At 56.8% G+C, this 144,179-nt stretch overlaps 1 protein-coding gene across 2 annotated transcripts; it reads right to left on the bottom strand.

Moving 5' to 3' along the window:
- Positions 1-38,716: 38,716 nt before the first annotated feature.
- Positions 38,717-138,267, bottom strand: GRINA (glutamate ionotropic receptor NMDA type subunit associated protein 1). 2 transcript variants are annotated; one of them, XR_013217118.1, is made up of 8 exons: positions 138,140-138,267; positions 126,509-126,850; positions 48,406-48,530; positions 41,807-42,007; positions 41,602-41,730; positions 41,382-41,525; positions 39,383-40,879; positions 38,717-39,188 (listed from the first exon to the last, which is right to left on the bottom strand). XR_013217118.1 is itself a non-coding variant. In XM_077271605.1 (7 exons), the coding sequence occupies exons 2-7, from the start codon at positions 126,840-126,842 to the stop codon at positions 40,730-40,732; spliced, it is 1,083 nt and encodes a 360-aa protein (XP_077127720.1). In that variant the 5' UTR covers positions 126,843-126,850; positions 138,140-138,267; the 3' UTR covers positions 38,717-40,729. The 2 variants fall into 2 exon arrangements, 1 of the variants encoding a protein (XP_077127720.1); XM_077271605.1 differs by having other exon boundaries at positions 38,717-40,879.
- Between the last annotated feature and the right edge of the window lie 5,912 nt (positions 138,268-144,179).

The raw sequence follows: 144,179 nt of genomic DNA, 5'->3' as shown, positions 1-144,179 counted from the left end.
CGTCACTCTTCTCTTCTGGGGATGTGGTCGCCGCCCCCTGCGCGCTGTTTCTTCTTAAATCCGGCGCCTGCGCTGTGCGTGCCTGCCTGGGGCAGGCGCAGTCTTCATTGTCCGTCATAGGTCAGATGCAGGGTGCCTGTCTGCGCAGGTGCGGGCAGTGTGGCCACCCTGTTGCTGAATCCCCGCCCCGCACTGTGTTATTCATTATGCACAGTGCGGGGCTGGGGTTCCTGGGCATGCGCACTGCGCTGTTCAGACGCTCCCCCAGCTCAGACGCTCCCCCAGCTCCCCCACATTCCAGCGTTGTTATTTGCGGCTTCTTCATTCCAAACGCTGGCAAGGAAACCTGTATATTACGGCAACGCTGGAAGGCGGGGGACCAGGGGAGCGTCTGAACAGTGCAGTGCGCATGCCCAGGAACCCCAGCCCCGCACTGTGCATAATGAATAACACAGTGCGGGGCGGGGATTCAGCAACAGGGTGGCCACACTGCCCGCACAGGCGCAGTCAGGCACCCTGCATCTGACCTATGACGGACAATGAAGACTGCGCCTGTCACAGGCAGGCACGCACAGCGCAGGCGCCGGATTTAAGAAGAAACAGCGCTCAGGGGGCGGCGACCACATCCCCAGAAGAGAAGAGTGACGGCCGTTGGGAGATTCACCGAGGAAGCTTCGGACCGCCTCCAGGTCTAAGGACAGGTTATTTTGTACAAATTTTAAAACGCTTTATTGAGGGAATAACTGAATCAAAAACTAAAAGAGCCACCTTGTTAGACTGCAGCACTACTGCTGCACAAGGTGGCTCTTTTAGTTTATAACGGCTGGAGGGGGGTGACAGTGGCCCTTTAACAGGATCCATTTCTATAGACGAGGGAGAAAAAATAAAACCCAAAAAAGAGACCTTCTGAACTCCAAATAGGCACTTAGACCCCTTCACAAATAAAGCATTATCACGAAGGATCTGGAATACCATCCTGACCTGCTTCACATGAGACTCCCAATCATCGGAAAAAATCAAAATATCATCCAAATACACAATCATGAACTTATCAAGATAATTCCGGAAAATATCATGCATGAAGGACTGAAATACAGAAGGAGCATTAGAAAGCCCGAAAGGCATCACAAGGTATTCAAAATGGCCTTCGGGCGTATTAAATGCAGTTTTCCATTTGTCACCCTGTTTAATGCGAACAAGATTATATGCCCCTCGAAGGTCAATCTTAGTAAACCAACTAGCCCCCTTAATCCTAGCAAACAAATCAGAAAGCAAAGGTAAAGGGTATTGGAATTTGACCGTGATCTTATTAAGAAGGAGATAATCAATGCAGGGTCTCAAGGAGCCATCCTTCTTGGCAACAAAAAAGAATCCCACTCCCAATGGTGACGAAGACGGCCGAATATGCCCCTTCTCCAAAGACTCCTTAACATAACTCTGTATGGCGGCATGCTCTGGCACAGACAGATTGAAAAGTCGGCCCTTAGGGAACTTACAGCCAGGAATCAAGTTAATAGCACAATCACAGTCCCTATGTGGAGGAAGGGAACTGGACTTGGGCTCATCAAATACATCCTGGAAATCCGACAAAAACTCAGGGACTTCAGAAGAGGGGGAAGAGGAAATTGACATCAAAGGAACGTCAAAATGTACCCCTTGACAACCCCAACTAGTCACAGACATAGATTTCCAATCCAGCACCGGATTATGTTCCTGTAACCATGGAAAACCCAGTACTACAACATCATGCAAGTTATGCAACACCAGAAAACGGCAATCTTCCTGATGTGATGGAGCCATGCACATGGTCAGCTGAGTCCAATACTGAGGTTTATTCTTGGCCAACGGTGTAGCATCAATGCCCCTCAAAGGAATAGGGCTCTGCAAAGGCTGCAAGGAAAAACCACAGCGCCTGGCGAATTCCAAGTCCATTAAGTTCAGGGCAGCGCCTGAATCCACAAATGCCATGACAGAAAAGGACGATAATGAGCAAATCAGGGTCACAGATAAGAGAAATTTAGGCTGTACAGTACTGATGGTAACAGACCTAGCGACCCTCTTAGTACGCTTAGGGCAATCAGAAATAACATGAGCAGAATCACCACAGTAAAAACACAGCCTATTCTGACATCTGAATCCCTGCCGTTCTGCTCTAGTCAAAATCTTATCACATTGCATAGGCTCAGGACTCTGCTCAGAGGACACTGCCATATGGTGCACAACCTTGCGCTCGCGCAGGCGCCGCTCAATCTGAATGGCTAGAGACATAGATTCGCTCAAACCAGCAGGCGTGGGGAACCCCACCATAACATCTTTAAGGGCTTCAGATAGACCCTTTCTGAAAATTGCTGCCAGAGCATCCTCATTCCATTTAGTGAGCACAGACCATTTTCTAAATTTCTGGCAGTATAATTCTGCCGCTTCCTGACCCTGACATAGGGCCAACAAGGTTTTTTCTGCATGATCCACAGAATTAGGTTCGTCATACAATAATCCGAGCGCTTGAAAAAATGCGTCTAAATTAAGCAATGCCGCATCCTGTTATGATCCTAGTGGCAAGGATCGCAGGTCGGACTAGCTAAGTAACTGAACAGACTACTAGCTCTGGGGAAGTGGTAACTAGATTGACCGCAACCTGATCCTATCCGCACACAACTATAGGCAGCCGTGGAACGTTACCTAAAAATCCTAGACGTCTCTTCACGGCCTGAGAAACTGACTATTCCTGGAGGGAAAGAAAGTCCTCTCTTGCCTCAGTGGAATGACCCCAAAGATATAGAATAGCCCCCCACAAATATTAACGGTGAGTTAAGGGGAAAGCACAAACGCAGAGATGAAATCAGATTTAGCAAATGAGGCCCGCTAATACTAGATAGCAGAAAATAGGAAGGGAACTGTGCGGTCAATAAAAAACCCTATTCAAAATATCCACGCAGAGATTGCTCGAGCCCCCGCACCAACTAACGGTGCGGGGGAAGCAACTCCGTACCCCAGAGCTTACCAGCAAAAAGAAATCACATATTAGCAAGCTGGACTAGACTCATCATACACAGAAATCATATTGCAGGCAGATGAGCAAAAAATATTCAAACACAACTTAGCTTATCTCCTGAAGAGGCAGAAAACGAGATAATCAGGAGTAATCAGAATAGCACTGAATACATTGACAGCCGGCAACAAGTGGAAGTGAAGCAGAGCTAAATAGGAGCCTCCCTGGTGAATAACGAGGCAGCTGATCCAGCCAGACCCGCAGGATAATAAACCAAACCACCAGGGGGAGCCAAAAAACCAAAGTCACACAATACCATCTGTGACCACAAGAGGGAGCCTGAAAACGGAGTTCACAACAGTACCCCCCCCCCCCTTGAGGAGGGGTCATCGAACCCTCATCAAAACCCCCAGGGCGATCAGGGTGAGCCACATGGAAGGCACGAACCAAATCGGCCGCATGAACATCAGAGGCGACAACCCAGGAATTATCCTCCTGACCATAGCCTTTCCACTTAACCAAATACTGAAGCCTCCGTCTAGAAATACGAGAATCCAAGATCTTCTCCACCACGTATTCCAATTCTCCCTCAACCAGCACAGGGGCAGGAGGCTCAACCGAAGGAACCACAGGCACCACATACCTCCGCAACAACGACCGATGGAACACATTATGAATAGCAAACGATGCCGGGAGGTCCAAACGAAATGACACAGGGTTAAGGACTTCCAAAATCTTATAAGGACCGATAAACTGAGGCTTAAACTTAGGAGAGGAGACCTTCATAGGAATAAAGCGAGAAGACAACCATACCAAATCCCCAACGCGAAGTCGGGGACCCACACAGCGACGGCGGTTGGCAAAGCGCTGAGCCTTCTCTTGTGACAGCTTCAAATTGTCCACCACATGATTCCAAATCTGATGCAACCTATCCACCACAACATCCACTCCAGGACAGTCAGAAGGCTCCACCTGACCCGAGGAAAAACGAGGATGAAACCCTGAATTACAAAAAAAAGGCGAAACCAAAGTAGCAGAACTAGCCCGATTATTAAGGGCAAACTCGGCCAATGGCAAAAAAGTCACCCAGTCGTCCTGATCAGCAGAAACAAAACATCTCAAATAGGTTTCCAAAGTCTGATTAGTGCGCTCGGTTTGGCCATTCGTCTGAGGATGGAAGGCCGACGAAAAAGACAAATTAATGCCCATCTTAGCACAAAAGGTCCGCCAAAATCTAGACACAAACTGGGATCCTCTGTCGGAAACAATATTTTCAGGGATCCCGTGCAAACGAACCACATTTTGAAAAAACAGAGGAACCAACTCGGAGGAGGAAGGCAACTTAGGCAAGGGCACCAAATGGACCATCTTAGAAAAACGATCACACACCACCCAAATGACCGACATTCTCTGAGAGACAGGGAGATCTGAAATAAAATCCATGGAAATGTGCGTCCAAGGCCTCTTCGGGACAGGCAAAGGTAACAACAAGCCACTGGCATGAGAACAGCAAGGCTTAGCCCGAGCACAAATTCCACAAGACTGCACAAAGGAACGCACATCCCGCGACAAGGAAGGCCACCAGAAGGACCTAGCCACCAAATCCCTGGTACCAAAAATCCCAGGATGGCCTGCCAACACAGAAGAATGAACCTCGGAAATAACTCTGCTGGTCCATCTATCCGGGACAAACAGTCTCTCCGGTGGACAATGGTCAGGTCTATCCGCCTGAAACTCCTGCAGCACTCGTCGCAAATCTGGGGAGATGGCAGACAAAATCACCCCCTCTCCGAGGATACCAGCTGTGTTGTGAAATTGGATTTTGGGCTCCCCCGGTGGCCACTGGTGGAATTGAACTGGTGTGCATCATCCCCTCTGTTCACCTGTTTCCATCAGGATGTGGGAGTCGCTATTTAACCTTGCTCCTCTGTCACTTCCATGCCGGTCAACATTGTAATCAGAAGCCTTTCTGTGCATGTTCCTGCTGCTAGACAACTCCCAGCTAAGTTGGACTTTAGTCCTCGTTTGTTTTTGCATTTTGTTCCAGTTCACTGCTGTAGTTTCGTTTCTGTGTCTGGAAAGCTCTTGTGATCTGAAATTGCCACTCTGATGTTATGAGTTAATACTAGAGTCTTAAAGTAATTTCAGGATGGTATTTTGATAGGGTTTTCAGCTGACCATGAAAGTGCCCTTTCTGTCTTCCTGCTATCTAGTAAGCGGACCTCAATTTTGCTAAACCTATTTTCATACTACGTTTGTCATTTCATCTAAAATCACCGCCAATATATGTGGGGGCCTCTGTCTGCCTATCGGGAAAACTTCTCTAGAGGTGAGCCAGGACTATATTTTCCTCTGCCAGGATTAGTTAGTCCTCCGGCCGGCGCTGGGCGACTAGGGATAAAAAACGTAGGCAACGCTACCCGGCTACTGTTAGTTGTGCGGCAGGTTTAGATCATGGTCAGTTTAGTTTCCATCCTTCCAAGAGCTAGTACTTATGTTTGCTGGGCTATGTTCTCTTGCCATTGAGAACCATAACAGTTTGACCGGCCCAAAAAAGGGTTAAATTAATTGACAGAGAAAGGAGAGAAAAGAGTAGTCTGCTGAAGATTTTTTTTTTTTTTTTTCCCCTTCCCTTCAGTTCTGAGTGTGCTTGTAATTGAATCTCTTGCAAGTCTGCCTATATTGCAGCCTTTCTCTCTCTCTCTCTCTCTCCTTCTAATCCTGGAATGGCTCTGTGTTCACCTGTTTAAAATGGATATTCAGAGTTTAGCTGCAGGTTTGAATAATCTCACCACGAAAGTTCAAAATTTACAAGATTTTGTTGTTCATGTTCCTATATCTGAACCTAGAATTCCTTTGCCTGAATTTTTCTCGGGGAATAGATCTTGCTTTCAAAATTTCAAAAATAATTGCAAGTTGTTTTTGTCCCTGAAATCTCGCTCTGCTGGAGATCCTGCTCAGCAGGTCAGGATTGTGATTTCCTTGCTCCGGGGCGACCCTCAGGATTGGGCTTTTGCATTGGCTCCAGGGGATCCTGCGTTGCTCAATGTGGATGCGTTTTTTCTGGCCTTGGGGTTGCTTTATGAGGAACCTCAGTTAGAGCTTCAGGCGGAAAAGGCCTTGATGTCCCTATCTCAGGGGCAATACGAAGCTGAAATATACTGCCAGAAATTCCGTAAATGGGCTGTGCTTACTCAGTGGAATGAGTGCGCCCTGGCGGCGAATTTCAGAGAGGGTCTCTCTGATGCCATTAAGGATGTTATGGTGGGGTTCCCTGTGCCTGCGGGTCTGAATGAGTCCATGACAATGGCTATCCAGATCGATAGGCGTCTGCGGGAGCGCAAACCTGTGCACCATTTGGCGGTGTCTACTGAGAAGACGCCAGAGAATATGCAATGTGATAGAATTCTGTCCAGAAGTGAACGGCAGAATTTAAGACGAAAAAATGGGTTGTGCTTTTATTGCGGTGATTCAACTCATGTTATATCAGCATGCTCTAAGCGTACTAAGAAGCTTGATAAGTCTGTTTCAATTGGCACTTTACAGTCTAAGTTTATTCTATCTGTGACCCTGATTTGTTCTTTATCATCTATTACCGCGGATGCCTATGTCGACTCTGGCGCCGCTTTGAGTCTTATGGATCGGTCCTTTGCCAAACGCTGTGGGTATGATTTGGAGCCTCTTGAAACTCCTATACCCCTGAAGGGGATTGACTCCACCCCATTGGCTAGCAATAAACCACAATACTGGACACAAGTAACTATGCGGATTAATCCGGATCATCAGGAGATTATTCGCTTTCTTGTGCTGTATAACCTACATGATGTGTTGGTGCTTGGATTGCCATGGCTGCAATCTCATAACCCAGTCCTTGACTGGAAAGCTATGTCTGTGTTAAGCTGGGGATGTAAGGGGACGCATGGGGACGTACCTGTGGTTTCCATTTCATCATCTATTCCCTCTGAGATTCCTGAATTCTTGACTGAATATCGTGACATTTTTGAAGAACCTAGGCTTGGTTCATTACCTCCGCACCGGGAGTGCGATTGTGCCATAGATTTGATTCCGGGTAGTAAATACCCTAAGGGTCGTTTATTTAATCTGTCTGTGCCTGAACATGCTGCTATGCGAGAATATATAAAGGAGTCCTTGGAAAAGGGACATATTCGTCCTTCGTCATCTCCCTTAGGAGCCGGTTTTTTCTTTGTGGCTAAGAAAGATGGCTCTTTGAGACCGTGTATTGATTATCGGCTTTTGAATAAAATCACGGTTAAATATCAATATCCGTTGCCACTGCTGACTGATTTGTTTGCTCGCATAAAGGGGGCCAAGTGGTTCTCTAAGATAGATCTCCGTGGGGCGTATAATTTGGTGCGAATTAAGCAGGGGGATGAGTGGAAGACCGCATTTAATACGCCCGAGGGCCACTTTGAGTATTTGGTGATGCCTTTTGGTCTTTCAAATGCCCCTTCAGTCTTTCAGTCCTTTATGCATGACATTTTCCGTGATTATTTGGATAAATTTATGATTGTGTATCTGGATGATATTTTGATTTTTTCGGATGACTGGGACTCTCATGTCCAGCAGGTCAGGAGGGTTTTTCAGGTTTTGCGGTCTAATTCCTTGTGTGTGAAGGGTTCTAAGTGCGTTTTTGGGGTTCAAAAGATTTCCTTTTTGGGATATATTTTTTCCCCCTCTTCCATCGAGATGGATCCTGTCAAGGTTCAGGCTATTTGTGATTGGACGCAACCCTCTTCTCTTAAGAGTCTTCAGAAATTTTTGGGCTTTGCTAACTTTTATCGTCGATTTATTGCTGGTTTTTCTGATGTTGTTAAACCATTGACTGATTTGACTAAGAAGGGTGCTGATGTTGCTGATTGGTCCCCTGCTGCTGTGGAGGCCTTTCGGGAGCTTAAGCGCCGCTTTTCTTCCGCCCCTGTGTTGCGTCAGCCTGATGTTGCTCTTCCTTTTCAGGTTGAGGTCGACGCTTCTGAAATCGGAGCTGGGGCAGTTTTGTCGCAGAGAAGTTCCGATTGTTCCGTGATGAGACCTTGTGCCTTTTTCTCGCGTAAATTTTCGCCCGCCGAGCGGAATTATGATGTTGGGAATCGGGAGCTTTTGGCCATGAAGTGGGCTTTTGAGGAGTGGCGTCATTGGCTTGAGGGGGCTAGACATCAGGTGGTGGTATTGACTGACCACAAAAATCTAATTTATCTTGAGTCCGCCAGACGCCTGAATCCTAGACAGGCGCGCTGGTCGTTGTTTTTCTCTCGGTTTAATTTTGTGGTGTCCTACCTGCCGGGTTCTAAGAATGTTAAGGCGGATGCCCTTTCTAGGAGTTTTGAGCCTGACTCCCCTGGTAACTCTGAACCTACAGGTATCCTTAAGGATGGAGTGATATTGTCTGCCGTTTCTCCAGACCTGCGGCGGGCCTTGCAGGAGTTTCAGGCGGATAGACCTGATCGTTGCCCACCTGGTAGACTGTTTGTTCCTGATGATTGGACCAGTAAAGTCATTTCTGAGGTTCATTCTTCTGCGTTGACAGGTCATCCTGGAATCTTTGGTACCAGGGATTTGGTGGCAAGGTCCTTCTGGTGGCCTTCCCTGTCTCGAGATGTGCGAGGCTTTGTGCAGTCTTGTGACGTTTGTGCTCGGGCCAAGCCTTGTTGTTCTCGGGCTAGTGGATTGTTGTTGCCCTTGCCTATCCCGAAGAGGCCCTGGACGCACATCTCGATGGATTTTATTTCGGATCTTCCTGTTTCTCAGAAGATGTCTGTCATCTGGGTGGTGTGTGACCGTTTCTCTAAGATGGTCCATTTGGTTCCCCTGCCTAAGTTGCCTTCTTCTTCCGAGTTGGTTCCTCTGTTTTTTCAAAATGTGGTCCGTTTGCATGGTATTCCGGAGAATATCGTTTCTGACAGAGGAACCCAATTCGTGTCTAGATTTTGGCGAGCATTCTGTGCTAGGATGGGCATAGATTTGTCTTTCTCGTCTGCTTTCCATCCTCAGACTAATGGCCAGACCGAGCGGACGAATCAGACCTTGGAGACATATTTGAGGTGTTTTGTGTCTGCAGATCAGGATGATTGGGTTGCTTTTTTGCCTTTAGCGGAGTTTGCCCTCAATAATCGGGCCAGCTCTGCCACCTTGGTGTCTCCTTTTTTCTGTAATTCGGGGTTTCATCCTCGATTTTCTTCTGGTCAGGTGGAATCTTCGGATTGTCCTGGAGTGGATGCTGTGGTGGAGAGGTTGCATCAGATTTGGGGGCAGGTAGTGGACAATTTGAAGTTGTCCCAGGAGAAGACTCAGCTTTTTGCCAACCGCCGGCGTCGGGTTGGTCCTCGGCTTTGTGTTGGGGACTTGGTGTGGTTGTCTTCTCGTTTTGTCCCTATGAGGGTTTCTTCTCCTAAGTTTAAGCCTCGGTTCATCGGCCCGTACAAGATATTGGAGATTCTTAACCCTGTGTCCTTCCGTTTGGACCTCCCTGCATCTTTTTCTATTCATAATGTTTTTCATCGGTCATTGTTGCGCAGGTATGAGGTACCGGTTGTGCCTTCCGTTGAGCCTCCTGCTCCGGTGTTGGTTGAGGGCGAGTTGGAGTACGTTGTGGAAAAAATCTTGGACTCCCGTGTTTCCAGACGGAAACTCCAGTATCTGGTCAAATGGAAGGGATACGGTCAGGAGGATAATTCTTGGGTGACTGCCTCTGATGTTCATGCCTCCGATCTGGTCCGTGCCTTTCATAGGGCTCATCCTGATCGCCCTGGTGGTTCTGGTGAGGGTTCGGTGCCCCCTCCTTGAGGGGGGGGTACTGTTGTGAAATTGGATTTTGGGCTCCCCCGGTGGCCACTGGTGGAATTGAACTGGTGTGCATCATCCCCTCTGTTCACCTGTTTCCATCAGGATGTGGGAGTCGCTATTTAACCTTGCTCCTCTGTCACTTCCATGCCGGTCAACATTGTAATCAGAAGCCTTTCTGTGCATGTTCCTGCTGCTAGACAACTCCCAGCTAAGTTGGACTTTAGTCCTCGTTTGTTTTTGCATTTTGTTCCAGTTCACTGCTGTAGTTTCGTTTCTGTGTCTGGAAAGCTCTTGTGATCTGAAATTGCCACTCTGATGTTATGAGTTAATACTAGAGTCTTAAAGTAATTTCAGGATGGTATTTTGATAGGGTTTTCAGCTGACCATGAAAGTGCCCTTTCTGTCTTCCTGCTATCTAGTAAGCGGACCTCAATTTTGCTAAACCTATTTTCATACTACGTTTGTCATTTCATCTAAAATCACCGCCAATATATGTGGGGGCCTCTGTCTGCCTATCGGGGAAACTTCTCTAGAGGTGAGCCAGGACTATATTTTCCTCTGCCAGGATTAGTTAGTCCTCCGGCCGGCGCTGGGCGTCTAGGGATAAAAAACGTAGGCAACGCTACCCGGCTACTGTTAGTTGTGCGGCAGGTTTAGTTCATGGTCAGTTTAGTTTCCATCCTTCCAAGAGCTAGTACTTATGTTTGCTGGGCTATGTTCTCTTGCCATTGAGAACCATAACACAGCTGGCTCTGAATCACCAGGAGAGTCAGGCACAAAACTCCTAGAAAGAGCATCAGCCTTCACATTCTTCGAACCAGGCAGGTATGAGACCACGAAATCAAAACGAGAGAAAAACAACGACCAACGAGCCTGTCTAGGATTCAGCCGCTTGGCCGACTCGAGATAAATCAAATTCTTGTGATCAGTCAAGACCACCACACGATGCTTAGCTCCCTCGAGCCAATGTCGCCACTCCTCAAATGCCCACTTCATAGCCAACAACTCCCGATTACCAACATCATAATTCCGCTCGGCAGGCGAAAACTTTCTTGAAAAGAAAGCACATGGCTTCATCACAGAGCATAGTAACATAGTAACATAGTAACATAGTTAGTAAGGCCGAAAAAAGACATTTGTCCATCCAGTTCAGCCTATATTCCTATATTCCATCATAATAAATCCCCAGATCTATATCCTTCTACAGAACCTAATAATTGTATGATACAATATTGTTCTGCTCCAGGAAGACATCCAGGCCTCTCTTGAACCCCTCGACTGAGTTCGCCATCACCACCTCCTCAGGCAAGCAATTCCAGATTCTCACTGCCCTAACAGTAAAGAATCCTCTTCTATGTTGGTGGAAAAACCTTCTCTCCTCCAGACGCAAAGAATGCCCCCTTGTGCCCGTCACCTTCCTTGGTATAAACAGATCCTCAGCGAGATATTTGTATTGTCCCCTTATATACTTATACATGGTTATTAGATCGCCCCTCAGTCGTCTTTTTTCTAGACTAAATAATCCTAATTTCGCTAATCTATCTGGGTATTGTAGTTCTCCCATCCCCTTTATTAACTTTGTTGCCCTCCTTTGTACTCTCTCTAGTTCCATTATATCCTTCCTGAGCACCGGTGCCCAAAACTGGACACAGTACTCCATGTGCGGTCTAACTAGGGATTTGTACAGAGGCAGTATAATGCTCTCATCATGTGTATCCAGACCTCTTTTAATGCACCCCATGATCCTGTTTGCCTTGGCAGCTGCTGCCTGGCACTGGCTGCTCCAGGTAAGTTTATCATTAACTAGGATCCCCAAGTCCTTCTCCCTGTCAGATTTACCCAGTGGTTTCCCGTTCAGTGTGTAATGGTGATATTGATTCCTTCTTCCCATGTGTATAACCTTACATTTATTATTGTTAAACCTCATCTGCCACCTTTCAGCCCAAGTTTCCAACTTATCCAGATCCATCTGTAGCAGAATACTATCTTCTCTTGTATTAACTGCTTTACATAGTTTTGTATCATCTGCAAATATCAATATTTTACTGTGTAAACCTTCTACCAGATCATTAATGAATATGTTGAAGAGAACAGGTCCCAATACCGACCCCTGCGGTACCCCACTGGTCACAGTGACCCAGTTAGAGACTATACCATTTATAACCACCCTCTGCTTTCTATCACTAAGCCAGTTACTAACTAACCCATTTACACACATTTTCCCCCAGACCAAGCATTCTCATTTTGTGTACCAACCTCTTGTGCGGCACGGTATCAAACGCTTTGGAAAAATCGAGATATACCACGTCCAATGACTCACCGTGGTCTAGCCTATAGCTTACCTCTTCATAAAAACTGATTAGATTGGTTTGACATGAGCGATTTCTCATAAACCCATGCTGATATGGAGTTAAACAGTTATTCTCATTGAGATAATCCAGAATAACATCCTTCAGAAACCCTTCAAATATTTTACCAACAGTAGAGGTTAGACTTACTGGCCTATAATTTCCAGGTTCACTTTTAGAGCCCTTTTTGAATATTGGCACCACATTTGCTATGCGCCAGTCCTGCGGAACAGAGCCATCAGAGCTTCTCTGCGACAAAACAGCCCCTGCTCCAATCTCAGAAGCATCAACCTCGACCTGGAAAGGAAGGGAGACGTCTGGCTGACATAAGACCGGAGCCGAAGAAAACCGGCGCTTCAGCTCCCGAAAGGCCTCCACAGCCGCAGGAGACCAATTAGTAACATCAGAACCCTTCTTGGTCAAATCCGTCAATGGCTTAACAACACCAGAAAAATTAGCGATGAAGCGACGGTAAAAATTAGCAAAACCCAAGAACTTCTGAAGACTCTTAACAGATGTAGGCTGAGTCCAGTCATGAATAGCCTGAACCTTGACTGGGTCCATCTCAATAGCAGAAGGAGAAAAAATGAAACCCAAAAAAGAGACCTTCTGGACTCCAAAAAGACATTTTGAGCCCTTCACAAATAAAGCATTGGCACGCAGGACCTGAAACACCATCCTGACCTGCTTAACATGGGACTCCCAATCATCCGAAAAAAAACAGAATATCATCCAGATACACAATCATAAATTTATCCAGATATTCGCGGAAGATGTCGTGCATAAAGGACTGAAAGACAGAAGGAGTGTTAGAAAGTCCAAAAGGCATCACCAAGTACTCAAAATGGCCTTCGGGCGTATTAAATGCAGTTTTCCATTCATCACCCTGCTTAATACGCACAAGGTTATACGCACCACGAAGATCTATCTTGGTGAACCAACTAGACCCCCTAATGCGAGCAAACAGATCAGATAACAATGGCAAAGGATACTGAAATTTGACCGTGATTTTGTTTAGAAGGCGATAATCAATACAAGGTCTCAAGGAACCATCCTTCTTAGCCACAAAAAAGAACCCCGCACCAAGAGGGGAGGAGGAGGGGCGAATAAGTCCTTTCTCCAAAGACTCCTTTATATAACTCCGCATAGCAGCATGCTCCGGCACTGACATTTTGAAAAGTCGTCCCTTAGGAAACTTACTACCAGGAATCAAATTTATAGCACAATCACAATCCCTATGAGGAGGTAGAGAACTGAGTTTGGGCTCATCAAATACATCCTGGTAATCTGACAAAAACGCAGGGACCTCAGAAGGAGTGGATGAAGCAATTGACACCACAGGAGTGCCACCATGAATTCCCTGACAACCCCAACTTGACACAGACATTGCTTTCCAATCCAGGACTGGATTATGAGTCTGCAACCATGGCAGGCCCAACACGACAACATCATGCAAATTATGCAATACAAGAAAGCGAATCACCTCCTGATGAACAGGAGTCATGCACATGGTCACTTGTGTCCAGTACTGAGGTTTATTCGTAGCCAATGGTGTAGCATCAATTCCCCTTAGTGGAATAGGGAATTTTAAAGGCTCCAAAACAAAACCACAGCGCCTGGCAAATGACAAATCCATCAGACTCAGGGCAGCACCTGAATCCACAAAAGCCATAACCGGGTAAGATGACAGGGAACAAATCAGGGTAACAGACAAAATAAACTTAGGCTGTAAAGTACCGATGGTGACAGATTTATCAATCTTTTTTGTGCGCTTAGAGCATGCTGAGATAACATGAGCTGAGTCACCACAGTAAAAGCACAACCCATTTTGCCGTCTATAATTTTGCCGTTCATTTCTGCTCAGAATTCTATCACATTGCATAGACTCAGGTGTCTGTTTAGAAGACACCGCCAAATGGTGCACAGGTTTGCGCTCCCGCAAACGCCGATCAATCTGAATGGCCAGAGTCATTGACTCATTCAGACCTGCAGGCGTAGGGAACCCCACCATGACATTCTTAATGGCTTCAGAAAGACCTTTTCTGAAATTTGCAGCCAGGGCACACTCATTCCATTGAGTAAGCACCGACCATTTCCGAAATTTCTGGCAGTACACCTCTGCGTCATCTTGCCCCTGAGAGAGGGCCAACAGCGTTTTTTCAGCCTGGTTCTCAAGATTAGGTTCTTCATAGAGCAATCCAAGGGCCAGAAAAAACGCATCCACACTGAGCAATGCAGGATCCCCTGGAGCCAATGCGAAAGCCCAATCTTGAGGATCGCCACGCAAGAAAGAAATAATAATCTTAACTTGCTGAACAGAATCCCCAGAGGAACAAGGTTTCAAAGAAAGAAACAACTTGCAATTGTTCTTAAAATTCAGGAACCTAGATCTATCTCCAGAAAACAACTCCGGAATAGGTATTCTAGGCTCTGACATAGGACTGTGCACAACAAAATCCTGAATACTTTGTACCCTTGCAGCAAGATGATCTACACTGGAGGCTAAACTCTGGATATCATATCCGCAGCTGAACTCAGAGCCACACCAAGATTAAGAGGAGGAGAGAAGCCAGACACACAGCAGCTAGACACACGGCAGCAAAAAAAAAAAAAAAAAATATCTCCAAGCTTCTTTTCTCCTGCTTCTGCCATGCAATTAACACTTTACCGGCCGGCTGTACTGTTATGATCCTAGTGGCAAGGATCGCAGGTCGGACTAGCTAAGTAACTGAACAGACTACTAGCTCTGGGGAAGTGGTAACTAGATTGACCGCAACCTGATCCTATCCGCACACAACTATAGGCAGCCGTGGAACGTTACCTAAAAATCCTAGACGTCTCTTCACGGCCTGAGAAACTGACTATTCCTGGAGGGAAAGAAAGTCCTCTCTTGCCTCAGTGGAATGACCCCAAAGATATAGAATAGCCCCCCACAAATATTAACGGTGAGTTAAGGGGAAAGCACAAACGCAGAGATGAAATCAGATTTAGCAAATGAGGCCCGCTAATACTAGATAGCAGAAAATAGGAAGGGAACTGTGCGGTCAATAAAAAACCCTATTCAAAATATCCACGCAGAGATTGCTCGAGCCCCCGCACCAACTAACGGTGCGGGGGAAGCAACTCCGTACCCCAGAGCTTACCAGCAAAAAGAAATCACATATTAGCAAGCTGGACTAGACTCATCATACACAGAAATAATATTGCAGGCAGATGAGCAAAAAATATTCAAACAGAACTTAGCTTATCCTGAAGAGGCAGAAAACGAGATAATCAGGAGTAATCAGAATAGCACTGAATACATTGACAGCCGGCAACAAGTGGAAGTGAAGCAGAGCTAAATAGGAGCCTCCCTGGTGAATAACGAGGCAGCTGATCCAGCAGACCCGCAGGATAATAAACCAAACCACCAGGGGGAGCCAAAAAACCAAAGTCACACAATACCATCTGTAACCACAAGAGGGAGCCTGAAAACGGAGTTCACAACAGGATCCCCTGATTCAAGGGAGAATGCCCAGTCCTGAGGGTCACCACGCAGCAGAGAAATGACAATCTTAACCTGCTGAATGGGATCACCAGAGGAACGGGGTTTCAAAGCAAAAAACAATTTGCAGTTATTTTTGAAGTTCAAAAACTTGGATCTGTCCCCAAAAAGCAAATCAGGAGTAGGAATTTTAGGCTCTAAAGACGGAGTCTGGACAACATAATCTTGGATACTCTGTACTCTTGCAGCTAGTTGATCCACACCAGAAAACAAACCCTGAACATCCATGCCAGCGCCAAAATCCTGAACCACCCAGAGATTAAGAGGAAAAAAAAGACAAAACAGACTGCAGAAAAAAAAATGTCTCAGAACTTTTTTTTCCTTCTTTTGAGATGCATTTAATTCATTTTTGGCCAGTTGTACTGTTATGAACTGGTGGTTTAGGAGCAACATGGGACGTGCTCTGGAGAAGGTGGTACCTGTACTGACCGCAGTTCCTGAGCTTAACACAACACTAGAAGTAGCCGTGGGATGTTCCTGTCACTCCCTAGACACCTTGTCACAGCCGGAGGACTAACTACCCCTAAAGATAGAAACAGGAAAGCTATCTTGCCTTAGAGAAAATTCCCAAAGGACAGACAGCCCCCCACAAATATTGACTGTGAGTGGAGAGGGAAATGACATACACAGAATGAAACCAGGATGTAGCAAAGGAGGCCAATCTAGCTCGATAGATAGGACAGGACAGAATACTGTGCGGTCAGTATTAAAAACTAGAAAAATCCACCACAGAGTTTACAAAAGTCTCCACACCTGACTAAAGGTGCGGAGGGTAAATCTGCTTTCCAGAGCTTCCAGCTTAACTGAATAAAACATACTGACAAGCTGGACAAGAAAAAACATAGAATGTGCTGAACGATTAAGTCCACAACAAGTGAACTGCAAAAGAACAAAGCAAGGACTTATCTTTGCTGAACTGGACAGAATATCAGGGAAATCCAAGAGAGATGTAAATCCAACCAGGAACCATTGACAACTGGCACAGGCTGAAGGACAGAGCCAGGATAAATAGCCGAGCCAGAATACACGATCAGTGGAAGCAGCTGCTGACTGCTAAATCCAAGAAGCAGCAGTTCCACTTAAATCTACCGGAGGGAGCCCAAGAGCAGAACTCACAAAAGTGCCACTTACAACCACCGGAGGGAGCCAAAGAACGGAATTCACAACATGTGGGGTAGCTTCTACCTGGTGAGGTCCGTCAAGGGTTTTGCCAGTCTCCTTTAGTTCTGTACGAAGTGCCTATAGTACCCTACAGTGCCGAGGAAGTACATCACCTGTTTCTTGGTCCTGGGGGTGGGCCAGGACACGATCGCGTCCACTTTCCCAGGTTCTGGCTTTATGGACTTCCCACCTACCCGATGCCCCAGGTAGTGGACCTCTCGTGCCCATCTGGCACTTTTCCGGCTTGATGGTCAGACCGGCTTGATGAATTCGCCTGAGCACCTCTTCGAGATGCTGCAGGTGTTCATCCCAGGAGGAACTGAAGATGGCAATGTCATCCAGGTACGCCACCGCGTACTTCTCCAGTCCCTGAAGCAGATAGTTGACCATCCGCAGGAAAGTGGCAGGGGCATTCTTCATGCCGAAGGGCATGACCGTGGACTCGTACAGTCCGAAGGTTGTGATAAAGGCGGACTTCTGCACCTCGGGTCTTATGTGAATCTGCTAGTATCCTTGACTCAGATCCATTATGGTCAGATATTTTGCGCCAGCTAACCGCTCAAGCAGCTCCTCGATGCGCGGCATTGGGTGCATGTCAGAGGCTGTAATGGCGTTGAGCCCACTGTAGTACACGCAGAACCGGATGATACGATCCACGAGCGCATGACATACTCCACTATGGATACTTCAGAAGGATTCGGCTCCTCTTCCCAGGATCCCCTTATCAACCCAAGGGGTCCCCGGACTCGCCTGCCGTACAGGAGCTCGAAGGGGCAGAACCCCGTCAAGGCTTGCGGAACCTCTCAGTAAGCGAATAAAGGTGTGGGAGGTACCGCTCCCAGTCACATTCTTGGGTCTCAATCGGGAGTAGCATTTGTTTGAGGGTACCATTGAAGCGCTCACACAAGCCATTGGTCTGTGGTTGATACGCACTCGATACCAGACGCTTCACCTGCATTCTCTTACAGAGAGCCTCCATTAGGCGAGACTTGAATTGGGTCCCTTGATCGATAAGCATCTCCCTGGGAAATCCTACATGTGAAAAGATGGCCAACAGTGCATCCGCCACCTTATCTGCCCTAGTTGAGGACAGAGCCACTGCCTCTGGGTACCGGGTAGCGTAGTCTATCACAGTGAGGATGTATTGCTTTCCAGAGCGGGCCTACAATGTCCACCGCGATCCTCTGGAAAGGCTCCTCTATCACTGGCAAAGGGATTAGGGGAGCCTTAATAGCAGGCCCCCACCTTCCCCACTCTTTGGCAGGTGATACATGAGCAGCAGTAGTTTGTCACATCTGTCCCCATCTTGGGCCAATAGAAGTGTTGAGACAGCTGGGCCTTAGTTTTGCTGATCCCCAAGTGTCCAGCAAGCGGGATCTCATGGGCAATCCACAACGACTCACCTTTGAATTGGTAAAGGACGACCAGCTGTTTTTCCCTCAACCACTCCTTTTGGGATTTTCTGGGTATTGTCTCCCGGTACAACCTCCCTTGTTCCCAGAACACCCTCTCCTTATCACTCACAGAGGTGGGCGTCTCGGCAAGGTGTCTCAAATTCTCCAGGCTCGCATCTGAGTGCAGAGCGGCCTGGAACTTCTGGCTAGGGGCAGCCAGAAGTGACGTCAGGGTCCCTTCCCCACGGGAACCCTCTGGGACCTGCTCTGGTTCCATCTCTGGTTCAGTCACGCCTGTGACTGAGAAGGGTCCAGAAGGCAGAAAGTTATCGATATCATCCTTAGGACCCAAACGGTTAGCAGGTAACATATGCACATTTTCATCATTAGCATTATCAGTATTACCCTCGGCATTTTCAGAAAAATGATTATCAGGTACATCATTAACCGGTAAAGCATTGTCAGGTAACACATGCAATTTCCCATCGCTATCATCAGGGGAGGGGAGTCAGGGACATAATATGCAACCATCCTCCCCAAATCAGTCCCCAATAAAACATCAGTGGGCAAGTTATCGGACCACCCCACTTCCTTCACCCTGCTCCCGACACCCCAATCTACATACACCTGGGCCTTTGCAAGGGACAGCGGATGCCCCCAATCCTGGTGACAGTCAGTGTTTTCCCCAGAATAATCTCTTCAGGGGCCGCCAGTTCAGGTTGGATGAGGGTTATCAGGGCCTGCTTGATGGCCTCATAGTCACCATCTTGATCTTGAGGGAGAGCAGCAAACGCCTCCAGAGCTTTGTCTCTTAGCCCTGGGGTCAGGTATCAGGCCCATTAGTCCCCAGGCAGCCGATACTGTCTGCTGGCTTTCTCAAATGCCCGCAGAAATTTGTTGGCTCCGGCACCTGGAGTCGGGCTAACTGCAGCTGATACTCCCGCAATGCTTGCCGCTTGGCTCTCTCCTGGTATTGCTGGATCAGCTGCAGATGTCCATCACGGTCGTCGGCGGGGAGTTGTTCCAAGGTCGCCAGCAGGTTGGGGTCCAATCCGCCCTGGTTGCAAGTAGGGCCAGCATTCAGTGGTTGGACCTCTGCTGCAGCCCAATTTTCGCTTGTGCTGGCTTCTGCAGCCCCTGGGCTCTGAGACCGGGCTTGGTCTGCTTCAAATTGCACCAGTTCCATGACCATTTGAGCCTTGATTTTGCCATGGGGGTCCAGGCCATGGTACATGCATACCCCAACAAGAGTGTCCCTCTTCTGCTGGGTCTACCAGGCTTCTCCCTTTGCAGCCATCATTGCCAAATAAAAGATGGGATAGAACAACGAAGAGAATGGGAGGAGGTAATCACAAATACACACAATTGTCTCAGGACTAATAAACACTGAGCTTGTTCTCCAAACCTTTTTGCGCCAAGTCCTCGCAAGAACTGTGCAAGTTTTTAGTGAGGGGAATGATTGCTCAAACCCGATCACTAATGCTAAATGATCCCACCGCTCTGCCACCAATATGTCAGGATTCACACTGTGCTGCCACCAATATGTCACGGATCCCACCGGCTATGTCAGGGATGCCACCAATCTTTCACGGGGAAGATACCTTTTATCATCCCCACCACTCACACCAATTTGTCACGAGCCCGAGGTTGTTTGGTTACCCCTGGTTCCTTCTGAAGGGGATTTATCTATATCCCACTTCCCAGTTCTGGTTTGGAACTTGCAGCTCTCTGACGCCCCCCTTACCCTCAGGTCAGACTAGGTACAGCACCTAGTGTAATTAGTTGCCAGAAAGGCTGCCTGCTATGTACTGGCTATGCGCACGCTGCAGCGAGGGCGATACAACTACTTCCACACAGGCGGGAACAATAATTATCAATGCCACCGTCGCTACAAAGCCTCCCAAACGCACAAAGTATGCTGCCACCAGCTCCAATTAACGGGTCTGGAGCCAACCCAAATCAGTAGCGTAATTCACTTCAGAGGACGCACAGTTTGTTATAAAGCAGGGAGAGACAAGCTAGTAATTTTATATTTTATATTTTTATATTTTACTCCAAAAAAGGTAGGCAGTGTTTACAAAGTATAAAAAGATACTATAAAGAAGACAAAATCAGGTGTACATTACAATTACAAATAAAAGAAGGATTAAAATTGAAAAAACACATAGCGTTCAGATCATTTCATATCATCATGGCTGGCCTGTGGGCTTTGTAGGATGCACACATCTAGATGCATGTCATATCCATATAGCAGCAGCACCCCGGACACAAAGACACTGAAGCCTCCTGCTTCACACAGATATTCCTAGCCTAAAAACCAGGCACTCCCCCTGTGGTGACATCACCTAGAGGCTGGATACTCCCGTCTTAGCAGTAAGAAAAATCATAATCTCACATATCTCGGGGTCGGAACCTCATAGAAAGACAACACCTGTGTCGTTATGCTCAGTGTGCCATAGGGATTCGTTTAAGTATAGACATGGGGTGGTTGGGTGACTCAGTTCCGTAGTAATCCGTTTCTCAACTGTGCTGGTTCTGGAACCTAGAAAACTCACTGGCTGATAGTTCTACCAAAGCCCATGTCAAAAATGTATTTGTCCCACTTCTATCATAAATCGGTGCTATGATATTTACATTAGCAAAGACAAAGAAACTTGTTCTTCCCCCATGTGCTTCTACTTGTACTTTCACTTTGAAGCCATAAAAATTCTTCAGGGAGGGGGAAATGAGTGGCTTCAATTTCACTAGGCTGCAGCAGAGGAAAGAAGGGGGGGGGGGTTGAATCTGCACCGTGTGTCTGTGCCATGGTACCTTCTAGAACTAAACTCACAATATGGCATTTTCACATTATCGTGACAGCCCCAGTCTTAGCTTCATATCACAGAAAACATATAATAAAGGTGGCAGAAAAATTCAAAGATTCACAGCAAAAAGAACACCATATAAGAATAGAATAATAATAATATACTCAATAAAACTTAACATTTAATAATCCTCTTATTATAAAAACATACACCACATACAACCTTAGACTGGTGCCAGTTGTTTGACAAACAATAAGACAAAGATACAGGGTGCACTCGATCCCTAGGTTTCCGACTATCTGTCCCCTACCTTGCTGCGGAGGTTGGCACCCTATATATCCTGCGCAATGGCGCCCCCGCTCAGCATAGGCTACCCCTAAATTGCCCTAATGGGCCCTAACGTGCAAGAAATTCAAACTACTTATTGCACATGCCCCAATATACTAGTGCGTAGGTGCATACGCACTAGTATACTGGGGCATGTGCAATAAGTAGTTTGAATTTCTTGCACGTTAGGGCCCATTAGGGCAATTTAGGGGTAGCCTACGTTGGGCGGGGGTGCCATTGCGCAGGATATATAGGGTGCCAACCTCCGCAGCAAGGTAGGGGACAGATAGTCGGAATCCTAGGGATAGAGTGCACCCTGTATCTTTGTCTTATTGTTTGTCAAACAACTGGCACCAGTCTAAGGTTGTATGTGGTGTATGTTTTTATAATAAGAGGATTATTAAATGTTAAGTTTTATTGAGTATATTATTATTATTCTATTCTTATATGGTGTTCTTTTTGCTGTGAATCCCAGTCTTAGCTTCACAATAACATGGGATGACCACCAAGTGATTTTCTTTGATACACTGGTACTCAAAGACGCACAGGGAGTGCTGACAAAGGACCTATACATGAACCCCACTGACTGCAACAGTATACGACATCAAAGTGTATGTCCGACACCTATGAAACGTTTCATCCCCAAATCTCAGTTCCAGAGAGTGCAAAGAATTATGTCGGACAAAACACTCTGCAAAGGATGAATGACATGAGCACGAAATTCCAGGATAGGGGCTAGTCAGCTACACCCCAGAGCCATCAATCTCACCCGTTCGTACATACCTACCATACCTTTGCATATACAAAACTGTCAGAAGACACTGGAACATATTACAATCAGCCCATCTGGATATCCAAGCGTTCCAACAATCTTTTTTACCTTGCTCCAAACGAGCACCCAATCTTAGAGACTCCCTGGTCGGGGCAGACATTGGCTCAGCACGCCATTCAAATAAACATTTCCTTCAGACCCCCAAAACGGGTACTTTAGAGACATGGAAGTGTCACCATTGTAACAACGTCCTTGAAGGCATTGTAATCCGTCATCCCCTCTCAGGCAAGAAATATTCCATTAAATGATAAATGATGGGTCACAAGTGAAAAAATCTTTATCTTATTAAATGCCCCTGTGGTCTCCTGTACATTGGAGAAACTGTTCAATAAAAGACAGGATCTCAAAACATAAATCAGCCATTAGATGCAAAAATCTCCTGCTACCTTTACCCCAACACTTCATCTCCGCAGGCCATGACGCAACAACTAAAATTCCAAGGGATTGAACATTGGACATGTCCCCCCTCCGAGATGAGGTGGCCATCGCATCCGCACCTTAAACAGTAGTGAGGCCTATTGGAGACATAAGCTACAGACACTGCCCCCTAAAGGCCTCAGCAGGGAGTACGACTTATAACTGCTACAGAAAAGATAGTTTCTAAAGGACACCATGATCTCCAGTATTATCGAATATCCCCACTATCGGGGCCATCATTACAAGGAACATATTCTCCTACTGGGTTTATCTTATAGGATGACTATTAAACCAATTGTGTTTCTCTGATATTACAATATGGACTAATTGTAAGGATACACACATTTACATTAAGTTCAGCTACAACTTCCCCACTCCACGACCTCCTCCCTCCCTATTCCCTGCTCGACTGCCAGACGCATTTCTCCATCAATTCAGATTCTATTGTTATACGGTTGGAACGCACAAGAAAGCCCATGAAACACAATTCTCCACTAATACACTCGCTCTTCCTGCCCATGAAACACAATTCTCCACTAATACACTCGCTCTTCCTGCCTGTGAAACACAACTCTCCACTAATACACTCGCTCTTTCTGCCTAAAAAACGCAATTCTCCACTAATACACTCGCTCTTCCTGCCCATGAAACACAATTCTCCACTAATACACTCACTCTTCCTGCCCATGAAACACAACTCTCCACTAATACGCTCACTCTTCCTGCCCATGAAACACAATTCTCCACTAATACACTCGCTCTTCCTGCCCGTGAAACACAATTCTCCACTAATACGCTCACTCTTCCTGCCCATGAAACACAATTCTCCACTAATACACTCACTCTTCCTGCCCGTGAAACACAATTCTCCACTAATACACTCGCTCTTCCTGCCTGTGAAACACAATTCTCCACTAATACACTCGCTCTTCCTGCCCGTGAAACACAATTCTCCACTAATACACTCACTCTTCCTGCCCATGAAACACAATTCTCCACTAATACACTCGCTCTTCCTGCCCATGAAACACAATTCTCCACTAATACACTCGCTCTTCCTGCCTGTGAAACACAACTCTCCACTAATACACTCGCTCTTTCTGCCTAAAAAACGCAATTCTCCACTAATACACTCGCTCTTCCTGCCCATGAAACACAATTCTCCACTAATACACTCGCTCTTCCTGCCCATGAAACACAACTCTCCACTAATACGCTCACTCTTCCTGCCCATGAAACACAATTCTCCACTAATACACTCGCTCTTCCTGCCCGTGAAACACAATTCTCCACTAATACGCTCACTCTTCCTGCCCATGAAACACAATTCTCCACTAATACACTCACTCTTCCTGCCCGTGAAACACAATTCTCCACTAATACACTCGCTCTTCCTGCCCGTGAAACACAATTCTCCACTAATACACCCGCTCTTCCTGCCCATGAAACACAATTCTCCACTAATACACTCACTCTTCCTGCCCGTGAAACGCAATTCTCCACTAATACACTCGCTCTTCCTGCCCATGAAACACAATTCTCCACTAATACACCCGCTCTTCCTGCCCGTGAAACGCAATTCTCCACTAATACACTCGCTCTTCCTGCCCGTGAAACGCAATTCTCCACTAATACACTCACTCTTCCTGCCCGTGAAACTCAATTCTCCACTAATACACTCGCTCTTCCTGCCCGTGAAACGCAATTCTCCACTAATACACTCGCTCTTCCTGCCCACGAAACGCAATTCTCCACTAATACACTTGCTCTTCCTGCCCGCGAAACGCAATTCTCCACTAATACACTCGCTCTTCCTGCCCGTGAAACGCAATTCTCCACTAATACACTCACTCTTCCTGCCCGTGAAACACAATTCTCCACTAATACACTCGCTCTTCCTGCCCGTGAAACGCAATTCTCCACTAATACACTCGCTCTTCCTGCCCATGAAACACAATTCTCCACTAATACACTCGATCTTCCTGCCTGTGAAACGCAATTCTTCACTAATATACTCGATCTTCCTGCCCGTGAAACACAATTCTCCACTAATACACTCGATCTTCCTGCCCACGAAACGCAATTCTCCTCTAATACACTCGCTCTTCCTGCCCGTGAAACGCAATTCTCCACTAATACACTCGATCTTCCTGCCCACGAAACGCAATTCTCCTCTAATACACTCGCTCTTCCTGCCCGTGAAACGCAATTCTCCACTAATACACTCACTCTTCCTGCCCAAGAAACGCAATTCTCAACTAATACACTCGCCCTTCCTGCCTGTGAAACGCAATTCTCAACTAATACACTCGCCCTTCCTGCCTGTGAAACACAATTCTCAACTAATACACTCGCTCTTCCTGCCCGTGAAACGCAATTCTCCACTAATACACTCACTCTTCCTGCCCAAGAAACGCAATTCTCAACTAATACACTCGCCCTTCCTGCCTGTGAAACGCAATTCTCAACTAATACACTCACTCTTCCTGCCCATGAAACACAATTCTCCACTAATACACTCGCTCTTCCTGCCCATGAAACACAATTCTCCACTAATACACTCGCTCTTCCTGCCCATGAAACACAATTCTCCACTAATACACTCGTTCTTCCTGCCCATGAAACACAATTCTCCACTAATACACTCGCTCTTCCCGTGAAATGCAATCCTCCGCTAATACACTCGCTCTTCCTGCCCGTGAAACACAATTCTCCACTAATACTTGCTCTTCCTGCCCGTGAAATGCAATTCTCCACTAATACACTCGCTCTTCCTTCCCGTGAAACACAATTCTCCTGTAATATATTCGGTCTTCCTTCACGTGAAATGCAATTCTCCACTAATGCACTCGCTCTTCCTGCCCTTGAAATGCAATTCTCACCTAATACACTCACTCTTCCTGCCCTTGAAACACAATTCTCCACTAATACACTCACTCTTCCTGCCCTTGAAACGCAATTCTCCACTATGTAGTGCAGCGTTATCCACACAGTGCAGTGATAACGCAGTGACCCAGCAAATTTCAAAGCAAAATGTGTTTTAATGTCCAACTCACAGCAATACATAGCACACAATTTTATCTGGATCGCAGCTGGGAACGCTATCCTCTGGGTCGCAGCCGGTAAACACACCAGTCCACCTCCGAGATAAGTTGCTGTGGGCGACTGCACCGCCGTGTACGCTGTGGGTGCCAGGCCTTCCAGCTCTGCTTGCCTGTGTTGCCTCACACAGGTGGAGCTCTGCAGAGCCTTCCGTTCTGCACACTTGCAAAACCAAACTGACACTGACACACCCAACCCTCTGCTTCAGGGTTTTATTCTTACAAGGAACCTGTGGCCTTAGGCCACATGGAAAGCCCGGCCAGGAAGGAAACGGACTGCCCCACTACCATCCTGTAGTCCGTTTAAAAAATAAAAGACCAGAACAGGTTGTCTTAAATCTGCCTTGGACAAATAGCTTGCCCAAGACTAACACTTACTTTTATTTTGCATTGCAATCACAGCTACGCCTGTGACTGCAATGCACTACCATGGCCTCAATACGCCTTTGTGCGCATCCTGGGGGTTAACACACAGCGACCCTCACATGTAACACCAGTCGCTGCCTCACATACCCCCTGCCTCTGTTCAAACCTGTGGGGTTGAACACTTGTCACCCCACATGACAGGGCATCCACATGACCCTGCGACACCTGCACCCTGCCTCACAACTAATACACTTGCTCTTCCTGCCCATCAAACGCAATTCTCCACTAATACACTCGCTCTTCCTGCCCATGAAATACAATTCTACGCTAATACTCACTCTTTCTGCCCGCAAAACGCAATTCTACACTAATACACTCGCTCTTTCTGCACAAGAAAGCCTGTCCAATACTACCCACGCAGCAGAGCGCCAATTGCAGCGCCCCAGAGTCCTGGTCATTGCAGTAATGTCGTTCTTCTACCAGGGGGAATGATATTACTTCTGGAGGCAATAAAGGAGATCTTCTTTCCAGGTATCACATACCACTAGTGTTGAGCGATACCTTCCGATATTCAAAAGTATCGGTATCGGAATGGATCGGCCGATATCCAAAAAATATCGGATATCGCCGATACCGATACCCGATACCAATGCAAGTCAATGGGACACAAATATCGGAATGTAAATAAGCTCTTTCTGTCCTTCTATATGCTGTTCCGGAGGGGGGAAGAGTGTGGGCGGTGTGTGGGCGGACACTGAGTGTCTGTGTGTGTGGGCAGGGTCTGTGCGGGCCTGCCAGGGATCTAATTCTAGCCATTTTGATCCCCGAAGCCAGTGTCAACCTGTAAAAAATATGAAAAAAAACAAACAACCAATATACTCCCTGTCCGCAGAAATCCACGAGTGTCCCACGACGATCTTCCGTGGAGAACGGCAGCAACAGCTGTTGTAACCGCTCTCCAGCGGCTCCAGGAACACAATGACGGGAGGAAGGTATCCTTCCGCATTGTATTCCTCCGCCGCTGTAAAAAAATAGTCCCTAGTCTCACTTATGGCATTGCTGTATGAGACATTTTCCCAGGCAGCAATTGCCATAAAGTGAGACTTTGTCCTAAGGTAACCTCAGTGATGCACTGCAGGAGCCATTGTCTCCTGTCAGTGTGTCACTGAGGGTCCTATAGAGCAGTGACATCACCCGATGTCACTGATCTATAGGGGAGATCGTCGTGGGACACTCGTTATTAATTGGACTACGGCGGACAGGTAGTATGCGGTTTATTATTTTACGTTTTTTGCAGGCGCTGAAGTATGGTAAGTATGGTGAAATGAAGAATATTAAAATACTTTTTTCCTAATGTGTGTGTTTTATTAACCCTTTACTAGTATTGGATTAATAATGGATAGGCGTCTTATCGACGCCTCTCCGTTATTAACCCGGCTTAATGTCACATTACAATAGCAAGGTGACATTAACCCCTTATTACCCCATATCCCACCGCTACATGGGATTGGGAAGAGAGGGGCTAAGTGCCGGAATTGGCGCATCTTACAGATGCGCCATTTCCGGGGCGGCTGCGGACTGGTATTTGTAGCTGGGGGGGGGGGCCAATATCCATGGCCCCTCTCTAGGCTATGAATATCAGCCCGCAGCTGTCTGCGTAGCCTTTCCAGCTATAAAATATAGGGGGACCCCACGTCATTTTTTGGGTGGTCCCCTTATTTTAATAGCCAGTAAAGGCTACGCAGACAGCTGTGGGCTGATATTCATAGCAGGCTACAAATATTGGCCCCCGGCCGCCGGCTTTCCCCCTCTGGCGCAGAAAATTGCGCGGGAGCCCACGCCGTTTTTTTTTAATTCAACGCTCATAAAGGCCTGTTTCACACTTGCGTCGGTAGGGGTCCATCGCTATGCGTCGGTCCGACGACCCGACGCACGTTGTGAAATTTGTGCACGACATGGGCAGCGGATGCAGTTTTTCAACGCATCCGCTGCCCATTCTAAAGTGCGGGGAGGAGGGGGCAGAGTTTCTGCCGCGCATGCGCAGTAGAAAATGGCGGATGCGATGGACAAAAAAATGTTCACTTGAACGTTTTTTCGTGCCGACGGTCCACCAAAACACAATGGATCCGTTGCACGACGGACGCGACGTGTGGCCATCCGTCGCGATCCGTCGCTAGTACAAGTCTATGGGGAAAAAAACGCATCCTGGGAGCATATTTGCAGGATCCTTTTTTTTCCCGCCAGATCCGTTTTTTTTTTCACCAGATCCGTTTTTTTCCGCCGGATCCTTTTTTTTTATGCCAGATCCGGTTTTTCTCATAGAGTTGTATTAGCGCCGGATTGCGCCTGATGGCCACACGTTTCATCAGTTTTTTGCAGGATCCGTCAAAAAAGCTGTTTAAGCCGGACGGAAAACGCATACAGAGGAACGTTTTTTCTGTCCGGCAAAAAAACGCACAGCGACGGATCCAGCAAAAAACGGATGAAACAGATGTGAAATGATGAATACGGTCTCCCAATCAGTTTTTTCATGCATGTTTCCATTCAAATCATGAACATTTTCCATTTATTTATTTCCAAAAACTGCATCAAAACCGGTCAAAAAACGGAACGAACAGTGCATCAAAAACAGCATCTAAAACCGCATCAAAAACTGCACCAAAAACCAGCATCAAAACCTGCATCAAGTGAATGTTTTTTTGTCCGTCCCATCCGCCATTTTCTACCGCGCATGCGCGGCAGAAACTCCGCCCCGTCCTCCCCGGACTTCAGAATGGGCAGCGGATGCGTTGAAAAACTGCATCCGCTGCCCACGTCATGCACAAATTTCACAACGTGCGTCGGTACGTCGGCCCGACGCATAGCGACGGACCCCTACCGACGCAAGTGTGAAAGAGGCCTTTATGAGCGTTGAATTTAAAATAAAAAACAAAAAAAAGGAAAAAAACGGCGTGGGCTCCCTCGCAATTTTCTGCACCAGAGGGGGAAAGCCAACGGCCGGGGGCCAATATTTGTAGCCTGCTATGAATATCAGCCCGCAGCTGTCTGAATAGCCTTTACTGGCTATTAAAATAGGGGGACCCCCCAAAAAAATGACGTGGGGTCCCCCTATATTTTATAGCCAGAAAGGCTACGCAGACAGCTGCGGGCTGACATTCATAGCCTAGAGAGGGGCCATGGATATTGGCCTCCCCCCGGCTACAAATACCAGTCCGCAGCCGCTCCAGAAATGGCGCATCTGTATGTAGTATGTATACATGTAGCATGTATGTATGTAGTATGTAGCATGTATGTATGTAGCATATATGTAGCATGTATGTAGCATGTAGCATGTATGTAGCATGTATGTATGTAGTATGTATGTATGTAGCATGTATGTAGCATGTAATTGTGATTCATTACTTGCATTTAAGAGGGGACTGGATACCTTTCTGGAAAAGTATAATGTTACAGGGTATATACACTAGATTCCTTGATAGGGCGTTGATCCAGGGAACTAATCTGACTGCCGTATGTGGAGTCGGGAAGGAATTTTTATCCCCAATGTGGATTTTACTATTTGCGACATGGTTTTTTTTTGCCTTCCTCTGGATCAACATGTTAGGGCATGTTAGGTTAGGCTATGGGTTGAACTAGATGGACTTAAAGTCTTCCTTCAACCTTAATAACTATGAATACTATGTATGTATGTAGCATGTATGTAGCATGTATGTATGTAGTATGTTTGTAGTATGTATGTAGCATGTATGTAGCATGTAGCATGAATGTAGCATGTATGTATGTAGTATGTAGCATGTATGTATGTAGCATGTATGTATGTAGCATGAATGTAGCATGTATGTAGTATGTATGGAGTATTTTTTTTTTTACATTCAACACATTAGCCGGATGATGGGACTACTACTGTCCCATCATTGGCTAATGTGTCAATCACTGTCATTGTAGCAGGCATAGCCCGATGGGACTTGTAGTCCCATCGGACAATGCCTGCACAGACACAAAGACCCCCGGCAGTCCGCGCAGACCCCGGAGAGGCCATACAGACCTCCCGGCAGGCCGTACAGACCCCCCGGCAAGCCGCACAGACCCCGGAGAGGCCGTACAGACCCCCCGGCAGGCCGTACAGACCCCCCAGCAGGCACGCACAGACCACCCACGGTCCCGCAGACCCCACCCGCACAGAGACACGCAGTCTCTGCCCACACACCGCCCACACTCAATTATACTGCATTTTTGCACTGTGGGAACTTCCGATTCCGATTTCGCAGAAATATCGGAACTCGGTATCGGAATTCTGATACAGCGAATATCGGCCGATACCCGATATTTGCAGTATCGGAAAGCTCAACACTACATACCACACAATACACTTCACACTCCAGTCCACCAGCGGGAGCCTTGCTCCTATCCACTAGCGCACTCCTCACATATAGGTAAAACTGGTGGGTTGGACAGGAAGTTAGGCAGAAGTGAGCTGGGCTTCACCCAGTGAGCTGCTATCTGAGCTCCTCTCAGGTAGTGGGTCCCTGACAGGGGTGGGATCCTGTCAGAGGCTTAGACAGAAGGCCACGGAGCTGCGCCTGCCCCAAGTGCGGCAGTATGCAGAGAAAAAGACATCAGAAGGGAATTGTCTTGTAGTGAGTGAGAAACGAAGTCAAGGAATCCAGAAGGAGTTCTGCCCTGCAAAAGGCTGCCTCCTTCTGAGGCGCAGAATGGTAGCCAGAACACCGAGGGAGTAAGGATCTCTACGCTTTACTTCAGAGACTGGCAGGACAGCTAATTCCATGTTAGCTGCCCGACCTTATACCCAGGAGGCACGGTGGCAACTTGTGGGAGCTGGGGCGTGCTAGAGTCCCTGTAAAAAGCCTCAGGCCATCAGTCATACGGGTTTTGTCCTATCCTATCCATCAGGGGGACAGAGAGAAAGACATAACATCTTTAGCAGTTGTGAGGACCTTACCGAGACGCACAGCAAGGAGGTACTACAACACCCAGGCGCTAGAGGAAGGCTACTGATTTCCACCTGGATAAGAGGACTCTGGATTTGCCTTCAGACCGGCTGGACTCTGCCTACCCTGTGGTGTGTACCCTGGACTGTGGATGCTGAAGCATTCAGTAAAGGTAAAGAGACTGCAACCTTGTGTCCTCGATATTTACTGCGCCTTACATCATCCACCATCACCATCTACACCTCTGGGAAGCCCTGGGGACACACTTCACCTGTGGGAAGGTATACCATCTGGCTGCTATAACATCATCCCAGCGGACCCCTAAGCGTTGGTCACCCTGACCAAATACCACAGGTGGCATCACGAACATTATCCCTTTAAAGACCTTTCCCCCATTTATAACGGACGTTCCCCTAGGGCCACGGACCGGGTCAGCCACCGTGACATCCCCACTGATAACCGAAGGACCCGGGTCCGAGTACCCCATAGCCCTACGGGGGTGCTCCACCAATTCCAACTGTTAACCTATTAGATGCCAGTGTTCATCTGATAGAGGTATTCTCACTGTGCCGTCATGGGCGCGCATCATTCTGTGACGAGATTGCAGGGTGCTGGTAATTTCTGTTGATGCTGCTCTGTGCCATCGCAGAGACCCATTGTGCCAGTCGTAGAGCCGCGGTACTGCAGTGTAAAGCGCCAGTCATCAGACGAGCACTGCTGCCTGTCCATGTGGAGGCGACAAATGCAGCATAAAGTAGGTGTTTGTTTTCATATTTTTTAACTGAAAACTTGGATCGCTCCTTTTCCCACCTCCAAAAAAATTAATTTTAAAACCAAAACAAATGCACAGGAGTCGTCCCGGCGCCCGCATAGTCCACACCGTCCAGGAGAAACGGCATGAAAAATACAAAACGATAAAATTGTAGGTTTTTTGGTCGCAAAAAAAGTGCAGTAAGAAGCGATGAATACATCAGATGTTCCCCAAACTGCAGCAATAAAATGTCCAGCGCCCCGGAGGAGAGAGGACTGAGTGCACCAGCATCGGAAACAGGCACACAACCCTGGAGCAGCCACAGTCATGTCACCAGGTCACGTCACCAAAAGCCCTAAGCCACGTCACCACACGCCCTACGTCTCGTCACCACACGCCTTAAGCCAAGTCACACACCCTACGCCACGTCATCACGCCCTGCGCCACAATTCCCAAAAAACAACAGTAGAATTGCATTTTTTTTTTACAATTTCACCACTCTGAACTTTCCCTGGAAGTGACTGGAATCACTCGAAAGGACAGGTTGTCCTGCAGAAAGAACATCACACGTCCATGTGCACAGGAAAAAAAAGGAAGTTGGCTACGTCACAAATGGGTTAACTAGGGGGACGGGAGGCAGCGGTGCGCTAGGAGCACCCGCCCATTGTGCAGGAAATTTACCAGTTATAAGCAATACATCGCGTCCTGTTTTTGGGTCACAGTAGAGAAAAGGGTACCCTCACCCTCCGATGCAGCCCTCGCCCTACGACAGAGCCCTGGTCCCAAGACAGAGCTCCTGCCCCACGACCGAGTCCTGGTCGCAAGACGGAGCCCCTGCCCCACGACGGAGACCTAGCCTCATGATGGAGCCCCCGCCCTACGACAACGTTGCCACAAGTTTTTTTTTCTCAGACAAGGAATCTTATATGTGCCATTAACCCTTTAAGATATTCCCCTGGCAGAGCTGCAGGAAGATGCCCAGAGCAACGGCATCACCTCGTACAATTGGGTTTCTACATGGGGACATTAGATCATATCAAGTAGGCACCGTGCAGCCAACATAGAAACGCTGGTGCTCTCATGGGTGTGCCATGCCACTCGCAATTAAGTGCTTATTATCCTGAATCCAAGCCCACGGACAAAGTCACAGATGGTCGCACAGTTTCTACGCAAGATCATATGTAGGCCGGGGCCATGCGGTACATTATTATAGCTCCATTTATTCCATGGCGCTTTACATGTGAAGAGGGGTGTACATAATAAAAACAAGTACAATAATCTTAAACAATACAAGTCACAACTGGAACAGGAGGAGAGAGGACCCTGCCCGCGAAGGCTCACAATCTACAAGGGATGGGTGAGGATACAGTAGGTGAGGGTAGAGCTGGTCGTGCAGCGGTATGGTCGATCGGTGGTTACTGCAGGTTGTAGGCTTGTCGGAAGAGGTGGGTCTTCAGATTCTTTTTGAAGGTTTCGATGGTGGGCGAGAGTCTGATGTGTTGTGGTAGAGGGTTCCAGAGTAGGGGTGATACGCGAGAGAAATCTTGTATACGATTGTGGGAAGAGGAGATAAGAGGGGAGTAGAGAAGGAGATCTTGTGAGGATCGGAGGTTGCGTGCAGGAAAGTACCGGGAGACGAGGTCACAGATGTATGGAAGAGACAGGTTGTGGATGGCTTTGTACGTCATGGTTAGGGTTTTGTACTGGAATCTCTGGGCAGGGCCGGCGTTAGGGGCAGGCAGGCCTGGTCTCCCCGCTCCCCCAGCTAGCGGCAAGTCACGCAGCCGCTATGGGGCCCTCGTGAGGCAGGGGGCCCGCCTGCCGCCAGCGCCGACTCCCCCGCAGCATTGAACTATACCGGCGTCTGCCGGTACAGTTCAAAGCAATGATGGAGGAGACAGCATCACCTGACGCTCCCTCTCCCATCATTCCCCGCTCTGCCTCTGACACAGCGGGTGCGCATCATCGCGCACTCACTGTGTGCCAGGCAGTGCGGCGGCAACCGCCGACACAGGAGCAGGGAGCAGCTCGGGGAGAGGTAAGGAGCTTGTGTTTTTTTTTACTGGACTGTGCAGCCTTTCTCGGGAGGAGAGAGGTGGGGAGGGAAGGGGGGATGTGAGCTGTGCTGTATACTGCTGTGTGCTCTGCTGTGTGCTCTGCTGTATACTACTGTGGGCTCTGCTGTATACTACTGTGGGCAGTGCTGTATACTACTGTGGGCTCTGCTGTATACTACTGTGGGCAGTGCTGTATACTACTGTGGGCAGTGCTGTATACTACTGTGGGCAGTGCTGTATACTACTGTGGGCTCTGCTGTATACTACTGTGGGCAGTGCTGTATACTACTGTGGGCAGTGCTGTATACTACTGTGTGGGCTGTGCTGTATAGTACTGTGTGGGCTGTGCTGTATAGTACTGTGTGGGCTGTGCTATATACTATGGGGGTATATTATATTCTATGGGGAAGGCTGTGTTATATACTATGTGGCTGTGTTATATATTTGGGGGTTACATTATATTCTATGGAGGGGGCTGCATTATATTCTGTGTGGGGCTTTATTAGATTTTATGAGGGATGATTGCATCATACCCTTTGATGGGGCTACATCATATTCTATGGGGGGGGCTGTATTATATTTATATTCTATGAGGGGTGATTGCATCATACTCTATGAGGGGGCTACATTATATTCTATGGGGAGGTTACATTATACTCTGTGGGGGGGTTACATTATACTCTGGGGTGGCTGCATTATACTATACGTGGGCTGAATTATATTGTATTGAGGACTATGGGGAATACATTATACTATATGAAGAACTATGGGGTGCATTATACTATGGGAAGTGAATTGTACTACATGGATGACTATGGCGGTGCATTATACTATATGGAGCACTGTGAGGAGTGTATTATGCTATATGGAGGACTGAAGAGTATATTTTAATATATGGAAGACTATGAGGAGTGTATTATACTATATGGAGGACTATGGGAAGTGTATAATACTATATGGAGGACTATGAGGAGTGTATTATACTATATGGAGGACTATGGGGCACATTATATTATATGGAGGACTATGGGGTGTATTATACTAAACAAGCAAAATGCTGCATATTCATTGGGTGATTGGATTGTTTATGCCGGAATAAAAATCCTTGTTCTCAGCAGCACATCGCCGGTATAAACTGTAGATGTGCTGTTGATAACATGATACTGTATGGTGATCTATTAGGCCGGTTTCACACGTCAGTGGCTCCGGTACGTGAGGTGACCGTTTCCTCACGTACCGGAGACACTGACACACGTAGACCCATAAAAATCAATGCATCTGTTCAGATGTCATTGATTTTTTGCGGACCGTGTCTCCGTGTGCCAAACACGGAGACATGTCAGTGTTCGTGGGAGCGCACGGATTACACGGACCCAATAGAGTCAATGGGTCCGTGTAAAACACGGACCTCACACGGACGTTCTCCATCTGGGGTCCGTGTGCGTGCAGGAGACAGCGCTACAGTAAGCGCTGTCCCCCCCCACTGGTGCTGAAGCCGCGATTCATATGTTCCCTGTAGCAGCGTTTGCTGCAGAGAAAATATGAATAATAGTGTTTAAAATAAAGATCTATGTGTCCGCCGCCCCCCCACCCCGTGCGCCCCCCCGCTGTTCTGAAAATACTCACCCGCTCCCACGTTGGCTGTCACTCCTTCCTCTCTGCCCCGCGGCTTCCACTGTATGCGGTCACGTGGGGCCGATCATTTACAATCATGAATAGTCGGCTCCGCCCCTATGGGAGGTGGAGCCACATATTCATGACTGTAAATGATCGGCCCCACGTGACCGCATACACTAGAAGCCGCGGCCAGACCAGGAAGCAGCGAGGGAGGCGGGTAAGTATTTTCTGAACAGCGGGGGGGCGCACAGGGGGTGGGGGGGCGGCGGACACATAGATCTTTATTTTAAACACTATTCTTCATATTTTCTCTGCAGCAAACGCTGCTGAAGGGAACATATGAATCCGCGATGCAGGGTACCACACGCGTGGGTACCACACGCTCCGTGTGGTACCCACTCGCCATACGGGCGGCACATGTGTGCCGCTCGTATGGCCTACGTGAGTTCCCAGGCACACGGATAACTCCGGTACCGATTTATTCCGGTACCGGAATTATCTGGACGTGTGGGACAGCCCTTAGTGATAGTTCTGTCCCCTTCATTCTTTCTCAGATGGTGGAAAGAGGCCGGGAAACAAGCGTCCAACGACTTCAGTATTGTCGATCTCACTCGTTTAGCGGCCTGAGATCAGCGCATGTAAATACAGCAGAAATGCTTCTGTATGATGTGCAATATGTTAGCATTTGGGCCCCATTTTAAACTTTGCTTAGGGCCCCACTTTGCCTAAAACCGGCCCTGTCTCTGGGTAATGGTTAGCAGGGATTGACAGATGGGAGAGGCCGGGGAATAGTGGGGGGACAGATGGATTAGTCGGGCAGCTGAGTTTAGAATAGATTGGAGGGGTGCGAGAGTGTTAGAGGGGAGGCCACAGAGCAGGAGGTTGCAGTAGTCAAGGCGAGAGATGATGAGGGCATGGACTAGGGTTTTTGCACTCTTAGTTTAGGAATGTACGGATCTGTGAAATATGTTTGAGTTGAAGGCGGCAGGAAGTGGAGAGGGCTTGGATATGTGGTTTGAAGGAGAGATCAGCGTCAAGGATAACCCCGAGGCAGCGAGCTTGTGGGACTGGGGAGAGTGGGCATCCATTTACTGTAATGGATAGGTTCGTTGGGGGGTTGCGTGAGATGGGGGAAAGATGATGAATTCTGTTTTGTCCATGTTAAGTTTCAGAAATCTAGCGGAGAAGAAGGATGAAATAGCGGATAGACATTGAGGGATTCTGGTTAGTAGGGAGGTGATATCTGGTCCAGAGATGTAGAGCTGTGTGTCGTCGGCATAGAGATGATACTGAAAACCGTGAGATTCTATGAGCTGTCCCAGGCCCAAGGTGTAAATGGAGAAGAGCAGGGGCCCTAGGACTGAACCTTGCGGGACTCCAACAGATAGGGGGCGAGGTGAGGAGGTGGTGTGTGAGTGGGAGACACTGAATGTCCGGTCTGTTAGGTATGACGAGATCCAGGATAGGGCCAAGTCTGTGATGCCAAGGGATGAGAGGGTCTGTAGTAATAGGGAATGGTCCACTGTGTCAAAGGACAGGTCCAGGAGGAGGAGGACAGAGTAGTGTCGCTTGCTCTTGGCGGTTAATAGGTCATTGGTGACCTTAGTTAGGGCAGTTTCAGTGGAGTGGTGTGACCGGAAGCCTTATTGTAAGCGGTCGAAGAGGGAGCAGGAAGAGAGATGGGAGGACAGTTCAAGATGGACGTGTTGTTCCAGTAGTTTTGAGGCATAGGGGAGAAGTGATATAGGGAGATAGATAGATACAGAGGATGGGTCAAGAGAGGGCTTTTTGAGGATAGGTGTGATTGAGGCATGTTTAAAGCTTGAGGGGAAAACACCAGTTGTTAGTGATAGGTTGAAGAGACGGGTTAGGGTTGGTATGAAGACTGTGGTGAGGTTTGGGATGAAATGGGATGGGATCGGGTCAAGTGCACAGGTGGTGAGATGCGATCTTGAGAGTAGAGTGGAGAGTCGAACTTTTGTAATGGTGGAGAAGTTGGTTTTGGAGGAGGAGGGATGGGCAGTTGGGAGCAAGGGCTCTGGGGGTTGTCAACCAAAACGGTCTCCCATGTTATCAATCTTCTGCTTGAAAAATGAGGCAAAGTCTTCAGCTGAGATGAGTGGGGAAGGAGGTGGTGCTGGGGGACGGAGGAGAGAATTGAAGGTGTTGAATAACTGTTTAGGGTTGTGAGACAGGGAGGATATGAGAGATGAGAAGTAGGTTTGTTTAGCTGTGGCGAGTGTGACCATGAGGGTATGTGCACACGTTCAGGTTTTTTCACGATAAAAACGCTATAAAAACTCATTAAAAATGCATACATTATGCATCCTATAATTTAGAATGTATTCTGCATGTTTTGCGCACATGGTGGGTTTTTTTTCCGCGAAAAAAACGCATCGCGGTAAAAAAAGCAGCATGTTCATTAATTTTGCGGATTTTCCGCGTTTTTCCCGCCGTTTTATGCATTGGGAAAAAACGCAAAAAAAGCGTCAAAAAACGCATGCGGATTTCTGGCAGAAATGTCCGGTTTTTGTCACGAAAATTTCTGCAAGAAATCCTGACGTGTGCACATAGCCTGAAAGTAGTGAGGGACTGTTTGAATGCGATAAAGTGCTTGTTGGAGTGGGATCTTTTCCATCTCCGCTCTGCAGCCCTGGAAGCTCGCCTCAGTTCTTTGGTCAGGCTGGTGTGCCAGGGTTGTCTGTTGATTTTGCGAGCTTTGGTATGTGTGAGAGGGGCAAGAGATTCCAAAGCTGCAGCTATTGTGGTGTTATATAGAGCGGCAGCATCATCCGCACTGTGTAGCGAACTTATGTCCGCCCTCCAGGACTTCACTAGCAGCCCATTGTCTGTGTGAAATGTACCCTGGCCTCCAGAAGTGCAGGCGCCATTACTGTGACGACATCCTGCCCTGCCTACAGCCCTCTCTTCAGGGCAGGCCGGGCACCGATATCGCCATGGAGGCTGTGTGACCATGTGCCATCTGAGAGTCCACGTATCCCCCCCCCCACGGACATGTCATGCCCGAACCATGCACAGATGTCCGGACAAAGACCCTCACACGTCAACATTAGTACAGCGGCTACGGCCACCAGCGCTCTGTGATCTTCCCACCGCCGACCTTCATCAAAGTACTCGGCCTGAACCAATTATTCCACATAAGATGGAAACAGTCAGCGCTGATGAGGAAAGGCCGGGAGGTCACTAATGGGCCATGTCCTGCAGGGTAAAAGACATTCACCAGAAGACACGGAAAACTTAAATAGGAAAGGATTTTATTGAATTTACATGTCTGTAGTCATCACGCAGTGAGCAGTGAAACCACTGGGGGGGGGGGGGCAGCAGCCAGCCACCGGACCCAGCATCACCAGACACCACTAGCCATGGCCACTGCATCCTATGTGTGGACACCATGGAGGAACGCCATGGAATCACCAGAGACCACCAGCCATGGCCAGTGCACCCTATTGTGTGGACACCATGGGGAAAATCCCTGGAATCACCAGAGACCACCGGTCATGGCCAGTGCACCCTATGTGTGGACACCATGGAGGAACGCCATGGAATTACCAGAGACCACCAGCCATGGCCAGTGCACCCTATTGTGTGGACACCATGGGAAAATCCCTGGAATCACCAGAGACCACCAGTCATGGCCAGTGCACCCTATGTGTGGACATCACGGAGGAAAGCCCTGGAATCAGAGACCACTGGCCATGGCCAGTGCACCCTATGTGTGGACACCATGGAGGAAAGCCATGGAATCAAAGACCATCGGCCATGGCCAGTGCACCCTATGTGTGGACATCACGGAGGAAAGCCCTGGAATCAGAGACCACCGGCCATGGCCAGTGCACCCTATGTGTGGACACCATGGAGGAAAGCCATGGAATCACTAGAGACCACCAGCCGTGGCCAGTGCACCCTATGTGTGGACACCACGGAGGAAAGCCATGGAATCACCAGAGACCACCAGCCATGGCCAGTGCACCCTATGTGTGGACACCATGGAGGAAAGCCATGGAATCACTAGAGACCACCAGCCATGGCCAGTGCACCCTATGTGTGGACACCATGGAGGAAAGCCATGGAATCACTAGAGACCACCAGCCGTGGCCAGTGCACCCTATGTGTGGACATCACAGAGGAAAGCCCTGGAATCAGAGACCACCGGCCATGGCCAGTGCACCCTATGTGTGGACACCATGGAGGAAAGCCATGGAATCACCAGAGACCACCAGCCATGGCCAGTGCACCCTATGTGTGGACACCATGGAGGAAAGCCATGGAATCACTAGAGACCACCAGCCGTGGCCAGTGCACCCTATGTGTGGACATCACAGAGGAAAGCCCTGGAATCAGAGACCACCGGCCATGGCCAGTGCACCCTATGTGTGGACACCACGGAGGAAAGCCATGGAATCACCAGAGACCACCAGCCATGGCCAGTGCACCCTATGTGTGGACACCATGGAGGAAAGCCATGGAATCACTAGAGACCACCAGCCATGGCCAGTGCACCCTATGTGTGGACACCATGGAGGAAAGCCATGGAATCACTAGAGACCACCAGCCATGGCCAGTGCACCCTATGTGTGGACACCATGGAGGAACGCCATGGAATCACCAGAGACCACCGGCCATGGCCAGTGCACCCTATGTGTGGACACCATGGAGGAAAGCACTGAAATCACCAACCATGGCCAGTCTGCCTCATGTCTGGACACTGTGGAGGAAAGGCCTGGCAGGGGACAGTATACCTAGGGCCGCTGTCTGATGACTGGTCCTGGCCCCAGTATGTTTGTGGAAATGACCCATCCGTGGATCAGACTGTGGAATGGTGAAATCAGGGAGGATTGTGGGAGACATAACACCGAGTGCTATACACAGGTACAGGTTAATACTGCATGGTCCGGTCCCCAGGACGTGGTCCCGTGTCTCCTGATCCATGCAGGGGAGACACAAGGAAAGTCTGGGAGTATATACAGTGACACCAAAGGCCGGTGGTGCCCACTCCTCAAGGGGCCTGGCGCCATTCACATTGAGGGCAAGCAAATGTCTCAGTATTACAGCCACCGACCAAATCCACAACGGGAACATGCGCAGCATCTACACCAGCGGGAGCAGAGGGAGCGTGGAGGCCGCTGCGCTGCAGGAGGCTCAGGTTCAGGGGCATAAAGTGCAGCTAGTGACGGGAGCTGGGACATTCACATACATTCACAGGGGAGCACAGGGGGGAAGCGAGGAGGGTCCTGGCTCCGGGGCCACACATCACTCCTTGGCCTTTCCGATTATAGCCAGGATGTACAGGAAGATGTTAATAATGTCCGTGTACAGGTTCAGGGCAGCAAACACATATTCTTCAGGGCTGAGTGACAGCTGCTTGTTCCCAAGGATCATCTGAGTGTCCACTGCCAGGAACTAGGGGAGACACAAGGAGGAAACTGTCAGCAATGTTGGGGAACAGAACTAACGTAATGGAGGAACCCATCAGGAGAACTGCAGGAGGAAGGCGCACGACCACATGACACGACCTCAGAGACCCTGAGCGGGGGTCCTCTTATATGGGGGCACTGTGATATCTTCGCCGGAGGTGGATGACAGGACCCAGCGGGGAACACATTTCCCAGGAGACTGTGCAGTGGAGGGTCGCCGTCACCCTTCTTAGATAAGACCAGGCCCTCACTGCAGCCCCCATCACTCTGATCCGACCCTCCGCTCCAGCAGGTGGAGGAGCAGAACCAGAGAAAGCCACAGCTCAGCCTACCGGGACGTCAGCAGTGACATCTCTACTCCACCCCAAGTGATAGATCATGGGATGTGACAACCTATACCCACAAAGAGGTGTGGAGTCAGCTGAGCCCACACCAGATAAGAGTAAAGATCGGCGACAACAGGGAGAGGGGCGGGTGTCAGGACTCACGCAGGTGAACAGCAGTGCCCCCAGCGAGGCGTAGACGATCTGCAGGATCTTGTTGCGGATGAAGATGCAGAGGATCGAAAAGATGATGAGCACCACCAGGCTGACCATCAGGACCCCCATGCAGGAAGTGAAGTCGTATTTAGTCTGTGAAGACATGGAGGGTAAGAGAAAAAGCCTTCCTCGGAGGATGGGGGTGGTAGTTACTGTGGGGCACACTCACCTGCAGGGAGAACAGGACCACGGTGAAGCAGACGGCGGCGGTGATGCCCAGCGCCATTATCACGGCGTCCGTCTCGTAGAAGCTGGCAATCATTCCCACCATGTAGGAGAGGCTGAGGGTCAGGATGGACTGTGGGAAACAGATTGTGAGACTCGCCCTCCACATCCGTCCTCCCACTATATGGGCCCCTGATCACTGCACTTACCAGGGCCACCAGGTTCCAAGGGTGACGGCGACGAAAATCTCCACAGCAGCTGAGAGTAATGAGGGAGACAAAGAAGATGGCGTAGGAGAGGTAATACGTCCATGCGTTCCTCCTCACGTAGAGCTGGACCTCCTTCACAAAGGTGAACACAGCAACAAACGCGAAGGTGACGAGGAGCTGAGCCGTGAGGACGAGGAAGACCTGAGGAGAGGTTAGAGCATTACCTCAAGGACAAGCAGGCAGAGGCTCCAGACACCGCCAACAGAGCAGGCAGAGGCTCCAGACACCGCCAACAGAGCAGGCAGAGGCTCCAGGCATCGCCAACAGAGCAGACAGAGGCTCCAGGCATCGCCAACAGAGCAGACAGAGGCTCCAGGCATCGCCAACAGAGCAGGGAGAGGCTCCAGGCATCGCCAACAGATCAGAGAGAGGCTCCAGGCATCGCCAACAGAGATAGCAGAGGCTCCAGACACCGCCAACAGAGCAGGCAGAGGCTCCAGACACCGCCAACAGAGCAGGCAGAGGCTCCAGACACCGCCAACAGAGCAGGCAGAGGCTCCAGACACCGCCAACAGAGCAGGCAGAGGCTCCAGACACCGCCAACAGAGCAGGCAGCGGCTCCAGACACCGCCAACAGAGCAGGCAGCGGCTCCAGACATCTCCGACAGAGGCTCCAGACACCGCCGACAGAGCAGACAGAGGCTCCAGGCATCGCCAACAGAGGAGGCAGCGGCTCCAGGCATCGCCAACAGAGCAGACAGAGGCTCCAGGCATCGCCAACAGAGCAGAGAGAGGCTCCAGGAATCGCCAACAGAGCAGAGAGAGGCTCCAGGCATCGCCAACAGAGCAGACAGAGGCTCCAGGCATCGCCAACAGAGCAGGCAGAGGCTCCAGACACCGCCAACAGAGCAGGCAGAGGCTCCAGACACCGCCAACAGAGCAGGCAGAGGCTCCAGACACCGCCAACAGAGCAGGCAGAGGCTCCAGACACCGCCAACAGAGCAGGCAGAGGCTCCAGACACCGCCAACAGAGCAGGCAGCGGCTCCAGACACCGCCAACAGAGCAGGCAGCGGCTCCAGGCATCGCCAACAGAGCAGACAGAGGCTCCAGACACCGCCAACAGAGCAGGCAGCGGCTCCAGGCATCGCCAACAGAGCAGACAGAGGCTCCAGACACCGCCAACAGAGCAGGCAGAGGCTCCAGGCATCGCCAACAGAGCAGACAGAGGCTCCAGGCACCGCCAACAGAGCAGACAGAGGCTCCAGACACCGCCAACAGAGCAGACAGAGGCTCCAGGCATCGCCAACAGAGCAGGCAGCGGCTCCAGGCATCGCCAACAGAGCAGAGAGAGGCTCCAGGCATCGCCAACAGAGCAGAGAGAGGCTCCAGGCATCGCCAACAGAGCAGAGAGAGGCTCCAGGCATCGCCAACAGAGCAGGCAGAGGCTCCAGGCATCGCCAACAGAGCAGGCAGAGGCTCCAGACAGCGCCAACAGAGCAGACAGAGGCTCCAGGCATCGCCAACAGAGCAGAGAGAGGCTCCAGACACCGCCAACAGAGATAGCAGAGGCTCCAGACACCGCCAACAGAGATAGCAGAGGCTCCAGACACCGCCAACAGAGCAGACAGAGGCTCCAGGCATCGCCAACAGAGCAGGCAGAGGCTCCAGGCATCGCCAACAGAGCAGGCAGAGGCTCCAGACAGCGCCAACAGAGCAGGCAGAGGCTCCAGGCATCGCCAACAGAGCAGAGAGAGGCTCCAGACACCGCCAACAGAGATAGCAGAGGCTCCAGACACCGCCAACAGAGATAGCAGAGGCTCCAGACACCGCCAACAGAGCAGACAGAGGCTCCAGACACCGCCAACAGAGCAGGCAGAGGTTCCAGACACCGCCAACAGAGCAGACAGAGGCTCCAGACACCGCCAACAGAGCAGAAGCTCCAGGCATCGCCAACAGAGCAGACAGAGGCTCCAGGCATCGCCAACAGAGATAGCAGAGGCTCCAGACACCGCCAACAGAGCAGACAGAGGCTCCAGGCATCGCCAACAGAGCAGAGAGAGGCTCCAGGCATCGCCGACAGAGCAGAGAGAGGCTCCAGGCATCGCCGACAGAGCAGACAGAGGCTCCAGACACCGCCAACAGAGCAGGCAGAGGCTCCAGACACCGCCAACAGAGCAGACAGAGGCTCCAGACACCGCCAACAGAGCAGAAGCTCCAGGCATCGCCAACAGAGATAGCAGAGGCTCCAGGCATCGCCAACAGAGCAGAGAGAGGCTCCAGGCATCGCCAACAGAGCAGAGAGAGGCTCCAGGCATCGCCAACAGAGCAGAGAGAGGCTCCAGGCATCGCCAACAAAGCAGAGAGAGGCTCCAGGCATCGCCAACAGAGCAGAGAGAGGCTCCAGGCATCGCCAACAGAGCAGAGAGAGGCTCCAGGCATCGCCAACAGAGCAGACAGAGGCTCCAGGCATCGCCAACAGAGCAGACAGAGGCTCCAGGCATCGCCAACAGAGCAGAGAGAGGCTCCAGGCATCGCCAACAGAGCAGGCAGCGGCTCCAGGCATCGCCAACAGAGCAGGCAGCGGCTCCAGGCATCGCCAACAGAGCAGACAGAGGCTCCAGGCATCGCCAACAGAGCAGGCAGAGGCTCCAGGCATCGCCAACAGAGCAGACAGAGGCTCCAGACACCGCCGACAGAGCAGGCAGAGGCTCCAGACATCGCCAACAGAGCAGAGAGAGGCTCCAGGCATCGCCGACAGAGCAGAGAGAGGCTCCAGGCATCGCCGACAGAGCAGACAGAGGCTCCAGACACCGCCAACAGAGCAGGCAGAGGCTCCAGACACCGCCAACAGAGCAGACAGAGGCTCCAGACACCGCCAACAGAGCAGAAGCTCCAGGCATCGCCAACAGAGCAGACAGAGGCTCCAGGCATCGCCAACAGAGATAGCAGAGGCTCCAGGCATCGCCAACAGAGCAGAGAGAGGCTCCAGGCATCGCCAACAGAGCAGAGAGAGGCTCCAGGCATCGCCAACAGAGCAGAGAGAGGCTCCAGGCATCGCCAACAGAGCAGAGAGAGGCTCCAGGCATCGCCAACAGAGCAGACAGAGGCTCCAGGCATCGCCAACAGAGCAGACAGAGGCTCCAGGCATCGCCAACAGAGCAGAGAGAGGCTCCAGGCATCGCCAACAGAGCAGGCAGCGGCTCCAGGCATCGCCAACAGAGCAGGCAGCGGCTCCAGGCATCGCCAACAGAGCAGACAGAGGCTCCAGGCATCGCCAACAGAGCAGGCAGAGGCTCCAGGCATCGCCAACAGAGCAGACAGAGGCTCCAGACACCGCCAACAGAGCAGACAGAGGCTCCAGGCATCGCCAACAGAGATAGCAGAGGCTCCAGACACCGCCAACAGAGCAGGCAGAGGCTCCAGACATCGCCAACAGAGCAGAGGCTCCAGACACCGCCAACAGAGCAGAGGCTCCAGACACCGCCAACAGAGCAGGCAGAGGCTCCAGACACCGCCAACAGAGCAGGCAGAGGCTCCAGACACCGCCAACAGAGCAGAGGCTCCAGACACCGCCAACAGAGCAGAGGCTCCAGACACCGCCAACAGAGCAGAGGCTCCAGACACCGCCAACAGAGCAGAGGCTCCAGACACCGCCAACAGAGCAGACAGAGGCTCCAGGCATCGCCAACAGAGCAGACAGAGGCTCAAGGCATCGCCAACAGAGATAGCAGAGGCTCCAGACATCGCCAACAGAGCAGACAGAGGCTCCAGACATCGCCAACAGAGCAGACAGAGGCTCCAGACACCGCCAACAGAGCAGACAGAGGCTCAAGGCATCGCCAACAGAGATAGCAGAGGCTCCAGACACCGCCAACAGAGCAGGCAGAGGCTCCAGACACCGCCAACAGAGCAGGCAGAGGCTCCAGACACCGCCAACAGAGCAGAGGCTCCAGACACCGCCAACAGAGCAGAGGCTCCAGACACCGCCAACAGAGCAGAGGCTCCAGACACCGCCAACAGATCAGACAGAGGCTCAAGGCATCGCCAACAGAGATAGCAGAGGCTCCAGACATCGCCAACAGAGCAGACAGAGGCTCCAGACACCGCCAACAGAGCAGACAGAGGCTCCAGACACCGCCAACAGAGCAGACAGAGGCTCCAGACACCGCCAACAGATCAGACAGAGGCTCAAGGCATCGCCAACAGAGATAGCAGAGGCTCCAGACACCGCCAACAGAGCAGGCAGAGGCTCCAGACATCGCCAACAGAGCAGGCAGCGGCTCCAGACATCGCCAACAGAGCAGGCAGCGGCTCCAGACACCGCCAACAGAGCAGGCAGCGGCTCCAGACACCGCCAACAGAGCAGGCAGAGGCTCCAGACACCGCCAACAGAGCAGGCAGAGGCTCCAGACACCGCCAACAGAGCAGGCAGAGGCTCCAGACACCGCCAACAGAGCAGGCAGAGGCTCCAGACACCGCCAACAGAGCAGGCAGAGGCTCCAGACACCGCCAACAGAGCAGGCAGAGGCTCCAGACACCGCCAACAGAGCAGGCAGAGGCTCCAGACACCGCCAACAGAGCAGGCAGAGGCTCCAGACACCGCCAACAGAGCAGGCAGAGGCTCCAGACACCGCCAACAGAGTAGGCAGAGGCTCCAGACACCGCCAACAGAGCAGGCAGCGGCTCCAGGCATCGCCAACAGAGCAGGCAGCGGCTCCAGGCATCGCCAACAGAGCAGGCAGCGGCTCCAGGCATCGCCAACAGAGCAGACAGAGGCTCCAGGCATCGCCAACAGAGCAGGCAGAGGCTCCAGGCATCGCCAACAGAGCAGACAGAGGCTCCAGACACCGCCAACAGAGCAGGCAGAGGCTCCAGACACCGCCAACAGAGCAGGCAGAGGCTCCAGACACCGCCAACAGAGCAGACAGAGGCTCCAGGCATCGCCAACAGAGCAGACAGAGGCTCAAGGCATCGCCAACAGAGATAGCAGAGGCTCCAGACATCGCCAACAGAGCAGACAGAGGCTCCAGACATCGCCAACAGAGCAGACAGAGGCTCCAGACACCGCCAACAGAGCAGACAGAGGCTCGAGGCATCGCCAACAGAGATAGCAGAGGCTCCAGACACCGCCAACAGAGCAGGCAGAGGCTCCAGACACCGCCAACAGAGCAGGCAGAGGCTCCAGACACCGCCAACAGAGCAGGCAGAGGCTCCAGACACCGCCAACAGAGCAGGCAGAGGCTCCAGACACCGCCAACAGAGCAGGCAGAGGCTCCAGACAGCGCCAACAGAGCAGGCAGAGGCTCCAGACAGCGCCAACAGAGCAGGCAGAGGCTCCAGACAGCGCCAACAGAGCAGGCAGAGGCTCCAGACAGCGCCAACAGAGCAGGCAGAGGCTCCAGACAGCGCCAACAGAGCAGGCAGAGGCTCCAGACAGCGCCAACAGAGCAGGCAGAGGCTCCAGACAGCGCCAACAGAGCAGGCAGAGGCTCCAGACAGCGCCAACAGAGCAGGCAGAGGCTCCAGACAGCGCCAACAGAGCAGGCAGAGGCTCCAGACAGCGCCAACAGAGCAGGCAGAGGCTCCAGACAGCACCAACAGAGCAGGCAGAGGCTCCAGACAGCGCCAACAGAGCAGGCAGAGGCTCCAGACAGCGCCAACAGAGCAGGCAGAGGCTCCAGACAGCGCCAACAGAGCAGGCAGAGGCTCCAGACAGCGCCAACAGAGCAGGCAGAGGCTCCAGACAGCGCCAACAGAGCAGGCAGAGGCTCCAGACACCGCCAACAGAGCAGGCAGAGGCTCCAGACAGCGCCAACAGAGCAGAAGCTCCAGACATCGCCAACAGAGCAGGCAGAGGCTCCAGACACCGCCAACAGAGCAGAGGCTCCAGACACCGCCAACAGAGCAGAAGCTCCAGACACCGCCAACAGAGCAGGCAGAGGCTCCAGACAGCGCCAACAGAGCAGGCAGAGGCTCCAGACACCGCCAACAGAGCAGGCAGAGGCTCCAGACAGCGCCAACAGAGCAGAAGCTCCAGACATCGCCAACAGAGCAGGCAGAGGCTCCAGACACCGCCAACAGAGCAGAGGCTCCAGACATCGCCAACAGAGCAGAAGCTCCAGACACCGCCAACAGAGCAGACAGAGGCTCCAGGCATCGCCAACAGAGCAGACAGAGGCTCCAGACAGCGCCAACAGAGCAGAAGCTCCAGACAGCGCCAACAGAGCAGAAGCTCCAGACACCGCCAACAGAGCAGGCAGAGGCTCCAGACACCGCCAACAGAGCAGACAGAGGCTCCAGACACCGCCAACAGAGCAGACAGAGGCTCCAGACACCGCCAACAGAGCAGACAGAGGCTCCAGACACCGCCAACAGAGCAGACAGAGGCTCCAGACACCGCCAACAGAGCAGGCAGAAGCTCCAGACATCGCCAACAGAGCACCAATGATGATAGTTCACATCCCTCTTCAGCCTGGTCCTGTGGTGCAGACTTGTCAGCAGATCCCGAGTAGCACTCAGACCGTCACTTATCACTCAGGTGTTCGCCACAAACCCAGGAGTAGCGGTCACCCTGTCGATGTCATCCATCCACACTGACCTTACGAATGAATGCTCGCCGGATGTTCTTATCATCCCAATGGCTGATGGGAAAGTCCTGGTTATCACAATATGAGGGGGGTCCTTCCTCATGATAGGTGGTGCTATGTATGGGAGACCCGAAATCTGAGGAAAAAAAGAAAAGGAGGGATGCAAGAAGTCAATGTCAGGCTTGGTCAGTAGACAGCTCCTAAACAAGTGGAGTTAACAACAGGAGTTGTAGCTGCTGAGTGTGAGCCTGCCGGGATAGGACTGGTGGAGCAGTCTGCCTTGTATGCTCTGCTGTTACTACTGACAATTTACCCCTTCCCCCAGCTACCCCTGGGCCCAATTACGAGGGGGAGGAGGTAGTTAGTTCAGTGTTGGCCCTGCCAATGTCAGGCTTCAACAATCAGTGGTCAGTAAGTGCCACATTCTCCCCACCGCTTCTCATCCCTGTCTGTGTATGGACACTTGTACAACAGATCAGGAGGAGGGAGGCCGGGGAGCAGAGCACCCACGCGGGAGGGAGGCCGGGGAGCAGGGCACCCACCCGGGAGGGAGGCCGGGGAGCAGGGCACCCACCCGGGAGGGAGGCCGGGGAGCAGGGCACCCACCCGGGAGGGAGGCCGGGGAGCAGAGCACCCACCCGGGAGGGAGGCCGGGGAGCAGGGCACCCACCCGGGAGGGAGGCCGGGGAGCAGAGCACCCGCCCGGGAGGGAGGCTGGGGAGCAGAGCACCCGCCCGGGAGGGAGGCCGGGGAGCAGAGCACCCACCCGGGAGGGAGGCCGGGGAGCAGAGCACCCACGCGGGAGGGAGGCCGGGGAGCAGGGCACCCACCCGGGAGGGAGGCCGGGGAGCAGGGCACCCACCCGGGAGGGAGGCCGGGGAGCAGAGCATGACTACAGAGAGGAGCTGAGGATATATAGTATATACAGAGCGTGTGACTACAGAGGAGCTGTGGATATATAGTATATACAGACAATGTGACTACAGAGACAGGGGAGCTGTGGATATATAATATATACAGAGCGTGTGACTACAGAGAGGAGCTCTGGATATATAGTATATACAGAGTGTGACTACAGAGAGGAGCTGTGGAAATATAGTATATACAGAGCGTGTGACTACAGAGAGGAGCTGTGGATATATAGTATATACAGAGTGTGACTACAGAGACAGAGGGGAGCTGTGGATATATAATATATACAGAGCGTGTGACTACAGAGAGGAGCTGTGGATATATAGTATATACAGAGTGTGTGACTACAGACAGGAGCTGTGGATATATAGCATATACAGAGCGTGTGACTACAGAGAAGAGCTGTGGATATATAGTATATACAGAACATGTGACTACAGAGGAGCTGTGGATATATAGTATATACAGAGTGTGACTACAGAGACAGGGGAGCTGTGGATATATAATATATACAGAGCGTGTGACTACAGAGAGGAGCTGTGGATATATAATATATACAGAGCGTGTGACTACAGAGAGGAGCTGTGGATATATAGTATATACAGAGTGTGACTACAGAGAGGAGCTGTGGAAATATAGTATATACAGAGCGTGTGACTACAGAGAGGAGCTCTGGATATATAGTATATACAGAGTGTGACTACAGAGACAGGGGAGCTGTGGATATATAATATATACAGAGCGTGTGACTACAGAGAGGAGCTGTGGATATATAGTATATACAGAGTGTGACTACAGAGAGGAGCTCTGGATATATAGTATATACAGAGTGTGACTACAGAGAGGAGCTGTGGATATATAGTATATACAGAGTGTGACTACAGAGAGGAGCTGTGGATATATTGTATATACAGAGCGTGACTACAGAGAGGAGCTGAGGATATATAGTATATACAGAGCGTGTGACTACAGAGAGGAGCTGTGGATATATAGTATATACAGAGCGTGTGACTACAGAGGGGAGCTGTGGATATATAGTATATACAGAGCGTGTGACTACAGAGGAGCTGTGGATATATAGTATATACAGAGTGTGACTACAGAGAGGAGCTGTGGATATATTGTATATACAGAGCGTGACTACAGAGAGGAGCTGAGGATATATAGTATATACAGAGCGTGTGACTACAGAGAGGAGCTGTGGATATATAGTATATACAGACAATGTGACTACAGAGAGGAGCTGTGGATATATAGTATATACAGAGTGTGACTACAGAGAGGAGCTCTGGATATATAGTATATACAGAGTGTGACTACAGAGAGGAGCTGTGGAAATATAGTATATACAGAGCGTGACTACAGAGAGGAGCTGTGGAAATATAGTATATACAGAGCGTGTGACTACAGAGAGGAGCTGTGGATATATAGTATATACAGAGTGTGACTACAGAGACAGGGGAGCTGTGGATATATAATATATACAGAGCGTGTGACTACAGAGAGGAGCTGTGGATATATAGTATATACAGAGCGTGTGACTACAGAGAGGAGCTCTGGATATATAGTATATACAGAGTGTGACTACAGAGACAGAGGGGAGCTGTGGATATATAATATATACAGAGCGTGTGACTACAGAGAGGAGCTGTGGATATATAGTATATACAGAGTGTGACTACAGAGAGGAGCTGTGGAAATATAGTATATACAGAGCGTGTGACTACAGAGAGGAGCTCTGGATATATAGTATATACAGAGTGTGACTACAGAGACAGGGGAGCTGTGGATATATAGTATATACAGAGCGTGTGACTACAGAGAGGAGCTGTGGATATATAGTATATACAGAGTGTGACTACAGAGAGGAGCTCTGGATATATAGTATATACAGAGTGTGACTACAGAGAGGAGCTGTGGAAATATAGTATATACAGAGCGTGTGACTACAGAGAGGAGCTGTGGATATATAGTATATACAGAGCGTGTGACTATAGAGAGGAGCTGTGGATATATAGTATATACAGAGCGTGTGACTACAGAGAGGAGCTGTGGATATATAGTATATACAGAGTGTGACTACAGAGAGGAGCTGTGGATATATAGTATATACAGAGTGTGACTACAGAGAGGAGCTGTGGATATATAGTATATACAGAGCGTGTGACTACAGAGAGGAGCTGTGGATATATAGTATATACAGAGCGTGTGACTACAGAGAGGAGCTGTGGATATATAGTATATACAGAGCATGTAACTACAGAGAGGAGCTGTGAATATATAGTATATACAGAGCGTGTGACTACAGAGGAGCTGAGGATATATAGTATATACAGACAATGTGACTACAGAGAGGAGCTGTGGATATATAGTATATACAGAGCGTGTGACTACAGAGAGGAGCTGTGGATATATAGTATATACAGAGTGTGTGACTACAGAGAGGAGCTGTGGATATATAGTATAAACAGAGCGTGTGACTACAGAGAGGAGCTGTGGATATATAGTATATACAGAGCGTGTGACTACAGAGAGGAGCTGTGGATATATAGTATATACAGAGCATGTAACTACAGAGAGGAGCTGTGAATATATAGTATATACAGAGCGTGTGACTACAGAGGAGCTGAGGATATATAGTATATAGAGAGCATGTGACTACAGAGGGGAGCTGTGGATATATAGTATATACTGACAATGTGAATACAGAGGGGAGCTCTGGATATATAGAGGTCATGTCAACTCTCAATGATCCCCAGTAATAAGTGGGGACCGTGAGGTTCAGAGCTGCTGCCGCCATTTCCATTAACGCTTTGATACTGTGCTGTTCTGCTCCTCTTCACAGGGCAGTAACCACGCAGAGACTGCAGAACAGAGACGTCACCACGCAGAAAGACCGATGCCATCTCCAGAGGATACAAGGGGGCTCTCCCTCCACCTGGAGAAAGACAGGGGCCATCTCCAGAGGATACAAGGGGGCGCTCCCTCCACCTGGAGAAAGACAGGGGCCATCTCCAGAGGATACAAGGGGGCGCTCCCTCCACCTGGAGAAAGTCAGGGGCCATCTCCAGAGGATACAAGGGTGCGCTCCCTCCACCTGGAGAAAGTCAGGGGCCATCTCCAGAGGATACAAGGGGGCGCTCCCTCCACCTGGAGAAAGACAAGGGCCATCTCCAGAGGATACAAGGGGGCGCTCCCTCCACCTGGAGAAAGACAGGGGCCATCTCCAGAGGATACAAGGGGGCGCTCCCTCCACCTGGAGAAAGACAGGGGCCATCTCCAGAGGATACAAGGGGGCGATCCCTCCACTTGGAGAAAGACAAGGGCCATCTCCAGAGGATACAAGGGTGCGATCCCTCCACCTGGAGAAAGACAGGTGCCATCTCCAGAGGATACAAGGGGGCGCTCCCTCCACCTGGAGAAAGACAGGTGCCATCTCCAGAGGATACAAGGGGGCGCTCCCTCCACCTGGAGAAAGTCAGGGGCCATCTCCAGAGGATACAAGGGTGCGATCCCTCCACCTGGAGAAAGTCAGGGGCCATCTCCAGAGGATACAAGGGTGCGCTCCCTCCACCTGGAGAAAGACAGGTGCCATCTCCAGAGGATACAAGGGTGCGCTCCCTCCACCTGGAGAAAGACAGGTGCCATCTCCAGAGGATACAAGGGGGCGCTCCCTCCACCTGGAGAAAGACAGGTGCCATCTCCAGAGGATACAAGAGGGCGCTCCCTCCACCTGGAGAAAGACAGGTGCCATCTCCAGAGGATACAAGGGGGCGCTCCCTCCACCTGGAGAAAGACAGGTGCCATCTCCAGAGGATACAAGGGGGCGCTCCCTCCACCTGGAGAAAGACAGGTGCCATCTCCAGAGGATACAAGGGGGCACTCCCTCCACCTGGAGAAAGACAGGGGCCATCTCCAGAGGATACAAGGGGGCGATCCCTCCACCTGGAGAAAGACAGGGGCCATCTCCAGAGGATACAAGAGGGCGCTCCCTCCACCTGGAGAAAGACAGGTGCCATCTCCAGAGGATACAAGGGGGCGATCCCTCCACCTGGAGAAAGACAAGGGCCATCTCCAGAGGATACAAGGGGGCGCTCCCTCCACCTGGAGAAAGACAGGTGCCATCTCCAGAGGATACAAGGGGGCGCTCCCTCCACCTGGAGAAAGTCAGGGGCCATCTCCAGAGGATACAAGGGTGCGATCCCTCCACCTGGAGAAAGTCAGGGGCCATCTCCAGAGGATACAAGGGTGCGCTCCCTCCACCTGGAGAAAGACAGGTGCCATCTCCAGAGGATACAAGGGGGCGCTCCCTCCACCTGGAGAAAGACAGGTGCCATCTCCAGAGGATACAAGGGGGCGCTCCCTCCACCTGGAGAAAGACAGGTGCCATCTCCAGAGGATACAAGGGGGCGCTCCCTCCACCTGGAGAAAGACAGGGGCCATCTCCAGAGGATACAAGGGTGCGCTCCCTCCACCTGGAGAAAGACAAGGGCCATCTCCAGAGGATACAAGGGGGCGCTCCCTCCACCTGGAGAAAGACAGGTGCCATCTCCAGAGGATACAAGGGGGCGCTCCCTCCACCTGGAGAAAGACAGGTGCCATCTCCAGAGGATACAAGGGGGCGCTCCCTCCACCTGGAGAAAGACAGGTGCCATCTCCAGAGGATACAAGGGGGCGCTCCCTCCACCTGGAGAAAGACAGGTGCCATCTCCAGAGGATACAAGGGGGCGCTCCCTCCACCTGGAGAAAGACAGGTGCCATCTCCAGAGGATACAAGGGGGCGCTCCCTCCACCTGGAGAAAGACAGGTGCCATCTCCAGAGGATACAAGGGGGGGATCCCTCCACCTGGAGAAAGACAGGTGCCATCTCCAGAGGATACAAGGGGGCGCTCCCTCCACCTGGAGAAAGACAGGTGCCATCTCCAGAAGATACAAGGGTGCGCTCCCTCCACCTGGAGAAAGACAGGGGCCATCTCCAGAGGATACAAGGGGGCGATCCCTCCACCTGGAGAAAGACAGGTGCCATCTCCAGAGGATACAAGGGGGCGCTCCCTCCACCTGGAGAAAGTCAGGGGCCATCTCCAGAGGATACAAGGGGGCCCTCCCTCCACCTGGAGAAAGTCAGGGGCCATCTCCAGAGGATACAAGGGGGCGCTCCCTCCACCTGGAGAAAGACAGGGGCCATCTCCAGAGGATACAAGGGTGCGCTCCCTCCACCTGGAGAAAGACAGGGGCCATCTCCAGAGGATACAAGGGGGGATCCCTCCACCTGGAGAAAGACAGGGGCCATCTCCAGAGGATACAAGGGGGCGCTCCCTCCACCTGGAGAAAGACAGGGGCCATCTCCAGAGGATACAAGGGGGCGCTCCCTCCACCTGGAGAAAGACAGGGGCCATCTCCAGAGGATACAAGGGGGCGCTCCCTCCACCTGGAAAAAGTCAGGGGCCATCTCCAGAGGATACAAGGGGGCGCTCCCTCCACCTGGAGAAAGACAAGGGCCATCTCCAGAGGATACAAGGGGGGATCCCTCCACCTGGAGAAAGACAGGGGCCATCTCCAGAGGATACAAGGGTGCGCTCCCTCCACCTGGAGAAAGACAGGGGCCATCTCCAGAGGATACAAGGGGGCGCTCCCTCCACCTGGAGAAAGACAGGGGCCATCTCCAGAGGATACAAGGGGGCGCTCCCTCCACCTGGAGAAAGACAGGGGCCATCTCCAGAGGTTACAAGGGGGCGCTCCCTCCACCTGGAGAAAGTCAGGGGCCATCTCCAGAGGATACAAGGGTGCGATCCCTCCACCTGGAGAAAGACAGGTGCCATCTCCAGAGGATACAAGGGTGCGCTCCCTCCACCTGGAGAAAGACAGGGGCCATCTCCAGAGGATACAAGGGTGCGCTCCCTCCACCTGGAGAAAGACAGGGGCCATCTCCAGAGGATACAAGGGGGCGCTCCCTCCACCTGGAGAAAGACAGGGGCCATCTCCAGAGGATACAAGGGGGGATCCCTCCACCTGGAGAAAGACAGGTGCCATCTCCAGAGGATACAAGGGGGCGCTCCCTCCACCTGGAGAAAGACAGGGGCCATCTCCAGAGGATACAAGGGGGGATCCCTCCACCTGGAGAAAGACAGGGGCCATCTCCAGAGGATACAAGGGTGCGCTCCCTCCACCTGGAGAAAGTCAGGGGCCATCTCCAGAGGATACAAGGGGGCCCTCCCTCCACCTGGAGAAAGACAGGGGCCATCTCCAGAGGATACAAGGGGGCGATCCCTCCACCTGGAGAAAGACCGGTGCCATCTCCTGAGGATACAAGGGGGCGCTCCCTCCACCTGGAGAAAGACAGGGGCCATCTCCAGAGGATACAAGGGGGCGATCCCTCCACCTGGAGAAAGACAGGGGCAATCTCCAGAGGATACAAGGGGGGATCCCTCCACCTGGAGAAAGACAGGGGCCATCTCCAGAGGATACAAGGGGGCGCTCCCTCCACCTGGAGAAAGACAGGGGCCATCTCCAGAGGATACAAGGGGGCGCTCCCTCCACCTGGAGAAAGACAGGGGCCATCTCCAGAGGATACAAGGGGGCGCTCCCTCCACCTGGAGAAAGACAGGGGCAATCTTCAGAGGTTACAAGGGGGCGCTCCCTCCACCTGGAGAAAGACAGGGGCCATCTCCAGAGGATACAAGGGGGCGCTCCCTCCACCTGGAAAAAGTCAGGGGCCATCTCCAGAGGATACAAGGGGGCGCTCCCTCCACCTGGAGAAAGACAGGGGCCATCTCCAGAGGATACAAGGGGGCGCTCCCTCCACCTGGAGAAAGACAGGTGCCATCTCCAGAGGATACAAGGGGGCGCTCCCTCCACCTGGAGAAAGACAGGGGCCATCTCCAGAGGATACAAGGGGGCGATCCCTACACCTGGAGAAAGACAGGGGCCATCTCCAGAGGATACAAGGGGGCGCTCCCTCCACCTGGAGAAAGTCAGGGGCCATCTCCAGAGGATACAAGGGGGCGCTCCCTCCACCTGGAGAAAGACAGGGGCCATCTCCAGAGGATACAAGGGGGCGCTCCCTCCACCTGGAGAAAGACAGGGGCCATCTCCAGAGGATACAAGGGGGCGCTCCCTCCACCTGGAGAAAGACAGGGGCCATCTCCAGAGGATACAAGGGGGCGATCCCTCCACCTGGAGAAAGACAGGTGCCATCTCCAGAGGATACAAGGGGGCGCTCCCTCCACCTGGAGAAAGTCAGGGGCCATCTCCAGAGGATACAAGGGGGCGCTCCCTCCACCTGGAGAAAGACAGGGGCCATCTCCAGAGGATACAAGGGGGCGCTCCCTCCACCTGGAGAAAGACAGGGGCCATCTCCAGAGGATACAAGGGGGTGCTCCCTCCACCTGGAGAAAGACAGGGGCCATCTCCAGAGGATACAAGGGGGCGCTCCCTCCACCTGGAGAAAGACAGGGGCCATCTCCAGAGGATACAAGGGGGCGATCCCTCCACCTGGAGAAAGACAGGGGCCATCTCCAGAGGATACAAGGGTGCGCTCCCTCCACCTGGAGAAAGTCAGGGGCCATCTCCAGAGGATACAAGGGGGCGCTCCCTCCACCTGGAGAAAGACAGGTGCCATCTCCAGAGGATACAAGGGGGCGCTCCCTCCACCTGGAGAAAGACCGGTGCCATCTCCTGAGGATACAAGGGTGCGCTCCCTCCACCTGGAGAAAGACAGGGGCCATCTCCAGAGGATACAAGGGGGCGATCCCTCCACCTGGAGAAAGACAGGTGCCATCTCCAGAGGATACAAGGGGGCGCTCCCTCCACCTGGAGAAAGACAGGGGCCATCTCCAGAGGATACAAGGGGGGATCCCTCCACCTGGAGAAAGACAGGGGCCATCTCCAGAGGATACAAGGGGGCGCTCCCTCCACCTGGAGAAAGACAGGGGCCATCTCCAGAGGATACAAGGGTGCGCTCCCTCCACCTGGAGAAAGACAGGTGCCATCTCCAGAGGATACAAGGGGGCGCTCCCTCCACCTGGAGAAAGACCGGTGCCATCTCCTGAGGATACAAGGGTGCGCTCCCTCCACCTGGAGAAAGACAGGGGCCATCTCCAGAGGATACAAGGGGGCGATCCCTCCACCTGGAGAAAGACAGGTGCCATCTCCAGAGGATACAAGGGGGCGCTCCCTCCACCTGGAGAAAGTCAGGGGCCATCTCCAGAGGATACAAGGAGGCGCTCCCTCCACCTGGAGAAAGTCAGGGGCCATCTCCAGAGGATACAAGGGGGGATCCCTCCACCTGGAGAAAGACAGGGGCCATCTCCAGAGGATACAAGGGGGCGCTCCCTCCACCTGGAGAAAGACAGGGGCCATCTCCAGAGGATACAAGGGGGCGATCCCTCCACCTGGAGAAAGACAGGTGCCATCTCCTGAGGATACAAGGGTGCGCTCCCTCCACCTGGAGAAAGACAGGGGCCATCTCCAGAGGATACAAGGAGGCGCTCCCTCCACCTGGAGAAAGTCAGGGGCCATCTCCAGAGGATACAAGGGGGGATCCCTCCACCTGGAGAAAGACAGGGGCCATCTCCAGAGGATACAAGGGGGCGCTCCCTCCACCTGGAGAAAGACAGGGGCCATCTCCAGAGGATACAAGGAGGCGCTCCCTCCACCTGGAGAAAGTCAGGGGCCATCTCCAGAGGATACAAGGGGGCACTCCCTCCACCTGGAGAAAGACAGGGGCCATCTCCAGAGGATACAAGGGGGCGCTCCCTCCACCTGGAGAAAGACAGGTGCCATCTCCAGAGGATACAAGGGGGGATCCCTCCACCTGGAGAAAGACAGGTGCCATCTCCAGAGGATACAAGGGTGCGCTCCCTCCACCTGGAGAAAGACAAGGGCCATCTCCAGAGGATACAAGGGGGCGCTCCCTCCACCTGGAGAAAGACAGGTGCCATCTCCAGAGGATACAAGGGGGCGCTCCCTCCACCTGGAGAAAGACAGGGGCCATCTCCAGAGGATACAAGGGGGGATCCCTCCACCTGGAGAAAGACAGGGGCCATCTCCAGAGGATACAAGGGTGCGCTCCCTCCACCTGGAGAAAGTCAGGGGCCATCTCCAGAGGATACAAGGGGGCCCTCCCTCCACCTGGAGAAAGACAGGGGCCATCTCCAGAGGATACAAGGGGGCGATCCCTCCACCTGGAGAAAGACCGGTGCCATCTCCTGAGGATACAAGGGGGCGCTCCCTCCACCTGGAGAAAGACAGGGGCCATCTCCAGAGGATACAAGGGGGCGATCCCTCCACCTGGAGAAAGACAGGGGCAATCTCCAGAGGATACAAGGGGGGATCCCTCCACCTGGAGAAAGACAGGGGCCATCTCCAGAGGATACAAGGGGGCGCTCCCTCCACCTGGAGAAAGACAGGGGCAATCTTCAGAGGTTACAAGGGGGCGCTCCCTCCACCTGGAGAAAGACAGGGGCCATCTCCAGAGGATACAAGGGGGCGCTCCCTCCACCTGGAAAAAGTCAGGGGCCATCTCCAGAGGATACAAGGGGGCGCTCCCTCCACCTGGAGAAAGACAGGGGCCATCTCCAGAGGATACAAGGGGGCGCTCCCTCCACCTGGAGAAAGACAGGTGCCATCTCCAGAGGATACAAGGGGGCGCTCCCTCCACCTGGAGAAAGACAGGGGCCATCTCCAGAGGATACAAGGGGGCGATCCCTACACCTGGAGAAAGACAGGGGCCATCTCCAGAGGATACAAGGGGGCGCTCCCTCCACCTGGAGAAAGTCAGGGGCCATCTCCAGAGGATACAAGGGGGCGCTCCCTCCACCTGGAGAAAGACAGGGGCCATCTCCAGAGGATACAAGGGGGCGCTCCCTCCACCTGGAGAAAGACAGGGGCCATCTCCAGAGGATACAAGGGGGCGATCCCTCCACCTGGAGAAAGACAGGTGCCATCTCCAGAGGATACAAGGGGGCGCTCCCTCCACCTGGAGAAAGACAGGGGCCATCTCCAGAGGATACAAGGGGGCGCTCCCTCCACCTGGAGAAAGACAGGGGCCATCTCCAGAGGATACAAGGGGGCGCTCCCTCCACCTGGAGAAAGACAGGTGCCATCTCCAGAGGATACAAGGGGGCGCTCCCTCCACCTGGAGAAAGACAGGGGCCATCTCCAGAGGATACAAGGGGGCGCTCCCTCCACCTGGAGAAAGACAGGGGCCATCTCCAGAGGATACAAGGGGGTGCTCCCTCCACCTGGAGAAAGACAGGGGCCATCTCCAGAGGATACAAGGGGGCGCTCCCTCCACCTGGAGAAAGACAGGGGCCATCTCCAGAGGATACAAGGGGGCGATCCCTCCACCTGGAGAAAGACAGGGGCCATCTCCAGAGGATACAAGGGTGCGCTCCCTCCACCTGGAGAAAGTCAGGGGCCATCTCCAGAGGATACAAGGGGGCGCTCCCTCCACCTGGAGAAAGACAGGTGCCATCTCCAGAGGATACAAGGGGGCGCTCCCTCCACCTGGAGAAAGACCGGTGCCATCTCCTGAGGATACAAGGGTGCGCTCCCTCCACCTGGAGAAAGACAGGGGCCATCTCCAGAGGATACAAGGGGGCGATCCCTCCACCTGGAGAAAGACAGGGGCCATCTCCAGAGGATACAAGGGGGCGCTCCCTCCACCTGGAGAAAGACAGGTGCCATCTCCAGAGGATACAAGGGGGCGCTCCCTCCACCTGGAGAAAGACAGGGGCCATCTCCAGAGGATACAAGGGGGGATCCCTCCACCTGGAGAAAGACAGGGGCCATCTCCAGAGGATACAAGGGGGCGCTCCCTCCACCTGGAGAAAGACAGGGGCCATCTCCAGAGGATACAAGGGTGCGCTCCCTCCACCTGGAGAAAGACAGGTGCCATCTCCAGAGGATACAAGGGGGCGCTCCCTCCACCTGGAGAAAGACAGGTGCCATCTCCAGAGGATACAAGGGGGCGCTCCCTCCACCTGGAGAAAGACAGGTGCCATCTCCAGAGGATACAAGGGGGCGATCCCTCCACCTGGAGAAAGACCGGTGCCATCTCCTGAGGATACAAGGGTGCGCTCCCTCCACCTGGAGAAAGACAGGGGCCATCTCCAGAGGATACAAGGGGGCGATCCCTCCACCTGGAGAAAGACAGGTGCCATCTCCAGAGGATACAAGGGGGCGCTCCCTCCACCTGGAGAAAGTCAGGGGCCATCTCCAGAGGATACAAGGAGGCGCTCCCTCCACCTGGAGAAAGTCAGGGGCCATCTCCAGAGGATACAAGGGGGGATCCCTCCACCTGGAGAAAGACAGGGGCCATCTCCAGAGGATACAAGGGGGCGCTCCCTCCACCTGGAGAAAGACAGGGGCCATCTCCAGAGGATACAAGGGGGCGATCCCTCCACCTGGAGAAAGACAGGTGCCATCTCCTGAGGATACAAGGGTGCGCTCCCTCCACCTGGAGAAAGACAGGGGCCATCTCCAGAGGATACAAGGAGGCGCTCCCTCCACCTGGAGAAAGTCAGGGGCCATCTCCAGAGGATACAAGGGGGGATCCCTCCACCTGGAGAAAGACAGGGGCCATCTCCAGAGGATACAAGGGGGCGCTCCCTCCACCTGGAGAAAGACAGGGGCCATCTCCAGAGGATACAAGGAGGCGCTCCCTCCACCTGGAGAAAGTCAGGGGCCATCTCCAGAGGATACAAGGGGGCACTCCCTCCACCTGGAGAAAGACAGGGGCCATCTCCAGAGGATACAAGGGGGCGCTCCCTCCACCTGGAGAAAGACAGGTGCCATCTCCAGAGGATACAAGGGGGGATCCCTCCACCTGGAGAAAGACAGGTGCCATCTCCAGAGGATACAAGGGTGCGCTCCCTCCACCTGGAGAAAGACAAGGGCCATCTCCAGAGGATACAAGGGGGCGCTCCCTCCACCTGGAGAAAGACAGGGGCCATCTCCAGAGGATACAAGGGGGCGCTCCCTCCACCTGGAGAAAGACAGGGGCCATCTCCAGAGGATACAAGGGGGCGCTCCCTCCACCTGGAGAAAGTCAGGGGCCATCTCCAGAGGATACAAGGGGGCGCTCCCTCCACCTGGAGAAAGACAGGTGCCATCTCCAGAGGATACAAGGGGGCGCTCCCTCCACCTGGAGAAAGACAGGGGCCATCTCCAGAGGATACAAGGGGGCGCTCCCTCCACCTGGAGAAAGACAGGGGCCATCTCCAGAGGATACAAGGGGGCGCTCCCTCCACCTGGAGAAAGTCAGGGGCCATCTCCAGAGGATACAAGGGGGCGCTCCCTCCACCTGGAGAAAGACAGGTGCCATCTCCAGAGGATACAAGGGGGCGCTCCCTCCACCTGGAGAAAGACCGGTGCCATCTCCTGAGGATACAAGGGTGCGCTCCCTCCACCTGGAGAAAGACAGGGGCCATCTCCAGAGGATACAAGGGGGCGATCCCTCCACCTGGAGAAAGACAGGTGCCATCTCCAGAGGATACAAGGGGGCGCTCCCTCCACCTGGAGAAAGTCAGGGGCCATCTCCAGAGGATACAAGGGGGCACTCCCTCCACCTGGAGAAAGACAGGGGCCATCTCCAGAGGATACAAGGGGGCGATCCCTCCACCTGGAGAAAGACAGGGGCCATCTCCAGAGGATACAAGGGGGGATCCCTCCACCTGGAGAAAGACAGGGGCCATCTCCAGAGGATACAAGGGTGCGCTCCCTCCACCTGGAGAAAGTCAGGGGCCATCTCCAGAGGATACAAGGGGGGATCCCTCCACCTGGAGAAAGACAGGGGCCATCTCCAGAGGATACAAGGGGGCGCTCCCTCCACCTGGAGAAAGACAGGGGCCATCTCCAGAGGATACAAGGGGGCGATCCCTCCACCTGGAGAAAGACAGGGGCCATCTCCAGAGGATACAAGGGTGCGCTCCCTCCACCTGGAGAAAGTCAGGGGCCATCTCCAGAGGATACAAGGGGGGATCCCTCCACCTGGAGAAAGACAGGGGCCATCTCCAGAGGATACAAGGGTGCGCTCCCTCCACCTGGAGAAAGTCAGGGGCCATCTCCAGAGGATACAAGGGTGCGCTCCCTCCACCTGGAGAAAGACAGGGGCCATCTCCAGAGGATACAAGGGGGCGCTCCCTCCACCTGGAGAAAGACCGGTGCCATCTCCTGAGGATACAAGGGTGCGCTCCCTCCACCTGGAGAAAGACAGGGGCCATCTCCAGAGGATACAAGGGGGCGATCCCTCCACCTGGAGAAAGACAGGGGCCATCTCCAGAGGATACAAGGGGGGGATCCCTCCACCTGGAGAAAGACAGGGGCCATCTCCAGAGGATACAAGGGGGCGCTCCCTCCACCTGGAGAAAGACAGGGGCCATCTCCAGAGGATACAAGGGGGGATCCCTCCACCTGGAGAAAGACAGGGGCCATCTCCAGAGGATACAAGGGGGCTCTCCCTCCACCTGGAGAAAGACAGGGGCCATCTCCAGAGGATACAAGGGGGCGCTCCCTCCACCTGGAGAAAGACAGGTGCCATCTCCAGAGGATACAAGGGGGCGCTCCCTCCACCTGGAGAAAGACCGGTGCCATCTCCAGAGGATACAAGGGGGCGCTCCCTCCACCTGGAGAAAGACAGGGGCCATCTCCAGAGGATACAAGGGGGCTCTCCCTCCACCTGGAGAAAGACAGGGGCCATCTCCAGAGGATACAAGGGGGCGCTCCCTCCACCTGGAGAAAGTCAGGGGCCATCTCCAGAGGATACAAGGGTGCGCTCCCTCCACCTGGAGAAAGACAGGGGCCATCTCCAGAGGATACAAGGGGGGATCCCTCCACCTGGAGAAAGACAGGGGCCATCTCCAGAGGATACAAGGGGGCTCTCCCTCCACCTGGAGAAAGACAGGGGCCATCTCCAGAGGATACAAGGGGGCGCTCCCTCCACCTGGAGAAAGACAGGGGCCATCTCCAGAGGATACAAGGGGGCTCTCCCTCCACCTGGAGAAAGACAGGGGCCATCTCCAGAGGATACAAGGGGGCGCTCCCTCCACCTGGAGAAAGACAGGTGCCATCTCCAGAGGATACAAGGGGGCGCTCCCTCCACCTGGAGAAAGACAGGTGCCATCTCCAGAGGATACAAGGGTGCGCTCCCTCCACCTGGAGAAAGACAGGGGCCATCTCCAGAGGATACAAGGAGGCGCTCCCTCCACCTGGAGAAAGACAGGGGCCATCTCCAGAGGATACAAGGGGGCGCTCCCTCCACCTGGAGAAAGACAGGTGCCATCTCCAGAGGATACAAGGGGGCGCTCCCTCCACCTGGAGAAAGACAGGGGCCATCTCCAGAGGATACAAGGGTGCGCTCCCTCCACCTGGAGAAAGACAGGTGCCATCTCCAGAGGATACAAGGGGGCGCTCCCTCCACCTGGAGAAAGACCGGTGCCATCTCCTGAGGATACAAGGGTGCGCTCCCTCCACCTGGAGAAAGACAGGGGCCATCTCCAGAGGATACAAGGGGGCGCTCCCTCCACCTGGAGAAAGACAGGGGCCATCTCCAGAGGATACAAGGAGGCGCTCCCTCCACCTGGAGAAAGTCAGGGGCCATCTCCAGAGGATACAAGGGGGCACTCCCTCCACCTGGAGAAAGACAGGGGCCATCTCCAGAGGATACAAGGGGGCGATCCCTCCACCTGGAGAAAGACAGGGGCCATCTCCAGAGGATACAAGGGGGGATCCCTCCACCTGGAGAAAGACAGGGGCCATCTCCAGAGGATACAAGGGTGCGCTCCCTCCACCTGGAGAAAGACAGGGGCCATCTCCAGAGGATACAAGGGGGCGCTCCCTCCACCTGGAGAAAGACAGGGGCCATCTCCAGAGGATACAAGGGGGCGCTCCCTCCACCTGGAGAAAGACAGGGGCCATCTCCAGAGGATACAAGGGGGCGCTCCCTCCACCTGGAGAAAGACAGGGGCCATCTCCAGAGGATACAAGGGGGCGCTCCCTCCACCTGGAGAAAGACAGGGGCCATCTCCAGAGGATACAAGGGGGCGCTCCCTCCACCTGGAGAAAGACAGGGGCCATCTCCAGAGGATACAAGGGGGGGATCCCTCCACCTGGAGAAAGACAGGGGCCATCTCCAGAGGATACAAGGGGGGATCCCTCCACCTGGAGAAAGACAGGTGCCATCTCCAGAGGATACAAGGGTGCGCTCCCTCCACCTGGAGAAAGACAGGTGCCATCTCCAGAGGATACAAGGGGGCGCTCCCTCCACCTGGAGAAAGACAGGTGCCATCTCCAGAGGATACAAGGGTGCGCTCCCTCCACCTGGAGAAAGACCGGTGCCATCTCCAGAGGATACAAGGAGGCGCTCCCTCCACCTGGAGAAAGTCAGGGGCCATCTCCAGAGGATACAAGGGTGCGCTCCCTCCACCTGGAGAAAGACAGGGGCCATCTCCAGAGGATACAAGGGGGCACTCCCTCCACCTGGAGAAAGACAGGTGCCATCTCCAGAGGATACAAGGGTGCGCTCCCTCCACCTGGAGAAAGACAGGTGCCATCTCCAGAGGATACAAGGGGGCGCTCCCTCCACCTGGAGAAAGACAGGTGCCATCTCCAGAGGATACAAGAGGGCGCTCCCTCCACCTGGAGAAAGACAGGTGCCATCTCCAGAGGATACAAGGGGGCGCTCCCTCCACCTGGAGAAAGACAGGTGCCATCTCCAGAGGATACAAGGGGGCGCTCCCTCCACCTGGAGAAAGACAGGTGCCATCTCCAGAGGATACAAGGGGGCGATCCCTCCACCTGGAGAAAGACAGGGGCCATCTCCAGAGGATACAAGGGGGCGCTCCCTCCACCTGGAGAAAGACAGGTGCCATCTCCAGAGGTTACAAGGGGGCGCTCCCTCCACCTGGAGAAAGACAGGGGCCATCTCCAGAGGATACAAGGGGGCGCTCCCTCCACCTGGAGAAAGACAGGGGCCATCTCCAGAGGATACAAGGGGGCGATCCCTCCACCTGGAGAAAGACAGGGGCCATCTCCAGAGGATACAAGAGGGCGCTCCCTCCACCTGGAGAAAGACAGGTGCCATCTCCAGAGGATACAAGGGGGCGATCCCTCCACCTGGAGAAAGACAAGGGCCATCTCCAGAGGATACAAGGGGGCGCTCCCTCCACCTGGAGAAAGACAGGTGCCATCTCCAGAGGATACAAGGGGGCGCTCCCTCCACCTGGAGAAAGTCAGGGGCCATCTCCAGAGGATACAAGGGTGCGATCCCTCCACCTGGAGAAAGTCAGGGGCCATCTCCAGAGGATACAAGGGTGCGCTCCCTCCACCTGGAGAAACACAGGGGCCATCTCCAGAGGATACAAGGGGGCGCTCCCTCCACCTGGAGAAAGACAGGGGCAATCTCCAGAGGTTACAAGGGGGCGCTCCCTCCACCTGGAGAAAGACAGGTGCCATCTCCAGAGGATACAAGGGGGCGCTCCCTCCACCTGGAGATAGACAGGTGCCATCTCCAGAGGATACAAGGGTGCGATCCCTCCACCTGGAGAAAGTCAGGGGCCATCTCCAGAGGATACAAGGGTGCGCTCCCTCCACCTGGAGAAAGACAGGTGCCATCTCCAGAGGATACAAGGGGGCGCTCCCTCCACCTGGAGAAAGACAGGTGCCATCTCCAGAGGATACAAGGGGGCGCTCCCTCCACCTGGAGAAAGACAGGTGCCATCTCCAGAGGATACAAGGGGGCGCTCCCTCCACCTGGAGAAAGACAGGGGCCATCTCCAGAGGATACAAGGGTGCGCTCCCTCCACCTGGAGAAAGACAGGGGCCATCTCCAGAGGATACAAGGGGGCGCTCCCTCCACCTGGAGAAAGACAAGGGCCATCTCCAGAGGATACAAGGGGGCGCTCCCTCCACCTGGAGAAAGACAGGTGCCATCTCCAGAGGATACAAGGGGGCGCTCCCTCCACCTGGAGAAAGACAGGTGCCATCTCCAGAGGATACAAGGGGGCGCTCCCTCCACCTGGAGAAAGACAGGTGCCATCTCCAGAGGATACAAGGGGGCGCTCCCTCCACCTGGAGAAAGACAGGTGCCATCTCCAGAGGATACAAGGGGGGGATCCCTCCACCTGGAGAAAGACAGGTGCCATCTCCAGAGGATACAAGGGGGCGCTCCCTCCACCTGGAGAAAGACAGGTGCCATCTCCAGAGGATACAAGGGGGCGCTCCCTCCACCTGGAGAAAGACAGGTGCCATCTCCAGAGGATACAAGGGTGCGCTCCCTCCACCTGGAGAAAGACAGGGGCCATCTCCAGAGGATACAAGGGTGCGCTCCCTCCACCTGGAGAAAGACAGGGGCCATCTCCAGAGGATACAAGGGTGCGCTCCCTCCACCTGGAGAAAGACAGGGGCCATCTCCAGAGGATACAAGGGGGCGATCCCTCCACCTGGAGAAAGACAGGTGCCATCTCCAGAGGATACAAGGGGGCGATCCCTCCACCTGGAGAAAGACAGGTGCCATCTCCAGAGGATACAAGGGGGCGCTCCCTCCACCTGGAGAAAGTCAGGGGCCATCTCCAGAGGATACAAGGGGGCGCTCCCTCCACCTGGAGAAAGACAGGTGCCATCCCCAGAGGATACAAGGGTGCGCTCCCTCCACCTGGAGAAAGACAGGTGCCATCTCCAGAGGATACAAGGGGGCGCTCCCTCCACCTGGAGAAAGTCAGGGGCCATCTCCAGAGGATACAAGGGGGGATCCCTCCACCTGGAGAAAGACAGGTGCCATCTCCAGAGGTTACAAGGGGGCGCTCCCTCCACCTGGAGAAAGACAGGTGCCATCTCCAGAGGATACAAGGGGGCCCTCCCTCCACCTGGAGAAAGACAGGGGCCATCTCCAGAGGATACAAGGGGGCGCTCCCTCCACCTGGAGAAAGACAGGGGCCATCTCCAGAGGATACAAGGGTGCGCTCCCTCCACCTGGAGAAAGACAGGGGACATCTCCAGAGGATACAAGGGGGGATCCCTCCACCTGGAGAAAGACAGGGGCCATCTCCAGAGGATACAAGGGGGCGCTCCCTCCACCTGGAGAAAGACAGGGGCCATCTCCAGAGGATACAAGGGGGCGCTCCCTCCACCTGGAGAAAGACAGGGGCCATCTCCAGAGGATACAAGGGGGCGCTCCCTCCACCTGGAAAAAGTCAGGGGCCATCTCCAGAGGATACAAGGGGGCGCTCCCTCCACCTGGAGAAAGACAAGGGCCATCTCCAGAGGATACAAGGGGGGATCCCTCCACCTGGAGAAAGACAGGGGCCATCTCCAGAGGATACAAGGGTGCGCTCCCTCCACCTGGAGAAAGACAGGGGCCATCTCCAGAGGATACAAGGGGGCGCTCCCTCCACCTGGAGAAAGACAGGGGCCATCTCCAGAGGATACAAGGGGGCGCTCCCTCCACCTGGAGAAAGACAGGGGCCATCTCCAGAGGTTACAAGGGGGCGCTCCCTCCACCTGGAGAAAGTCAGGGGCCATCTCCAGAGGATACAAGGGTGCGATCCCTCCACCTGGAGAAAGACAGGTGCCATCTCCAGAGGATACAAGGGTGCGCTCCCTCCACCTGGAGAAAGACAGGGGCCATCTCCAGAGGATACAAGGGTGCGCTCCCTCCACCTGGAGAAAGACAGGGGCCATCTCCAGAGGATACAAGGGGGCGCTCCCTCCACCTGGAGAAAGACAGGGGCCATCTCCAGAGGATACAAGGGGGCGATCCCTCCACCTGGAGAAAGACAGGGGCAATCTCCAGAGGATACAAGGGGGCGCTCCCTCCACCTGGAGAAAGTCAGGGGCCATCTCCAGAGGATACAAGGGGGCGATCCCTCCACCTGGAGAAAGACAGGGGCAATCTCCAGAGGATACAAGGGGGGATCCCTCCACCTGGAGAAAGACAGGGGCCATCTCCAGAGGATACAAGGGGGCGCTCCCTCCACCTGGAGAAAGACAGGGGCAATCTTCAGAGGTTACAAGGGGGCGCTCCCTCCACCTGGAGAAAGACAGGGGCCATCTCCAGAGGATACAAGGGGGCGCTCCCTCCACCTGGAAAAAGTCAGGGGCCATCTCCAGAGGATACAAGGGTGCGCTCCCTCCACCTGGAGAAAGACAGGTGCCATCTCCAGAGGATACAAGGGGGCGCTCCCTCCACCTGGAGAAAGACAGGGGCCATCTCCAGAGGATACAAGGGGGCGCTCCCTCCACCTGGAGAAAGACAGGGGCCATCTCCAGAGGATACAAGGGGGGGATCCCTCCACCTGGAGAAAGACAGGTGCCATCTCCAGAGGATACAAGGGGGCGCTCCCTCCACCTGGAGAAAGACAGGTGCCATCTCCAGAGGATACAAGGGGGCGCTCCCTCCACCTGGAGAAAGACAGGGGCCATCTCCAGAGGATACAAGGAGGCCCTCCCTCCACCTGGAGAAAGACAGGGGCCATCTCCAGAGGATACAAGGGGGCGCTCCCTCCACCTGGAGAAAGACAGGTGCCATCTCCAGAGGATACAAGGGGGCGCTCCCTCCACCTGGAGAAAGACAGGGGCCATCTCCAGAGGATAAAAGGGGGTGCTCCCTCCACCTGGAGAAAGACAGGGGCCATCTCCAGAGGATACAAGGGGGCGCTCCCTCCACCTGGAGAAAGACAGGGGCCATCTCCAGAGGATACAAGGGGGCGCTCCCTCCACCTGGAGAAAGACAGGGGCCATCTCCAGAGGATAAAAGGGGGTGCTCCCTCCACCTGGAGAAAGACAGGGGCCATCTCCAGAGGATACAAGGGGGCGCTCCCTCCACCTGGAGAAAGACAGGGGCCATCTCCAGAGGATACAAGGGGGCGCTCCCTCCACCTGGAGAAAGACAGGGGCCATCTCCAGAGGATACAAGGGTGCGCTCCCTCCACCTGGAGAAAGTCAGGGGCCATCTCCAGAGGATACAAGGGGGCGCTCCCTCCACCTGGAGAAAGACAGGTGCCATCTCCAGAGGATACAAGGGGGCGCTCCCTCCACCTGGAGAAAGACAGGGGCCATCTCCAGAGGATACAAGGGGGCGATCCCTCCACCTGGAGAAAGACAGGGGCCATCTCCAGAGGATACAAGGGGGCGCTCCCTCCACCTGGAGAAAGACAGGTGCCATCTCCAGAGGATACAAGGGGGCGCTCCCTCCACCTGGAGAAAGACAGGGGCCATCTCCAGAGGATACAAGGAGGCGCTCCCTCCACCTGGAGAAAGACAAGGGCCATCTCCAGAGGATACAAGGGGGCGCTCCCTCCACCTGGAGAAAGACAGGTGCCATCTCCAGAGGATACAAGGGGGCGCTCCCTCCACCTGGAGAAAGACAGGTGCCATCTCCAGAGGATACAAGGGGGCGCTCCCTCCACCTGGAGAAAGACAGGTGCCATCTCCAGAGGATACAAGGGGGCGCTCCCTCCACCTGGAGAAAGACAGGGGCCATCTCCAGAGGATACAAGGAGGCGCTCCCTCCACCTGGAGAAAGACAGGGGCCATCTCCAGAGGATACAAGGGGGCGCTCCCTCCACCTGGAGAAAGACAGGGGCCATCTCCAGAGGATACAAGGGGGCGCTCCCTCCACCTGGAGAAAGACAGGTGCCATCTCCAGAGGATACAAGGGGGCGATCCCTCCACCTGAAGAAAGACAGGGGCCATCTCCAGAGGATACAAGGGGGCGCTCCCTCCACCTGGAGAAAGTCAGGGGCCATCTCCAGAGGATACAAGGGTGCGCTCCCTCCACCTGGAGAAAGACAGGTGCCATCTCCAGAGGATACAAGGGGGCGCTCCCTCCACCTGGAGAAAGACAGGGGCCATCTCCAGAGGATACAAGGGGGCGCTCCCTCCACCTGGAGAAAGACAGGTGCCATCTCCAGAGGATACAAGGGGGCGCTCCCTCCACCTGGAGAAAGACAGGGGCCATCTCCAGAGGATACAAGGGGGCACTCCCTCCACCTGGAGAAAGACAGGGGCCATCTCCAGAGGATACAAGGGGGCACTCCCTCCACCTGGAGAAAGACAGGGGCCATCTCCAGAGGATACAAGGGGGCACTCCCTCCACCTGGAGAAAGACAGGGGCCATCTCCAGAGGATACAAGGGGGCACTCCCTCCACCTGGAGAAAGACAGGTGCCATCTCCAGAGGATACAAGGGGGGGATCCCTCCACCTGGAGAAAGTCAGGGGCCATCTCCAGAGGATACAAGGGTGCGCTCCCTCCACCTGGAGAAAGACAGGGGCCATCTCCAGAGGATACAAGGGGGCGCTCCCTCCACCTGGAGAAAGACAGGGGCCATCTCCAGAGGATACAAGGGGGCGCTCCCTCCACCTGGAGAAAGACAGGGGCCATCTCCAGAGGATACAAGGGGGCGCTCCCTCCACCTGGAGAAAGACAGGGGCCATCTCCAGAGGATACAAGGGGGCACTCCCTCCACCTGGAGAAAGACAGGTGCCATCTCCAGAGGATACAAGGGGGGGATCCCTCCACCTGGAGAAAGACAGGGGCCATCTCTACAGGATACAAGGGGGCGATCCCTCCACCTGGAGAAAGACAAGGGCCATCTCCAGAGGATACAAGGGGGCGCTCCCTCCACCTGGAGAAAGACCGGTGCCATCTCCAGAGGATACAAGGAGGCGCTCCCTCCACCTGGAGAAAGTCAGGGGCCATCTCCAGAGGATACAAGGGGGCGCTCCCTCCACCTGGAGAAAGACAGGGGCAATCTCCAGAGGTTACAAGGGGGCGCTCCCTCCACCTGGAGAAAGACAGGGGCAATCTCCAGAGGATACAAGGGTGCGATCCCTCCACCTGGAGAAAGACAGGGGCCATCTCCAGAGGATACAAAGGGGGGGCTCCCTCCACCTGGAGAAAGACAGGTGCCATCTCCAGAGGTTACAAGGGTGCGATCCCTCCACCTGGAGAAAGACAGGGGCCATCTCCAGAGGTTACAAGGGGGCGCTCCCTCCACCTGGAGAAAGACAGGTGCCATCTCCAGAGGATACAAGGGGGCGCTCCCTCCACCTGGAGAAAGACAGGGGCCATCTCCAGATGATACAAGGGGGCGCTCCCTCCACCTGGAGAAAGACAGGGGCAATCTCCAGAGGTTACAAGGGGGCGCTCCCTCCACCTGGAGAAAGACAGGGGCAATCTCCAGAGGATACAAGGGGGCGCTCCCTCCACCTGGAGAAAGACAGGTGCCATCTCCAGAGGATACAAGGGGGCGCTCCCTCCACCTGGAGAAAGACAAGGGCCATCTCCAGAGGATACAAGGGGGCGCTCCCTCCACCTGGAGAAAGACAGGGGCCATCTCCAGAGGATACAAGGGGGCGCTCCCTCCACCTGGAGAAAGACAGGGGCCATCTCCAGAGGATACAAGGGGGCGCTCCCTCCACCTGGAGAAAGACAGGTGCCATCTCCAGAGGATACAAGGGGGCGCTCCCTCCACCTGGAGAAAGTCAGGGGCCATCTCCAGAGGATACAAGGGGCGCTCCCTCCACCTGGAGAAAGACAGGGGCCATCTCCAGAGGATACAAGGGTGCGCTCCCTCCACCTGGAGAAAGACAGGGGCCATCTCCAGAGGATACAAGGGGGCGCTCCCTCCACCTGGAGAAAGACAGGTGCCATCTCCAGAGGATACAAGGGTGCGCTCCCTCCACCTGGAGAAAGACAGGGGCCATCTCCAGAGGATACAAGGGGGAATCCCTCCACCTGGAGAAAGACAGGTGCCATCTCCAGAGGATACAAGGGGGCGCTCCCTCCACCAGGAGAAAGTCAGGGGCCATCTCCAGAGGATACAAGGGTGCGCTCCCTCCACCTGGAGAAAGACAGGTGCCATCTCCAGAGGATACAAGGGGGCGCTCCCTCCACCTGGAGAAAGACAGGGGCCATCTCCAGAGGATACAAGGGGGCGCTCCCTCCACCTGGAGAAAGACAGGGGCCATCTCCAGAGGATACAAGGAGGCCCTCCCTCCACCTGGAGAAAGTCAGGGGCCATCTCCAGAGGATACAAGGGGGCGATCCCTCCACCTGGAGAAAGACAGGGGCCATCTCCAGAGGATACAAGGGGGCGCTCCCTCCACCTGGAGAAAGACCGGTGCCATCTCCAGAGGATACAAGGGGGCGCTCCCTCCACCTGGAGAAAGACAGGGGCCATCTCCAGAGGATACAAGGGGGCGCTCCCTCCACCTGGAGATAGACAGGTGCCATCTCCAGAGGATACAAGGGGGGATCCCTCCACCTGGAGAAAGACAGGGGCCATCTCCAGAGGATACAAGGGGCGCTCCCTCCACCTGGAGAAAGACAGGGGCCATCTCCAGAGGATACAAGGGTGCGCTCCCTCCACCTGGAGAAAGACAGGTGCCATCTCCAGAGGATACAAGGGGGCGCTCCCTCCACCTGGAGAAAGACAGGTGCCATCTCCAGAGGATACAAGGGGGCGCTCCCTCCACCTGGAGAAAGACAGGGGCCATCTCCAGAGGATACAAGGAGGCGATCCCTCCACCTGGAGAAAGACAGGAGCCATCTCCAGAGGATACAAGGGGGCGCTCCCTCCACCTGGAGAAAGACAGGTGCCATCTCCAGAGGATACAAGGGGGGATCCCTACCACCTGGAGAAAGTCAGGGGCCATCTCCAGAGGATACAAGGGGGCACTCCCTCCACCTGGAGAAAGACAGGGGCCATCTCCAGAGGATACAAGGGGGCGATCCCTCCACCTGGAGAAAGACAGGGGCCATCTCCAGAGGATACAAGGGGGCGCTCCCTCCACCTGGAGAAAGTCAGGGGCCATCTCCAGAGGATACAAGGGGGCGATCCCTCCACCTGGAGAAAGTCAGGGGCCATCTCCAGAGGATACAAGGGGGCGCTCCCTCCACCTGGAGAAAGACAGGGGCCATCTCCAGAGGATACAAGGGGGCTCTCCCTCCACCTGGAGAAAGACAGGTGCCATCTCCAGAGGATACAAGGGGGCGCTCCCTCCACCTGGAGAAAGACAGGTGCCATCTCCAGAGGATACAAGGGGGGATCCCTACCACCTGGAGAAAGTCAGGGGCCATCTCCAGAGGATACAAGGGGGCACTCCCTCCACCTGGAGAAAGACAGGGGCCATCTCCAGAGGATACAAGGGGGCGATCCCTCCACCTGGAGAAAGACAGGGGCCATCTCCAGAGGATACAAGGGGGCGCTCCCTCCACCTGGAGAAAGTCAGGGGCCATCTCCAGAGGATACAAGGGGGCGATCCCTCCACCTGGAGAAAGTCAGGGGCCATCTCCAGAGGATACAAGGGGGCGCTCCCTCCACCTGGAGAAAGACAGGGGCCATCTCCAGAGGATACAAGGGGGCGATTCCTCCACCTGGAGAAAGACAAGGGCCATCTCCAGAGGATACAAGGGGGCGCTCCCTCCACCTGGAGAAAGTCAGGGGCCATCTCCAGAGGATACAAGGGGGCGATCCCTCCACCTGGAGAAAGACAGGGGCCATCTCCAGAGGATACAAGGGGGCGATTCCTCCACCTGGAGAAAGACAGGGGCCATCTCCAGAGGATACAAGGGGGCGCTCCCTCCACCTGGAGAAAGTCAGGGGCCATCTCCAGAGGATACAAGGGGGCGATCCCTCCACCTGGAGAAAGACAGGGGCCATCTCCAGAGGATACAAGGGGGCGCTCCCTCCACCTGGAGAAAGACAGGGGCCATCTCCAGAGGATACAAGGGGGGATCCCTCCACCTGGAGAAAGACAGGGGCCATCTCCAGAGGATACAAGGGGGCGCTCCCTCCACCTGGAGAAAGACAGGGGCCATCTCCAGAGGATACAAGGGGGGATCCCTCCACCTGGAGAAAGACAGGTGCCATCTCCAGAGGATACAAGGGGGCGCTCCCTCCACCTGGAGAAAGACAGGGGCCATCTCCAGAGGTTACAAGGGGGCGCTCCCTCCACCTGGAGATAGACAGGTGCCATCTCCAGAGGATACAAGGGGGGATCCCTCCACCTGGAGAAAGACAGGGGCCATCTCCAGAGGATACAAGGGTGCGCTCCCTCCACCTGGAGAAAGACAGGTGCCATCTCCAGAGGATACAAGGGGGCGCTCCCTCCACCTGGAGAAAGACAGGGGCCATCTCCAGAGGATACAAGGGGGCGCTCCCTCCACCTGGAGAAAGACAGGGGCCATCTCCAGAGGATACAAGGGGGCGCTCCCTCCACCTGGAGAAAGACAGGGGCCATCTCCAGAGGATACAAGGGGGCGCTCCCTCCACCTGGAGAAAGACAGGGGCCATCTCCAGAGGATACAAGGGGGCGCTCCCTCCACCTGGAGAAAGACAGGGGCCATCTCCAGAGGATACAAGGGGGCGCTCCCTCCACCTGGAGAAAGACAAGGGCCATCTCCAGAGGATACAAGGGGGCGCTCCCTCCACCTGGAGAAAGACAGGGGCCATCTCCAGAGGATACAAGGGTGCGATCCCTCCACCTGGAGAAAGACAGGGGCAATCTCCAGAGGATACAAGGGGGCGCTCCCTCCACCTGGAGAAAGACAGGGGCCATCTCCAGAGGATACAAGGGGGCGCTCCCTCCACCTGGAGAAAGACAGGGGCCATCTCCAGAGGATACAAGGGTGCGCTCCCTCCACCTGGAGAAAGACAAGGGCCATCTCCAGAGGATACAAGGGGGCGCTCCCTCCACCTGGAGAAAGACAGGGGCCATCTCCAGAGGATACAAGGGTGCGATCCCTCCACCTGGAGAAAGACAGGGGCAATCTCCAGAGGTTACAAGGGGGCGCTCCCTCCACCTGGAGAAAGACAGGGGCCATCTCCAGAGGATACAAGGGGGCGCTCCCTCCACCTGGAAAAAGTCAGGGGCCATCTCCAGAGGATACAAGGGTGCGCTCCCTCCACCTGGAGAAAGACAGGGGCCATCTCCAGAGGATACAAGGGGGCGCTCCCTCCACCTGGAGAAAGACAGGGGCCATCTCCAGAGGATACAAGGGGGCGCTCCCTCCACCTGGAGAAAGTCAGGGGCCATCTCCAGAGGATACAAGGGTGCGCTCCCTCCACCTGGAGAAAGTCAGGGGCCATCTCCAGAGGATACAAGGGGGCGCTCCCTCCACCTGGAGAAAGTCAGGGGCCATCTCCAGAGGATACAAGGGGGCGCTCCCTCCACCTGGAGAAAGTCAGGGGCCATCTCCAGAGGATACAAGGGGGCGCTCCCTCCACCTGGAGAAAGACAGGGGCCATCTCCAGAGGATACAAGGGGGCGATCCCTCCACTTGGAGAAAGACAAGGGCCATCTCCAGAGGATACAAGGGTGCGATCCCTCCACCTGGAGAAAGACAGGTGCCATCTCCAGAGGATACAAGGGGGCGCTCCCTCCACCTGGAGAAAGACAGGTGCCATCTCCAGAGGATACAAGGGGGCGCTCCCTCCACCTGGAGAAAGACAGGTGCCATCTCCAGAGGATACAAGGGGGCGCTCCCTCCACCTGGAGAAAGACAGGTGCCATCTCCAGAGGATACAAGGGGGCGCTCCCTCCACCTGGATAAAGTCAGGGGCCATCTCCAGAGGATACAAGGAGGCGCTCCCTCCACCTGGAGAAAGACAGGGGCCATCTCCAGAGGATACAAGGGTGCGCTCCCTCCATCTGGAGAAAGTCAGGGGCCATCTCCAGAGGATACAAGGAGGCGCTCCCTCCACCTGGAGAAAGACAGGTGCCATCTCCAGAGGATACAAGAGGGCGATCCCTCCACCTGGAGAAAGACAGGGGCCATCTCCAGAGGATACAAGGGGGGATCCCTCCACCTGGAGAAAGACCGATGCCATCTCCAGAGGATACAAGGGGGCGATCCCTCCACCTGGAGAAAGACAGGGGCAATCTCCAGAGGATACAAGGGGGGATCCCTCCACCTGGAGAAAGACCGATGCCATCTCCAGAGGATACAAGGGGGCGATCCCTCCACCTGGAGAAAGACAGGGGCCATCTCCAGAGGATACAAGGGGGGATCCCTCCACCTGGAGAAAGACCGATGCCATCTCCAGAGGATACAAGGGTGCGATCCCTCCACCTGGAGAAAGTCAGGGGCCATCTCCAGAGGATACAAGGGTGCGCTCCCTCCACCTGGAGAAAGACAGGTGCCATCTCCAGAGGATACAAGGGGGCGCTCCCTCCACCTGGAGAAAGACAGGTGCCATCTCCAGAGGATACAAGGGGGCGCTCCCTCCACCTGGAGAAAGACAGGTGCCATCTCCAGAGGATACAAGGGGGCGCTCCCTCCACCTGGAGAAAGACCGATGCCATCTCCAGAGGATACAAGGGGGCGCTCCCTCCACCTGGAGAAAGACAGGGGCCATCTCCAGAGGATACAAGGGGGCGCTCCCTCCACCTGGAGAAAGACAGGGGCCATCTCCAGAGGATACAAGGGGGCGCTCCCTCCACCTGGAGAAAGACAGGTGCCATCTCCAGAGGATACAAGGGGGCGCTCCCTCCACCTGGAGAAAGACAGGGGCCATCTCCAGAGGATACAAGGGGGCGCTCCCTCCACCTGGAGAAAGACAGGGGCCATCTCCAGAGGATACAAGGGGGCGCTCCCTCCACCTGGAGAAAGACAGGTGCCATCTCCAGAGGATACAAGGGGGCGCTCCCTCCACCTGGAGAAAGACAGGGGCCATCTCCAGAGGATACAAGGGGCGCTCCCTCCACCTGGAGAAAGACAGGTGCCATCTCCAGAGGATACAAGGGGGCGCTCCCTCCACCTGGAGAAAGACAAGGGCCATCTCCAGAGGATACAAGGGGGCGCTCCCTCCACCTGGAGAAAGACAGGGGCCATCTCCAGAGGATACAAGGGGGCGATCCCTCCACTTGGAGAAAGACAAGGGCCATCTCCAGAGGATACAAGGGGGCGCTCCCTCCACCTGGAGAAAGACAGGTGCCATCTCCAGAGGATACAAGGGTGCGATCCCTCCACCTGGAGAAAGTCAGGGGCAATCTCCAGAGGATACAAGGGTGCGCTCCCTCCACCTGGAGAAAGACAGGGGCCATCTCCAGAGGATACAAGGGGGGGATCCCTCCACCTGGAGAAAGACAGGTGCCATCTCCAGAGGATACAAGGGGGCGCTCCCTCCACCTGGAGAAAGACAGGTGCCATCTCCAGAGGATACAAGGGGGCGCTCCCTCCACCTGGAGAAAGACAGGTGCCATCTCCAGAGGATACAAGGGTGCGCTCCCTCCACCTGGAGAAAGACAGGGGCCATCTCCAGAGGATACAAGGGTGCGCTCCCTCCACCTGGAGAAAGACAGGGGCCATCTCCAGAGGTTACAAGGGGGCGCTCCCTCCACCTGGAGAAAGACAGGGGCCATCTCCAGAGGTTACAAGGGGGCGCTCCCTCCACCTGGAGAAAGACAAGGGCCATCTCCAGAGGATACAAGGGGGCGATCCCTCCACCTGGAGAAAGACAGGTGCCATCTCCAGAGGATACAAGGGGGCGATCCCTCCACCTGGAGAAAGACAGGTGCCATCTCCAGAGGATACAAGGGGGCGCTCCCTCCACCTGGAGAAAGACAGGGGCTATCTCCAGAGGATACAAGGGGGCGCTCCCTCCACCTGGAGAAAGACAGGTGCCATCTCCAGAGGATACAAGGGGGCGCTCCCTCCACCTGGAGAAAGACAGGTGCCATCTCCAGAGGATACAAGGGGGCGCTCCCTCCACCTGGAGAAAGACAGGGGCAATCTCCAGAGGTTACAAGGGGGCGCTCCCTCCACCTGGAGAAAGTCAGGGGCCATCTCCAGAGGATACAAGGGGGCCCTCCCTCCACCTGGAGAAAGACAGGGGCCATCTCCAGAGGATACAAGGGGGCGCTCCCTCCACCTGGAGAAAGACAGGGGCCATCTCCAGAGGATACAAGGGTGCGCTCCCTCCACCTGGAGAAAGACAGGGGCCATCTCTAGAGGATACAAGGGGGGATCCCTCCACCTGGAGAAAGACAGGGGCCATCTCCAGAGGATACAAGGGGGCGCTCCCTCCACCTGGAGAAAGACAGGGGCCATCTCCAGAGGATACAAGGGGGCGCTCCCTCCACCTGGAGAAAGACAGGGGCCATCTCCAGAGGATACAAGGGGGCGCTCCCTCCACCTGGAGAAAGACAGGTGCCATCTCCAGAGGATACAAGGGGGCGATCCCTCCACCTGGAGAAAGACAGGTGCCATCTCCTGAGGATACAAGGGTGCGCTCCCTCCACCTGGAGAAAGACAGGGGCCATCTCCAGAGGATACAAGGGGGCGCTCCCTCCACCTGGAGAAAGACAGGGGCCATCTCCAGAGGATACAAGGGGGCGCTCCCTCCACCTGGAGAAAGACAGGGGCCATCTCCAGAGGATACAAGGGGGCGCTCCCTCCACCTGGAGAAAGTCAGGGGCCATCTCCAGAGGATACAAGGGGCGCTCCCTCCACCTGGAGAAAGACAGGGGCCATCTCCAGAGGATACAAGGGGGCGCTCCCTCCACCTGGAGAAAGTCAGGGGCCATCTCCAGAGGATACAAGGGGGCGATCCCTCCACCTGGAAAAAGTCAGGGGCCATCTCCAGAGGATACAAGGGGGCGCTCCCTCCACCTGGAGAAAGACAAGGGCCATCTCCAGAGGATACAAGGGGGGATCCCTCCACCTGGAGAAAGACAGGGGCCATCTCCAGAGGATACAAGGGTGCGCTCCCTCCACCTGGAGAAAGACAGGGGCCATCTCCAGAGGATACAAGGGGGCGCTCCCTCCACCTGGAGAAAGACAGGGGCCATCTCCAGAGGATACAAGGGGGCGCTCCCTCCACCTGGAGAAAGACAGGGGCCATCTCCAGAGGTTACAAGGGGGCGCTCCCTCCACCTGGAGAAAGTCAGGGGCCATCTCCAGAGGATACAAGGGTGCGATCCCTCCACCTGGAGAAAGACAGGTGCCATCTCCAGAGGATACAAGGGTGCGCTCCCTCCACCTGGAGAAAGACAGGGGCCATCTCCAGAGGATACAAGGGTGCGCTCCCTCCACCTGGAGAAAGACAGGGGCCATCTCCAGAGGATACAAGGGGGCGCTCCCTCCACCTGGAGAAAGACAGGGGCCATCTCCAGAGGATACAAGGGGGCGATCCCTCCACCTGGAGAAAGACAGGGGCAATCTCCAGAGGATACAAGGGGGGATCCCTCCACCTGGAGAAAGACAGGTGCCATCTCCAGAGGATACAAGGGGGCGCTCCCTCCACCTGGAGAAAGACAGGGGCCATATCCAGAGGATACAAGGGGGCGCTCCCTCCACCTGGAGAAAGTCAGGGGCCATCTCCAGAGGATACAAGGGGCGCTCCCTCCACCTGGAGAAAGACAGGGGCCATCTCCAGAGGATACAAGGGGGCGCTCCCTCCACCTGGAGAAAGTCAGGGGCCATCTCCAGAGGATACAAGGGGGCGATCCCTCCACCTGGAAAAAGTCAGGGGCCATCTCCAGAGGATACAAGGGGGCGCTCCCTCCACCTGGAGAAAGACAAGGGCCATCTCCAGAGGATACAAGGGGGGATCCCTCCACCTGGAGAAAGACAGGGGCCATCTCCAGAGGATACAAGGGTGCGCTCCCTCCACCTGGAGAAAGACAGGGGCCATCTCCAGAGGATACAAGGGGGCGCTCCCTCCACCTGGAGAAAGACAGGGGCCATCTCCAGAGGATACAAGGGGGCGCTCCCTCCACCTGGAGAAAGACAGGGGCCATCTCCAGAGGTTACAAGGGGGCGCTCCCTCCACCTGGAGAAAGTCAGGGGCCATCTCCAGAGGATACAAGGGTGCGATCCCTCCACCTGGAGAAAGACAGGTGCCATCTCCAGAGGATACAAGGGTGCGCTCCCTCCACCTGGAGAAAGACAGGGGCCATCTCCAGAGGATACAAGGGTGCGCTCCCTCCACCTGGAGAAAGACAGGGGCCATCTCCAGAGGATACAAGGGGGCGCTCCCTCCACCTGGAGAAAGACAGGGGCCATCTCCAGAGGATACAAGGGGGCGATCCCTCCACCTGGAGAAAGACAGGGGCAATCTCCAGAGGATACAAGGGGGGATCCCTCCACCTGGAGAAAGACAGGTGCCATCTCCAGAGGTTACAAGGGGGCGCTCCCTCCACCTGGAGAAAGACAGGGGCCATATCCAGAGGATACAAGGGGGCGCTCCCTCCACCTGGAGAAAGACAGGTGCCATCTCCAGAGGATACAAGGGGGCGCTCCCTCCACCTGGAGAAAGACAAGGGCCATCTCCAGAGGATACAAGGAGGCGCTCCCTCCACCTGGAGAAAGACAGGTGCCATCTCCAGAGGATACAAGGGGGCGCTCCCTCCACCTGGAGAAAGACAGGGGCCATCTCCAGAGGATACAAGGGGGCGCTCCCTCCACCTGGAAAAAGTCAGGGGCCATCTCCAGAGGATACAAGGGGGCGCTCCCTCCACCTGGAGAAAGACAGGGGCCATCTCCAGAGGATACAAGGGTGCGCTCCCTCCACCTGGAGAAAGACAGGGGCCATCTCCAGAGGATACAAGGGGGCGATCCCTCCACCTAGAGAAAGACAGGGGCCATCTCCAGAGGATACAAGGGGGCGCTCCCTCCACCTGGAGAAAGTCAGGGGCCATCTCCAGAGGATACAAGGGGGCGCTACCTCCACCTGGAGAAAGACAGGTGCCATCTCCAGAGGATACAAGGGGGCGCTCCCTCCACCTGGAGAAAGACCGGTGCCATCTCCAGAGGATACAAGGGGGCGCTCCCTCCACCTGGAGAAAGACAGGGGCCATCTCCAGAGGATACAAGGGGGCGCTCCCTCCACCTGGAGAAAGACAGGGGCCATCTCCAGAGGATACAAGGGGGCGCTCCCTCCACCTGGAGAAAGACAGGGGCCATCTCCAGAGGATACAAGGGGGCGCTCCCTCCACCTGGAGAAAGACAGGGGCCATCTCCAGAGGATACAAGGGGGCGATCCCTCCACCTGGAGAAAGACAGGGGCCATCTCCAGAGGATACAAGGGTGCGCTCCCTCCACCTGGAGAAAGTCAGGGGCCATCTCCAGAGGATACAAGGGGGCGCTCCCTCCACCTGGAGAAAGACAGGTGCCATCTCCAGAGGATACAAGGGGGCGCTCCCTCCACCTGGAGAAAGACCGGTGCCATCTCCTGAGGATACAAGGGTGCGCTCCCTCCACCTGGAGAAAGACAGGGGCCATCTCCAGAGGATACAAGGGGGCGCTCCCTCCACCTGGAGAAAGACCGGTGCCATCTCCAGAGGATACAAGGGGGCGATCCCTCCACCTGGAGAAAGACAGGTGCCATCTCCAGAGGATACAAGGGGGCGCTCCCTCCACCTGGAGAAAGACAGGGGCCATCTCCAGAGGATACAAGGGGGCGCTCCCTCCACCTGGAGAAAGACAGGTGCCATCTCCAGAGGATACAAGGGGGCGATCCCTCCACCTGGAGAAAGACAGGTGCCATCTCCAGAGGATACAAGGGGGCGCTCCCTCCACCTGGAGAAAGACAGGGGCCATCTCCAGAGGATACAAGGGGGCACTCCCTCCACCTGGAGATAGACAGGTGCCATCTCCAGAGGATACAAGGGGGCGATCCCTCCACCTGGAGAAAGACAGGGGCCATCTCCAGAGGATACAAGGGGGGATCCCTCCACCTGGAGAAAGACAGGTGCCATCTCCAGAGGATACAAGGGGGCGCTCCCTCCACCTGGAGAAAGACAGGGGCCATCTCCAGAGGATACAAGGGTGCGCTCCCTCCACCTGGAGAAAGACAGGTGCCATCTCCAGAGGATACAAGGGGGCGCTCCCTCCACCTGGAGAAAGACCGGTGCCATCTCCTGAGGATACAAGGGTGCGCTCCCTCCACCTGGAGAAAGACAGGGGCCATCTCCAGAGGATACAAGGGGGCGCTCCCTCCACCTGGAGAAAGACAGGGGCCATCTCCAGAGGATACAAGGGGGCGCTCCCTCCACCTGGAGAAAGACAGGGGCCATCTCCAGAGGATACAAGGAGGCGCTCCCTCCACCTGGAGAAAGTCAGGGGCCATCTCCAGAGGATACAAGGGGGCACTCCCTCCACCTGGAGAAAGACAGGGGCCATCTCCAGAGGATACAAGGGGGCGCTCCCTCCACCTGGAGAAAGACAGGGGCCATCTCCAGAGGATACAAGGGGGCGCTCCCTCCACCTGGAGAAAGACAGGGGCCATCTCCAGAGGATACAAGGGGGCGCTCCCTCCACCTGGAGAAAGACAGGGGCCATCTCCAGAGGATACAAGGGTGCGCTCCCTCCACCTGGAGAAAGACAAGGGCCATCTCCAGAGGATACAAGGGGGCGCTCCCTCCACCTGGAGAAAGACAGAGGCCATCTCCAGAGGATACAAGGGGGCGCTCCCTCCACCTGGAGAAAGACAGGTGCCATCTCCAGAGGATACAAGGGGGCGCTCCCTCCACCTGGAGAAAGACAAGGGCCATCTCCAGAGGATACAAGGGGGCGCTCCCTCCACCTGGAGAAAGACAGGGGCCATCTCCAGAGGATACAAGGGGGCGCTCCCTCCACCTGGAGAAAGACAGGGGCAATCTCCAGAGGTTACAAGGGGGCGCTCCCTCCACCTGGAGAAAGTCAGGGGCCATCTCCAGAGGATACAAGGGGGCCCTCCCTCCACCTGGAGAAAGACAGGGGCCATCTCCAGAGGATACAAGGGGGCGCTCCCTCCACCTGGAGAAAGACAGGGGCCATCTCCAGAGGATACAAGGGGGGATCCCTCCACCTGGAGAAAGACAACGGCCATCTCCAGAGGATACAAGGGGGCGCTCCCTCCACCTGGAGAAAGACAGGGGCCATCTCCAGAGGATACAAGGGGGCGCTCCCTCCACCTGGAGAAAGACAAGGGCCATCTCCAGAGGATACAAGGGTGCGATCCCTCCACCTGGAGAAAGACAGGTGCCATCTCCAGAGGATACAAGGGGGCGCTCCCTCCACCTGGAGAAAGACAGGGGCCATCTCCAGAGGATACAAGGGGGCGCTCCCTCCACCTGGAGAAAGACAGGGGCCATCTCCAGAGGATACAAGGGGGCGCTCCCTCCACCTGGAGAAAGACAGGGGCCATCTCCAGAGGACACAAGGGTGCGCTCCCTCCACCTGGAAAAAGTCAGGGGCCATCTCCAGAGGATACAAGGGGGCGCTCCCTCCACCTGGAGAAAGACAAGGGCCATCTCCAGAGGATACAAGGGGGGATCCCTCCACCTGGAGAAAGACAGGGGCCATCTCCAGAGGATACAAGGGTGCGCTCCCTCCACCTGGAGAAAGACAGGGGCCATCTCCAGAGGATACAAGGGGGGATCCCTCCACCTGGAGAAAGACAGGGGCCATCTCCAGAGGATACAAGGGGGGATCCCTCCACCTGGAGAAAGTCAGGGGCCATCTCCAGAGGATACAAGGGGGCGCTCCCTCCACCTGGAGAAAGACAGGGGCCATCTCCAGAGGATACAAGGGGGCGCTCCCTCCACCTGGAGAAAGACAGGGGCAATCTCCAGAGGATACAAGGGGGGATCCCTCCACCTGGAGAAAGACAGGGGCCATCTCCAGAGGATACAAGGGGGCGCTCCCTCCACCTGGAGAAAGTCAGGGGCCATCTCCAGAGGATACAAGGGTGCGATCCCTCCACCTGGAGAAAGTCAGGGGCCATCTCCAGAGGATACAAGGGTGCGCTCCCTCCACCTGGAGAAAGACAGGTGCCATCTCCAGAGGATACAAGGGGGCGCTCCCTCCACCTGGAGAAAGTCAGGGGCCATCTCCAGAGGATACAAGGGTGCGATCCCTCCACCTGGAGAAAGACAGGTGCCATCTCCAGAGGATACAAGGGTGCGCTCCCTCCACCTGGAGAAAGACAGGGGCCATCTCCAGAGGATACAAGGGGGCGCTCCCTCCACCTGGAGAAAGTCAGGGGCCATCTCCAGAGGATACAAGGGGGCGCTCCCTCCACCTGGAGAAAGACAGGGGCCATCTCCAGAGGATACAAGGGGGCGCTCCCTCCACCTGGAGAAAGACAGGGGCCATCTCCAGAGGATACAAGGGTGCGCTCCCTCCACCTGGAGAAAGACAGGGGCCATCTCCAGAGGATACAAGGGGGCGCTCCCTCCACCTGGAGAAAGACAGGGGCCATCTCCAGAGGATACAAGGGTGCGCTCCCTCCACCTGGAGAAAGACAGGGGCCATCTCCAGAGGATACAAGGGGGCGCTCCCTCCACCTGGAGAAAGACAGGGGCAATCTCCAGAGGATACAAGGGGGCGCTCCCTCCACCTGGAGAAAGACAGGTGCCATCTCCAGAGGATACAAGGGGGCGATCCCTCCACCTGGAGAAAGACAGGGGCCATCTCCAGAGGATACAAGGGTGCGCTCCCTCCACCTGGAGAAAGACAGGGGCAATCTCCAGAGGATACAAGGGGGCGATCCCTCCACCTGGAGAAAGACAGGGGCCATCTCCAGAGGATACAAGGGGGCGATCCCTCCACCTGGAGAAAGACAGGGGCAATCTCCAGAGGATACAAGGGGGGATCCCTCCACCTGGAGAAAGACAGGGGCCATCTCCAGAGGATACAAGGGGGCGCTCCCTCCACCTGGAGAAAGACAGGGGCAATCTTCAGAGGTTACAAGGGGGCGCTCCCTCCACCTGGAGAAAGACAGGGGCCATCTCCAGAGGATACAAGGGGGCGCTCCCTCCACCTGGAGAAAGACAGGGGCCATCTCCAGAGGATACAAGGGGGCGCTCCCTCCACCTGGAAAAAGTCAGGGGCCATCTCCAGAGGATACAAGGGGGCGCTCCCTCCACCTGGAGAAAGACAGGGGCCATCTCCAGAGGATACAAGGGTGCGCTCCCTCCACCTGGAGAAAGACAGGGGCCATCTCCAGAGGATACAAGGGGGCGCTCCCTCCACCTGGAGAAAGACAGGGGCCATCTCCAGAGGATACAAGGGGGCGATCCCTCCACCTGGAGAAAGACAGGGGCCATCTCCAGAGGATACAAGGGGGCGCTCCCTCCACCTGGAGAAAGTCAGGGGCCATCTCCAGAGGATACAAGGGGGCGCTCCCTCCACCTGGAGAAAGACAGGTGCCATCTCCAGAGGATACAAGGGGGCGCTCCCTCCACCTAGAGAAAGACAGGGGCCCCTCCAGAGGATACAAGGGGGCGCTCCCTCCACCTGGAGAAAGACAGGGGCCATCTCCAGAGGATACAAGGGGGCGCTCCCTCCACCTGGAGAAAGACAGGTGCCATCTCCAGAGGATACAAGGGGGGATCCCTCCACCTGGAGAAAGACAGGGGCCATCTCCAGAGGATACAAGGGGGCGCTCCCTCCACCTGGAGAAAGACAGGGGCCATCTCCAGAGGATACAAGGGGGAGCTCCCTCCACCTGGAGAAAGACAGGGGCCATCTCCAGAGGATACAAGGGGGCGATCCCTCCACCTGGAGAAAGACAGGGGCCATCTCCAGAGGATACAAGGGGGCGCTCCCTCCACCTGGAGAAAGACAGGGGCCATCTCCAGAGGATACAAGGGGGCGATCCCTCCACCTGGAGAAAGACAGGGGCCATCTCCAGAGGATACAAGGGGGCGCTCCCTCCACCTGGAGAAAGACCGGTGCCATCTCCAGAGGATACAAGGGTGCGCTCCCTCCACCTGGAGAAAGACAGGTGCCATCTCCAGAGGATACAAGGGTGCGATCCCTCCACCTGGAGAAAGACAGGGGCCATCTCCAGAGGATACAAGGGGGCGATCCCTCCACCTGGAGAAAGACAGGGGCCATCTCCAGAGGATACAAGGGGGCGCTCCCTCCACCTGGAGAAAGACCGGTGCCATCTCCAGAGGATACAAGGGTGCGCTCCCTCCACCTGGAGAAAGACAGGTGCCATCTCCAGAGGATACAAGGGGGCGCTCCCTCCACCTGGAGAAAGACAGGTGCCATCTCCAGAGGATACAAGGGGGCGCTCCCTCCACCTGGAGAAAGACAGGGGCCATCTCCAGAGGATACAAGGGGGCGCTCCCTCCACCTGGAGAAAGACAGGGGCCATCTCCAGAGGATACAAGGGGGCGCTCCCTCCACCTGGAGAAAGACAGGGGCCATCTCCAGAGGATACAAGGGGGCGCTCCCTCCACCTGGAGAAAGACAGGGGCAATCTCCAGAGGTTACAAGGGGGCGCTCCCTCCACCTGGAGAAAGACAGGTGCCATCTCCAGAGGATACAAGGGGGCGCTCCCTCCACCTGGAGAAAGACAGGGGCAATCTCCAGAGGTTACAAGGGGGCGCTCCCTCCACCTGGAGAAAGACAGGGGCCATCTCCAGAGGATACAAGGGGGCGCTCCCTCCACCTGGAGAAAGACAGGGGCCATCTCCAGAGGATACAAGGGTGCGCTCCCTCCACCTGGAGAAAGACAGGGGCCATCTCCAGAGGATACAAGGGTGCGCTCCCTCCACCTGGAGAAAGTCAGGGGCCATCTCCAGAGGATACAAGGGGGGATCCCTCCACCTGGAGAAAGACAGGGGCCATCTCCAGAGGATACAAGGGGGCGCTCCCTCCACCTGGAGAAAGACAGGGGCCATCTCCAGAGGATACAAGGGGGCGCTCCCTCCACCTGGAGAAAGACAGGTGCCATCTCCAGAGGATACAAGGGGGCGCTCCCTCCACCTGGAGAAAGACCGGTGCCATCTCCTGAGGATACAAGGGGGGGATCCCTCCACCTGGAGAAAGACAGGGGCCATCTCCAGAGGATACAAGGGGGCGCTCCCTCCACCTGGAGAAAGACAGGTGCCATCTCCAGAGGATACAAGGGGGCGCTCCCTCCACCTGGAGAAAGACAGGTGCCATCTCCAGAGGATACAAGGGGGCGCTCCCTCCACCTGGAGAAAGACAGGGGCCATCTCCAGAGGATACAAGGGGGCGCTCCCTCCACCTGGAGAAAGACCGGTGCCATCTCCTGAGGATACAAGGGTGCGCTCCCTCCACCTGGAGAAAGACAGGGGCCATCTCCAGAGGATACAAGGGGGCGCTCCCTCCACCTGGAGAAAGACAGGGGCCATCTCCAGAGGATATAAGGAGGCGCTCCCTCCACCTGGAGAAAGTCAGGGGCCATCTCCAGAGGATACAAGGGGGCGATCCCTCCACCTGGAGAAAGACAGGGGCCATCTCCAGAGGATACAAGGGTGCGCTCCCTCCACCTGGAGAAAGACAGGGGCCATCTCCAGAGGATACAAGGGGGCGATCCCTCCACCTGGAGAAAGACAGGGGCCATCTCCAGAGGATACAAGGGGGCGCTCCCTCCACCTGGAGAATGACAGGGGCCATCTCCAGAGGATACAAGGGGGCGCTCCCTCCACCTGGAGAAAGTCAGGGGCCATCTCCAGAGGATACAAGGGGGCGCTCCCTCCACCTGGAGAAAGACAGGGGCCATCTCCAGAGGATACAAGGGGGCGATCCCTCCACCTGGAGAAAGACAGGTGCCATCTCCAGAGGATACAAGGGGGCGCTCCCTCCACCTGGAGAAAGTCAGGGGCCATCTCCAGAGGATACAAGGGGGCACTCCCTCCACCTGGAGAAAGACAGGGGCCATCTCCAGAGGATACAAGGGGGCGATCCCTCCACCTGGAGAAAGACAGGGGCCATCTCCAGAGGATACAAGGGGGGATCCCTCCACCTGGAGAAAGACAGGGGCCATCTCCAGAGGATACAAGGGGGGATCCCTCCACCTGGAGAAAGACAGGGGCCATCTCCAGAGGATACAAGGGGGCGCTCCCTCCACCTGGAGAAAGACAGGTGCCATCTCCAGAGGATACAAGGGGGCGCTCCCTCCACCTGGAGAAAGACAGGGGCCATCTCCAGAGGATACAAGGGGGCGATCCCTCCACCTGGAGAAAGACAGGGGCCATCTCCAGAGGATACAAGGGGGCGCTCCCTCCACCTGGAGAAAGACAGGGGCCATCTCCAGAGGATACAAGGGGGCGCTCCCTCCACCTGGAGAAAGACAGGGGCCATCTCCAGAGGATACAAGGGTGCGCTCCCTCCACCTGGAGAAAGACAAGGGCCATCTCCAGAGGATACAAGGGGGCGCTCCCTCCACCTGGAGAAAGACAGGTGCCATCTCCAGAGGATACAAGGGGGCGCTCCCTCCACCTGGAGAAAGACCGGTGCCATCTCCTGAGGATACAAGGGTGCGCTCCCTCCACCTGGAGAAAGTCAGGGGCCATCTCCAGAGGATACAAGGGGGCGCTCCCTCCACCTGGAGAAAGACAGGTGCCATCTCCAGAGGATACAAGGGGGCGCTCCCTCCACCTGGAGAAAGACCGGTGCCATCTCCTGAGGATACAAGGGTGCGCTCCCTCCACCTGGAGAAAGTCAGGGGCCATCTCCAGAGGATACAAGGGGGCGCTCCCTCCACCTGGAGAAAGACAGGGGCCATCTCCAGAGGATACAAGGGGGGATCCCTCCACCTGGAGAAAGACAGGGGCCATCTCCAGAGGATACAAGGGGGCGCTCCCTCCACCTGGAGAAAGACAGGTGCCATCTCCAGAGGATACAAGGGGGCGCTCCCTCCACCTGGAGAAAGACAGGGGCCATCTCCAGAGGATACAAGGGGGGATCCCTCCACCTGGAGAAAGACAGGGGCCATCTCCAGAGGATACAAGGAGGCGCTCCCTCCACCTGGAGAAAGACAGGTGCCATCTCCAGAGGATACAAGGGGGCGCTCCCTCCACCTGGAGAAAGACAGGGGCCATCTCCAGAGGATACAAGGGTGCGCTCCCTCCACCTGGAGAAAGACAGGTGCCATCTCCAGAGGATACAAGGGGGCGCTCCCTCCACCTGGAGAAAGACCGGTGCCATCTCCTGAGGATACAAGGGTGCGCTCCCTCCACCTGGAGAAAGACAGGGGCCATCTCCAGAGGATACAAGGGGGCGCTCCCTCCACCTGGAGAAAGACAGGGGCCATCTCCAGAGGATACAAGGGGGGATCCCTCCACCTGGAGAAAGTCAGGGGCCATCTCCAGAGGTTACAAGGGGGCGCTCCCTCCACCTGGAGAAAGACAGGGGCAATCTCCAGAGGTTACAAGGGGGCGCTCCCTCCACCTGGAGAAAGACAGGTGCCATCTCCAGAGGATACAAGGGGGCGCTCCCTCCACCTGGAGAAAGACAGGTGCCATCTCCAGAGGATACAAGGGGGCGCTCCCTCCACCTGGAGAAAGACAGGGGCCATCTCCAGAGGATACAAGGGGGCGCTCCCTCCACCTGGAGAAAGACAAGGGCCATCTCCAGAGGATACAAGGGGGCGCTCCCTCCACCTGGAGAAAGACAGGTGCCATCTCCAGAGGATACAAGGGGGGATCCCTCCACCTGGAGAAAGTCAGGGGCCATCTCCAGAGGATACAAGGGGGCGCTCCCTCCACCTGGAGAAAGTCAGGGGCCATCTCCAGAGGATACAAGGGTGCGCTCCCTCCACCTGGAGAAAGACAGGGGCCATCTCCAGAGGATACAAGGGTGCGCTCCCTCCACCTGGAGAAAGACAGGGGCCATCTCCAGAGGATACAAGGGGGCGCTCCCTCCACCTGGAGAAAGACAGGTGCCATCTCCAGAGGATACAAGGGGGCGCTCCCTCCACCTGGAGAAAGACAAGGGCCATCTCCAGAGGATACAAGGGGGCGCTCCCTCCACCTGGAGAAAGACAGGTGCCATCTCCAGAGGATACAAGGGGGGATCCCTCCACCTGGAGAAAGTCAGGGGCCATCTCCAGAGGATACAAGGGGGCGCTCCCTCCACCTGGAGAAAGTCAGGGGCCATCTCCAGAGGATACAAGGGTGCGCTCCCTCCACCTGGAGAAAGACAGGGGCCATCTCCAGAGGATACAAGGGGGCGCTCCCTCCACCTGGAGAAAGACAGGGGCCATCTCCAGAGGATACAAGGGGGCGCTCCCTCCACCTGGAGAAAGACAGGTGCCATCTCCAGAGGATACAAGGGGGCGCTCCCTCCACCTGGAGAAAGACAGGGGCCATCTCCAGAGGATACAAGGGTGCGCTCCCTCCACCTGGAGAAAGACCGGTGCCATCTCCAGAGGATACAAGGGGGCGCTCCCTCCACCTGGAGAAAGACAGGTGCCATCTCCAGAGGATACAAGGGGGCGCTCCCTCCACCTGGAGAAAGACAGGTGCCATCTCCAGAGGATACAAGGGGGGGATCCCTCCACCTGGAGAAAGACAGGTGCCATCTCCAGAGGATACAAGGGTGCGCTCCCTCCACCTGGAGAAAGACCGGTGCCATCTCCAGAGGATACAAGGAGGCGCTCCCTCCACCTGGAGAAAGTCAGGGGCCATCTCCAGAGGATACAAGGGGGCGCTCCCTCCACCTGGAGAAAGACAGGTGCCATCTCCAGAGGATACAAGGGGGCGCTCCCTCCACCTGGAGAAAGACAAGGGCCATCTCCAGAGGATACAAGGGGGCGCTCCCTCCACCTGGAGAAAGACAGGTGCCATCTCCAGAGGATACAAGGGGGCGCTCCCTCCACCTGGAGAAAGACAGGGGCAATCTCCAGAGGTTACAAGGGGGCGCTCCCTCCACCTGGAGAAAGACAGGTGCCATCTCCAGAGGATACAAGGGGGCGATCCCTCCACCTGGAGAAAGACAGGTGCCATCTCCAGAGGATACAAGGGGGCGCTCCCTCCACCTGGAGAAAGACAGGGGCAATCTCCAGAGGTTACAAGGGGGCGCTCCCTCCACCTGGAGAAAGACAGGTGCCATCTCCAGAGGATACAAGGGGGGATCCCTCCACCTGGAGAAAGACAAGGGCCATCTCCAGAGGATACAAGGGGGCGCTCCCTCCACCTGGAGAAAGACAGGGGCCATCTCCAGAGGATACAAGGGGGCGATCCCTCCACCTGGAGAAAGACAGGTGCCATCTCCAGAGGATACAAGGGGGCGCTCCCTCCACCTGGAGAAAGACAGGGGCAATCTCCAGAGGTTACAAGGGGGCGCTCCCTCCACCTGGAGAAAGACAGGTGCCATCTCCAGAGGATACAAGGGGGGATCCCTCCACCTGGAGAAAGACAGGTGCCATCTCCAGAGGATACAAGGGGGCGATCCCTCCACCTGGAGAAAGACAGGGGCAATCTCCAGAGGTTACAAGGGGGCGCTCCCTCCACCTGGAGAAAGACAGGGGCCATCTCCAGAGGATACAAGGGGGCGCTCCCTCCACCTGGAGAAAGACAGGGGCCATCTCCAGAGGATACAAGGGGGGATCCCTCCACCTGGAGAAAGACAGGGGCCATCTCCAGAGGATACAAGGGGGGGATCCCTCCACCTGGAGAAAGACAGGGGCCATCTCCAGAGGATACAAGGGTGCGCTCCCTCCACCTGGAGAAAGACAGGGGCGATCTCCAGAGGATACAAGGGGGCGCTCCCTCCACCTGGAGAAAGACAGGGGCCATCTCCAGAGGATACAAGGGTGCGCTCCCTCCACCTGGAGAAAGACAGGGGCCATCTCCAGAGGATACAAGGGGGAATCCCTCCACCTGGAGAAAGACAGGTGCCATCTCCAGAGGATACAAGGGGGCGCTCCCTCCACCTGGAGAAAGACAGGTGCCATCTCCAGAGGATACAAGGGGGCGCTCCCTCCACCTGGAGAAAGACAGGTGCCATCTCCAGAGGATACAAGGGGGCGCTCCCTCCACCTGGAGAAAGACAGGGGCCATCTCCAGAGGATACAAGGGGGCGATCCCTCCACCTGGAGAAAGACAGGGGCCATCTCCAGAGGATACAAGGAGGCCCTCCCTCCACCTGGAGAAAGTCAGGGGCCATCTCCAGAGGATACAAGGGGGCGATCCCTCCACCTGGAGAAAGACAGGGGCCATCTCCAGAGGATACAAGGGGGCGCTCCCTCCACCTGGAGAAAGACAGGGGCCATCTCCAGAGGATACAAGGGGGGATCCCTCCACCTGGAGAAAGACAGGGGCCATCTCCAGAGGATACAAGGGGGCGATCCCTCCACCTGGAGAAAGACAGGGGCCATCTCCAGAGGATACAAGGGGGCGCTCCCTCCACCTGGAGAAAGACAGGGGCCATCTCCAGAGGATACAAGGGGGCGATCCCTCCACCTGGAGAAAGACAGGGGCCATCTCCAGAGGATACAAGGAGGCCCTCCCTCCACCTGGAGAAAGTCAGGGGCCATCTCCAGAGGATACAAGGGGGCGATCCCTCCACCTGGAGAAAGACAGGGGCCATCTCCAGAGGATACAAGGGGGCGCTCCCTCCACCTGGAGAAAGACAGGGGCCATCTCCAGAGGATACAAGGGGGGATCCCTCCACCTGGAGAAAGACAGGGGCCATCTCCAGAGGATACAAGGGGGCGCTCCCTCCACCTGGAGAAAGACAGGGGCCATCTCCAGAGGATACAAGGGGGGATCCCTCCACCTGGAGAAAGACAGGGGCCATCTCCAGAGGATACAAGGGGGCGCTCCCTCCACCTGGAGAAAGACCGGTGCCATCTCCAGAGGATACAAGGGGGCGCTCCCTCCACCTGGAGAAAGACAGGGGCCATCTCCAGAGGATACAAGGGGGCGATCCCTCCACCTGGAGAAAGACAGGGGCCATCTCCAGAGGATACAAGGGGGGATCCCTCCACCTGGAGAAAGACAGGGGCCATCTCCAGAGGATACAAGGGGGCGCTCCCTCCACCTGGAGAAAGACCGGTGCCATCTCCAGAGGATACAAGGGGGCGCTCCCTCCACCTGGAGAAAGACAGGGGCCATCTCCAGAGGATACAAGGGGGCGATCCCTCCACCTGGAGAAAGACAGGGGCCATCTCCAGAGGATACAAGGGGGCGATCCCTCCACCTGGAGAAAGACAGGGGCCATCTCCAGAGGATACAAGGGGGCGATCCCTCCACCTGGAGAAAGTCAGGGGCCATCTCCAGAGGATACAAGGGGGCACTCCCTCCACCTGGAGAAAGACAGGGGCCATCCCCAGAGGATACAAGGGGGCGATCCCTCCACCTGGAGAAAGACAGGGGCCATCCCCAGAGGATACAAGGGTGCGCTCCCTCCACCTGGAGAAAGACAGGTGCCATCTCCAGAGGATACAAGGGTGCGCTCCCTCCACCTGGAGATAGACAGGTGCCATCTCCAGAGGATACAAGGGGGCGATCCCTCCACCTGGAGAAAGACAGGGGCCATCCCCAGAGGATACAAGGGGGCGATCCCTCCACCTGGAGATAGACAGGTGCCATCTCCAGAGGATACAAGGGGGGATCCCTCCACCTGGAGAAAGACAGGGGCCATCTCCAGAGGATACAAGGGGGCGCTCCCTCCACCTGGAGAAAGACAGGTGCCATCTCCAGAGGATACAAGGGTGCGCTCCCTCCACCTGGAGATAGACAGGTGCCATCTCCAGAGGATACAAGGGGGCGCTCCCTCCACCTGGAGAAAGACAGGTGCCATCTCCAGAGGATACAAGGGGGCGCTCCCTCCACCTGGAGAAAGACAGGTGCCATCTCCAGAGGATACAAGGGGGCGCTCCCTCCACCTGGAGAAAGACAGGTGCCATCTCCAGAGGATACAAGGGGGGATCCCTACCACCTGGAGAAAGTCAGGGGCCATCTCCAGAGGATACAAGGGGGCACTCCCTCCACCTGGAGAAAGACAGGGGCCATCTCCAGAGGATACAAGGGGGCGATCCCTCCACCTGGAGAAAGACAGGGGCCATCTCCAGAGGATACAAGGGGGCGCTCCCTCCACCTGGAGAAAGTCAGGGGCCATCTCCAGAGGATACAAGGGGGCGCTCCCTCCACCTGGAGAAAGACAGGGGCCATCTCCAGAGGATACAAGGGGGCGCTCCCTCCACCTGGAGAAAGTCAGCGGCCATCTCCAGAGGATACAAGGGGGCGATCCCTCCACCTGGAGAAAGACAGGGGCCATCTCCAGAGGATACAAGGGGGCGCTCCCTCCACCTGGAGAAAGACAGGGGCCATCTCCAGAGGATACAAGGGGGCGATTCCTCCACCTGGAGAAAGTCAGGGGCCATCTCCAGAGGATACAAGGGGGCGATCCCTCCACCTGGAGAAAGACAGGTGCCATCTCCAGAGGATACAAGGGGGCGCTCCCTCCACCTGGAGAAAGACAGGGGCCATCTCCAGAGGATACAAGGGGGCGCTCCCTCCACCTGGAGAAAGACAGGGGCCATCTCCAGAGGATACAAGGGGGCGATCCCTCCACCTGGAGAAAGACAGGGGCCATCTCCAGAGGATACAAGGGGGCGCTCCCTCCACCTGGAGAAAGACAGGGGCCATCTCCAGAGGATACAAGGGGGCGCTCCCTCCACCTGGAGAAAGACAGGGGCCATCTCCAGAGGATACAAGGGGGCGCTCCCTCCACCTGGAGAAAGACAGGTGCCATCTCCAGAGGATACAAGGGGGCGCTCCCTCCACCTGGAGAAAGACAGGGGCCATCTCCAGAGGATACAAGGGGGCGATCCCTCCACCTGGAGAAAGACAGGGGCCATCTCCAGAGGATACAAGGGTGCGCTCCCTCCACCTGGAGAAAGTCAGGGGCCATCTCCAGAGGATACAAGGGGGCGCTCCCTCCACCTGGAGAAAGACAGGTGCCATCTCCAGAGGATACAAGGGGGCGCTCCCTCCACCTGGAGAAAGACCGGTGCCATCTCCTGAGGATACAAGGGTGCGCTCCCTCCACCTGGAGAAAGACAGGGGCCATCTCCAGAGGATACAAGGGTGCGCTCCCTCCACCTGGAGAAAGACAGGTGCCATCTCCAGAGGATACAAGGGGGCGCTCCCTCCACCTGGAGAAAGACAGGGGCCATCTCCAGAGGATACAAGGGGGGATTCCTCCACCTGGAGAAAGACAACGGCCATCTCCAGAGGATACAATGGGGCGCTCCCTCAACCTGGAGAAAGACAGGTGCCATCTCCAGAGGATACAAGGGGGCGATCCCTCCACCTGGAGAAAGACAGGGGCCATCTCCAGAGGATACAAGGGTGCGCTCCCTCCACCTGGAGAAAGACAGGTGCCATCTCCAGAGGATACAAGGGGGCGCTCCCTCCACCTGGAGAAAGACAGGGGCCATCTCCAGAGGATACAAGGGGGCGCTCCCTCCACCTGGAGAAAGACAGGGGCCATCTCCAGAGGATACAAGGGGGCGCTCCCTCCACCTGGAGAAAGACAGGGGCCATCTCCAGAGGATACAAGGGGGGATTCCTCCACCTGGAGAAAGACAACGGCCATCTCCAGAGGATACAATGGGGCGCTCCCTCAACCTGGAGAAAGACAGGTGCCATCTCCAGAGGATACAAGGGGGCGCTCCCTCCACCTGGAGAAAGACAGGGGCCATCTCCAGAGGATACAAGGGGGCGCTCCCTCCACCTGGAGAAAGACAGGTGCCATCTCCAGAGGATACAAGGGGGCGCTCCCTCCACCTGGAGAAAGACAGGGGCCATCTCCAGAGGATACAAGGGGGCGCTCCCTCCACCTGGAGAAAGACAGGGGCCATCTCCAGAGGATACAAGGGGGGATCCCTCCACCTGGAGAAAGACAGGGGCCATCTCCAGAGGATACAAGGAGGCGCTCCCTCCACCTGGAGAAAGACAGGGGCCATCTCCAGAGGATACAAGGAGGCGCTCCCTCCACCTGGAGAAAGACAACGGCCATCTCCAGAGGATACAAGGGGGCGCTCCCTCCACCTGGAGAAAGACAGGTGCCATCTCCAGAGGATACAAGGGGGGATCCCTCCACCTGGAGAAAGACAGGTGCCATCTCCAGAGGATACAAGGGGGGATCCCTCCACCTGGAGAAAGACAGGGGCCATCTCCAGAGGATACAAGGGGGGATCCCTCCACCAGGAGAAAGTCAGGGGCCATCTCCAGAGGATACAAGGGTGCGCTCCCTCCACCTGGAGAAAGACAAGGGCAATCTCCAGAGGATACAAGGGGGGATCCCTCCACCTGGAGAAAGACAGGTGCCATCTCCAGAGGATACAAGGGTGCGCTCCCTCCACCTGGAGAAAGTCAGGGGCCATCTCCAGAGGATACAAGGGGGCGCTCCCTCCACCTGGAGAAAGACAAGGGCAATCTCCAGAGGATACAAGGGGGGATCCCTCCACCTGGAGAAAGACAGGGGCCATCTAAAGAGGATACAAGGGGGCGATCCCTCCACCTGGAGAAAGACAGGTGCTATCTCCAGAGGATACAAGGGTGCGCTCCCTCCACCTGGAGAAAGTCAGGGGCCATCTCCAGAGGATACAAGGGGGCGCTCCCTCCACCTGGAGAAAGACAAGGGCAATCTCCAGAGGATACAAGGGGGGATCCCTCCACCTGGAGAAAGACAGGTGCCATCTCCAGAGGATACAAGGGTGCGCTCCCTCCACCTGGAGAAAGACAAGGGCCATCTCCAGAGGATACAAGGGGGCGCTCCCTCCAGCTGGAGAAAGACAGGTGCCATCTCCAGAGGATACAAGGGGGCGCTCCCTCCACCAGGAGAAAGACAGGTGCCATCTCCAGAGGATACAAGGGGGCGATCCCTCCACCTGGAGAAAGACAGGTGCCATCTCCAGAGGATACAAGGGTGCGCTCCCTCCACCTGGAGAAAGTCAGGGGCCATCTCCAGAGGATACAAGGGGGCGCTCCCTCCACCTGGAGAAAGACAACGGCCATCTCCAGAGGATACAATGGGGCGCTCCCTCCACCTGGAGAAAGTCAGGGGCCATCTCCAGAGGATACAAGGGGGGATCCCTCCACCTGGAGAAAGACAGGTGCCATCTCCAGAGGATACAAGGGGGGATCCCTCCACCTGGAGAAAGACAGGTGCCATCTCCAGAGGATACAAGGGTGCGCTCCCTCCACCTGGAGAAAGACAAGGGCCATCTCCAGAGGATACAAGGGTGGATCCCTCCACCTGGAGAAAGACAGGTGCCATCTCCAGAGGATACAAGGGTGCGCTCCCTCCACCTGGAGAAAGACAAGGGCCATCTCCAGAGGATACAAGGGGGCGCTCCCTCCACCTGGAGAAAGACAGGGGCCATCTCCAGAGGATACAAGGGGGCGCTCCCTCCACCTGGAGAAAGACAGGTGCCATCTCCAGAGGATACAAGGGGGCGATCCCTCCACCTGGAGAAAGACAGGGGCCATCTCCAGAGGATACAAGGGGGCGATCCCTCCACCTGGAGAAAGACAGGGGCCATCTCCAGAGGATACAAGGGGGCGCTCCCTCCACCTGGAGAAAGACCGGTGCCATCTCCAGAGGATACAAGGGGGCGATCCCTCCACCTGGAGAAAGACAAGGGCCATCTCCAGAGGATACAAGGGTGCGCTCCCTCCACCTGGAGAAAGACAGGTGCCATCTCCAGAGGATACAAGGGGGCGATCCCTCCACCTGGAGAAAGACAGGTGCCATCTCCAGAGGAAACAAGGGGGCGCTCCCTCCACCTGGAGAAAGACAGGTGCCATCTCCAGAGGATACAAGGGGGCGATCCCTCCACCTGGAGAAAGACAGGGGCCATCTCCAGAGGATACAAGGGGGCGATCCCTCCACCTGGAGAAAGACAGGGGCCATCTCCAGAGGATACAAGGGGGCGATCCCTCCACCTGGAGAAAGACAGGGGCCATCTCCAGAGGATACAAGGGGGCGCTCCCTCCACCTGGAGAAAGACAGAGGCCATCTCCAGAGGATACAAGGGGGCGCTCCCTCCACCTGGAGAAAGACAGGTGCCATCTCCAGAGGATACAAGGGGGGATCCCTCCACCTGGAGAAAGACAGGTGCCATCTCCAGAGGATACAAGGGTGCGCTCCCTCCACCTGGAGAAAGACCGGTGCCATCTCCAGAGGATACAAGGAGGCGCTCCCTCCACCTGGAGAAAGACAGGTGCCATCTCCAGAGGATACAAGGGGGGGATCCCTCCACCTGGAGAAAGACAGGTGCCATCTCCAGAGGATACAAGGGTGCGCTCCCTCCACCTGGAGAAAGACAGAGGCCATCTCCAGAGGATACAAGGGTGCGCTCCCTCCACCTGGAGAAAGACAGGTGCCATCTCCAGAGGATACAAGGGGGCGCTCCCTCCACCTGGAGAAAGACAGGGGCCATCTCCAGAGGATACAAGGGGGCGCTCCCTCCACCTGGAGAAAGACCGGTGCCATCTCCAGAGGATACAAGGGGGCGATCCCTCCACCTGGAGAAAGACAAGGGCCATCTCCAGAGGATACAAGGGTGCGCTCCCTCCACCTGGAGAAAGACAGGTGCCATCTCCAGAGGATACAAGGGGGCGATCCCTCCACCTGGAGAAAGACAGGTGCCATCTCCAGAGGAAACAAGGGGGCGCTCCCTCCACCTGGAGAAAGACAGGTGCCATCTCCAGAGGATACAAGGGGGCGATCCCTCCACCTGGAGAAAGACAGGGGCCATCTCCAGAGGATACAAGGGGGCGATCCCTCCACCTGGAGAAAGACAGGGGCCATCTCCAGAGGATACAAGGGGGCGATCCCTCCACCTGGAGAAAGACAGGGGCCATCTCCAGAGGATACAAGGGTGCGCTCCCTCCACCTGGAGAAAGACAGAGGCCATCTCCAGAGGATACAAGGGGGCGCTCCCTCCACCTGGAGAAAGACAGGTGCCATCTCCAGAGGATACAAGGGGGGATCCCTCCACCTGGAGAAAGACAGGTGCCATCTCCAGAGGATACAAGGGTGCGCTCCCTCCACCTGGAGAAAGACCGGTGCCATCTCCAGAGGATACAAGGAGGCGCTCCCTCCACCTGGAGAAAGACAGGTGCCATCTCCAGAGGATACAAGGGGGGGATCCCTCCACCTGGAGAAAGACAGGTGCCATCTCCAGAGGATACAAGGGTGCGCTCCCTCCACCTGGAGAAAGACAGAGGCCATCTCCAGAGGATACAAGGGTGCGCTCCCTCCACCTGGAGAAAGACAGGTGCCATCTCCAGAGGATACAAGGGGGCGCTCCCTCCACCTGGAGAAAGACAGGGGCCATCTCCAGAGGATACAAGGAGGCGCTCCCTCCACCTGGAGAAAGTCAGGGGCCATCTCCAGAGGATACAAGGGGGCGCTCCCTCCACCTGGAGAAAGACAGGGGCAATCTCCAGAGGTTACAAGGGGGCGCTCCCTCCACCTGGAGAAAGACAGGGGCAATCTCCAGAGGTTACAAGGGGGCGCTCCCTCCACCTGGAGAAAGACAGGGGCCATCTCCAGAGGATACAAGGGGGCGCTCCCTCCACCTGGAGAAAGACAGGGGCCATCTCCAGAGGATACAAGGGGGCGCTCCCTCCACCTGGAAAAAGTCAGGGGCCATCTCCAGAGGATACAAGGGGGCGCTCCCTCCACCTGGAGAAAGACAGGTGCCATCTCCAGAGGTTACAAGGGGGCGCTCCCTCCACCTGGAGAAAGACCGGGGCCATCTCCAGAGGATACAAGGGTGCGCTCCCTCCACCTGGAGAAAGACAGGGGCCATCTCCAGAGGATACAAGGGGGCGCTCCCTCCACCTGGAGAAAGACAGGGGCAATCTCCAGAGGTTACAAGGGGGCGCTCCCTCCACCTGGAGAAAGACAGGTGCCATCTCCAGAGGATACAAGGGTGCGCTCCCTCCACCTGGAGAAAGACAGGGGCCATCTCCAGAGGATACAAGGGGGCGCTCCCTCCACCTGGAGAAAGACCGGTGCCATCTCCAGAGGATACAAGGGGGCGCTCCCTCCACCTGGAGAAAGACAGGTGCCATCTCCAGAGGATACAAGGGGGCGCTCCCTCCACCTGGAGAAAGACAAGGGCCATCTCCAGAGGATACAAGGGGGCGCTCCCTCCACCTGGAGAAAGACAGGTGCCATCTCCAGAGGATACAAGGGGGCGCTCCCTCCACCTGGAGAAAGTCAGGGGCCATCTCCAGAGGATACAAGGGGCGCTCCCTCCACCTGGAGAAAGACAGGGGCCATCTCCAGAGGATACAAGGGGGGATCCCTCCACCTGGAGAAAGACAAGGGCCATCTCCAGAGGATACAAGGGGGCGCTCCCTCCACCTGGAGAAAGACAGGGGCCATCTCCAGAGGATACAAGGGGGCGCTCCCTCCACCTGGAGAAAGACAGGTGCCATCTCCAGAGGATACAAGGGTGCGCTCCCTCCACCTGGAGAAAGACAGGGGCCATCTCCAGAGGATACAAGGGGCGCTCCCTCCACCTGGAGAAAGACAGGGGCCATCTCCAGAGGATACAAGGGGGGATCCCTCCACCTGGAGAAAGACAAGGGCCATCTCCAGAGGATACAAGGGGGCGCTCCCTCCACCTGGAGAAAGACAGGGGCCATCTCCAGAGGATACAAGGGGGCGCTCCCTCCACCTGGAGAAAGACAGGTGCCATCTCCAGAGGATACAAGGGGGCGATCCCTCCACCTGGAGAAAGACAGGGGCCATCTCCAGAGGATACAAGGGGGCGCTCCCTCCACCTGGAGAAAGACAGGTGCCATCTCCAGAGGATACAAGGGTGCGCTCCCTCCACCTGGAGAAAGACAGGGGCCATCTCCAGAGGATACAAGGGGGCGCTCCCTCCACCTGGAGAAAGACAGGTGCCATCTCCAGAGGATACAAGGGGGCGATCCCTCCACCTGGAGAAAGACAGGGGCCATCTCCAGAGGATACAAGGGGGCGCTCCCTCCACCTGGAGAAAGACAGGGGCCATCTCCAGAGGATACAAGGGGGCGCTCCCTCCACCTGGAGAAAGACAGGGGCCATCTCCAGAGGATACAAGGGGGGATCCCTCCACCTGGAGAAAGACAGGGGCCATCTCCAGAGGATACAAGGGGGCGCTCCCTCCACCAGGAGAAAGTCAGGGGCCATCTCCAGAGGATACAAGGGTGCGCTCCCTCCACCTGGAGAAAGACAGGTGCCATCTCCAGAGGATACAAGGGGGCGCTCCCTCCACCTGGAGAAAGACAGGGGCCATCTCCAGAGGATACAAGGGGGCGCTCCCTCCACCTGGAGAAAGACAGGGGCCATCTCCAGAGGATACAAGGAGGCCCTCCCTCCACCTGGAGAAAGTCAGGGGCCATCTCCAGAGGATACAAGGGGGCGATCCCTCCACCTGGAGAAAGACAGGGGCCATCTCCAGAGGATACAAGGGGGCGCTCCCTCCACCTGGAGAAAGACCGGTGCCATCTCCAGAGGATACAAGGGGGCGCTCCCTCCACCTGGAGAAAGACAGGGGCCATCTCCAGAGGATACAAGAGGGCGCTCCCTCCACCTGGAGAAAGACAGGTGCCATCTCCAGAGGATACAAGGGGGCGATCCCTCCACCTGGAGAAAGACAAGGGCCATCTCCAGAGGATACAAGGGGGCGCTCCCTCCACCTGGAGAAAGACAGGTGCCATCTCCAGAGGATACAAGGGGGCGCTCCCTCCACCTGGAGAAAGTCAGGGGCCATCTCCAGAGGATACAAGGGTGCGATCCCTCCACCTGGAGAAAGTCAGGGGCCATCTCCAGAGGATACAAGGGTGCGCTCCCTCCACCTGGAGAAAGACAGGTGCCATCTCCAGAGGATACAAGGGGGCGCTCCCTCCACCTGGAGAAAGACAGGTGCCATCTCCAGAGGATACAAGGGGGCGCTCCCTCCACCTGGAGAAAGACAGGTGCCATCTCCAGAGGATACAAGGGGGCGCTCCCTCCACCTGGAGAAAGACAGGGGCCATCTCCAGAGGATACAAGGGTGCGCTCCCTCCACCTGGAGAAAGACAAGGGCCATCTCCAGAGGATACAAGGGGGCGCTCCCTCCACCTGGAGAAAGACAGAGGCCATCTCCAGAGGATACAAGGGGGCGCTCCCTCCACCTGGAGAAAGACAGGTGCCATCTCCAGAGGATACAAGGGGGCGCTCCCTCCACCTGGAGAAAGACAAGGGCCATCTCCAGAGGATACAAGGGGGCGCTCCCTCCACCTGGAGAAAGACAGGGGCCATCTCCAGAGGATAGAAGGGGGCGCTCCCTCCACCTGGAGAAAGACAGGGGCAATCTCCAGAGGTTACAAGGGGGCGCTCCCTCCACCTGGAGAAAGTCAGGGGCCATCTCCAGAGGATACAAGGGGGCCCTCCCTCCACCTGGAGAAAGACAGGGGCCATCTCCAGAGGATACAAGGGGGCGCTCCCTCCACCTGGAGAAAGACAGGGGCCATCTCCAGAGGATACAAGGGGGGATCCCTCCACCTGGAGAAAGACAACGGCCATCTCCAGAGGATACAAGGGGGCGCTCCCTCCACCTGGAGAAAGACAGGGGCCATCTCCAGAGGATACAAGGGGGCGCTCCCTCCACCTGGAGAAAGACAGGGGCCATCTCCAGAGGATACAAGGGGGCGCTCCCTCCACCTGGAGAAACACAGGGGCCATCTCCAGAGGATACAAGGGGGCGATCCCTCCACCTGGAGAAAGACAGGTGCCATCTCCAGAGGATACAAGGGGGCGCTCCCTCCACCTGGAGAAAGACAGGGGCCATCTCCAGAGGATACAAGGGGGCGCTCCCTCCACCTGGAGAAAGACAGGGGCCATCTCCAGAGGATACAAGGGGGCGCTCCCTCCACCTGGAGAAAGACAGGGGCCATCTCCAGAGGACACAAGGGTGCGCTCCCTCCACCTGGAAAAAGTCAGGGGCCATCTCCAGAGGATACAAGGGGGCGCTCCCTCCACCTGGAGAAAGACAAGGGCCATCTCCAGAGGATACAAGGGGGGATCCCTCCACCTGGAGAAAGACAGGGGCCATCTCCAGAGGATACAAGGGTGCGCTCCCTCCACCTGGAGAAAGACAGGGGCCATCTCCAGAGGATACAAGGGGGGATCCCTCCACCTGGAGAAAGACAGGGGCCATCTCCAGAGGATACAAGGGGGGATCCCTCCACCTGGAGAAAGTCAGGGGCCATCTCCAGAGGATACAAGGGGGCGCTCCCTCCACCTGGAGAAAGACAGGGGCCATCTCCAGAGGTTACAAGGGGGCGCTCCCTCCACCTGGAGAAAGTCAGGGGCCATCTCCAGAGGATACAAGGGTGCGATCCCTCCACCTGGAGAAAGACAGGTGCCATCTCCAGAGGATACAAGGGTGCGCTCCCTCCACCTGGAGAAAGACAGGGGCCATCTCCAGAGGATACAAGGGGGCGCTCCCTCCACCTGGAGAAAGTCAGGGGCCATCTCCAGAGGATACAAGGGGGCGCTCCCTCCACCTGGAGAAAGACAGGGGCCATCTCCAGAGGATACAAGGGGGCGCTCCCTCCACCTGGAGAAAGACAGGGGCCATCTCCAGAGGATACAAGGGTGCGCTCCCTCCACCTGGAGAAAGACAGGGGCCATCTCCAGAGGATACAAGGGGGCGCTCCCTCCACCTGGAGAAAGACAGGGGCCATCTCCAGAGGATACAAGGGTGCGCTCCCTCCACCTGGAGAAAGACAGGGGCCATCTCCAGAGGATACAAGGGGGCGCTCCCTCCACCTGGAGAAAGACAGGGGCAATCTCCAGAGGATACAAGGGGGCGCTCCCTCCACCTGGAGAAAGACAGGTGCCATCTCCAGAGGATACAAGGGGGCGATCCCTCCACCTGGAGAAAGACAGGGGCCATCTCCAGAGGATACAAGGGTGCGCTCCCTCCACCTGGAGAAAGACAGGTGCCATCTCCAGAGGATACAAGGGGGCGATCCCTCCACCTGGAGAAAGACAGGGGCCATCTCCAGAGGATACAAGGGGGCGATCCCTCCACCTGGAGAAAGACAGGGGCAATCTCCAGAGGATACAAGGGGGGATCCCTCCACCTGGAGAAAGACAGGGGCCATCTCCAGAGGATACAAGGGGGCGCTCCCTCCACCTGGAGAAAGACAGGGGCAATCTTCAGAGGTTACAAGGGGGCGCTCCCTCCACCTGGAGAAAGACAGGGGCCATCTCCAGAGGATACAAGGGGGCGCTCCCTCCACCTGGAGAAAGACAGGGGCCATCTCCAGAGGATACAAGGGGGCGCTCCCTCCACCTGGAGAAAGACAGGGGCCATCTCCAGAGGATACAAGGGGGCGCTCCCTCCACCTGGAGAAAGACAGGGGCCATCTCCAGAGGATACAAGGGGGCGCTCCCTCCACCTGGAGAAAGACAGGGGCCATCTCCAGAGGATACAAGGGGGCGATCCCTCCACCTGGAGAAAGACAGGGGCCATCTCCAGAGGATACAAGGGGGCGCTCCCTCCACCTGGAGAAAGTCAGGGGCCATCTCCAGAGGATACAAGGGGGCGCTCCCTCCACCTGGAGAAAGACAGGTGCCATCTCCAGAGGATACAAGGGGGCGCTCCCTCCACCTAGAGAAAGACAGGGGCCATCTCCAGAGGATACAAGGGGGCGCTCCCTCCACCTGGAGAAAGACAGGGGCCATCTCCAGAGGATACAAGGGGGCGCTCCCTCCACCTGGAGAAAGACAGGTGCCATCTCCAGAGGATACAAGGGGGGATCCCTCCACCTGGAGAAAGACAGGGGCCATCTCCAGAGGATACAAGGGGGCGCTCCCTCCACCTGGAGAAAGACAGGGGCCATCTCCAGAGGATACAAGGGGGAGCTCCCTCCACCTGGAGAAAGACAGGGGCCATCTCCAGAGGATACAAGGGGGCGATCCCTCCACCTGGAGAAAGACAGGGGCCATCTCCAGAGGATACAAGGGGGCGCTCCCTCCACCTGGAGAAAGACAGGGGCCATCTCCAGAGGATACAAGGGGGCGATCCCTCCACCTGGAGAAAGACAGGGGCCATCTCCAGAGGATACAAGGGGGCGCTCCCTCCACCTGGAGAAAGACCGGTGCCATCTCCAGAGGATACAAGGGTGCGCTCCCTCCACCTGGAGAAAGACAGGTGCCATCTCCAGAGGATACAAGGGTGCGATCCCTCCACCTGGAGAAAGACAGGGGCCATCTCCAGAGGATACAAGGGGGCGATCCCTCCACCTGGAGAAAGACAGGGGCCATCTCCAGAGGATACAAGGGGGCGCTCCCTCCACCTGGAGAAAGACCGGTGCCATCTCCAGAGGATACAAGGGTGCGCTCCCTCCACCTGGAGAAAGACAGGTGCCATCTCCAGAGGATACAAGGGGGCGCTCCCTCCACCTGGAGAAAGACAGGTGCCATCTCCAGAGGATACAAGGGGGCGCTCCCTCCACCTGGAGAAAGACAGGGGCCATCTCCAGAGGATACAAGGGGGCGCTCCCTCCACCTGGAGAAAGACAGGGGCCATCTCCAGAGGATACAAGGGGGCGCTCCCTCCACCTGGAGAAAGACAGGGGCAATCTCCAGAGGTTACAAGGGGGCGCTCCCTCCACCTGGAGAAAGACAGGTGCCATCTCCAGAGGATACAAGGGGGCGCTCCCTCCACCTGGAGAAAGACAGGGGCAATCTCCAGAGGTTACAAGGGGGCGCTCCCTCCACCTGGAGAAAGACAGGGGCCATCTCCAGAGGATACAAGGGGGCGCTCCCTCCACCTGGAGAAAGACAGGGGCCATCTCCAGAGGATACAAGGGTGCGCTCCCTCCACCTGGAGAAAGACAGGGGCCATCTCCAGAGGATACAAGGGGGCGCTCCCTCCACCTGGAGAAAGACAGGGGCCATCTCCAGAGGATACAAGGGGGCGCTCCCTCCACCTGGAGAAAGACAGGTGCCATCTCCAGAGGATACAAGGGGGCGCTCCCTCCACCTGGAGAAAGACCGGTGCCATCTCCTGAGGATACAAGGGGGGGATCCCTCCACCTGGAGAAAGACAGGGGCCATCTCCAGAGGATACAAGGGGGCGCTCCCTCCACCTGGAGAAAGACAGGTGCCATCTCCAGAGGATACAAGGGGGCGCTCCCTCCACCTGGAGAAAGACAGGGGCCATCTCCAGAGGATACAAGGGGGCGCTCCCTCCACCTGGAGAAAGACAGGTGCCATCTCCAGAGGATACAAGGGGGCGATCCCTCCACCTGGAGAAAGACAGGGGCCATCTCCAGAGGATACAAGGGGGCGCTCCCTCCACCTGGAGAAAGACAGGGGCCATCTCCAGAGGATACAAGGAGGCGCTCCCTCCACCTGGAGAAAGACAGGTGCCATCTCCAGAGGATACAAGGGGGCGCTCCCTCCACCTGGAGAAAGACAGGGGCCATCTCCAGAGGATACAAGGGGGCGATCCCTCCACCTGGAGAAAGACAGGTGCCATCTCCAGAGGATACAAGGGGGCGCTCCCTCCACCTGGAGAAAGACAGGGGCCATCTCCAGAGGATACAAGGGGGCGCTCCCTCCACCTGGAGAAAGACAGGGGCCATCTCCAGAGGATACAAGGGGGCGCTCCCTCCACCTGGAGAAAGTCAGGGGCCATCTCCAGAGGATACAAGGGGGCGCTCCCTCCACCTGGAGAAAGACAGGTGCCATCTCCAGAGGATACAAGGGGGCGCTCCCTCCACCTGGAGAAAGACAGGGGCCATCTCCAGAGGATATAAGGAGGCGCTCCCTCCACCTGGAGAAAGTCAGGGGCCATCTCCAGAGGATACAAGGGGGCGATCCCTCCACCTGGAGAAAGACAGGGGCCATCTCCAGAGGATACAAGGGTGCGCTCCCTCCACCTGGAGAAAGACAGGGGCCATCTCCAGAGGATACAAGGGGGCGATCCCTCCACCTGGAGAAAGACAGGGGCCATCTCCAGAGGATACAAGGGGGCGCTCCCTCCACCTGGAGAAAGACAGGGGCCATCTCCAGAGGATACAAGGGGGCGCTCCCTCCACCTGGAGAAAGTCAGGGGCCATCTCCAGAGGATACAAGGGGGCGCTCCCTCCACCTGGAGAAAGACAGGGGCCATCTCCAGAGGATACAAGGGGGCGATCCCTCCACCTGGAGAAAGACAGGTGCCATCTCCAGAGGATACAAGGGGGCGCTCCCTCCACCTGGAGAAAGTCAGGGGCCATCTCCAGAGGATACAAGGGGGCACTCCCTCCACCTGGAGAAAGACAGGGGCCATCTCCAGAGGATACAAGGGGGCGATCCCTCCACCTGGAGAAAGACAGGGGCCATCTCCAGAGGATACAAGGGGGGATCCCTCCACCTGGAGAAAGACAGGGGCCATCTCCAGAGGATACAAGGGGGCGCTCCCTCCACCTGGAGAAAGACAGGGGCCATCTCCAGAGGATACAAGGGGGCGATCCCTCCACCTGGAGAAAGACAGGTGCCATCTCCAGAGGATACAAGGGGGCGCTCCCTCCACCTGGAGAAAGACAGGGGCCATCTCCAGAGGATACAAGGGGGCGATCCCTCCACCTGGAGAAAGACAGGGGCCATCTCCAGAGGATACAAGGGTGCGCTCCCTCCACCTGGAGAAAGTCAGGGGCCATCTCCAGAGGATACAAGGGGGCGCTCCCTCCACCTGGAGAAAGACAGGTGCCATCTCCAGAGGATACAAGGGGGCGCTCCCTCCACCTGGAGAAAGACCGGTGCCATCTCCTGAGGATACAAGGGTGCGCTCCCTCCACCTGGAGAAAGTCAGGGGCCATCTCCAGAGGATACAAGGGGGCGCTCCCTCCACCTGGAGAAAGACAGGGGCAATCTCCAGAGGTTACAAGGGGGCGCTCCCTCCACCTGGAGAAAGACAGGGGCCATCTCCAGAGGATACAAGGGGGCGCTCCCTCCACCTGGAGAAAGACAGGGGCCATCTCCAGAGGATACAAGGGTGCGCTCCCTCCACCTGGAGAAAGACAGGGGCCATCTCCAGAGGATACAAGGGGGCGCTCCCTCCACCTGGAGAAAGACAGGGGCCATCTCCAGAGGATACAAGGGGGCGCTCCCTCCACCTGGAGAAAGACAGGTGCCATCTCCAGAGGATACAAGGGGGCGCTCCCTCCACCTGGAGAAAGACCGGTGCCATCTCCTGAGGATACAAGGGGGGGATCCCTCCACCTGGAGAAAGACAGGGGCCATCTCCAGAGGATACAAGGGGGCGCTCCCTCCACCTGGAGAAAGACAGGTGCCATCTCCAGAGGATACAAGGGGGCGCTCCCTCCACCTGGAGAAAGACAGGGGCCATCTCCAGAGGATACAAGGGGGCGATCCCTCCACCTGGAGAAAGACAGGTGCCATCTCCAGAGGATACAAGGGGGCGCTCCCTCCACCTGGAGAAAGACAGGGGCCATCTCCAGAGGATACAAGGGGGCGCTCCCTCCACCTGGAGAAAGACCGGTGCCATCTCCTGAGGATACAAGGGTGCGCTCCCTCCACCTGGAGAAAGACAGGGGCCATCTCCAGAGGATACAAGGGGGCGCTCCCTCCACCTGGAGAAAGACAGGGGCCATCTCCAGAGGATATAAGGAGGCGCTCCCTCCACCTGGAGAAAGTCAGGGGCCATCTCCAGAGGATACAAGGGGGCGATCCCTCCACCTGGAGAAAGACAGGGGCCATCTCCAGAGGATACAAGGGTGCGCTCCCTCCACCTGGAGAAAGACAGGGGCCATCTCCAGAGGATACAAGGGGGCGATCCCTCCACCTGGAGAAAGACAGGGGCCATCTCCAGAGGATACAAGGGGGCGCTCCCTCCACCTGGAGAAAGACAGGGGCCATCTCCAGAGGATACAAGGGGGCGCTCCCTCCACCTGGAGAAAGTCAGGGGCCATCTCCAGAGGATACAAGGGGGCGCTCCCTCCACCTGGAGAAAGACAGGGGCCATCTCCAGAGGATACAAGGGGGCGATCCCTCCACCTGGAGAAAGACAGGTGCCATCTCCAGAGGATACAAGGGGGCGCTCCCTCCACCTGGAGAAAGTCAGGGGCCATCTCCAGAGGATACAAGGGGGCACTCCCTCCACCTGGAGAAAGACAGGGGCCATCTCCAGAGGATACAAGGGGGCGATCCCTCCACCTGGAGAAAGACAGGGGCCATCTCCAGAGGATACAAGGGGGGATCCCTCCACCTGGAGAAAGACAGGGGCCATCTCCAGAGGATACAAGGGGGGATCCCTCCACCTGGAGAAAGACAGGGGCCATCTCCAGAGGATACAAGGGGGCGCTCCCTCCACCTGGAGAAAGACAGGTGCCATCTCCAGAGGATACAAGGGGGCGCTCCCTCCACCTGGAGAAAGACAGGGGCCATCTCCAGAGGATACAAGGGGGCGATCCCTCCACCTGGAGAAAGACAGGGGCCATCTCCAGAGGATACAAGGGTGCGCTCCCTCCACCTGGAGAAAGTCAGGGGCCATCTCCAGAGGATACAAGGGGGCGCTCCCTCCACCTGGAGAAAGACAGGTGCCATCTCCAGAGGATACAAGGGGGCGCTCCCTCCACCTGGAGAAAGACCGGTGCCATCTCCTGAGGATACAAGGGTGCGCTCCCTCCACCTGGAGAAAGTCAGGGGCCATCTCCAGAGGATACAAGGGGGCGCTCCCTCCACCTGGAGAAAGACAGGGGCCATCTCCAGAGGATACAAGGGGGCGCTCCCTCCACCTGGAGAAAGACAGGGGCAATCTCCAGAGGTTACAAGGGGGCGCTCCCTCCACCTGGAGAAAGACAGGGGCCATCTCCAGAGGATACAAGGGGGCGCTCCCTCCACCTGGAGAAAGACAGGGGCCATCTCCAGAGGATACAAGGGTGCGCTCCCTCCACCTGGAGAAAGACAGGGGCCATCTCCAGAGGATACAAGGGGGCGCTCCCTCCACCTGGAGAAAGACAGGGGCCATCTCCAGAGGATACAAGGGGGCGCTCCCTCCACCTGGAGAAAGACAGGTGCCATCTCCAGAGGATACAAGGGGGCGCTCCCTCCACCTGGAGAAAGACCGGTGCCATCTCCTGAGGATACAAGGGGGGGATCCCTCCACCTGGAGAAAGACAGGGGCCATCTCCAGAGGATACAAGGGGGCGCTCCCTCCACCTGGAGAAAGACAGGTGCCATCTCCAGAGGATACAAGGGGGCGCTCCCTCCACCTGGAGAAAGACAGGGGCCATCTCCAGAGGATACAAGGGGGCGATCCCTCCACCTGGAGAAAGACAGGTGCCATCTCCAGAGGATACAAGGGGGCGCTCCCTCCACCTGGAGAAAGACAGGGGCCATCTCCAGAGGATACAAGGGGGCGCTCCCTCCACCTGGAGAAAGACCGGTGCCATCTCCTGAGGATACAAGGGTGCGCTCCCTCCACCTGGAGAAAGACAGGGGCCATCTCCAGAGGATACAAGGGGGCGCTCCCTCCACCTGGAGAAAGACAGGGGCCATCTCCAGAGGATACAAGGGGGCGATCCCTCCACCTGGAGAAAGACAGGTGCCATCTCCAGAGGATACAAGGGGGCGCTCCCTCCACCTGGAGAAAGACAGGGGCCATCTCCAGAGGATACAAGGGGGCGCTCCCTCCACCTGGAGAAAGACCGGTGCCATCTCCTGAGGATACAAGGGTGCGCTCCCTCCACCTGGAGAAAGACAGGGGCCATCTCCAGAGGATACAAGGGGGCGCTCCCTCCACCTGGAGAAAGACAGGGGCCATCTCCAGAGGATACAAGGGGGCGCTCCCTCCACCTGGAGAAAGACAGGGGCCATCTCCAGAGGATACAAGGGGGCGCTCCCTCCACCTGGAGAAAGTCAGGGGCCATCTCCAGAGGATACAAGGGTGCGCTCCCTCCACCTGGAGAAAGTCAGGGGCCATCTCCAGAGGATACAAGGGGGCGCTCCCTCCACCTGGAGAAAGACAAGGGCCATCTCCAGAGGATACAAGGGGGCGCTCCCTCCACCTGGAGAAAGACAGGGGCCATCTCCAGAGGATACAAGGGTGCGCTCCCTCCACCTGGAGAAAGACAGGTGCCATCTCCAGAGGATACAAGGGGGCGCTCCCTCCACCTGGAGAAAGACAGGGGCCATCTCCAGAGGATATAAGGAGGCGCTCCCTCCACCTGGAGAAAGTCAGGGGCCATCTCCAGAGGATACAAGGGGGCGATCCCTCCACCTGGAGAAAGACAGGGGCCATCTCCAGAGGATACAAGGGTGCGCTCCCTCCACCTGGAGAAAGACAGGGGCCATCTCCAGAGGATACAAGGGGGCGATCCCTCCACCTGGAGAAAGACAGGGGCCATCTCCAGAGGATACAAGGGGGCGCTCCCTCCACCTGGAGAAAGACAGGGGCCATCTCCAGAGGATACAAGGGGGCGCTCCCTCCACCTGGAGAAAGTCAGGGGCCATCTCCAGAGGATACAAGGGGGCGCTCCCTCCACCTGGAGAAAGACAGGGGCCATCTCCAGAGGATACAAGGGGGCGATCCCTCCACCTGGAGAAAGACAGGTGCCATCTCCAGAGGATACAAGGGGGCGCTCCCTCCACCTGGAGAAAGTCAGGGGCCATCTCCAGAGGATACAAGGGGGCACTCCCTCCACCTGGAGAAAGACAGGGGCCATCTCCAGAGGATACAAGGGGGCGATCCCTCCACCTGGAGAAAGACAGGGGCCATCTCCAGAGGATACAAGGGGGGATCCCTCCACCTGGAGAAAGACAGGGGCCATCTCCAGAGGATACAAGGGGGGATCCCTCCACCTGGAGAAAGACAGGGGCCATCTCCAGAGGATACAAGGGGGCGCTCCCTCCACCTGGAGAAAGACAGGTGCCATCTCCAGAGGATACAAGGGGGCGCTCCCTCCACCTGGAGAAAGACAGGGGCCATCTCCAGAGGATACAAGGGGGCGATCCCTCCACCTGGAGAAAGACAGGGGCCATCTCCAGAGGATACAAGGGTGCGCTCCCTCCACCTGGAGAAAGTCAGGGGCCATCTCCAGAGGATACAAGGGGGCGCTCCCTCCACCTGGAGAAAGACAGGGGCCATCTCCAGAGGATACAAGGGGGCGATCCCTCCACCTGGAGAAAGACAGGGGCCATCTCCAGAGGATACAAGGGTGCGCTCCCTCCACCTGGAGAAAGTCAGGGGCCATCTCCAGAGGATACAAGGGGGCGCTCCCTCCACCTGGAGAAAGACAGGTGCCATCTCCAGAGGATACAAGGGGGCGCTCCCTCCACCTGGAGAAAGACAGGTGCCATCTCCAGAGGATACAAGGGGGCGATCCCTCCACCTGGAGAAAGACAGGTGCCATCTCCAGAGGATACAAGGGGGCGCTCCCTCCACCTGGAGAAAGACCGGTGCCATCTCCTGAGGATACAAGGGTGCGCTCCCTCCACCTGGAGAAAGTCAGGGGCCATCTCCAGAGGATACAAGGGGGCGCACCCTCCACCTGGAGAAAGACAGGTGCCATCTCCAGAGGTTACAAGGGGGCGCTCCCTCCACCTGGAGAAAGACAGGGGCCATCTCCAGAGGATACAAGGGGGGATCCCTCCACCTGGAGAAAGACAGGTGCCATCTCCAGAGGATACAAGGGGGGATCCCTCCACCTGGAGAAAGACAGGGGCCATCTCCAGAGGATACAAGGAGGCGCTCCCTCCACCTGGAGAAAGACAGGTGCCATCTCCAGAGGATACAAGGGGGCGCTCCCTCCACCTGGAGAAAGACAGGGGCCATCTCCAGAGGATACAAGGGTGCGCTCCCTCCACCTGGAGAAAGACAGGTGCCATCTCCAGAGGATACAAGGGGGCGCTCCCTCCACCTGGAGAAAGACCGGTGCCATCTCCTGAGGATACAAGGGTGCGCTCCCTCCACCTGGAGAAAGACAGGGGCCATCTCCAGAGGATACAAGGGGGCGCTCCCTCCACCTGGAGAAAGACAGGGGCCATCTCCAGAGGATACAAGGAGGCGCTCCCTCCACCTGGAGAAAGTCAGGGGCCATCTCCAGAGGATACAAGGGGGCGATCCCTCCACCTGGAGAAAGACAGGGGCCATCTCCAGAGGATACAAGGGGGCGCTCCCTCCACCTGGAGAAAGTCAGGGGCCATCTCCAGAGGATACAAGGGGGCGCTCCCTCCACCTGGAGAAAGACAGGTGCCATCTCCAGAGGATACAAGGGGGGATCCCTCCACCTGGAGAAAGACAGGTGCCATCTCCAGAGGATACAAGGGTGCGCTCCCTCCACCTGGAGAAAGACCGGTGCCATCTCCAGAGGATACAAGGAGGCGCTCCCTCCACCTGGAGAAAGACAGGTGCCATCTCCAGAGGATACAAGGGGGGGATCCCTCCACCTGGAGAAAGACAGGTGCCATCTCCAGAGGATACAAGGGTGCGCTCCCTCCACCTGGAGAAAGACCGGTGCCATCTCCAGAGGATACAAGGAGGCGCTCCCTCCACCTGGAGAAAGTCAGGGGCCATCTCCAGAGGATACAAGGGGGCGCTCCCTCCACCTGGAGAAAGACAGGGGCAATCTCCAGAGGTTACAAGGGGGCGCTCCCTCCACCTGGAGAAAGACAGGGGCCATCTCCAGAGGATACAAGGGGGCGCTCCCTCCACCTGGAGAAAGACAGGGGCCATCTCCAGAGGATACAAGGGTGCGCTCCCTCCACCTGGAGAAAGACAGGGGCCATCTCCAGAGGATACAAGGGGGCGCTCCCTCCACCTGGAAAAAGTCAGGGGCCATCTCCAGAGGATACAAGGGGGCGCTCCCTCCACCTGGAGAAAGACAGGTGCCATCTCCAGAGGATACAAGGGGGCGCTCCCTCCACCTGGAGAAAGACAGGGGCCATCTCCAGAGGATACAAGGGGGCGCTCCCTCCACCTGGAGAAAGTCAGGGGCCATCTCCAGAGGATACAAGGGGGCGCTCCCTCCACCTGGAGAAAGACAGGTGCCATCTCCAGAGGATACAAGGGGGGATCCCTCCACCTGGAGAAAGACAGGTGCCATCTCCAGAGGATACAAGGGTGCGCTCCCTCCACCTGGAGAAAGACCGGTGCCATCTCCAGAGGATACAAGGAGGCGCTCCCTCCACCTGGAGAAAGACAGGGGCCATCTCCAGAGGATACAAGGGGGCGCTCCCTCCACCTGGAGAAAGACAGGGGCCATCTCCAGAGGATACAAGGGGGGGATCCCTCCACCTGGAGAAAGACAGGTGCCATCTCCAGAGGATACAAGGGTGCGCTCCCTCCACCTGGAGAAAGACCGGTGCCATCTCCAGAGGATACAAGGAGGCGCTCCCTCCACCTGGAGAAAGTCAGGTGCCATCTCCAGAGGATACAAGGGGGCGCTCCCTCCACCTGGAGAAAGACAGGGGCCATCTCCAGAGGATACAAGGGGGCGATCCCTCCACCTGGAGAAAGACAGGGGCCATCTCCAGAGGATACAAGGGGGCTCTCCCTCCACCTGGAGAAAGACAGGTGCCATCTCCAGAGGATACAAGGGGGCGCTCCCTCCACCTGGAGAAAGACAGGGGCAATCTCCAGAGGTTACAAGGGGGCGCTCCCTCCACCTGGAGAAAGACAGGGGCCATCTCCAGAGGATACAAGGGGGCGCTCCCTCCACCTGGAGAAAGACAGGGGCCATCTCCAGAGGATACAAGGGTGCGCTCCCTCCACCTGGAGAAAGACAGGGGCCATCTCCAGAGGATACAAGGGGGCGCTCCCTCCACCTGGAAAAAGTCAGGGGCCATCTCCAGAGGATACAAGGGGGCGCTCCCTCCACCTGGAGAAAGACAGGTGCCATCTCCAGAGGATACAAGGGGGCGCTCCCTCCACCTGGAGAAAGACAGGGGCCATCTCCAGAGGATACAAGGGGGCGCTCCCTCCACCTGGAGAAAGACAGGGGCCATCTCCAGAGGATACAAGGGGGCGCTCCCTCCACCTGGAGAAAGACAGGGGCCATCTCCAGAGGATACAAGGGGGGATCCCTCCACCTGGAGAAAGTCAGGGGCCATCTCCAGAGGTTACAAGGGGGCGCTCCCTCCACCTGGAGAAAGACAGGTGCCATCTCCAGAGGATACAAGGGGGCGCTCCCTCCACCTGGAGAAAGACAAGGGCCATCTCCAGAGGATACAAGGGGGCGCTCCCTCCACCTGGAGAAAGACAGGTGCCATCTCCAGAGGATACAAGGGGGGATCCCTCCACCTGGAGAAAGTCAGGGGCCATCTCCAGAGGATACAAGGGGGCGCTCCCTCCACCTGGAGAAAGTCAGGGGCCATCTCCAGAGGATACAAGGGTGCGCTCCCTCCACCTGGAGAAAGACAGGGGCCATCTCCAGAGGATACAAGGGTGCGCTCCCTCCACCTGGAGAAAGACAGGGGCCATCTCCAGAGGATACAAGGGGGCGCTCCCTCCACCTGGAGAAAGACAGGTGCCATCTCCAGAGGATACAAGGGGGCGCTCCCTCCACCTGGAGAAAGACAAGGGCCATCTCCAGAGGATACAAGGGGGCGCTCCCTCCACCTGGAGAAAGACAGGTGCCATCTCCAGAGGATACAAGGGGGGATCCCTCCACCTGGAGAAAGTCAGGGGCCATCTCCAGAGGATACAAGGGGGCGCTCCCTCCACCTGGAGAAAGTCAGGGGCAATCTCCAGAGGTTACAAGGGGGCGCTCCCTCCACCTGGAGAAAGTCAGGGGCCATCTCCAGAGGATACAAGGGTGCGCTCCCTCCACCTGGAGAAAGACAGGGGCCATCTCCAGAGGATACAAGGGGGCGCTCCCTCCACCTGGAGAAAGACAGGGGCCATCTCCAGAGGATACAAGGGGGCGCTCCCTCCACCTGGAGAAAGACAGGTGCCATCTCCAGAGGATACAAGGGGGCGCTCCCTCCACCTGGAGAAAGACAGGTGCCATCTCCAGAGGATACAAGGGGGCGCTCCCTCCACCTGGAGAAAGACAGGTGCCATCTCCAGAGGATACAAGGGGGGGATCCCTCCACCTGGAGAAAGACAGGTGCCATCTCCAGAGGATACAAGGGTGCGCTCCCTCCACCTGGAGAAAGACCGGTGCCATCTCCAGAGGATACAAGGAGGCGCTCCCTCCACCTGGAGAAAGTCAGGGGCCATCTCCAGAGGATACAAGGGGGCGCTCCCTCCACCTGGAGAAAGACAGGTGCCATCTCCAGAGGATACAAGGGGGCGCTCCCTCCACCTGGAGAAAGACAAGGGCCATCTCCAGAGGATACAAGGGGGCGCTCCCTCCACCTGGAGAAAGACAGGTGCCATCTCCAGAGGATACAAGGGGGCGCTCCCTCCACCTGGAGAAAGACAGGGGCAATCTCCAGAGGTTACAAGGGGGCGCTCCCTCCACCTGGAGAAAGACAGGTGCCATCTCCAGAGGATACAAGGGGGCGCTCCCTCCACCTGGAGAAAGACAGGTGCCATCTCCAGAGGATACAAGGGGGCGCTCCCTCCACCTGGAGAAAGACAGGGGCAATCTCCAGAGGTTACAAGGGGGCGCTCCCTCCACCTGGAGAAAGACAGGTGCCATCTCCAGAGGATACAAGGGGGGATCCCTCCACCTGGAGAAAGACAAGGGCCATCTCCAGAGGATACAAGGGGGCGCTCCCTCCACCTGGAGAAAGACAGGGGCCATCTCCAGAGGATACAAGGGGGCGATCCCTCCACCTGGAGAAAGACAGGTGCCATCTCCAGAGGATACAAGGGGGCGCTCCCTCCACCTGGAGAAAGACAGGGGCAATCTCCAGAGGTTACAAGGGGGCGCTCCCTCCACCTGGAGAAAGACAGGTGCCATCTCCAGAGGATACAAGGGGGGATCCCTCCACCTGGAGAAAGACAAGGGCCATCTCCAGAGGATACAAGGGGGCGCTCCCTCCACCTGGAGAAAGACAGGGGCAATCTCCAGAGGTTACAAGGGGGCGCTCCCTCCACCTGGAGAAAGACAGGGGCCATCTCCAGAGGATACAAGGGGGCGCTCCCTCCACCTGGAGAAAGACAGGGGCCATCTCCAGAGGATACAAGGGGGGATCCCTCCACCTGGAGAAAGACAGGGGCCATCTCCAGAGGATACAAGGGGGGGATCCCTCCACCTGGAGAAAGACAGGGGCCATCTCCAGAGGATACAAGGGTGCGCTCCCTCCACCTGGAGAAAGACAGGGGCGATCTCCAGAGGATACAAGGGGGCGCTCCCTCCACCTGGAGAAAGACAGGGGCCATCTCCAGAGGATACAAGGGTGCGCTCCCTCCACCTGGAGAAAGACAGGGGCCATCTCCAGAGGATACAAGGGGGAATCCCTCCACCTGGAGAAAGACAGGTGCCATCTCCAGAGGATACAAGGGGGCGCTCCCTCCACCTGGAGAAAGACAGGTGCCATCTCCAGAGGATACAAGGGGGCGCTCCCTCCACCTGGAGAAAGACAGGTGCCATCTCCAGAGGATACAAGGGGGCGATCCCTCCACCTGGAGAAAGACAGGGGCCATCTCCAGAGGATACAAGGAGGCCCTCCCTCCACCTGGAGAAAGTCAGGGGCCATCTCCAGAGGATACAAGGGGGCGATCCCTCCACCTGGAGAAAGACAGGGGCCATCTCCAGAGGATACAAGGGGGCGCTCCCTCCACCTGGAGAAAGACAGGGGCAATCTCCAGAGGATACAAGGGTGCGCTCCCTCCACCTGGAGAAAGTCAGGGGCCATCTCCAGAGGATACAAGGGGGCGCTCCCTCCACCTGGAGAAAGACAGGGGCCATCTCCAGAGGATACAAGGGGGCGATCCCTCCACCTGGAGAAAGACAGGGGCCATCTCCAGAGGATACAAGGGGGCGCTCCCTCCACCTGGAGAAAGACAGGGGCCATCTCCAGAGGATACAAGGGGGCGATCCCTCCACCTGGAGAAAGACAGGGGCCATCTCCAGAGGATACAAGGAGGCCCTCCCTCCACCTGGAGAAAGACAGGGGCCATCTCCAGAGGATACAAGGGGGCGCTCCCTCCACCTGGAGAAAGACAGGGGCCATCTCCAGAGGATACAAGGGGGGATCCCTCCACCTGGAGAAAGACAGGGGCCATCTCCAGAGGATACAAGGGGGCGCTCCCTCCACCTGGAGAAAGACAGGGGCCATCTCCAGAGGATACAAGGGGGGATCCCTCCACCTGGAGAAAGACAGGGGCCATCTCCAGAGGATACAAGGGGGCGCTCCCTCCACCTGGAGAAAGACCGGTGCCATCTCCAGAGGATACAAGGGGGCGCTCCCTCCACCTGGAGAAAGACAGGGGCCATCTCCAGAGGATACAAGGGGGCGATCCCTCCACCTGGAGAAAGACAGGGGCCATCCCCAGAGGATACAAGGGGGCGATCCCTCCACCTGGAGAAAGACAGGGGCCATCCCCAGAGGATACAAGGTGGCGCTCCCTCCACCTGGAGAAAGACAGGGGCCATCTCCAGAGGAAACAAGGGGGCGCTCCCTCCACCTGGAGAAAGACAGGTGCCATCTCCAGAGGATACAAGGGTGCGCTCCCTCCACCTGGAGATAGACAGGTGCCATCTCCAGAGGATACAAGGGGGCGATCCCTCCACCTGGAGAAAGACAGGGGCCATCCCCAGAGGATACAAGGGGGCGATCCCTCCACCTGGAGATAGACAGGTGCCATCTCCAGAGGATACAAGGGGGGATCCCTCCACCTGGAGAAAGACAGGGGCCATCTCCAGAGGATACAAGGGGGCGCTCCCTCCACCTGGAGAAAGACAGGTGCCATCTCCAGAGGATACAAGGGTGCGCTCCCTCCACCTGGAGATAGACAGGTGCCATCTCCAGAGGATACAAGGGGGCGCTCCCTCCACCTGGAGAAAGACAGGTGCCATCTCCAGAGGATACAAGGGGGCGCTCCCTCCACCTGGAGAAAGACAGGTGCCATCTCCAGAGGATACAAGGGGGCGCTCCCTCCACCTGGAGAAAGACAGGTGCCATCTCCAGAGGATACAAGGGGGGATCCCTACCACCTGGAGAAAGTCAGGGGCCATCTCCAGAGGATACAAGGGGGCACTCCCTCCACCTGGAGAAAGACAGGGGCCATCTCCAGAGGATACAAGGGGGCGATCCCTCCACCTGGAGAAAGACAGGGGCCATCTCCAGAGGATACAAGGGGGCGCTCCCTCCACCTGGAGAAAGTCAGGGGCCATCTCCAGAGGATACAAGGGGGCGCTCCCTCCACCTGGAGAAAGACAGGGGCCATCTCCAGAGGATACAAGGGGGCGCTCCCTCCACCTGGAGAAAGTCAGCGGCCATCTCCAGAGGATACAAGGGGGCGATCCCTCCACCTGGAGAAAGACAGGGGCCATCTCCAGAGGATACAAGGGGGCGCTCCCTCCACCTGGAGAAAGACAGGGGCCATCTCCAGAGGATACAAGGGGGCGATTCCTCCACCTGGAGAAAGTCAGGGGCCATCTCCAGAGGATACAAGGGGGCGATCCCTCCACCTGGAGAAAGACAGGTGCCATCTCCAGAGGATACAAGGGGGCGCTCCCTCCACCTGGAGAAAGACAGGGGCCATCTCCAGAGGATACAAGGGGGCGCTCCCTCCACCTGGAGAAAGACAGGGGCCATCTCCAGAGGATACAAGGGGGCGATCCCTCCACCTGGAGAAAGACAGGGGCCATCTCCAGAGGATACAAGGGGGCGCTCCCTCCACCTGGAGAAAGACAGGGGCCATCTCCAGAGGATACAAGGGGGCGCTCCCTCCACCTGGAGAAAGACAGGGGCCATCTCCAGAGGATACAAGGGGGCGCTCCCTCCACCTGGAGAAAGACAGGTGCCATCTCCAGAGGATACAAGGGGGCGCTCCCTCCACCTGGAGAAAGACAGGGGCCATCTCCAGAGGATACAAGGGGGCGATCCCTCCACCTGGAGAAAGACAGGGGCCATCTCCAGAGGATACAAGGGTGCGCTCCCTCCACCTGGAGAAAGTCAGGGGCCATCTCCAGAGGATACAAGGGGGCGCTCCCTCCACCTGGAGAAAGACAGGTGCCATCTCCAGAGGATACAAGGGGGCGCTCCCTCCACCTGGAGAAAGACCGGTGCCATCTCCTGAGGATACAAGGGTGCGCTCCCTCCACCTGGAGAAAGACAGGGGCCATCTCCAGAGGATACAAGGGTGCGCTCCCTCCACCTGGAGAAAGACAGGTGCCATCTCCAGAGGATACAAGGGGGCGCTCCCTCCACCTGGAGAAAGACAGGGGCCATCTCCAGAGGATACAAGGGGGGATTCCTCCACCTGGAGAAAGACAACGGCCATCTCCAGAGGATACAATGGGGCGCTCCCTCAACCTGGAGAAAGACAGGTGCCATCTCCAGAGGATACAAGGGGGCGATCCCTCCACCTGGAGAAAGACAGGGGCCATCTCCAGAGGATACAAGGGGGCGCTCCCTCCACCTGGAGAAAGACAGGGGCCATCTCCAGAGGATACAAGGGGGCGCTCCCTCCACCTGGAGAAAGACAGGGGCCATCTCCAGAGGATACAAGGGGGGATTCCTCCACCTGGAGAAAGACAACGGCCATCTCCAGAGGATACAATGGGGCGCTCCCTCAACCTGGAGAAAGACAGGTGCCATCTCCAGAGGATACAAGGGGGCGCTCCCTCCACCTGGAGAAAGACAGGGGCCATCTCCAGAGGATACAAGGGGGCGCTCCCTCCACCTGGAGAAAGACAGGTGCCATCTCCAGAGGATACAAGGGGGCGCTCCCTCCACCTGGAGAAAGACAGGGGCCATCTCCAGAGGATACAAGGGGGCGCTCCCTCCACCTGGAGAAAGACAGGGGCCATCTCCAGAGGATACAAGGGGGGATCCCTCCACCTGGAGAAAGACAGGGGCCATCTCCAGAGGATACAAGGAGGCGCTCCCTCCACCTGGAGAAAGACAGGGGCCATCTCCAGAGGATACAAGGAGGCGCTCCCTCCACCTGGAGAAAGACAACGGCCATCTCCAGAGGATACAAGGGGGCGCTCCCTCCACCTGGAGAAAGACAGGTGCCATCTCCAGAGGATACAAGGGGGGATCCCTCCACCTGGAGAAAGACAGGTGCCATCTCCAGAGGATACAAGGGGGGATCCCTCCACCTGGAGAAAGACAGGGGCCATCTCCAGAGGATACAAGGGGGGATCCCTCCACCAGGAGAAAGTCAGGGGCCATCTCCAGAGGATACAAGGGGGGATCCCTCCACCTGGAGAAAGACAGGGGCCATCTAAAGAGGATACAAGGGGGCGATCCCTCCACCTGGAGAAAGACAGGTGCTATCTCCAGAGGATACAAGGGTGCGCTCCCTCCACCTGGAGAAAGTCAGGGGCCATCTCCAGAGGATACAAGGGGGCGCTCCCTCCACCTGGAGAAAGACAAGGGCAATCTCCAGAGGATACAAGGGGGGATCCCTCCACCTGGAGAAAGACAGGTGCTATCTCCAGAGGATACAAGGGTGCGCTCCCTCCACCTGGAGAAAGACAAGGGCCATCTCCAGAGGATACAAGGGGGCGCTCCCTCCACCTGGAGAAAGACAGGGGCCATCTCCAGAGGATACAAGGGGGCGCTCCCTCCACCTGGAGAAAGACAGGTGCCATCTCCAGAGGATACAAGGGGGCGCTCCCTCCACCAGGAGAAAGACAGGTGCCATCTCCAGAGGATACAAGGGGGCGATCCCTCCACCTGGAGAAAGACAGGTGCCATCTCCAGAGGATACAAGGGTGCGCTCCCTCCACCTGGAGAAAGTCAGGGGCCATCTCCAGAGGATACAAGGGGGCGCTCCCTCCACCTGGAGAAAGACAACGGCCATCTCCAGAGGATACAATGGGGCGCTCCCTCCACCTGGAGAAAGTCAGGGGCCATCTCCAGAGGATACAAGGGGGGATCCCTCCACCTGGAGAAAGACAGGTGCCATCTCCAGAGGATACAAGGGGGGATCCCTCCACCTGGAGAAAGACAGGTGCCATCTCCAGAGGATACAAGGGTGCGCTCCCTCCACCTGGAGAAAGACAAGGGCCATCTCCAGAGGATACAAGGGTGGATCCCTCCACCTGGAGAAAGACAGGTGCCATCTCCAGAGGATACAAGGGTGCGCTCCCTCCACCTGGAGAAAGACAAGGGCCATCTCCAGAGGATACAAGGGGGCGCTCCCTCCACCTGGAGAAAGACAGGGGCCATCTCCAGAGGATACAAGGGGGCGCTCCCTCCACCTGGAGAAAGACAGGTGCCATCTCCAGAGGATACAAGGGGGCGATCCCTCCACCTGGAGAAAGACAGGGGCCATCTCCAGAGGATACAAGGGGGCGCTCCCTCCACCTGGAGAAAGACCGGTGCCATCTCCAGAGGATACAAGGGGGCGATCCCTCCACCTGGAGAAAGACAAGGGCCATCTCCAGAGGATACAAGGGTGCGCTCCCTCCACCTGGAGAAAGACAGGTGCCATCTCCAGAGGATACAAGGGGGGATCCCTCCACCTGGAGAAAGACAGGTGCCATCTCCAGAGGATACAAGGGGGGATCCCTCCACCTGGAGAAAGACAGGGGCCATCTCCAGAGGATACAAGGGGGGATCCCTCCACCAGGAGAAAGTCAGGGGCCATCTCCAGAGGATACAAGGGGGGATCCCTCCACCTGGAGAAAGACAGGGGCCATCTAAAGAGGATACAAGGGGGGATCCCTCCACCTGGAGAAAGACAGGGGCCATCTCCAGAGGATACAAGGGGGCGCTCCCTCCACCTGGAGAAAGACAGGTGCCATCTCCAGAGGATACAAGGGGGGATCCCTCCACCTGGAGAAAGACAGGTGCCATCTCCAGAGGATACAAGGGGGCGCTCCCTCCACCTGGAGAAAGACAGGGGCCATCTCCAGAGGATACAAGGGGGCGCTCCCTCCACCTGGAGAAAGACAGGTGCCATCTCCAGAGGATACAAGGGGGCGCTCCCTCCACCTGGAGAAAGACAGGTGCCATCTCCAGAGGATACAAGGGGGCGCTCCCTCCACCTGGAGAAAGACAGGGGCCATCTCCAGAGGATACAAGGGGGCGCTCCCTCCACCTGGAGAAAGACCGGTGCCATCTTCAGAGGATACAAGGGGGCGCTCCCTCCACCTGGAGAAAGACCGGTGCCATCTCCAGAGGATACAAGGGGGCGCTCCCTCCACCTGGAGAAAGACCGGTGCCATCTTCAGAGGATACAAGGGGGCGCTCCCTCCACCTGGAGAAAGACAGGGGCCATCTCCAGAGGATACAAGGGGGCGCTCCCTCCACCTGGAGAAAGACAGGTGCCATCTCCAGAGGATACAAGGGGGCGCTCCCTCCACCTGGAGAAAGACAGGGGCCATCTCCAGAGGATACAAGGGGGGATCCCTCCACCTGGAGAAAGACAGGTGCCATCTCCAGAGGATACAAGGGGGCGATCCCTCCACCTGGAGAAAGACAAGGGCCATCTCCAGAGGATACAAGGGGGAATCCCTCCACCTGGAGAAAGACAGGGGCCATATCCAGAGGATACAAGGGGGCGCTCCCTCCACCTGGAGAAAGACAGGTGCCATCTCCAGAGGATACAAGGGGGCGCTCCCTCCACCTGGAGAAAGACAAGGGCCATCTCCAGAGGATACAAGGGGGAATCCCTCCACCTGGAGAAAGACAGGGGCCATATCCAGAGGATACAAGGGGGCGATCCCTCCACCTGGAGAAAGACAGGGGCCATCTCCAGAGGATACAAGGGTGCGCTCCCTCCACCTGGAGAAAGACAGGGGCCATCTCCAGAGGATACAAGGGGGCGATCCCTCCACCTGGAGAAAGACAGGTGCCATCTCCAGAGGATACAAGGGGGCGCTCCCTCCACCTGGAGAAAGACAGGTGCCATCTCCAGAGGATACAAGGGGGCGCTCCCTCCACCTGGAGAAAGACAGGTGCCATCTCCAGAGGATACAAGGGGGCGCTCCCTCCACCTGGAGAAAGACAGGGGCCATCTCCAGAGGATACAAGGGGGGATCCCTCCACCTGGAGAAAGACAGGTGCCATCTCCAGAGGATACAAGGGGGCGATCCCTCCACCTGGAGAAAGACAAGGGCCATCTCCAGAGGATACAAGGGGGAATCCCTCCACCTGGAGAAAGACAGGGGCCATATCCAGAGGATACAAGGGGGCGCTCCCTCCACCTGGAGAAAGACAGGTGCCATCTCCAGAGGATACAAGGGGGCGCTCCCTCCACCTGGAGAAAGACAGGGGCCATCTCCAGAGGATACAAGGGGGCGCTCCCTCCACCTGGAGAAAGACAGGTGCCATCTCCAGAGGATACAAGGGGGCGCTCCCTCCACCTGGAGAAAGACAGGGGCCATCTCCAGAGGATACAAGGGGGGATCCCTCCACCTGGAGAAAGACAGGTGCCATCTCCAGAGGATACAAGGGGGCGATCCCTCCACCTGGAGAAAGACAAGGGCCATCTCCAGAGGATACAAGGGGGAATCCCTCCACCTGGAGAAAGACAGGGGCCATATCCAGAGGATACAAGGGGGCGCTCCCTCCACCTGGAGAAAGACAGGTGCCATCTCCAGAGGATACAAGGGGGCGCTCCCTCCACCTGGAGAAAGACAGGGGCCATCTCCAGAGGATACAAGGGGGGATCCCTCCACCTGGAGAAAGACAGGTGCCATCTCCAGAGGATACAAGGGGGCGATCCCTCCACCTGGAGAAAGACAAGGGCCATCTCCAGAGGATACAAGGGGGAATCCCTCCACCTGGAGAAAGACAGGGGCCATATCCAGAGGATACAAGGGGGCGCTCCCTCCACCTGGAGAAAGACAGGTGCCATCTCCAGAGTATACAAGGGGGCGCTCCCTCCACCTGGAGAAAGACAGGTGCCATCTCCAGAGGATACAAGGGGGCGCTCCCTCCACCTGGAGAAAGACAGGGGCCATATCCAGAGGATACAAGGGGGCGCTCCCTCCACCTGGAGAAAGACAGGGGCCATCTCCAGAGGATACAAGGGGGCGCTCCCTCCACCTGGAGAAAGACAGGTGCCATCTCCAGAGGATACAAGGGGGCACTCCCTCCACCTGGAGAAAGACAAGGGCCATCTCCAGAGGATACAAGGGGGGATCCCTCCACCTGGAGAAAGACAGGGGCCATCTCCAGAGGATACAAGGGGGCGCTCCCTCCACCTGGAGAAAGACCGGTGCCATCTTCAGAGGATACAAGGGGGCGCTCCCTCCACCTGGAGAAAGACCGGTGCCATCTCCAGAGGATACAAGGGGGCGCTCCCTCCACCTGGAGAAAGACCGGTGCCATCTTCAGAGGATACAAGGGGGCGCTCCCTCCACCTGGAGAAAGACAGGGGCCATCTCCAGAGGATACAAGGGGGCGCTCCCTCCACCTGGAGAAAGACAGGTGCCATCTCCAGAGGATACAAGGGGGCGCTCCCTCCACCTGGAGAAAGACCGGTGCCATCTCCAGAGGATACAAGGGGGCGCTCCCTCCACCTGGAGAAAGTCAGGGGCAATCTCCAGAGGATACAAGGGGGCGCTCCCTCCACCTGGAGAAAGACAGGGGCCATCTCCAGAGGATACAAGGGTGCGATCCCTCCACCTGGAGAAAGTCAGGGGCCATCTCCAGAGGATACAAGGGGGCGCTCCCTCCACCTGGAGAAAGACAGGTGCCATCTCCAGAGGATACAAGGGGGCGATCCCTCCACCTGGAGAAAGACAGGTGCCATCTCCAGAGGATACAAGGGGGCGCTCCCTCCACCTGGAGAAACACAGGGGCCATCTCCAGAGGATACAAGGGGGCGCTCCCTCCACCTGGAGAAAGACAGGGGCCATCTCTACAGGAGACAAGGGGGCGCTCCCTCCACCTGGAGAAAGACAGGGGCCATCTCTACAGGAGACAAGGGTTCTCTACCATGAGAAACATCAACCTGTGGAACAGATGATCTCAGAAGAAGTCACAGCAGGAACCATTGATGGTTTCATAAAGGCTGAGATGCTTTTTTAGAAGAATATAATGATGTAAATGTGAAATGTTCTTTTCTGATTATTTGGTCCAGTGGATCCACCAGTCGTAACAGTTAACGTTGTGTTCTGTGGCCGGATGATGCTTTGTGGGCTGACATGGGCCCCTTCCCTTGGTCTCGTCCCTTGGCCCTTTCCCTTGGTCTCGTCCCTTGGCCCCTTCCCTTCGTCTCGTCCCTTGGCCCCTTTCCCTTCGTCTCGTCCATTGGCCCCTTTCCCTTCGTCTCATCCCTTGGCCCCTTCCCTTCGTCTCGTCCCTGCACTCGGCTGAACATGTATTTTTATTAATTCAACACAATTAACTCTGTGACCTCATGTAATCAGCTGAAAACCAGATCTGCACGACCCCCACACCAATCACTCACCGCCCTGCTCTGGGGGGTAACCGCCCTGTCCGTATGGAGGGTGCTGATACGGCTGCCCTGGATATGGGGCTCCTGGATAGGGCCCCTGGTTGTAAGCCGGTGGGTAGGGGGGCTGCCCCATAGGTGGGTGATTGGGGTATGGAACAGCATTAGGGTACGGGACCTCTGTAGGATAGGGGGCAGTAGTGGGATAGGGGGCAGTAGTAGGATAGGGGGCAGTATTGGGGTACGGTGGTTGTCCGTATCCTGGCGCTGGAACAGTATTTTGTCCAACTGGATAAGGGGGATTAGAGTAGGGGTCCCCCGTCACCAGAAAACTCTTCTCATGCGACATATCAGCACCTGAAAAAAAGAAAAAGAACTTTACTGCCCCGTCATGGCTTCCCGTAAAAAGTGATGCCCATACATCACTGCCCCCCACACATCAGCATCACTGCCCATCCCCCATAACTATACCACAACCACCCCATAATACGGTGGTGTCTTGTGTGGAACTCCCACCCTTCATAAGACCCCGCTATATACCAGTAACATCCCCCCACACCTCATAAGACCACTCCTCCATAGTGACCGGCCTCCCCATCCTCCATAGTGACCGGCCTCCCCATCCTCCTCCTCCATAGTGACCGGCCTCCCCATCCTCCTCCTCCATAGTGACCGGCCTCCCCATTCTCCTCCTCTATAGTGACCGGCCTCCCCATCCTCCACCTCTATAGTGACCGGCCTCCCCATCCTCCTCCTCTATAGTGACCGGCCTCCCCATCCTCCTCCTCTATAGTGACCGGCCTCCCCATCCTCCTCCTCTATAGTGACTGGCCTCCTCATCCTCCTCCTCCATAGTGACCGGCCTCCTCATCCTCCTCCTCCATAGTAACCGCTCTCCCCATCCTCCTCCTCCATAGTGACCGCTCTCCCCATCCTCCTCCTCCTCCATAGTGACCGGCCTCCCCATCCTTCTCCTCTATAGTGACCGGCCTCCCCATCCTCCTCCTCTATAGTGACCGGTCTCCCCATCCTCCTCCTCTATAGTGACCGGCCTCCCCATCCTCCTCCTCCTCCATAGTGACCGCTCTCCCCATCCTCCTCCTCCATAGTGACCGCTCTCCCCATCCTCCTCCTCCTCCATAGTGACCGGCCTCCCCATCCTCCTCCTCCTCCATAGTGACGGCTCTCCCCATCCTCCATAGTGACCGCTCTCCCCATCCTCCTCCTCCTCCATAGTGACCGGCCTCCCCATCCTCCTCCTCCTCCATAGTGACCGCTCTCCCCATCCTCCTCCATAGTGACCGCTCTCCCCATCCTCCTCCATAGTGACCGCTCTCCCCATCCTCCTCCATAGTGACCGCTCTCCCCATCATCCTCCTCCTCCATAGTGACCGGCCTCCCCATCCTCCTCCTCTATAGTGACCGGTCTCCCCATCCTCCTCCTCTATAGTGACCGGCCTCCCCATCCTCCTCCTCCTCCATAGTGACCGCTCTCCCCATCCTCCTCCTCCATAGTGACCGCTCTCCCCATCCTCCTCCTCCTCCATAGTGACCGGCCTCCCCATCCTCCTCCTCCTCCATAGTGACCGCTCTCCCCATCCTCCTCCTCCATAGTGACCGCTCTCCCCATCCTCCTCCTCCATAGTGACCGGCTCTCCCCATCCTCCTCCTCTATAGTGACCGGTCTCCCCATCCTCCTCCTCTATAGTGACCGGCCTCCCCATCCTCCTCCTCCTCCATAGTGACCGCTCTCCCCATCCTCCTCCTCCATAGTGACCGCTCTCCCCATCCTCCTCCTCCTCCATAGTGACCGGCCTCCCCATCCTCCTCCTCCTCCATAGTGACCGCTCTCCCCATCCTCCTCCTCCATAGTGACCGCTCTCCCCATCCTCCTCCTCCATAGTGACCGCTCTCCCCATCCTCCTCCTCCTCCATAGTGACCGGCCTCCCCATCCTCCTCCTCCTCCATAGTGACGGCTCTCCCCATCCTCCTCCATAGTGACGGCTCTCCCCATCCTCCTCCTCCATAGTGACCGCTCTCCCCATCCTCCTCCTCCTCCATAGTGACCGGCCTCCCCATCCTCCTCCTCCATAGTGACCGGCCTCCCCATCCTCCTCCTCCATAGTGACCGGCCTCCCCATCCTCCTCCTCCATAGTGACCGCTCTCCCCATCCTCCTCCTCCATAGTGACCGCTCTCCCCATCCTCCTCCTCCTCCATAGTGACCGGCCTCCCCATCCTCCTCCTCCATAGTGACCGGCCTCCCCATCCTCCTCCTCCATAGTGACCGGCCTCCCCATCTTCCTCCTCTATAGTGACCGGTCTCCCCATCCTCCTCCTCTATAGTGACCGGCCTCCCCATCCTCCTCCTCTATAGTGACCGGCCTCCCCATCCTCCTCCTCTATAGTGACCGGTCTCCCCATCCTCCTCCTCTATAGTGACTGGCCTCCTCCTCCTCCATAGTGACCGGCCTCCCCATCCTCCTCCTCCTCCATAGTGACCGGCCTCCCCATCCTCCTCCATAGTGACCGGCCTCCCCATCCTCCTTCTCTATAGTGACTGGCCTCCTCATCCTCCTCCATAGTGACCGGCCTCCCCATCCTTCTCCTCTATAGTGACCGGCCTCCCCATCTTCCTCCTCTATAGTGACCGGTCTCCCCATCCTCCTCCTCTATAGTGACCGGCCTCCCCATCCTCCTCCTCTATAGTGACCGGCCTCCCCATCCTCCTCCTCTATAGTGACCGGCCTCCCCATCCTCCTCCTCTATAGTGACCGGTCTCCCCATCCTCCTCCTCTATAGTGACTGGCCTCCTCCTCCTCCATAGTGACCGGCCTCCCCATCCTCCTCCTCCTCCATAGTGACCGGCCTCCCCATCCTCCTCCATAGTGACCGGCCTCCCCATCCTCCTTCTCTATAGTGACTGGCCTCCTCATCCTCCTCCATAGTGACCGGCCTCCCCATCCTCCTCCTCCTCCATAGTGACCGCTCTCCCCATCCTCCTCCTCCATAGTGACCGCTCTCCCCATCCTCCTCCTCCATAGTGACCGGCTCTCCCCATCCTCCTCCTCCATAGTGATGGCTCTCCCCATCCTCCTCCTCCATTGTGACCGGCCTCCCCATCCTCATCCTCCTCCATAGTGACCGGCCTCCCCATCCTCCTCCTCCATAGTGACCGGCCTCCCCATCCTCCTCCTCCTCCTCCATAGTGACCGCTCTCCCCATCCTCCTCCTCCATAGTGACCGCTCTCCCCATCCTCCATAGTGACCGGCCTCCCCATCCTCCATAGTGACCGGCCTCCCCATCCTCCTCCTCCTCCATAGTGACCGGCCTCCCCATCCTCATCCTCCTCCATAGTGACCGGCCTCCCCATCCTCCTCCTCCATAGTGACCGGCCTCCCCATCCTCCTCCATAGTGACCGCTCTCCCCATCCTCCTCCTCCATAGTGACCGCTCTCCCCATCCTCCTCCTCCATAGTGACCGCTCTCCCCATCCTCCTCCTCCTCCATAGTGACCGGCCTCCCCATCCTCCTCCATAGTGACCGCTCTCCCCATCCTCCTCCTCCTCAATAGTGACCGGCCTCCCCATCCTCCTCCATAGTGACCGCTCTCCCCATCCTCCTCCTCCATAGTGACCGGCCTCCCCATCCTCCTCCTCCATAGTGACCGGCTCTCCCCATCCTCCTCCTCCATAGTGACCGCTCTCCCCATCCTCCTCCTCCATAGTGACCGCTCTCCCCATCCTCCTCCTCCTCCATAGTGACCGGCCTCCCCATCCTCCTCCTCCATAGTGACCGGCCTCCCCATCCTCCTCCATAGTGACCGCTCTCCCCATCCTCCTCCTCCATAGTGACCGCTCTCCCCATCCTCCTCCTCCTCCATAGTGACCGGCCTCCCCATCCTCCTCCATAGTGACCGCTCTCCCCATCCTCCTCCTCCATAGTGACCGGCCTCCCCATCCTCCTCCATAGTGACCGCTCTCCCCATCCTCCTCCTCCTCCATAGTGACCGACCTCCCCATCCTCCTCCATAGTGACCGCTCTCCCCATCCTCCTCCTCCATAGTGACCGGCCTCCCCATCCTCCTCCTCCATAGTGACCGGCTCTCCCCATCCTCCTCCTCCATAGTGACCGCTCTCCCCATCCTCCTCCTCCATAGTGACCGCTCTCCCCATCCTCCTCCTCCTCCATAGTGACCGGCCTCCCCATCCTCCTCCTCCATAGTGACCGGCCTCCCCATCCTCCTCCTCCATAGTGACCGGCCTCCCCATCCTCATCCTCCTCCATAGTGACCGCTCTCCCCATCCTCCTCCTCCATAGTGACCGCTCTCCCCATCCTCCTCCTCCATAGTGACCGCTCTCCCCATCCTCCTCCATAGTGACCGCTCTCCCCATCCTCCTCCTCCATAGTGACCGCTCTCCCCATCCTCTTCCTCCATAGTGACCGCTCTCCCCATCTTCCTCCTCCATAGTGACCGGCCTCCCCATCCTCCTCCTCCATAGTGACCGGCCTCCCCATCCTCCTCCTCTATAGTGACTGGCCTCCTCCTCCTCCATAGTGACCGGCCTCCCCATCCTCCTCCTCCTCCATAGTGACCGGCCTACCCATCCTCCTCCATAGTGACCGGCCTCCCCATCCTCCTCCTCCTCCATAGTGACCGCTCTCCCCATCCTCCTCCTCCATAGTGACCGCTCTCCCCATCCTCCTCCTCCATAGTGACCGCTCTCCCCATCCTCCTCCTCCATAGTGATGGCTCTCCCCATCCTCCTCCTCCATAGTGACCGGCCTCCCCATCCTCCTCCTCCATTGTGACCGGCCTCCCCATCCTCATCCTCCTCCATAGTGACCGGCCTCCCCATCCTCCTCCTCCATAGTGACCGGCCTCCCCATCCTCCTCCTCCATAGTGACCGGCCTCCCCATCCTCCTCCTCCTCCTCCATAGTGACCGCTCTCCCCATCCTCCTCCTCCATAGTGACCGCTCTCCCCATCCTCCATAGTGACCGGCCTCCCCATCCTCCATAGTGACCGGCCTCCCCATCCTCCTCCTCCTCCATAGTGACCGGCCTCCCCATCCTCCTCCTCCTCCATAGTGACCGGCCTCCCCATCCTCATCCTCATCCTCCTCCATAGTGACCGGCCTCCCCATCCTCCTTCTCCATAGTGACCGGCCTCCCCATCCTCCTCCATAGTGACCGCTCTCCCCATCCTCCTCCTCCATAGTGACCGCTCTCCCCATCCTCCTCCTCCATAGTGACCGCTCTCCCCATCCTCCTCCTCCTCCATAGTGACCGACCTCCCCATCCTCCTCCATAGTGACCGCTCTCCCCATCCTCCTCCTCCATAGTGACCGGCCTCCCCATCCTCCTCCTCCATAGTGACCGGCTCTCCCCATCCTCCTCCTCCATAGTGACCGCTCTCCCCATCCTCCTCCTCCATAGTGACCGCTCTCCCCATCCTCCTCCTCCTCCATAGTGACCGGCCTCCCCATCCTCCTCCTCCATAGTGACCGGCCTCCCCATCCTCCTCCTCCATAGTGACCGGCCTCCCCATCCTCCTCCATAGTGACCGCTCTCCCCATCCTCCTCCTCCATAGTGACCGCTCTCCCCATCCTCCTCCTCCTCCATAGTGACCGGCCTCCCCATCCTCCTCCATAGTGACCGCTCTCCCCATCCTCCTCCTCCATAGTGACCGGCCTCCCCATCCTCCTCCATAGTGACCGGCCTCCCCATCCTCCTCCTCCATAGTGACCGGCCTCCCCATCCTCATCCTCCTCCATAGTGACCGCTCTCCCCATCCTCCTCCTCCATAGTGACCGCTCTCCCCATCCTCCTCCTCCATAGTGACCTCTCTCCCCATCCTCCTCCTCCATAGTGACCGCTCTCCCCATCCTCCTCCTCCATAGTGACCGCTCTCCCCATCCTCCTCCTCCATAGTGACCGCTCTCCCCATCTTCCTCCTCCATAGTGACCGGCCTCCCCATCCTCCTCCTCCATAGTGACCGGCCTCCCCATCCTCCTCCTCTATAGTGACTGGCCTCCTCCTCCTCCATAGTGACCGGCCTCCACATCCTCCTCCTCCTCCATAGTGACCGGCCTCCCCATCCTCCTCCATAGTGACCGGCCTCCCCATCCTCCTCCTCTATAGTGACTGGCCTCCTCCTCCTCCTCCATAGTGACCCCTCTCCCCATCCTCCTCCTCCATAGTGACCGCTCTCCCCATCCTCCATAGTGACCGGCCTCCCCATCCTCCATAGTGACCGGCCTCCCCATCCTCCTCCTCCTCCATAGTGACCGGCCTCCCCATCCTCCTCCTCCTCCATAGTGACCGGCCTCCCCATCCTCATCCTCCTCCATAGTGACCGGCCTCCCCATCCTCCTCCTCCATAGTGACCGCTCTCCCCATCCTCCTCCTCCATAGTGACCGCTCTCCCCATCCTCCTCCTCCTCCATAGTGACCGCTCTCCCCATCCTCCTCCTCCATAGTGACCGCTCTCCCCATCCTCCTCCTCCATAGTGACCGGCCTCCCCATCCTCCTCCTCCATAGTGACCGGCTCTCCCCATCCTCCTCCTCCATAGTGACCGCTCTCCCCATCCTCCTCCTCCATAGTGACCGCTCTCCCCATCCTCCTCCTCCTCCATAGTGACCGGCCTCCCCATCCTCCTCCTCCATAGTGACCGGCCTCCCCATCCTCCTCCATAGTGACCGCTCTCCCCATCCTCCTCCTCCATAGTGACCGGCCTCCCCATCCTCCTCCTCCATAGTGACCGGCCTCCCCATCCTCCTCCATAGTGACCGGCCTCCCCATCCTCCTCCTCTATAGTGACTGGCCTCCTCATCCTCCTCCATAGTGACCGGCCTCCCCATCCTCCTCCTCCTCCATAGTGACCGCTCTCCCCATCCTCCTCCTCCATAGTGACCGCTCTCCCCATCCTCCTCCTCCATAGTGACCGGCTCTCCCCATCCTCCTCCTCCATAGTGATGGCTCTCCCCATCCTCCTCCTCCATAGTGACCGGCCTCCCCATCCTCATCCTCCATTGTGACCGGCCTCCCCATCCTCATCCTCCTCCATAGTGACCGGCCTCCCCATCCTCCTCCTCCATAGTGACCGGCCTCCCCATCCTCCTCCTCCATAGTGACCGGCCTCCCCATCCTCCTCCTCCATAGTGACCGCTCTCCCCATCCTCCTCCTCCATAGTGACCGCTCTCCCCATCCTCCATAGTGACCGGCCTCCCCATCCTCCATAGTGACCGGCCTCCCCATCCTCCTCCTCCTCCATAGTGACCGGCCTCCCCATCCTCCTCCTCCTCCATAGTGACCGGCCTCCCCATCCTCATCCTCCTCCATAGTGACCGTCCTCCCCATCCTCCTCCTCCATAGTGACCGGCCTCCCCATCCTCCTACATAGTGACCACTCTCCCCATCCTCCTCCTCCATAGTGACCGCTCTCCCCATCCTCCTCCTCCATAGTGACCGCTCTCCCCATCCTCCTCCTCCATAGTGACCGCTCTCCCCATCCTCCTCCTCCTCCATAGTGACCGGCCTCCCCATCCTCCTCCATCTCCATAGTGACCGGCCTCCCCATCCTCCTCCTCCATAGTGACCGCTCTCCCCATCCTCCTCCTCCATAGTGACCGCTCTCCCCATCCTCCTCCTCCATAGTGACCGCTCTCCCCATCCTCCTCCATAGTGACCGCTCTCCCCATCCTCCTCCTCCATAGTGACCGCTCTCCCCATCCTCCTCCTCCATAGTGACCGCTCTCCCCATCTTCCTCCTCCATAGTGACCGGCCTCCCCATCCTCCTCCTCCATAGTGACCGGCCTCCCCATCCTCCTCCTCTATAGTGACTGGCCTCCTCCTCCTCCATAGTGACCGGCCTCCCCATCCTCCTCCATAGTGACCGGCCTCCCCATCCTCCTCCATAGTGACCGGCCTCCCCATCCTCCTCCTCTATAGTGACTGGCCTCCTCATCCTCCTCCATAGTGACCGGCCTCCCCATCCTCCTCCTCCTCCATAGTGACCGCTCTCCCCATCCTCCTCCTCCATAGTGACCGCTCTCCCCATCCTCCTCCTCCATAGTGACCGGCTCTCCCCATCCTCCTCCTCCATAGTGATGGCTCTCCCCATCCTCCTCCTCCATAGTGACCGGCCTCCCCATCCTCATCCTCCATTGTGACCGCTCTCCCCATCCTCCTCCTCCATAGTGACCGCTCTCCCCATCCTCCTCCTCCATAGTGACCGCTCTCCCCATCTTCCTCCTCCATAGTGACCGGCCTCCCCATCCTCCTCCTCCATAGTGACCGGCCTCCCCATCCTCCTCCTCTATAGTGACTGGCCTCCTCCTCCTCCATAGTGACCGGCCTCCCCATCCTCCTCCTCCTCCATAGTGACCGGCCTCCCCATCCTCCTCCATAGTGACCGGCCTCCCCATCCTCCTCCTCTATAGTGACTGGCCTCCTCATCCTCCTCCATAGTGACCGGCCTCCCCATCCTCCTCCTCCTCCATAGTGACCGCTCTCCCCATCCTCCTCCTCCATAGTGACCGCTCTCCCCATCCTCCTCCTCCATAGTGACCGGCTCTCCCCATCCTCCTCCTCCATAGTGATGGCTCTCCCCATCCTCCTCCTCCATAGTGACCGGCCTCCCCATCCTCATCCTCCATTGTGACCGGCCTCCCCATCCTCATCCTCCTCCATAGTGACCGGCCTCCCCATCCTCCTCCTCCATAGTGACCGGCCTCCCCATCCTCCTCCTCCATAGTGACCGCTCTCCCCATCCTCCTCCTCCATAGTGACCGCTCTCCCCATCCTCCATAGTGACCGGCCTCCCCATCCTCCATAGTGACCGGCCTCCCCATCCTCCTCCTCCTCCATAGTGACCGGCCTCCCCATCCTCCTCCTCCTCCATAGTGACCGGCCTCCCCATCCTCATCCTCCTCCATAGTGACCGGCCTCCCCATCCTCCTCCTCCATAGTGACCGGCCTCCCCATCCTCCTACATAGTGACCGCTCTCCCCATCCTCCTCCTCCATAGTGACCGCTCTCCCCATCCTCCTCCTCCATAGTGACCGCTCTCCCCATCCTCCTCCTCCATAGTGACCGCTCTCCCCATCCTCCTCCTCCATAGTGACCGCTCTCCCCATCCTCCTCCTCCTCCATAGTGACCGGCCTCCCCATCCTCCTCCATCTCCATAGTGACCGGCCTCCCCATCCTCCTCCTCCATAGTGACTGCTCTCCCCATCCTCCTCCTCCATAGTGACCGCTCTCCCCATCCTCCTCCATAGTGACCGCTCTCCCCATCCTCCTCCTCCATAGTGACCGCTCTCCCCATCCTCCTCCTCCATAGTGACCGCTCTCCCCATCTTCCTCCTCCATAGTGACCGGCCTCCCCATCCTCCTCCTCCATAGTGACCGGCCTCCCCATCCTCCTCCTCTATAGTGACTGGCCTCCTCCTCCTCCATAGTGACCGGCCTCCCCATCCTCCTCCTCCTCCATAGTGACCGGCCTCCCCATCCTCCTCCATAGTGACCGGCCTCCCCATCCTCCTCCTCTATAGTGACTGGCCTCCTCATCCTCCTCCATAGTGACCGACCTCCCCATCCTCCTCCTCCTCCATAGTGACCGCTCTCCCCATCCTCCTCCTCCATAGTGACCGCTCTCCCCATCCTCCTCCTCCATAGTGACCGGCTCTCCCCATCCTCCTCCTCCATAGTGATGGCTCTCCCCATCCTCCTCCTCCATAGTGACCGGCCTCCCCATCCTCATCCTCCATTGTGACCGGCCTCCCCATCCTCATCCTCCTCCATAGTGACCGGCCTCCCCATCCTCCTCCTCCATAGTGACCGGCCTCCCCATCCTCCTCCTCCATAGTGACCGCTCTCCCCATCCTCCTCCTCCATAGTGACCGCTCTCCCCATCCTCCATAGTGACCGGCCTCCCCATCCTCCATAGTGACCGGCCTCCCCATCCTCCTCCTCCTCCATAGTGACCGGCCTCCCCATCCTCCTCCTCCTCCATAGTGACCGGCCTCCCCATCCTCATCCTCCTCCATAGTGACCGGCCTCCCCATCCTCCTCCTCCATAGTGACCGGCCTCCCCATCCTCCTACATAGTGACCGCTCTCCCCATCCTCCTCCTCCATAGTGACCGCTCTCCCCATCCTCCTCCTCCATAGTGACCGCTCTCCCCATCCTCCTCCTCCATAGTGACCGCTCTCCCCATCCTCCTCCTCCATAGTGACCGCTCTCCCCATCCTCCTCCTCCTCCATAGTGACCGGCCTCCCCATCCTCCTCCATCTCCATAGTGACCGGCCTCCCCATCCTCCTCCATAGTGACCGCTCTCCCCATCCTCCTCCTCCATAGTGACCGGCCTCCCCATCCTCCTCCTCCATAGTGACCGGCTCTCCCCATCCTCCTCCTCCATAGTGACCGCTCTCCCCATCCTCCTCCTCCATAGTGACCGCTCTCCCCATCCTCCTCCTCCTCCATAGTGACCGGCCTCCCCATCCTCCTCCTCCTCCATAGTGACCGGCCTCCCCATCCTCCTCCTCCATAGTGACCGGCCTCCCCATCCTCCTCCATAGTGACCGGCCTCCCCATCCTCCTCCATAGTGACCGCTCTCCCCATCCTCCTCCTCCATAGTGACCGCTCTCCCCATCCTCCTCCTCCTCCATAGTGACCGCTCTCCCCATCCTCCTCCTCCATAGTGACCGCTCTCCCCATCTTCCTCCTCTATAGTGACCGCTCTCCCCATCCTCCTCCTCCTCCATAGTGACCGCTCTCCCCATCCTCCTCCTCCATAGTAACCGCTCTCCCCATCTTCCTCCTCTATAGTGACCGCTCTCCCCATCCTCCTCCTCCATAGTGATCGCTCTCCCCATCCTCCTCCTCCTCCATAGTGACCGCTCTCCCCATCCTCCTCCTCCTCCATAGTGACCGGCCTCCCCATCCTCCTCCTCCATAGTGACCGCTCTCCCCATCCTCCTCCTCCATAGTGACCGCTCTCCCCATCCTCCTCCTCCATAGTGACCGCTCTCCCCATCCTCCTCCTCCTCCATAGTGACCGCTCTCCCCATCCTCCTCCTCCATAGTGACCGCTCTCCCCATCTTCCTCCTCTATAGTGACCGCTCTCCCCATCCTCCTCCTCCATAGTGATCGCTCTCCCCATCCTCCTCCTCCTCCATAGTGACCGCTCTCCCCATCCTCCTCCTCCATAGTGACCGGCCTCCCCATCCTCCTCCTCCATAGTGACCGCTCTCCCCATCCTCCTCCTCCATAGTGACCGCTCTCCCCATCCTCCTCCTCCATAGTGACCGGCCTCCCCATCCTCCTCCTCCATAGTGACCGCTCTCCCCATCTTCCTCCTCCATAGTGACCGGCCTCCCCATCCTCCTCCTCCATAGTGACCGGCCTCCCCATCCTCCTCCTCCATAGTGACCGGCCTCCCCATCCTCCTCCTATGACGTCGCCGGTTCCCTCCGCCCTGACCGTTATATTCCCCGGTTACACTGCACAGGAGCCCGGGGCCGCACACAGGACACTGAGGTGACGGGGCCGCTGCCGCCCCTCTCCATGCACCGAGCTCTGCCCGCGGCACCGCTGCTGTGTGACCCGCGTCTTCCCAATCCCGTACTCACCGGAGCAGCGCAGACACCGGGAGCGAGGCCGCAGCTGAGAGCCGGATCAGTGACGTCACAACGCCGCGCCCCCTGCGTCATCCACAGGCGCCGCCTCCTGCCTCATTTTCAGACGTCCAGCCCCGCCCACACCAAAGCTGAAGAGAAAGCACCATGGCAACAAGCTGTCCATAACCACCAGGTGGTGCGCGACATCCTACTCCTGTACACACGTGACCCCACACCGTACACCACACGTGACCCCACACTGTACACCACACGTGACCCCTACACCGTACACCACACGTGACCCCCACACCGTACACCACACGTGACCCCCACACCGTACACCACACGTGACCCCCACACCGTACACCACACGTGACCCCCACACCCTGCACCACACGTGACCCCCACACCGTACACCACACGTGACCCCCACACTGTACACCACACGTGACCCCCTACACCGTACACCACACGTGACCCCCACACCGTACACCACACGTGACCCCCACACCGTACACCACACGTGACCCCTACACCACACGTGACCCCCACACCGTACACCACACGTGACCCCCACACTGTACACCACACGTGACCCCTACACCGTACACCACACGTGACCCCCACACCGTACACCACACGTGACCCCCACACCGTACACCACACGTGACCCCCACACCGTACACCACACGTGACCCCCACACTGTACACCACACGTGACCCCTACACCGTACACCACACGTGACCCCCACACCGTACACCACACGTGACCCCCACACCGTACACCACACGTGACCCCCACACCGTACACCACACGTGACCCCCACACCGTACACCACACGTCCGTGACCCCACACCGTACACCACACGTGACCCCTACACCACACGTGACCCCCACACCGTACACCACACGTGACCCCCACACCGTACACCACACGTGACCCCTACACCACACGTGACCCCCACACCGTACACCACACGTCCGTGACCCCACACCGTACACCACACGTGACCCCTACACCACACGTGACCCCCACACCGTACACCACACGTGACCCCCACACCGTACACCACACGTGACCCCTACACCACACGTGACCCCCACACCGTACACCACACGTGACCCCACACTGTACACCACACGTGACCCCTACACCACACGTGACTCCCACACCGTACACCACACGTGACCCCCACACCGTACACCACACGTGACCCCTACACCACACGTGACCCCCACACCGTACACCACACGTGACCCCCACACCGTACACCACACGTGACCCCTACACCACACGTGACCCCACACTGTACACCACACGTGACCCCCACACCGTACACCACACGTGACTCCCACACCGTACACCACACGTGACCCGTACACCATACGTGACCCCCACACCGTACACCACACGTGACCCGTACACCACACGTGACCCCCACACCGTACACCACACGTGACCCGTACACCACACGTGACCCCCACACCGTACACCACACGTGACCCCCACACCGTACACCACACGTGACCCGTACACCACACGTGACCCCCACACCGTACACCACACGTGACCCCCACACCCTACACCACACGTGACCCCCACACCGTACACCACACGTGACTCCCACACCGTACACTACACGTGACCCCTACACCACACGTGACCCCCACACCGTACACGTGACCCCCACACCATACACCACACGTGACCCCCACACCGTACACCACACGTGACCCTCACACCGTACACCACACGTGACCCCCACACCGTACACCACACGTGACCCCCACACCGTACACCACACATGACCCCCACACCCTACACCACACGTGACCCACACACCATACACCACGTGACCCCCACACCATACACCACACGTGACCCCACACCGTACACCACACGTGACCCGTACACCACACGTGACCCCCACATCGTACACCACACGAGACCCCCACACCGTACACCACACGTGACCCCCACACCGTACACCACACGTGACCCCCTCACCCTACACCACACGTGACCCCCACACCGTACACCACACGTGACCCCCACACCGTACACCACACGTGACCCCCACACCGTACACCACACGTGACCCCTACACCACACGTGACCCCCACACCGTACACCACACGTGACCCCCACACCGTACACCACACGTGACCCCCACACCGTACACCACACGTGACCCCCTCACCCTACACCACACGTGACCCCCTCACCCTACACCACACGTGACCCCCACACCGTACACCACACGTGACCCCCACACCGTACACCACACGTGACCCCTACACCACACGTGACCCCCACACCGTACACCACACGTGACCCCCACACCGTACACCACACGTGACCCCTACACCACACGTGACCCCCACACCGTACACCACACGTCCGTGACCCCACACCGTACACCACACGTGACCCCTACACCACACGTGACCCCCACACCGTACACCACACGTGACCCCCACACCGTACACCACACGTGACCCCTACACCACACGTGACCCCCACACCGTACACCACACGTGACCCCACACTGTACACCACACGTGACCCCTACACCACACGTGACCCCCACACCGTACACCACACGTGACCCCCACACCGTACACCACACGTGACCCCCACACCGTACACCACACGTGACCCGTACACCACACGTGACCCCTACACCACACGTGACCCCCACACCGTACACCACACGTGACCCCTACACCACACGTGACCCCACACTGTACACCACACGTGACCCCCACACCGTACACCACACGTGACTCCCACACCGTACACCACACGTGACCCGTACACCATACGTGACCCCCACACCGTACACCACACGTGACCCGTACACCACACGTGACCCCCACACCGTACACCACACGTGACCCCCACACCGTACACCACACGTGACCCCCACACCGTACACCACACGTGACCCCCACACCGTACACCACACGTGACCCGTACACCACACGTGACCCCCACACCGTACACCACATGTGACCCCCACACCCTACACCACACGTGACCCCCACACCGTACACCACACGTGACTCCCACACCGTACACTACACGTGACCCCTACACCACACGTGACCCCCACACCGTACACGTGACCCCCACACCATACACCACACGTGACCCCCACACCGTACACCACACGTGACACTCACACCGTACACCACACGTGACCCCCACACCGTACACCACACGTGACCCTCACACCGTACACCACACATGACCCCCACACCCTACACCACACGTGACCCACACACCATACACCACGTGACCCCCACACCATACACCACACGTGACCCCACACCGTACACCACACGTGACCCGTACACCACACGTGACCCCCACATCGTACACCACACGAGACCCCCACACCGTACACCACACGTGACCCCCACACCGTACACCACACGTGACCCCCTCACCCTACACCACACCGTACACCACACGTGACCCCCACACCGTACACCACACGTGACCCCCACACCGTACACCACACGTGACCCCCACACCGTACACCACACGTGACCCCTACACCACACGTGACCCCCACACCGTACACCACACGTGACCCCCACACCGTACACCACACGTGACCCCCACACCGTACACCACATGTGACCCCCTCACCCTACACCACACGTGACCCCCTCACCCTACACCACACGTGACCCCCACACCGTACACCACACGTGACCCCCACACCGTACACCACACGTGACCCCCACACCGTACACCACACGTGACCCCCACACCGTACACCACACGTGACCCCCACACCGGACACCACACGTGACCCGTACACCACACGTGACCCGTACACCACACGTGACCCCCACACCGTACACCACACGTGACCCATACACTGTACACCACACGTGACCGTACACCACACGTGACCCCCACACCGTACACCACGTGACCCCCACACCATAAACCACACGTGACCCCACACCGTACACCACACGTGACCCGTACACCACACGTGACCCCCACACCCTACACCACACGTGACCCCCACACCGTACACCACATGTGACCCCCACACCGTACACCACGTGACCCATACACCACACGTGACCCCACACGTACACCACACGTGACCCCCACACCGTACACCACACGTGACCCCCACATCGTACACCACACGTGACCCCCTCACCCTACACCACACGTGACCCCCACACCCTACACCACACGTGACCCCCCTCACCCTACACCACACGTGACGCCCACACCGTACACCACACGTGACCCCCACATCGTACACCACACGTGACCCCCCTCACCCTACACCACACGTGACCCCTACACCGTACACCACACGTGACCCCACACCGTACACCACACGTGACCCCCACACCCTACACCACACGTAACCCCCACACCGTACACCACACGTGACCCGTACACCACACGTGACCCCCACACCGTACACCACACGTGACCCGTACACCACACGTGACCCCCACACCGTACACCACACGTGACCTGTACACCACACGTGACCCCCACACCGTACACCACACGTGACCCCCCACATCATACACCACACGTGACCCCCACACCGTACACCACACGTGACCCCCTCACCCTACACCACACGTGACCCCCACACCGTACACCACACGTGACCCCCACACCGTACACCACACGTGACCCCCACACCGTACACCACACGTGACCCCCACACCGTACACCACACGTGACCCCTACACCACACGTGACCCCCACACCGTACACCACACGTGACCCCCACACCGTACACCACTCGTGACCCCCACACCGTACACCACACGTGACCCCCTCACCCTACACCACACGTGACCCCCTCACCCTACACCACACGTGACCCCCACACCGTACACCACACGTGACCCCCACACCGTACACCACACGTGACCCCCACACCGTACACCACACGTGACCCCTACACCACACGTGACCCCCACACCGTACACGTGACCCCCACACCATACACCACACGTGCCCCCACACCGTACACCACACGTGACCCTCACACCGTACACCACACGTGACCCCCACACCGTACACCACACGTGACCCCCACACCGTACACCACACATGACCCCCACACCCTACACCACACGTGACCCACACACCATACACCACGTGACCCCCACACCATACACCACACGTGACCCCACACCGTACACCACACGTGACCCGTACACCACACGTGACCCCCACATCGTACACCACACGAGACCCCCACACCGTACACCACAAGTGACCCCCACACCGTACACCACACGTGACCCCCTCACCCTACACCACACGTGACCCCCTCACCCTACACCACACGTGACCCCCACACCGTACACCACACGTGACCCCCACACCGTACACCGCACGTGACCCCCACACCGTACACCACACGTGACCCCCACACCGTACACCACACGTGACCCCTACACCACACGTGACCCCCACACCGTACACCACACGTGACCCCCACACCGTACACCACACGTGACCCCCACACCGTACACCACACGTGACCCCCTCACCCTACACCACACGTGACCCCCTCACCCTACACCACACGTGACCCCCACACCGTACACCACACGTGACCCCTACACCACACGTGACCCCCACACCGTACACCACACGTGACCCCCACACCGTACACCACACGTGACCCCTACACCACACGTGACCCCCACACCGTACACCACACGTCCGTGACCCCACACCGTACACCACACGTGACCCCTACACCACACGTGACCCCCACACCGTACACCACACGTGACCCCCACACCGTACACCACACGTGACCCCTACACCACACGTGACCCCCACACCGTACACCACACGTGACCCCACACTGTACACCACACGTGACCCCTACACCACACGTGACCCCCACACCGTACACCACACGTGACCCCCACACCGTACACCACACGTGACCCCCACACCGTACACCACACGTGACCCGTACACCACACGTGACCCCTACACCACACGTGACCCCCACACCGTACACCACACGT

The sequence above is a fragment of the Ranitomeya variabilis genome, chromosome 6 (assembly GCF_051348905.1).
Source record: "Ranitomeya variabilis isolate aRanVar5 chromosome 6, aRanVar5.hap1, whole genome shotgun sequence".
Taxonomy (NCBI): domain Eukaryota; kingdom Metazoa; phylum Chordata; class Amphibia; order Anura; family Dendrobatidae; genus Ranitomeya; species Ranitomeya variabilis.
The sequence above is the reverse complement of the archived record's forward strand: the minus strand, read 5'-3'. Positions and strand labels throughout refer to the sequence as shown.

What these genes read in the sequence shown, in the direction of transcription:
- GRINA (XM_077271605.1), bottom strand. Translation starts at nt 126,842, where the DNA reads ATGTCGCATGAGAAGAGTTTTCTGGTGACGGGGGACCCCTACTCTAAT. An exon ending in CTTGGAACCTGGTGGCCCTG is followed by an intron (nt 41,731 to 41,806) that starts GTAAGTGCAGTG and finishes TGTTTCCCACAG; the next exon opens with TCCATCCTGACCCTCAGCCT. An exon ending in GGGCACTGCTGTTCACCTGC is followed by an intron (nt 40,880 to 41,381) that starts GTGAGTCCTGAC and finishes TGTCTCCCCTAG; the next exon opens with TTCCTGGCAGTGGACACTCA.